Genomic DNA, 113,639 nt, shown 5'->3' with positions numbered 1-113,639 from the left:
AGTAGAAATCAATATATTTTATTACGAAGAGAGATTTATTAGGACTTGGGTGGGAAGTTAAAATTTCAGGATTTTGTTTTTATATATAGTATAGATATAGATTGTATTACACTATTTTATAATATTAGAATAGAATTTTAACGCAGAATTATTGTACGAATGGGAAAGTAGAAATCAATATATTTTATTAGGAAGAGAGATTTATTAGGAATTGGGCGGGAAGTTAAAATTTTAGGATTTTGTTTTTATATATAGTATAGATTGTATTACACTATTTTATAATATTAGAATAGAATTTTAAAGCAGAATAATTGTACGAATGGGAAAGTAGAAATCAATATATTTTATTAGGAAGAGAAATTTATTAGGAATTCGACGGGAAGTTAAAATTTCAGGATTTTGTTTTTATATATAGTATAGATTGTATTACACTATTTTATAATATTAGAATAGAATTTTAAAGCAGAATTATTGTACGAATGGGAAAGTAGAAATCAATATATTTTATTAGGATGAGAGATTTATTAGGAATTTGGCGGGAAGTTAAAATTTCAGGATTTTGTTTTTATATATAGTATAGATTGTATTACACTATTTTATAATATTAGAATAGAATTTTAACGCAGAATTATTGTACGAATGGGAAAGTAGAAATCAATATATTTTATTAGGAAGAGAGATTTATTAGGAATTGGGCGGGAAGTTAAAATTTCAGGATTTTGTTTTTATATATAGTATAGATATAGATAGATAGATAGATTTAATTTAATTACTCTTTAACAATATTAGTAAATCCATTATAAATTTATAGACATGTTATGTTTAACAACAATAAATTAATTTTTATTGACTTATCAATTATCATTAAAACTCTGCATTGAGAGAACTTCATTAACTTTAAAATAATTTGTTATGACATAATTTTTATTTTTATTTTATTTGTATAAAATGTAAAAGTTCAGCGGTTTATTTGACATTTTTTGCGCCCACCTAATCATCAGCATCGTAACCGATCATGATCCGTGGCCTTTTTCTCTCCACCGCATTGTGGTACAGCTTGGCATGCAACTTGGCTATCCTGACATCCCGCTTGTCTACCTTGGCCTGCATCTCCTTAAGCAAACTGTGTATTCTCATCATAGAAGCCTCCAATTTCTCATATCCCGCCATCAATTTAACACGCTCACTATCACTCAGTTCATTGTTGCTCAACTGAACCTCAACCTGGAGGAAACAAGTGTAAAATTTTAAATCCAATTAACTCATTTAATCCAAATTCCAAGCAATCTAAATCTGAAATGCAGGGATTAAGAATTCAAAATTGCATAAGAGAAATTGAAAAGAATACAACACAACACAATCTAAATCTGAAATGCAAGAATTAAAAATTCAAAATTGCAATAGAGAAACCGAAAATGATACAACACAATCTACAATCGGAATGCAAGGGATTAAGAATTCAAAATTGCAATAGAGAAAACGAAAAGAATACAACATAATCTAAATCTAAAATACAATGCAGGAATAAAGAATTCGAAATTGCAGTATGAAAATCGAAAAGAATAGAACACCATCTACATTTAAAATACAATGCAGGGATTACAAATTCGAAACTGCAGTAGAGAAACATAAAAGAATACAACACAATCTAGATATGAAATACAATGCAAGAATTAAGGATTTAAAATTGAAGGCAGTAAAGAAACCAAAAAAAAAAAAAAAAACAATCTAGATTTGAAATATAAGGATTAAGAATTAAAAATTGTCGTAGAGAAAGAAGGCTACTTTTGGCATAGAAACACAATACAATATTGAGATGTATACCCTGGTAGAGATTAGCAATGATATATTACTCCAATTTATATATATAACAAATTATATAAAAGTCAATCTATATTAGAGAATCGAAATGAAGGAATCACCATTGCCACAGCTGCCCTTCACCCCATCCCACCCTATATATAATCTTTGTTTTTATATATATATATATATATATATATATATATATATATATATATATATATATATAGTACATATTTTAGTATATGTCAGGGTAAAGCTTGTCTACCTTGACAAGCAGCTCGTCAAGCAAACTTCGCTTTTTCGGGATAGAAGCATACCACTTGTCATATTCCGTCTCAAAATTAGCACACCTCTGACCCTCACTCAGCTCATCGTTGCTCGTCATAACCTTAACCCGGAAAGAAGTGCAGAATTTTAAATCCAATTAACTAATTTAATCCAAATTCCAAGCAATCTAAATCTGAAATGCAGGGATTAAGAATTCAAAATTGCATAAGAGAATTTGAAAAGAATACAACACAACACAATCTAAATCTGAAATGCAAGAATTAAGAATTCAAAATTGTAGTAGAGAAATCGAAAAGGATACAACACAATCTGCATCCGAAATGTAGGGATTAAGAATTCGAAATTGTAATAGAAAAACTGAAAAGAATACAACAGAATCTAGATCTAAAATACAATGCAAGGATTAAGAATTTGAAATTGCAGTATGAAAATAAAAAAGAATAGAACACCATCTACATTTAAAATACAATGCAGGGATTACGAATTTGAAATTGCAATAGAGAAATAAGAAAAGAAAACAATACAAATAGATCTGAAATACAATGTAGGAATTAAGAATTAGAAATTGAAGGAAGTAGAGAAACCAACAAAAAACACACACACAATCTTGATCTGAATTATAGGGATTATAAAATCAGAATTGTAGTAGAGAAAGGAGGTTACTTTTGAGATAGAAAGACAATACGATATTGAGATTTGTCCGGTGTACCCTGGTAGAGATTATCAATGATATATTACTCCAATTTATTCTATATATAATAACAAATTATATAAAAGTAAATCTATATTAGAGAATCGAAAAATTAAATAAATTTTAATTTTGCATCAAAATGAAGAAATCACCATTGCCACTAAAAAACGTGTGGACATGAGAAGAAGTCATGACATTTATATTTTATATTTTATATTTTTCAACTGTTTTCTTTTTAAGCTAAAAATTAAAATATAATAAAATTTACTTAATTTATTTGGTTTCTTTTAGCCATGGAAAATGTGAAAGATATTAGTCTTTGTTAGTATTTTATACTTGTACCTCAACTATGTAATTGGTAATATTAGATTAGGACTTAGCTTAATTGGTTTGTGACAATTGAAGATGTGTTGAAACAAAACATGCACACCTTATGCATGCATTTTACACATGGTACTAAGATAAACATCTTAAGGCAATTTACAAAAATATACAAGTATATTGGGATATTTATGGTTAAGGGATGATCTCAACCTTACGAGTGAAAGGATAAATTAAATTTACATGAAAATCAGAGTATTAGGAAATACTTTGATTGGATGTCCCAAGGCTTTGCTTGCAGCTATGTCAACATAACAGGGCATTTGGTTAGGCGGAGGAAATGAGAAGGATAATGAATTGTAATTCAGTGGGAAAAAAATAAGGTGAGAATAAAGTAGAAATTTGAATTACATTGTTTGGTAGAGAGAAATTGAATTATTAAAAATGTCAAAGGAATAAATGATATAAAGACTAAAATGTCTTTTGTAATAATAATAACTAAGGACAAAAATGTCATTCTCTTATCTTTTTCCTTTCCATACTAGATTGAGTTGGAATTCAAAGTGGGAGACATGAATTCCAATTCAAACCCCCTAATTGGTACAGAGCAGTCAAAAGTTAAAACACTGATCTTTTAGATGACTACAATCTATCTTTATCTTATTCGTAATATTTGCTCAACAACATGATATGTCAACATCATTGATTCTTGAACATGTGACCTTCCATATAAAAGGACTACAATGATACCATCAAACTGCAAAGTTCTTGCCCACCACACTAATCTATGCATCATGGAATTGCACCTATGAAATATGAAATTTGGAACAAGTTTTCCTACTTACAACTTTTCTACTCAAAATTTTTTATACCATAATAAAACTAGATTTACTGTTTCCCATCAATACTGAAGAGCAAATTTTGCTTCCAATCCTTTCATCAACAAAAAATAGTCAAAATGGAAAATCCCTCTAAATATTAAAGATTTATTAAAACAATTTGGTAGAATCCTATCTGGCTAACATTTTTGGAGGATTGTTTAGTTAAGAGCAACCCCAATAGGAATTTTTTTTATTGATTTTTGCAATAGTACAAAATTAAAGAGTTGGTTTTTGTCAAATGGGAAACATAGTTTTTATCCCTTTTTTTTAAATGAAAATACATGATTTTTGTAAGAAAAAAGAAAAAAGAAAAAGAAGGAAACACGCGTTTGGAGCGTATTGCGCACCCCAGCGGGGCAGCAGGTGCATGTTTCACACGCCCCAGTTGGGACGCTTCAAAGTGGACTCTGAGATGGTTCTATCTTTTTTTTTTTGGCCGTTGCAAATTTCTTTTTATTTATTTATTATTATTTTTTTAAAAACCTCTATTTATTTGTCAAACACTTATACTATTGTTAAATTTTGACCTCTTTTTTTTTTTTCAAGGGGGATACCCATACAACCTATGCCTACACTGAGGCTCAAAACCTAGACCTCCCACATAGGGGAGCAATCCAATACCAGTGGACCACAAGCCACCGGTGTTATACTTAATTTTGTTGTTAAGTTCTTTACAATTATAAATTTATTTTAATTTTGATATGTTTAATTTAAATATAATAAAAATAATAATTGTAATTATAATTTTTATAATGACAATAAAAAAAATAATTAAAATATAGTATAGTAAATTGGTGGGTCCATCAAAATTTGAGAAAAAACTTAAAACTTAGAGATATGGAGAGAAGGGTTTTTGAGATTGAGTGAAATACTTAGATGATGAGGTAAATGCTGGGATCCACCAAAAACTTAGAGAAAAAATCACTAAGAAAAAACTAAACTATTGAGGTTGCTCTAAAGTCTAAACAATGAGATTACTTATCCCAAACTTCCACCTTCCCCAAAGACTATTCGTATCCCTACTTTTAGTCCAATCTTCCTATCCCATGAACCAAACCCCTTTGCAATATGAAATTGTAGCATCTTATCACAACTACCATCATTCTGGATTGACTACCAAAAAAATTCTCTCATCTGATGCTTTATGTTTCTGGCTTTCACTTAAGATTCATAAATAATGCATAGCTTAACCTGTTCAGCATGTACATTTAAAGCTCTAAGTCTACAGCTTCGGTTTTTAATTTCTAACCTGTCCACTGAATTTAATTTCTACATGGTTCGATTTCTCCTTAAACACATAATTGTCCACCACAATTCAGCTATGAAATCAAGAACAGCAGTTGCAGGAAAGCTGAAAGAACAATTACACTCATAGATCATCATATTTTATAGTGTTTCACATCCAAATTTAAAAGTCCCAGAACATAACTTGTAAACCTACTCTGTAACATGTCACATCTACAACAACCAGGTGTAATGTTGTTGAACCATAAGCATTTACATTCAATATTTTACTCATTCTCGATAGAACTTATCACATATATATCACCTGGAATTCACTGCAACAAATATAAAATGAATTCAATTGCAACTCCAAAAACTACAAACAATCTAATGACAGAATACAAATCAGCACAATTATAGAACCAGTGTTCGTTGTAGCCAAAGTAGAAAGAAAAAGCCAGAAACTTCTCCAAAGAAATAGCACAATAAATTTCCACTCTGTATTTCAATTAGACTTGAGGTATGAAGAACCTATATGCTGCACATTCAATTCTATCAAATAAACGGTAAGAGCGAAAAGCACCAGAATCCCAAACGCGGCCAAGTTAGAAAGGTGGAAAACCCTAAAAATTTAAGGGAATCCATAATTCAAATGCAGCTTAGCAAAATTTCACAGGAATCCGCAGCAGAGTTTTGGTTTGGAAAAAAATTTGGACCATTTCTCGATTTGTGCGTGTCATCCTTGCGCAGGGGCCATGCTAATCTTCTCTGTATCGTTCCAATTTTATCGGATGTCCCCGAAGGGACGTTCTTGTTCTTCAATGGCGAACTATGTGTACTGGAAAATAGCTGCTTCATCGCCCGATGTGGGAGCTGCACAGAGAAAAGCGAAGTTCTGAAGACAGACCATTGTTCCAATGTTCCTTATAGCGGCCCATTAAGGCAGGTAAGCCCAGTCCAAAATTTTCAATCTATCAATTCCAAAATGTGTAATGTGTATACAATAAATATTTTCTCCCGTTTCTTACAAAATATTATATTTATTTATGTTTGTCCACATATATTTAAACCAGTTTTCAATACAATCATTATACCATGGTCTATCTTGTACATTTTTTTTTTATTGAATGCCTACTAACTCTATTACATTGCACCAAATAATGAACCTTCAATACTTACATAATGTACATTTTTAATATATTAAATATTCACTTTTTGAATGTACATTATGTAAGTACCGAAGGTTCATTATTTGGTATACTATCAAATAATGTATCTTCAATATATTAAAACTGAACATTTATTCATAATCCACAATATAATGTGTTTTCAATATCATACTGGTAATAAAAATTATTTTTCTTGACCCATTTCCAAATGGCAAAATTTCCATTTTTATTGACATAATATCGTATAGAAAATTAAATAATTTAATCTATGAATTTTGCAATAGAAAAAAAAATTATGAAAATTGCTTACTAAAATTATATGTATATGTTCAACTGAAAATGCATTGAAACCCTTAAATAGGACATGAATATATCAAGAATATCTAATAAAAAGCTCTACCAAATTACAATTTAGGTACAATAATAATGAAAAAATGGGGATCGTCAACTTAAGAAAGCAATAACTTTTAGCATCGTATTTTAAATCTTCAATCATAATAAAAATCGGATCTATTATTTCATATATTTCAACTTGTGCTAAAACAGTAATAATTATTTGTGTTTCGCCCCAGATCGCTTGATCACTGATAACATCATGGTGGCTTTTGAACTACAACACTACTTTAAAAGGAAGACTGCTTAAATTGGCCATGAGTAAGGCGTATGACATGGTAGAATGACCCTTACTACGCAACATTATGCTGAAAATGGTGTTTGAAAATCATTGGGTTAACTTGATGATGGAATGTGTGTCCTTTGTTGATTACTATATTTTAAAATAATGGAGAGGAGATTGGTCCAATTATCCCGCAAATAGGGTTTTGCCAAGGTGATCCTTTATCTCCTACATCTTCCTTATTATTGCGGAAGGATTTAGTGCCATGCTCAATGATTATGAATCTAGGGGTAATCTATGCTCAAGTGTTTTGTGTTTTTATGTTTACTAAACAATCAACACATACGTTAGCTCGACAGTCCATTTCTAAGTCTGATTGTTCGGAGTGGTTATCCAACCCTCCCCTATCATCTGTAATATATTGTCTTCGGACTTGTATTAATGTTATATTTTCTTCAAAAAAAAAGAGGCTATGTTTAAAGAATCAACATATAAAATAACTGCTGCTAAAGCCTCCCGTTTTAGCGGTTTAGCCTATCTAAATAGGGGCCAAAAAATTTAAAACCCGTCCCGTCTTTTTTGTGGGACGGGACGAGTTAATCTGGCAGACTAAACCCATTTTGACGACTTTAATTGTGGTAGCCAACCGAGAAGTCATCTTCTGGTCCTCCTGAATGCAAAAACCACACAACTCAAAGAAACAGAATACATCATCTACTAATAAGATGATAAAAGAAGCAATATACTAATAGTATAGTTGAAATTAAATTTTAAAACATCAATTTAGTTATCCTGATCAGCTCCATTTATGATAGATTGGAAATTGGAATTACTAGAGTAGCTTCATAAATAATGTCATCAGCATGCAAACACTATATTTGCAATTGTGTTTACCAAAAGTCAAGAAAAAAAAAAGAGGAGAGTTGATGTATAAGTTGGAAAAATGAATGAATGTCATACTATAATTATGTTAAGAATGTTATGCCTTTTCTTTGATTAAATCAAACCTTCTTCATTGTAACATAATTTTTATTTTTATTTTTTTAATATCAAAGCTATATTGCTTTAATTAGAATATACATTTTATTACGAATTGTTCTACTATATTTTGGACAAAATTTCTCTCCATTTTAAAGATTTAAATACAAAATTTTGTTATCATTAACTAGTATTTTCACCCGTGCGATGCACGGAATGGAATTGTTGTAATATATTAAGAATATTTAAATCGATATATAATTATTTAAAAGTTAATTTCGCCAGAGGTCGCTTATTTCTCCTGACAATTCTAAATTTAATCCTAGACTATAGTTATTAATTATTACGATTTATTCTATGTTATAATTCTTACGTTAATATTCTTACTATTATTATTAACACTTAATTACTTGTAGATATTATTTTTACCACTTATATTATTATTATTATTATTATTATTATTATTATTATTATTATTATTATTATTATTATTATTATTTATATTATTATTATTATTAGTTTGGTTTCGAGTTTTGTTATTATATAATGGCCGTGAGGCACACAATAATAATAATATAACCACAATTAAATATTCTTGTATTGTAATCCGTGAGTCACAATAATAATATAACAATAATTAAATATTCTTCAATTCTATATTCTTTTAGGATTTCTATTACCATCATTAATTATTCCCTAATTTACCATAATTAAATAATTTAAAAATTCATTAATAAAACATAAGGTTCTCATAGTTTTTCCTTAGAAACTATTTAATAAAGCATTTTTTTTTTAGAAATTTGTGGGGCAAACCGCCTGCAGTAGTTTGCGGTGGATAGATCTCGAAAAAATACGCAATTTCAAAAAAACATTTGTCCAAAACGGACAACCGAGTAAAAAGTTATGCCTTGCCGAACTTTTAACACTTCACAACTTTTACCCAGAATTATTGTACGAATGAGAAATTAGTAATCAATATATTGTATTGGCAAGAGAGATTTTTTAGGAATTGGGCGGGAAGTTAAAATTTCATGATTTTGTTTTTATATATAGTATAGATTAGATGTGCAAAGGGAATTGTATTACACTATTTTATAATTTTAGAATAGAATTTTTACCTAGAATTATTGAACAAATGAGAAATTAGAAATCAATATATTTTATTGGGAAGAGAGATTTTTTAGGAATTGGGCGGGATGTTAAAATTTCATGATTTTGTTTTTATATTTAGTATAGATTAGATGTGCAAAGGGAATTGTATTATACTATTTTATAATTTTAGAATAGAATTTTTACCCAGAATTATTGTACGAATGGGAAATTAGAAATCAATATATTGTATTGGGAAGAGATATTTTTTAGGAATTGGGCGGGAAGTTAAAATTTCATTATTTTGTTTTTATTTATAGTATAGATTAGATGTGCAAAGGGGAATTGTATTACACTATTTTATAATTTTAGAATAGAATTTTTACCCAGAGTTATTGTACGAATGAGAAATTAGAAATCAATATATTTTATTGGGAAAAGAGATTTTTTAGGAATTGGGCGGGAAATTAAAATTTCAGGATTTTGTTTTTATATATAGTATAGAAGTATAGATTAGATGTGCAAAGGGAATTGTATTACACTATTTTATAATTTTAGAATAAAATTTTTACCCAAAATTATTGTACGAATGAGAAATTAAATATCAATATATTTTATTGGGAAAAGAGGTTTTTTAGGAATTTGGCGGGAAGTTAAAATTTCATGATTTTGTTTTTATATATAGTATAGATTAGATTTGATGTGCAAAGGGGAATTGTATTATATTATTTTATAATTTTAGAATAGAATTTTTACCCAGAATTATTGTACGAATGGAAAATTTGAAATCAATATATTGTATTGGGAAGAGAGATTTTTTAGGAATTGGGCGGGAAGTTAAAATTTCATGATTTTGTTTTTATATATAGTATAGATTTTAAGGGAAAAAATTAGTATTGAAAATATCAAAGGAGAGTTTTCAAGAGAAAGAGTTCACATAAAACTACAATTGATGTTTTCAAGATATTTTAATACCCAAAATTATACTCCTGTAATATTTAAATTAAATACTTATTTGGGATGTCGTTGGAGTTTGAGTGGGCACTTGTACTTCACGCGCTAATAATTTGTATTTTGTAACGCCTATATATATTGACCAGTCCACCTTCTTCTTCAGTGCTTCTCTCTTTTCTCCTAAAATCCTGAAGACCTAAACCTACCTCCATGACCATGGCTATGGAAATCGGCATTGTTGAATACGTTGACCAATCCCCCGATCTTTTTAACGTTCAATTCCACAGAGAGTGTATCAAAACCTTGGTCACCCATGAAGCCAGAAAGGTCGATGAGTGGATCTCTGAGGTGGAGGCCATCCATCGCCACCGTCTGAACCACCTGATCGTCGGCCTCGACGTAGAGTGGCGCCCCAATTTCTCCAAGGCGCAGCAGAACCCGGTGGCGACTCTCCAGCTCTGCGTGGGGCGCCGCTGCCTCGTATTCCAACTCCTCTACTGCAGCCGCATCCCGGACAAGCTCGTCAGCTTCCTCGCGAACCCCGCCTACACCTTCGTCGGGGTCGCGATCGACGGCGACGTGGAGAAGCTGGTGGAAGACTACAATCTGAGTGTGAGGAAGGCCGTGGATTTGCGTGCCCTAGCTGTGCGGCAGTCCAACGATTCGTCTCTGAAGAACGTTGGATTGAAGGATCTGGTGAGGATTTATCTGGGGGCGGAGATGGTGAAGCCGAAACGGGTGACGATGGGGAGGTGGGATAAAGAGTTGCTAACCACAGAGCAGATTCAGTATGCGTGCATTGATGCTTTTGTGTGTTTTGAAATTGGCAGGATTTTGAATGCTTCTTCTTCTGCTCATTAGAGTAATGACTAATTCACTAGACTATATATGAGGACTGCTTTATTTTGCTAATGCCAACTGCAGCTGTTATATTTGATTCTGTATTTCTGCAACTATGTAGTAGGAGGAGTGTTATTAAGATGATCAATTAATTAGTATATTGGGGATTATCTCTAAGCCAGTTTCGTTGGTGTATAATTGTATATACATTGGTGTGTATAAATGTCTTCTTTTCCTTCACCTCCACTTCTTCTTCAGTGTCAGGGCTGATTACAATCACAGCTTCAGGTTTAGGCTTGACAGTAACCTTCTTCTGAGCAGGCTGCTTTCTAGGCACTTTAGCTGCCTGATTTGCAGCAACCCCACCCACATTCACAGCAGCAAATCAAGATGAAGGCAGGACAAGTTCTTTAGAACAGATTTACAGCAAAACACAATAATGGGTCCTAAGCATTCAAAACACAAGTTCTTATCAGCTGCTGCAGCTTGCGCATTAGCCAATAGTTGTGCACAAAAACCCCTTGTGAGGGGGCGAGACACCTGAGGAAGCTGGTGCTTGCTTTCAGCCCCTCAAATGGTAACCATATTGCCAATATCCCCAAGTGCCCGCCGGTTCCTTCCCTCTGCTGCCATGTTCTTTTGGTTTATTCCCCAGGGACTCCCTCAACTGCAGTTAATTTGCATTAGGCAAGAAAACACCCAAAAAAGAAGACACTATATTTCTGATCTATAAAGACAAATCTCTCTTTTAAAATCTCATATTAAATTAGTCCTTCAAATAAATTGAAAGTAAAAATTGACCTTTTAACACTATTTTTCATACATCAAATCAGAAAAACTAGTAAATCATGAAAAGAAAAAGGAAAAAGGGTCAAATCAGCCCCCTAAGTGAACCGGATAGTGCAATTAACCCCCTAAGTAAAAAAAGCTCCGTATAAGCCCCTAAATCGGCAAAATAAATAAATAAATAAATAAATAAATAAATATATATATATATATATATATATATATATATATATATATATGTATTTTGTGCGTGTAAATATGTGATAAAACTTAAGGTGGTAGATGGATTTTCAGGTCAAAGTCACAGAGGTGACGGGCCTGACATGACATGCATTGTTGTTATGTATGATCTGTCTTCTACGTAAGATGTAAGGAGGGAATGAAATGAAACTAGCAAATGTATAAAACTATGCCCTTTTTGTTTCCATCATTGACCTTCCATGTCCAGTGGTTAGCTTTTGTTCAGTGTTCATTCACAGATTGAACGCTATATCATATTCTTACATACTCATTGTGCAATCCAAATGTAATTGTCCTCATTTGAGACATTGAGGGTAGAAAGATAGAAAATAATATATTTTATTAGAAATTGTATTAGACTATTTTAGTATTTTATTAGGAATTGTATTACACTATTTTACAATATCAGAATAAAATTTTTAGGTTAAAGTTGATGATTTTGTTTGTATATATAGTATAGATAGATAGATTTAATTTAATTACTCTTTAACAATATTAGTAAACTCATTATAAATTTATAGACATGTTATGTTTAACAACAATAAATTAATTTTTATTGACTTATCAATTATCATTATTCATTAAAACTCTACATTGAGAGAACTTCATTAACTTTAAAATAATTTGTTATGACATAATTTTTATTTTTATTTGTATAAAATGTAAAAGTTCAGCGGTCTATTTGACATTTTTTTCGCCCACCTAAGTCATCAGCATCGTAACCGATCATGATCCGTGGCCTTTTTCTCTCCACCGCATTGTGGTACAGCTTGGCTATCCTGACATCCCGCTTGTCTACCCTGGCCTGCATCTCCTTAATCATTCTCATCATAGAAGCCTCCAATTTCTCATATCCCGCCATCAATTTAACACGCTCACTATCACTCACTTCATTGTTCCTCAACTGAACCTCAACCTGGAGGAAACAAGTGTAAAATTTTAAATCCAATTAACTCATTTAATCCAAATTCCAAGCAATCTAAATCTGAAATGCAGGGATTAAGAATTCAAAATTGCATAAGAGAAATTGAAAAGAATACAACACAACACAATCTAAATCTGAAATGCAAGAATTAAAAATTCAAAATTGCAATAGAGAAACCGAAAATGATACAACACAATCTACAATCGGAATGCAAGGGATTAAGAATTCAAAATTGCAATACAGAAAACGAAAAGAATACAACATAATCTAAATCTAAAATACAATGCAGGAATAAAGAATTCGAAATTGCAGTATGAAAATCGAAAAGAATAGAACACCATCTACATTTAAAATACAATGCAGGGATTACAAATTCGAAACTGCAGTAGAGAAACATAAAAGAATACAACACAATCTAGATATGAAATACAATGCAAGAATTAAGGATTTAAAATTGAAGTCAGTAAAGAAACCAAAAATAAAAAATAAAAAAATCTAGATTTGAAATATAAGGATTAAGAATTAAAAATTGTCGTAGTGAAAGAAGGCTACTTTTGGCATAGAAACACAATACAATATTGAGATGTATACCCTGGTAGAGATTAGCAATGATATATTACTCCAATTTATATATATAACAGAATCGAAATGAAGGAATCACCATTGCCACAGCTGCCCCTCACCCCATCCCACCCTATATATAATCTTTGTTTATATATATATATATATATATATATATATATATATATATATATATATATATATAGTACATATTTTAGTATATGTCAGGGTAAAGCTTGTCTACCTTGACAAGCAGCTCGTCAAGCAAACTTTGCTTTTTCGGAATAGAAGCATACCACTTGTCATATTCCGTCTCAAAATTAGCACATCTCTGACCCTCACTCAGCTCATCGTTGCTCTTCATAACCTTAACCTGGAAAGAAGTGCAGAATTTTAAATCCAATTAACTAATTTAATCCAAATTCTAAGCAATCTAAATCTGAAATGCAGGGATTAAGAATTCAAAATTGCATAAGAGAATTTGAAAAGAATACAACACAACACAATCTAAATTTGAAATGCAAGAATTAAGAATTCAAAATTGTAGTAGAGAAACCGAAAATGATACAACACAATCTACATCCGAAATGTAGGGATTAAGAATTCGAAATTGCAATAGAGAAACCGAAAAGGATACAACAAAATCTACATCCAAAATGCAGGGATTAAGAATTCAAATTTGCAATAGAGAAACTGAAAAGAATACAACAGAATCTAGATCTAAAATACAATGCAAGGATTAAGAATTTGAAATTGCAGTATGAAATCAAAAAAAATAGAACACCATCTACATTTAAAATACAATGCAGGGATTACAAATTTGAAATTGCAGTAGAGAAATAAGAAAAGAAAACAACACAAATAGATCTGAAATATAATATAGGAATTAAGAATTCAAAATTGAAGGAAGTAGAGAAACCAACAAAAAAAATACACACACACACAACCTTGATCTGAATTATAGGGATTATGAAATCAGAATTGTAGTAGAGAAAGGAGGTTACTTTTGAGATAGAAAGACAATACGATATTGAGATGGCCGTACCCAGGTAGAGATTAGCAATGATATATTACTCCAATTTATATATATAATAACAAATTATTTAAAAGTAAATCTATATTAGAGAATCGAAAAATTAAATAAATTTTAATTTTGCACCAAAATGAAGAAATCACCATTGCCACTAAAAAACGCGTGGACATGAGAAGAAGTCATGACATTTATATTTTATATTTTATTTTTTTTCAACTGTTTTCTTTTTAAGCTAAAAATTAAAATATAATAAAATTTATTTAATTTATTTGGTTTCTTTTAGCCATGGACATCTGAACATGCAGAGAGAAAAGAATCAACAAACAATAAAAACAAAAACTAGGGGTTGTGCTTTACTTGGTTTCCCCTTAATATTCCCCGGAGAACAAGGACCTCTAATCAATAATCACCACGAGAACTCGAGAAGGGCTTCCACCAGTCCACCACCAACTCAACAAGTCACCAACGGCAACCAACCACCGGACAATCAGACAATCGAAGTATCCACAGAGTCTCAGATAGAGAAACTAGAGAGTAGAGACTCAGAGTCTCAGACAATCAGACTCTCAGAGAGTAGAGACTAGACAGAGGTGAGACTGTGAGAGACTCAGAGGATGAGAGGATTGAGATTTGAGAGGAGTAGAGAGAAGTCAGAGAACAAAGAAGAGAGGTTAGAGAGTTGAGAGTCTCAGAGAAGAGAGCTGCGCATTTGACTTTCACAAGCATTCAACATACATATATACTAACCTTAAACGACGTCGTGTAGCATATACCTAAATCCCAACCCTAGCAAACTTCGGATAATCGGACGGGTCGGATGAGAAAAAACCAAACCTTATCCGAAGTGTTTTATCCGACGTCGTATAGGATGCGGATCGGATATGGAATGTCGGATGCGGATCGGGTCGGGTGCCTTAGTTTCGGATTTTGGGTCGGGCGGTTTTCTCGGATAGGGTCGGGTTTGCACAGGCGTAATTATTCTTTAGGTTTTTTCAGATTGAGCAGAAGAAGTAGCTTGCCTTTGGACTATTGTGTAGTAGAGCAAGTCTAGTTGGACTGTTGTGTAGTAGAGCAAGTCTATCTACTGTTAGGCTGTAAAATTTTCAATTAGTGGTTGCCTGAAAGAATAATTGTTTTCTAGGCATTTGAGAGTTTCCGTTTTCTTCCCACACATTTGTGGTAATATACTCATGTATGTATTAGGTATTTTGTATAAACTTCTTACAAGTATATATTAAAAAGATTTGAAATGTACGCCTTCAATATGGATAGTTATGCTGTGCAATTGCAAAACGACGTCGTTTTGACTAAAAGCGCGCGTCCCATTAGCTATTACCAGGACCCTAGCACGTCCCATTAGCTATTACCAGGACCCCTGATATTAGCCTATTACTGAACGCTCAAGAATAAATTTTATAATCTATTTTCTTTTTTTATTCCTTTCTTTAACCTAATTTTTTAAGTTAATCTTTCTCCCGTTCACTCCACCTCTTCTCTCGCCATTACTCATCAACTTCTTCTTTCGCCAGATCAACATCAAATTGAAATTCATCATCAAGGTATTCTTTTAAATTTGTTTTATAAATTATATATATATATATATATATATATATATATATATAGAAATAAACATAATAAGCTTCAATGATAGTTATATCCCTGATTTTTGTCCATTTTTTAACTGCTAATTGTCTTATACATTATCTTATTAATATTGTACATTATATTTTTATTGTCAAAAATGCCCAAACATATCTGTTACTGTTAGATGTGCCGTTAAATATAATACTAAGCTATTATCGTTAGTTTTTCCTCCATTAATTTTAATCCTCTTCCTCTATCCTAGGCCTTCTTCCGCTCCTTCCTTTCATATTTCTAGCTATGCAGTTCTACTCATAAGCATAGATTGATTTCAACTCAACCTTCCAGAGGCTCAATATCATAGATGGGAAAAACCAAACCAATAAATTCAATAATTTTGCAGCAAAATATAGGCTATAAAGTTTAAGAAGAGAGAGAGATCAGAGGGCAACCATCTTGGAGAGTCTTAATCTGTGTTTGGTATTCTTCTTCATAAGCAAATGCTGCTTCCCGGCTCTCCTCCTCATGATCTTCCCACTCCTGGACACCCAAAACCGCTTCGCGGACGCCTGCAAATTCAAAGAAACCCGAAAATTCAAACACCGATTCCGCAGAACCGCTCTGCACTTCAATTGGGGTTTAAAATTCCAATGAATTACCGTGTGCGTCTTCATCTTATAGCCTTTGACGCACACTACGGTGAATGGCTGTGGGGGTTTTTGCGGCGGGGAGGGAACGCGGCTGAGAACGAGCGGCGCGGAGGTTGAGATGCTGTGTGAAGAGCTGTGGTTGAGAGTCATTTTCTTTGTGGAGAGTGAAGGGGTGATGGAGAGTCGAGAGGCGGAGAGTGGTGGGGTTCGAGAAGAGAAGTTGAATGACAAAGAACAGTGTAAGAGTGAAGAAGACGCCATCGTCATCGTCATTCCTTTGCTGCAAATGAAGCTTTGGAATTTGGATAATGGCTTCCCAATTTGACGCTTCAAGGCCACAATTTTCTTTTTTCTTCTTTTATTGCTATCCAGTCTCCAGGTATTTTTTTTTTTAAAGATCGCATTCAATCAATCATTCACTTCTTTTTCAAAAAAAAAAATAAAATCATTCACTTCCTTCATTCTCTCCCTAAGAACTCTGCCAGACATTAAAACAAGGTACCCTATGCAGAGATTTCGGGAAAGGATTGAAGCAATTCGTTGCAGAGATTTGAGATTCCGTTAAAGAATTGAAGCAATTAAAGGGATTCAATGGGTTTGATCGCTGATCGCTGTTCAATATCCAAGTGGAGTAATTGTTGCATGTTTTTGGTAAATTATTTGATTAATTTTGTTAATTTCATGAGATTGGGATGACAATTTAACAATTTAGGATAATTTTGTTGGAGTTAAATTGACGATTGTATAAGAATTAGAACATAATTGATAGTGAATTTAGTATAGAATGGTCCTGCAAATTTGCACCAAAATAATTACAAAATATTGGCTACCGAGGATAAAATCAACTCATTGTTATGATTATGTCTACAATTAATAATTTCTTGATTTATCTTCATTTACTTTATTTAGTTTTGGAATGTTGCTTGATTTTAGGAGGTATGTAGCTATTTAAAGATTTCATTGTAAAGTGAAGGCACCACAGAACAATTGCTACCTTTTATTTATTTTCTTCTCTACAAATTTAGTATGTTTCTCCATGCACAAGTTTCTTGAGAGGTTTGTTTTTCTCAAGAACTTTAATTAATTCTATATGTTGTTAATTTGATTTTTTTTCCCTTCATGTGATAAATATGTGATTGAGTAGAAAGAAGATTCTTTATTATAAATTGTATAAATATGTGATATCTCCCTCCCCTGTGGTGCACAATGCTTTCATGAATATCTTGTATTGCTACCAACATTGTTTATTGGGATTTGTCTATAAATTCAGTTGGAAGATCACTGGACCTGTTATCAAAGGTAAAGTCGTTGTTTACTTATCGAAATAAATAAATAATCAATCTGGTATTCTTAGTGACTGATTGAATGTTGTGGTGGTAGAGGTTTATTAATCTTGTACTAATACTATCTCCACTTTTTGTGAAAGCTTGGTTATGGAAGACTAGGTTCGTATATATTGAGGGGAGGAAAAGAGCAAATTTTGAATGCAATAATAATATTCTTTAAGTCCTTAGAGAACATTCAAATTTACAACCGTATAAGCAGCAAGCTAAAAACTTATCTAATCTAATGCAACACTGCAATGTTCTCATTATTTCACTCAGCACTGCAACCAAATCTTTTACTTACCGTTCTTACACTGATGAAGTGATGAGATATAATTTGAATAAGTATTGCATGCCATTACTTAAATTTATAGTTGTATATATTCATCACAATGAATTTGTATTTCTTGTGTTAATTTCAAATACATCAACAAAATAAACTTGACATGAATTTTTATGTAACTTCGTCAATAAAAAATAAAATAAAATAAAAAAACTTTACAAATGCATTTTATATGTTTCAAAATGATTTACTAATGGAGTTTAAATATTGGGCACAAATTTTCGCGCAAAGCGCATAGAAAAACTAGAGTTATACCCCTGATTTATGTCCGTTTTTTCCGTTAAGTTTTTTTGTACATTATGCTATAAAGGTTGTACATTAAAATATTTTGGACAAACATACACCTACCGTTATAACTTCCATTATCTTTTCCACTATTGTTACCATGCACATGCATCTACTATATATTTTCTTATCTTCTTGATTAATAATAATATATACACATTAAATATTTGAGGTATATGTTAATTATTACATAAATATAAATATCAAATTTATAAAAATGATTTACATTATTATTATTATTTAGAATAATTTAAATATCTAAAATCTAAATAAATTTAAAATTTTAATATAATGTATTAATATTGGGCACCTATTTTTCGCGCATAAAAAATACTAGTACATATATATTGAATCAGAAACCATTACTAATTCAATCACGATAAGATCATAAGATAAAACAAAATCAATTGACAATACAAAGTTCAAAATTAGTGCAAAATTTTTATAGGCTATTTATCATGTTCCTAGAAAAGAAAGCTCAGCAATTCATTATCTACTGGACAGATTTGTCTAAAAATAGGCATAGGAAGTTAACAAAACACAATAAATATAAAGCTCCAAATCCGTAAGCTTAAACAAAGATTAAAGCCATTGTAAATTGGTTGCTTAGTTGCTACACAAAATAGAATACAATAAGGAAAAGAATCAGAGATTGCCAAGTCACTGCCGCAAGCTGCTGACCAGACGAATGCGCCGGAATTGGTTGTGCCAACCAAGATTAGATTGCTACCTCCAAGGGTTTCGCCGATGCCGAACGAATAAATTCTAGCCACCGTCGATCGGAAATCTCCAACGCCACCACCATAATTAGTCTGGAGTAAAACTTGATGGTCGTCGCAGAAACTTCTGTGAACCACCGCCGAAAATCACCGGAATTGGTTCGGGATAAATTGGTGATCCTGAATGATGAATCGTAGCTTCCTTTTATATTGTCCGGCCAAGCTAAGCCACTTCTATGCTATGTTCTACGGAGCCATGGAGAATTATTCTCCTAGTTAATTGGATCGTAGCAGTAGCAATGAACGAGAAGAAGTTTGATCCCTTCATTATTGATAATAATAATAATAATAATAATAATAATAATAATAATAATAATAATATTTTTTGTACAAGGGCATTTATGTTTTTTAAACATATATTCTATTCTTATTTATTAACCAACCAAACATTGAAATACAGTTCTCAATGTATATTCCTGCAAACCAAACAACAGAATACAATTCTTATTATATTCCTTACCTATTTCATTCCTTATGGAATAATATTCTTATTCCCTCCAAATTTATTCCGTGAACCAAATGGACCATAATAGTTTCAACAATTGATAAAATCGTTATCTAAACGAATTTTACCTTATTACGATCTAGTAGAAATTATTCTCGGAGATAATAGAACCCGAGATGTTTGACACTGTTGTATAGTGGAATGGAATTTGTTTTAGCGTTTTCTTAAAAGAAGGGCAAAATGTGAGAATACAAAAGAAGAGAGAGGTTGGTTCATAATTAAGCTAAAGTTGCCCAGTAATGATGAATTCAATCTCCGAGCAATAGCATCAAATTCAAATATAACGCATGGAAAGACATAACGTCCCGCGGGGCTTTCTTCTTCTTCTCCCAAGCTCACTCCCTCCCTGCCATTGCAATCTCTCATCATTTCTTTCTGTTTTTCTCTTAACCGCCTCACGTTACTCCTGATCTGCTTCCGCTTTTCTCCGTTATCTCATTTTAATTACCTCTACTCCGCCCCCCGCCATTAACACTGTCTCTGTTGCTGAATAGAGAATACAGAAACAGAGTGCATTAGGGTTTAACGTCGGAATTGTTTCTGATAGAGAGGTTAATAGTTCCTGTTTGATGCAGGAATTGATTACTTTCGCTTTTAGCAACACGATGAATAAGGACATTTTTTATTTTCATGTTCACGCTTGGTGATTGTTTATTAAGCCTTTCCAAATTCAAACTGTTGTTTCCTGCAGTCCGGCTTCGTGTTATGGACGTTAAAAGTAAAAAAGTGGCTGAAATAGAACACAACACAGACGTTGATTCCTGGATACAAGAGTTCTTCACCCCCAACTGTAATCCAGTATATGGGAATGCAGCGTAATTCTTCAATCTGCTTCTGGAAATTCTATTTTAAGTTTTACTGTTCATTTGGAATCGAACATTATTTTATAAACTGCTTGAGAAAACAAAATGTTCTGGTTTTCGATATTTATGAAATCTGTACATGAACTATGGTTACTATACTTGGAACTTGGAATGATGCTTAATTTGCTGCATGTTTCTTTTAAATGCAGGTCTGTTATATGTTATAAAAGTGTTTATGCTTATTTACTTTAATTTAATGTGGTTGCTGAAATGGAAGCTTGATTAATAATATGTTGAGTATTTAAGAAGAGTGTAAACATCATTGCTTATATATATATATATATATATATATATATATATATATATATATATATATATGAATAAAGCTGAAGATCTTATTATTTGTCATTTGGATTTAATTTTTGGTTTCTTTGAGGTAAACTATTTTGCAAACTTCAAGTTATCAATAGTGAGTATGTCCAGTTGTTAAACATGAAAAATTACATTATAGTTACAAATAATTGTTGAGACAATTCGATGGTACAGAACTGAGGGAAGGACAAAGTTTTCTGGATTTGATGCTGATTATGTGTGCCCACCGAATGTAGCTGGGTGTTCAATGGACAAGTCTTCTAGCCATGCTGAAACCAAGGTATATGTGTATTATGGGTTTCTCAATAGTGTTATTAACTTGGATACTGGAATTACTTGTTTAATATGGAATTAGAGCCGATTTTTAAGTAGCTGATGTCCTTTTGTTCTCAGACAGATTTTGTTCCTGGCTTACCTTGGAACTCAAAGCCCATGAACTGCAATTCAGGTAAGAATACGTTTTTGTGTTAGTGCTGGTAGGATCTGTGTATATTTTGATTTATTCCATAGAAGATATGGCAAGCATATTGAAAATGCAATTCTCCTCCTTTCTTATTGGTTTTCAATTTTATTTCTTGGTATTTTTTGCTAGAAATCACTTTAGAAATGCATGAGAAAAATGTTTATCTTACCAATTAATACTCTGCTTTAGAGGGCTCCTTATAATCTTGCTGATATGATTTATATGTAATATTTCTATGATTCACAACTACACTTAGGTATAGCTTCCTTTTAACTTAATCATATTCTTAACTTCTACTATTGCTCATGTATAACATGCCTATTAGGACTCTATGTATTTGAGTTAGATTATGACTCCCTATCCTAGTCATCTAAGTGTGGTTCTGCTATATCAGACTTGCGTGAATTATATTAAATGAATTGGATTTAAAATAAATGGTGTAATTAACTTATTTAATAGCTATTTGCATCTAATGTATCTTGTGCCATAGATCCACAACAGGCAAGAACAAGTGAGGCTCCAGGTCATATTTCCCACCTGCTGAGTAAACCTTCAAGATCGCATGATCCTTATAATATAGTTGAAAGCAGCATACATTTGAAGACTAGTTTAAAGTCATATGGCAGTCAGGTTTCAGAATCACTGATGCAGGTCTCACAACAACCCAATAATCAATCCTCTGCAATGCAATCAAGTGCTCAAAATTGCAATCAGATACAACTAAATAAAGAGCAATATTCCCAGCATTCTTTGTCTACTACACTTGAAGAAGAGCAATGGCACAGGGATCGGGTAGGTAATAATACATCAGTGATGCAAAAAGGCCTCCAAGATACTCCACACAACAATATTGCTGGAAAGTGGCAGAATCTCCAAGCATTTCAACGTGACGTGATTTCTTCTCGATCACAGCCTCAGCATTCAAATGGATTTTCAAGCTCGCAAGCTCGTCCTTATCCATTGGATATCCCTTGGCATTCTCATCCAACCACAATTCAGAAGGACTTTCTGCATCTAAGGAGTTTTCAGAGTCAAACTGATTCATCACCTTCACCACAAGGTTCAAACCAAATAATGCAAACATCTTCTCTTCTTAATTCTCAGAGTCCCATGGCTGGTTTTTCTCATTCACAAGGCAAACTGGCAAGAGGCTCATCAGGTAGCATTCAGCCTTTGGTATTTTTAAATTGGAAAAAGTTATAAGGACACCCCCTTAGCTCTAATAAATAATTCTTCAGCCCCTAACAAATCAGGATCCACACCTCAAAACAAACTGACAAATTCTACTGAATGGAGTGACCATGCCTACCAACAGGTATTTCCATCTGCTATTCTTTGAAGCATTCTTTCCTAATTGACTTTGAAATGTTCTTGGGACCCTTGAAGTTGGCTAAGTTATCCTGGGGTTTATCTTTATTTTCCCCCAATTGGTATCATCTATTCTGCCTATTCTGGCCGTGTTTCTAATCAAACAAAAAACTTTCGTGAATATAATTTGGGCATCTTTTTCTTAAGCAGATTAATGGATTACCATCAAAACATTCTTAACTTTAAGTAATAAATTGGGAATCAAGGAATGAATTTGAATCCTTATGTTTCTCCCTGGTTATGTAGACACTGAAAATAATACGAATTATCAGGTTGTTTGGTCCTCCAATATATAACAAATTTTTAGTTTGAGGTGGATTCTTGTGGGGCTTTACGTTGGTGCATTGCATATTAACTTTAATTTTGTTTCATTGAATTACTACTATATTATTGATAATACTAAATTTTCAGCTTCAAGTAATGAAGGAGATATACTGGGTTGAAGTTATTAAATTGTACAAGAAAGCACAAGAATCGTGTCTTAAGGTAGTCTCTAACTTTCCATTTTATCAAGTTCTAAGTTTTTCTCTTCATAATCTAGTCTGCACTAACTCAATTATATAATTGTTTCATGCAGCCACCAAATGCTGAGCTTTCTGTAAAATATGAAAACACCAGAGTGTTAGTGGAGAAAATGATCAAGTTCCTTCAAATGTCTAAAGTGGATTTTATTCAACATCCAAAGGAGAAAGTTTGCCAATACATGAACCTTATAACAAATTACCTTGATGAAGTAAGAATGAAGAATTCTGCTGCATTGCAGAAGCATCTGCAGCAACTTCAGGTACCTAGAACACCTCCAATAATGCATCAAACAGGAAATGGTGACTTCCGATTCAATCAGTCAACGTTAGGATCATCTGGCAGCACTCCTCAATCATCATCACAGCTAGAGCCTTCCCACCCAAAAACAAGCCTTCTCAATTCTTCTGGGGAGGTTTCTATTAAAGGCTGTGAAGCTGCAGAAACTTTATCAAGAAGTTCAAAGCGGCCTATGCACCAATATATAATAAGCCGGCAACAAAATGCAAACATATCTGCATCGTTGTCTCAATCTAGTTCTCAAAGTGAACAGGAAAAGAGATCTTTAAGATTGCCAGGGTCAGTGGCAAATCTGGACAGCGCTCTATCCAATCGTGATCATGCAACTTCCCTGCCTGCAAATACTGTAAATCCCTTTGCTTCTGCATTGACACTATCACAGAAAATGAAGCAACCTATGTGGCAGGCAAATCCCTTGCTTACAAATACTGCTAGTGCCCTTGGCTCTCCATTCACACAATTACAGAAAGTAATGCAACTTGAGGGTCAGATAGTGACTGAGCAAAAGAAATTGACACAGAAATCTAACGAGGTCAATGAATCCAAGGTAAAACACATGGTGAGATCCAATACACAAATGCTTCAGCATAATATCCTAATCAGTAAACACACTGAACATTTATGTCAAATGTCACCGTCAAATTCAAGCCAATTTCAGCCTGCATCTCCTCAAAATTCTCAGCAATCTTTTCCACTATCTGCTATATCTCCATCCATTGCTCTGTCACCTTTAACCCCCTTAACCCCCTCCTCTATGTCTGAGAGTCCCCAGAAGGTTTCTTCAAGTTTAGGACTATCATTATTTGCACAAGGCATAAAGGCCCCCAAGATACAGTCTGAGCCAGACAAATTGGATTCCCAGTCAATCAATACATTTGGAGCGCATAACATGCCCTTAGTCATGAAGAGCACTCACTCAGAAGGCAATCAGCAGCCTAAAAGAGCCTTTGAAAGATTGCTAGATGCGGTTTGTATTGCTTATCCCACTTGGATATGCTGAAAATCATTGCATCCATGAATTTGTTTACATGTGCATCTTTGGAAATTTACATAATTACATTCATATAGTTATAAGCTTTTGTCATATTGTTGTGTACTTGTATTATGTCCTTTTCCTGTTTAATGTTGAATCTTTATGCAGATAGGATCAATATCAAAAGAATCACTTTGTGCATCTGTCTGTGACATTGGTAATGTTGTCAATATGATTGACATGAGAGCTGGAACATTGTGCTACGGAGACTTCAGAGGTTCAATTGGTGATGATTTGATGGATGATGTTAGATGTTTTCTCCGAAAAGCTAAGCTACGTCGACATGGAACTATCATGGATGATAAGATGAAGCGCAACATAAATGCCACTGATTCTACTGCTTTTTGTAGATCACTTCAGGGAAGTGATGTTATGGATTGGGCAAGCAACATGTCACCAGAAATTGTGGCCAAAGCAACTTCTATTATCAAATGCCCAAATGCTGAGGTATGCCAATGGTGATTAATACTACTATATGAGATATGGAAACTTTTAGTGGAATATGTAGAGTCCATTTATGGTTCCTTTTATTAATGTAATCACACCTTAGTTTCATATGCACATTATTTAATTCATATTTGTACTCCTCCATCTCTTGGCAGCTCAAAAGTGCAGTATTAGAAGAAATCAAAGAAACAAATCGAAAGCTTGTTGAAACACGAGTAGAGATGGTTGTTGATAGCAGTGAAGACGATGTTCACAGACTCGGAGCTGAAGAAAATATCATCATTAGGTGTTCATACTCTCCTATGGGTTTGTGTGAGAATACACTTGAGCGATGCACTTCATCCGGAATAATGGTATATCAGCTATCTTTTAATTTATTACCCATATATATAGCAGCATAGAATAGATTTTTTGTTTATGATTCACCTTTAATTTGTCCATTATTTTCAGTTCCCAGAGATGGTTGTTCTGCAGCTGCTCGTCCTGGGCAACTATCCTAAAGCATCACCTATCGTGTTGGACAAGTCACCTGACCTCTTTAGGTAAGCAAAGCAATTTCAATTCAGGGACATGTATTATATAGCAATTTCCTGACCTGAAATCAAACTGTGACAGCACTGAAGAAGTGAGAAACGGATACAGGGAAGTGAAGCTAAGGTTCAACTTGTGTCTCCGTCAACTTTCTGAACCCAAGTCGATTACAGAAATGGCAAAAGCGTGGGATGTTTGTGCACGACAAGTTTTTAAGGAGTTTGCAGAGCGAATGGGTGGCGGCAGCTTCAGCTCAGTATGTGGTGTGTGGGAAAAATGTGAAGCAGCAGCTACCTAAAAAGCTGGGTAACAACTAATCTTTTTCACCATAACACGTACAGCTTGCATCCTTCTTGTGTATTCTGTTCAATTGAGTTGTTTTAGCACGTAATGCATGCTCTTCATCCACATCAGCGCGCGTATATATGTATGTTGTACAAGTGGAGCTTTACAGGGGTATTGGTAGGCTAGGTTAGAAGGTTTTATTTCCAAACTGGGAAATTCTACTGTATAAAAGTCTCATACTATAAATCAAACTAATATTCAGTCCTGTATAATTTCTCTGCATAAACAATTTTAAAAACTTGATTATTAAAGATAAGTGTATCATGTCTTGATTAGAATACACTGAACAGGCGTTGCTAGTTGTCTGACTCATTTTGCGGTGCTGTAAGTTTTAACTGCGAATAGGGAATTTATTTTGCTGGAAATTAATTGACATGATGATGACTCCACAGATACTAACTCTGTTTTCTTGCCTTTGGCTACTTACTTCAGTCTTCAAACACTCAGTTCAAATAGTATACGCTTATATCATTAATTATTACCATAGATCAGTTTGAAGTTATTAACCACCACTATCCACTTTCTAAGAGTGTATATATACTTTTTTTTTTTTGAAAACAGAGTGTATATATACTTGAAAGTATATCTCTTGCAATCGTATGTGACAATTTTTAGAATAATTTTTTTAAAGTAACCCATTACCCATCACTAGAATTGCAAATGTTGCTTTGCAATCTTGACACCACCCTTTTGTTGACTTTTTTATTTTTCTTCAGAGTTTACTTTTAAAAGTAAAAGAGTTATAGGGATAAAGATAGTATTCTTAGACATGTCAAGTGCGTGATTCATCTGTTAAATTTCACTATCAAGTATCGAGACTAAGTTCTCTTTCAATTTCTATTTCTCATTTCAACCCTAAACTCAAAACTACAAAACCATGAAACCATAAAACCCTAAATCCCCAAATGCGAAAACCCAAAACACCCAAACCCCTAAACTCCAAAACCATAAAACCCTAAACCCTGAATTCCAAAATCTTAAACTTGAAAACTCTAAACTCCAAACCCTAATCACACCTTAGTTTCATATGCACATTATATTATTCTGCAAGCTATTTAATTCATATTTGTACTCCTCCATCTCTTGGCACCTCAAAAGTAGAGTATTAGAAGAAATCAAAGAAACAAATTGAAAGCTTGTTGAAACACGAGTAGAGATGGTTGTTGATAGCAGTGAAGACGATGTTCACAGACTGGGAACTGAAGAAAATATCATCATTAGGTGTTCATACTCTCCTATGGGTTTCTGTGAGAATACACTTCAACGATGCACTTCATCTGGAATAATGGTATATCATCAGCTATCTTTTATTGCCCATATAGAGGCATAGAATAGATTTTTGTTTATGATTCACCTTTAATTTGTCCATTATTTTCAGTTCCCAGAGATGGTTGTTCTGCAGCTGCTTGTCCTGGGCAACTATCCTAAAGCATCACCTATCGTGTTGGACAAGTCACCTGACCTCTTTAGGTAAGCAAAGCAATTTCAATTCAGGGACATGTATTATATAGCAATTTCCTGACCTGAAATCAAACTGTGACAGCACTGAAGAAGTGAGAAACGGATACAGGGAAGTGAAGCTAAGGTTCAACTTGTGTCTCCGTCAACTTTCTGATCCCATGTCGATTAGAGAAATGACAAAAACGTGGGATATTTGTGCACGACAAGTTATTGCAGAGTTTGCATAGTGAATGGGTGGCGGCAGCATCAGCTCAGTATGCAGTGTGTGGAAAAAATGTGAGGCAGCAGCTACCTGGGTAACAACTAATCTTTCCTTCTTCACCGTAACACAGTATGCTGTGTGTGGGAAAAGTGTATTAGAATTAAGTGAAATATATACAAGATACACTAGACATGTCTTGATTAGTAACAAAATATACAAAAATAACATAATTAGGGAAACATGACTCAAATATAGAAAGAAGGTAAAAATACATCTTTTTATCTGTCAAAAGTAAGAGATTTTCGAAATAGAAATGAGTCGCAATTCGCACGAGAGATGCCCAGTCATTGCCTGATTTATGCCCAAACTTGGTTGGAAGTTAGGGCAAATTTTGAGTATTGACAATTCAGGTGGGTCCAATACAGTATGAAGATAATAGAATGAGCTGAAGTAATAATTTATTTTGTATTCACGTTTCATTTGACCATGAAGAGAAAAAAAAAACGTCAGTCGTCATCATAGAGTGAATATTGAAATGTTCCAGATTTCTGGTTGGAAGAAGCAAGGCCTCAAGTTTTCTGGGGTTAATTCAACACATTAAGACTAAAAGAGGAATTGGGAAACTTATGATTGTGCAAGCCAATCCAAACCCTAGCTAATTAGTTGATTTAGTTCTGAATAAATTTATTCTACTAAAAAGAGATAATCCCCAATATACTAATTAATTGATCATCTTAATAACACTCCTCCTACTACATAGTTACAGAAATGCAGAGTCAAAGATAACAGCTGCAGTTGACATTAGCAAAATAAAGCAGTCGTCATATATAGTCTAGTCAATTAGTCATCTCTAATGAGCAGAAGAAGAAGCATTCAAAATCCTTCCAATTTCAAAACACACAAAAGCATCAATGCACGCATACTGAATCTGCTCTGTGGTTAGCAACTCTTTATCCCACCTCCCCATCGTCACCCGTTTCGGCTTCACCATCTCCGCCCCCAGATAAATCCTCACCAGATCCTTCAACCCAACATTCTTCAGAGACGAATCGTTGGACTGCCGCACAGCTAGGGCACGCAAATCCACGGCCTTCCTCACACTCAGAGTGTAGTCTTTGTTACGGTTCTAGGGTTTAGGGAATTTGAGAAGAAGAGTTGAGAAGAGAGTCGAGGTGAGAAGAATTCAGAATAGCATTGCATTTGGTAAAAACATAGCTTGATTACATTCTAACTGTCTATTTATCTGAAGGATTACAACTGCTAGCAACTGCTTAACAGCTTAAACTACTCAAGCTACTAAACGACGTCGCATGGCCTTGCCTTTGACCGTTCTGCAACTGACTCCTCAAACGCTGCGTTTTAGGTTACTGCACAGTTCAGTTCACAACTGTCACCCGTCCGATAATTCTGTTATTGTAGTCTTACGGCGTCGTTTGCTACTATAGGCTTTCCCTTTGGATCATTACAGTCTTCAACCAGTTTCTCCACGTCGGCGACCCTCTGCATATCACGACGAATTCACCCGTCAGAGGATGAAAGGCTCTGCATTTACAATTAGGTCCATATCTAAAATTAAACAACAGGCAAATTAACACCCATTGCTTCCATAGTAATATCACATTTATAATTTTGACTATCGGTAGTTTCTTCTCAGTACTGATAATACGGGTCAAGTCACTATTGTCTTCACTTGTGACTGCCTATCTTCCTCCAAAGTAATATATTGGTGATAAAGCTCTACCCAATTTGATAACATTTATCTTTGTATTTTCCAGCCTGTGTAACAGGGAAACATTCTGCATATCAAAAATATTGTTTAACTACTCAAAAAAATAATAATTATTGTTTGGCATTTTCTGTGTGTTTTTTAGCCTATATTCACCTAACATGGTCTCACCGAGGGTGTGCTATATAAATAATTTGTGTAAATAATGGATTGCATGAATAGTTTGGTATTTTATGTTACTCTGTATGATAACATTAGTTTTTTTACGCGCTTTGCGCGAATGGGATAATTTCCAATGATTATTTTTAAATAAGTATTTCACAGTATATCAACGTAATATTATATCGGAGATGTTCATACATATGTAAATAAATATTGAATTTGTTTATTTAAATCGGTAATTTAAAATATATAAATGCAAGATAATATTTATTGAATTTTCTAATCGATATTTGGTAGTGATAGTTTTCCCCAACATGTTTCATGCATTATGAGATGTGTGTCGTAGGTTATCATGTGAAAGTATTGAACAAAATATTAATATTTATTATATTTGTATAAAATACTTGGTAAATAAATATATATAATGTATTTTGTATTATAACTTTGATATTTAATTACAAGATAATGTAAAAAGAAGACAATGGACAACGCAGTGAATATAATAAATTAATAAATTTGAAGGTAATGAATCTTTGAATTGTAGAAAATAAAGATAATATAACTAATGAAATTATATCTATTTTTAAATTTTTTATAATCAATCATTTTTTTAAAATAAAGGCATTATAGACATCTAATTCTAAATTAATTAAATGCATATGTATTATTTTTTGTTGTAGCTACTGCTTTATTTAGTTTAAGAGCAATAAAGTGGGCAAGTTATGCTATGAAACCGTGTCCACCTTCCAAGGTGGACATGCATATCGGAGATGTTCTTGCATATGTAAATAAATATTGAATTTGTTTATTTAAATCGGTAATTCAAAATATATAAATGCAAGATAATATTTATTGAATTTTCTAATCGATATTTGGTAATGGTAGTTTTCCCCTACATGTTTCATGCATTGTGAGATGTGTGTCGTAGGTTATCATGTGATAGTATTGAACAAAATATTAATATTTTTTATATTTGTATAAAATACTTGGTAAATAAATATATATAATATATTTTTTATTATAACTTTGATATTTAATTACAAGATAATGTAAAAAGAAGACAATGGACAATGCAGTGAATATAATAAATTGATAAATTTGAAGGTAATAAATTTTTGAATTGTATAAAATAAAGATAATATAACTAATGAAATTATATCTATTTTTAAATTTTTTATAATGAATATTTTTTTAAAAAAATAAATGCATTATAGACATCTAATTCTAAATTAATTAAATGCATATGTATTTTTTTTTCTTTTTGTTGTAGCTACTACTTTATTTAGTTTAATAAGAGTAATAAAGTGGCGTATATACTTTTCATCAACAATAATGCAATCATTGATTTTTTTTAAAAAAAAATACATACAAAAAATATTAATGCAAAAGTATAATTGAAATATTAAGTTTTTTTCTGATCTAAATAATCAAAAGAATATTAAGTTTTTTTTCTTATCAAATGATTTTTAAAGTTCTTGATTTATAATCTTTGATGCTTAACTTTGAATGTTATGTATTTAGGCAGACTAATTATTTGAACAAAGTTTATGTTAAATTTTATATTATATATATTTTAAATATATTTTAACATATTCGTAGTATATGTTTAACAATTATGTCAATTGTAATTGGGATGTGGTTCGAAACTAAGACTTTTCTTATAGAAATTAATGTGTAAGTTAAAATAATAAATACTTAACGGAATATTCCATTACTAAAGTTTATGCTAACGGAATTTAGGTTATTTAAGGGAAGAAAATAATATAATAGAGGGTAAATAAGGAAAATCAATAAAAAATACTAAAATAAAACTAATATGAACCATTCATTTTAAGAAACAATAGTATAATATGAACCATTCATTTTAAGAAACAATAAGATCGACATTTTTTTGTTCCAGTTAAGGGCCTAACATTATTGGCTCTTATTATAATTGTAGATTAATGATTCTTTTGCTTGAACTTACTATGTAATCTAAAAAGTAAAGATATTATTAAAAACTGGTGAATAATAATTTGTTAATAAATATTTGTTTATAGTTATGGAAATGGCATTGCACCCGGGACCGATTGATCCAATGTTGTTAGTATTTCTACAAAACCATCGTTCTAAAGCCATTTGGATAAATAGAGATTATAATCCCCGACACAACGTCGGTCGGTACGATATGCAGACACAAAGTCGAGATGTTCGTCATCCCAAAATGCTTCATTATATTACCTACGTGTTGCAGGGTTTTACGGAGTTGCTCACCTCACAAATATAAAGTTAGACCACGCATTAATTGTCACCATTATAGAGCGTTGGCATCCAGAGGTCCACGCCCTTCAGTGAGGTGGAATTACACTTCAAGATATTGAAGTGTTATTCGGATTGAAGGTGGATGGTCTACCAGTTACGGGGGGAGATAAGCGGTCTGTCCAAGAGTGAAAGTCTGTTTTTTTTCGAATTGTTTGGAATTGAACTTCTAGATAAATTCATTACAACTAGTAAGGTTAATTCAACAGTCGTACCCAAAGTTATGAAACTCATGCCTAACAGCTCAAATGTTGAGGTGAAAAAAGCCACGCAGATACTTATGTTTCACTTATTAGGTGATTTTCTATTCCCAAAACAAATAAGACAGATATAAAATTATTTGTGCTTGAGTATATTTGTGATTTTGAAGTGTGCGATCAATATAGTTGGGGATCAGCAACTTTAGCGTATTTGTAAAGGGCGTTGTGTAGAGAGGCCCATCATGAAACTAAGACCGTATGCAGATGCTTATTATTGGTACAAATTTGGGCATGGTAGAGATTGCCTATGGTTCGGCCACAAGGCGTTTTGCCTGAAGAAATACTTGAGATTTGCCACTTGCAGCAAGGTTAGTTGTAAACTTTGATTAAATGCTTGAATTTTTATTCTGTGAAGTACTTATTGTTCTATTTTGAAACGTAGGTGGAATTGCTGGCATTCATGGCGTTTGTCCCCAAACACGTGGAACAAGTTTATCGCGACCAATTGGATCGACTTAGTGCAAGCAAAGTGGGTCACTTCAATGTAATGTTTATATTTTCACAATTATAATAGATATTTATATAAATAAAATTTTAACTTCATGACATTGAATTTTATTTTGCACTTCAGTTTCACTTCATATGATAACATCTTGAATAGCTTGCCCCATTATTGCGTCATGGTCGCTCGATAGGAATTGAAGTTACAGTTGAGAACATGCACTTCACTACGGAAACATCAGATTTCATGGTAGTTAATGATTTGCATGTTGGGGACATTGTACTCTTTAGACATACTGGTTTCTTCAGTTTTGAAACTTTTTTCTACTATAACTATAACACTCCCAACTACTTTAATGGTGAGATGAAACTAGAGTCTAATCGTTATGGGGATTACATAACATCTCACCATTATGATCAAGGTAACATTACACTATAATTCATATATTATAAATTATACACTTAACTACAAATATTAACTATTCTTTTTAATATTTTAGACCAAATAATTGTCAAGGCAATGTCCGCTATCCCACCATCCTTGTCATTTAATGCACTACAAAGACGAGAACGTTCTTGGTATATTGATTTCTCTAAACCTTCACCAGTAAGAAACAATATACATGCATTAATGTATACATTCAACTTCCGTCAATAGGAAATTTTTCATTTACTAACTTCTCCTTACATTTCTCTAGCATGATTTGTTGTGTACATTTCTCAACAAATCCCAAGTCTTTTGCGACACTTTAAAGCTAATTGTTGAAAATTGAGAACTAGAGAATGCAAGACTATTCCCACTGTTGTGGGACGAAATAGAAACATGTTTCCAAATTGAGAAAATAAAAGATGTTGTACTATTCAATACAGAAGATAATGTCGTACTAATGATGTTGATTGGTAAATGTAATGTTGAGAATATTTATCAATGGTCGGTTGAATATTACATTCACGACAACATGTATGGTGAATTGAACTTGTTAAATAAATCATAAATATGAACATAATTTATCTCTCTTTTATTTACAAGAATATTATTATTATATTTATTTTTTAAACATTTACATAATAATAAATATAATTTTATAAAGAGAAAATTTCACTTTTGGTCCACTGACTATTAGAGTTGTGTTAATTGAAACACTTGACTTTCAAAAATGTTAATTTAATACATTGACTATGCAATTTCTATCAATTTTGGTCACGCCGACAAATTGCCGATCAAATCTCACTGGAAAAGTTTAATAGGTCAAATAATGAGGGTATTTTAGACATTTTACTCACCACCCCTTTCTTCTCCGATGAGCTTTTCTCCGGCGATGAACAACCTTGATTAAAAACTCCATTTCCGGCGGAGCGGTATTTTTGCAGTAAAAATATATTTGAACAAAATAAAGATGGAGGGAAGTTCTTCAAAGGTAAAGACGATTCAAGGCCGAAGGGAAATTTTGCAGTAAAAATCTATTTGAACAAAATCTATTTTTGCAGTAAAAATCGTCTAAGCTCCCCTGCCCTTGCCATCTTGAACTTCCCTAACGAGTATTATTCTCAGCTCCCCAGCCCTCCTTGCTACTACCCCTCGCTTAATCGCGTTGGCTGTGCCTCGGAGAAGGCCGGCGACCCGTCCGCCGGAAAATCGAAAGAGGTTTTTGAGATTGAGTATGAAGACGGCCTGTTGGAGAGACTTCTAGAAAGAGACCATTAGAAGAAGATCAGAGAATTGATGAAATTAATGTTTATATTCTGTAATATAACATAGTACTCTGTGTTCTACTACTTTCTCTACCTTTTCATGGCATTTTGCTAGTTAGATTTTTACTGCAAAAATACCGCTGTGTCGCCGGAAATGGAGATTTTAAATCAAGGTTGTTCATCGCCGGAGAAAAGCTCATCGGAGAAGAAAGGGATGGTGAGTAAAATGACTAAAATAGCCTCATTATTTGACCAATTAAATTTTTCCGGTGAGATTTCGCTGGTAATTTGACCGGCGTGACTAAAATTGATAGAAATTGTATAGTCAAGGTATTGAATTAACATTTTTGAAAGTCAAGTGTTGCAATTAACACAACTCTAATAATCAGTGGATCAAAATTGTAATTTTTAATTTGACTATAGACTTTTTCTTATTACTAAAATAGTCATAAATTATTTTATCTTATTATATTACAACAAAAGGATAATTACTAATCTTATCTCTTCTCTATATATATTAAAGCAAAATAATAGGAGCAAAAAATTCCCGCCTACCAGCAACGACGTCGTTTAGAGAAAGACGGAATATTGATGTCTTTTGCGTAGAATGCCGTGAAAAACGATTGGGTTTCCAAGGGATTTCAAAAAAAAAAATACTCCCTCCGTCCCGAATTGGTTGTCTCATTTGATTTTTGCACGCTTTTTAAAGAATTAAAGTAAATGCTATGTATTTTCCAATTATGCCCTTCACTTTTGTACTTTTGGAAATAAAAGCAAAAGTCATAAGGGTAATTAGGGAAAAAGTAGAATGATGATGATGTTCAATTTTAGAAAGAGGACAACATTTTGGGACAAACTAAAAAGGAAAGTAAGACATGCAAAATGGGAAAGAGGGAGTATTTGTTTCCTTTATTTTTTGGGTACAGGATCAATTTCAACCAATCAGAATCAAATCCTAATTTTAAATCGGTTGGTCTCTTCGTTTTTCCATAAAAATCTTTATGAAAATAATAATGCTAAGTTATTAATTAGGCCGCCTAATTAGTGAGTAAACGAAAGATCAGCAATCATAACTAAAGTCTTATATATACATCACAAACCTAATCAAAAACAAACACTAAGGAGTCTCAATATTCAATACAAACTAAAGCTCTTCCAATATTGAAGAACAATGTTCAAGCTTGGCAGCCAAATTTTCTCCAATCAACAAAGGAACGCAATATGTCTGCTAACAAAAAAGCTTCATCACAAATCAGAGGTCGTTTTTCATGACCAGTAGGTAAGTTCTATGAATAAATATTATACGTTCTATTGTTTTATTCATATTGTCAAGCTTGACAAAGGGGTAGATTTGTAAAGAGTGAAGGATTTGTTAATTTTTTTTTATCACTGCTATTTTGAAATAAATTATACATTAAATAGAAAAAAATAAAATAAAGACAGAAATATACTTAGCTTTTAACCAGTGCTACAGCGGGAAGGGATGGAGACGAATGAAGTGCTCTCTCCCTCTGAATCGCCGGAGGAAAGAGTCCGGCCACCGGAAGTTCAAGATTTGCTTGAACGCAGCACTAAGAAACCTAAACGACCCAGAGAATCACAACCCACAGGAGACACTCAAATACCGAAGGCTACATGGAATCACCCATGGCCGCTCTCAATGAACCATTGGATACCATCACCAATCGCCAACCACCGATTACCTACAAGCAGACCCTAACGGGGTTCATATCTACAAGGCAGGTTGATGAGAGCATCCCAGAGGAGGAAGCCTCGGATGACGAATACGCCAATGCGCCAGATGATCCAGATTGCCCAAGAATTAGGGTAACCAAAGAAGAAAAAGCAAGATTGAGAAGACCTTGGCGAAGAACACTAATAATTCGAGTTCTTAGTAGAACGATCGGATACAACTTCCTTCTTCGACGCTTGCAGACTCTCTGGAAATTGCAGGGACAGTTGGATCTTATCGACCTTAATTACGATTATTACTTGGCAAAATTTGAGTTACAACAAGATTACGACTACGCTAAATTTGAGGGGCCTTGGACGATTCTCGGCCACTACATCATCGTTAAAGAATGGCGCCCAAACTTCAACCCTCAATTGGACAAAACAGAGAAGCTAATTGTCTGGATCCGGTTCCCAACTTTACCGACCGAGTATTTTGACGACGACTTCCTGCAAAAAATTGGAGATAAAATTGGGAAACCCATCAAGGTTGACGTAACAACGGGATTCGCGTCCAGAGGCAAGTTCGCACGAGTTTGTGTAGAGCTGGATTTCTCTAAGCGATTGCTGGCCAAATTCACCCTAGAAGATCAAGTATGCCCAATTGAGTATGAAGGTCTGCACCTCATTTGTTTTAAATGTGGGAAATATGGGCATAGAAAAGAGCTCTGTGGGATTGGAACTGGCAACCAACAACCGGAAGATTCATCTCAAACTAAGGACAACACGGCAATGGAGGCAGACAACGACAATCACAGTCCGGCCCCCACCAAGAACACTGCTGATACATCGAATATTCATTCCGAAAAATATGGTGCGTGGATGTTAGTACAACGGAAGGACCGCAGAAGACCAAGAGCACCTACTACAAGAGGAGGCCAAGAAAGACGTCAATCCGCAGGAATCTCCCACGAACCTATCACCCCAACAGATTATATTAGCCAACCCCTAAGCTCGCGCTTTGCACCGCTGCGTGATCTGGAAAATGAGGAGCACAACGAAGAATTTGCCTTCCAAGCAGAAGAACAAAGAAACCCGGACACCATCAATACAGATACTCCCGTTCAAATATCAGCAACTGCACCCGATCCTAATGCCCAACCCCCACGACAGTTAAGGGAAATTCGCACGAGACACAGAGGCAGAGGAGGTAAATCCGGGACTCCAAGAAGGGATCAGGTGGAGGAGGCCGCTGTTATTTTCGGGCAAAGGCCGGGTGCTGCATCAACGTCAAGCCTCCACACCACAAGGCAGACAGGTGCAACTCGTGCCCGACAAAGGGGTAGAATAGGCAGACCTGCCACCCCAAGGAGAGCAGCTACGGAAGATGAACACCTAGTTGTTCGTGGAACTTCTAGCGGAAGAATCATCACAAGGAACACTGTTTATCACCATCCCACATGGGAGAACATATGGAAAGTTAAGGTGTCAAGTAAGTTCCAAACACTCATGTGGCTTATTAGACACGATCGAGTCATGTCTAATGCGAACAGGAAAAAACGAGGCTTCACAAACTCTAGCAGATGCGAGGCGTGCAACCATGACAATGAATCAACAGAGCATATTTTCCGTAGCTGCCCGGATGCGCTCACAGTTTGGAACAAAGTCCTACCTTGCATGATCACCTCGGGCTCAAATCTCCCATTCCACGAGTGGTTCGATTGGGGTGTCCGTGGTCCTAACAAAGGTAAGCAGAAAATCAATACAAATATCCTATTTGCAACAGCCATATGGTGGATATGGCGTTGGAGAAATAGCAGAATCTTCAACGGGGAGACGTATAGTGAGCATTTCAAGAATTTTTGGATCCAGTCACAAGCTAATGAGATATCCAATGCCTTCATGAAGAACAACCAGCCAGGAAACCAAAGATCAACAAAGGAATGGAAGCTAATTAGATGGGCTAAACCACCCCCTGGGTGGATCAAGATCAATGTTGATGGAAGCTATTACCCTCAGGACAGAAAGGCCTACGTTGGTGGTCACGTAATAGCGAAGGCTGTTGGTTGAAGGGATTCTCCCACAGCATTGGAGCAAGCTCAGCAGAGATGGCGGAAGCCTGGGCAATACTCAAAGGTATACAGCTAGCCAAATTGATAGGAAGCCGAAAAATATGCTTCGAATCCGACTCAAGGACTACCGTAGATGCCATCAACGGAAACATAATGACAAACACTGCAACTGACAACATCCTTCGAGTATGTATCAGGGAACTCACGGACGTGGGAGAATGGAATCTAACCTTTGTTCCCCGGGAACAAAACTCAGCAGCTGATGCTCTGGCCAAGCTCAAATACCAACAGCTGGGGTCCCTAAACATTAACAGCCCCCCTGAAGAGCTAGCAGACATACTAGACAACGACCAAAATGGCTACCCAGTGTGGCGAATTCTGAGTGTTTAGGCCTCTATTTTGGGTTACCCCCTTCCATTAGAATCTAAAAAATATATATATATACTTAGCTTTTCATATATTTACTCCACAGCAATTGCCGGAGCACATGGAACTATCAGTGGGTGAGAAGCATATACATAGATGGGAAAGGTATACACTTGATTGTATGCATTTTTACTTTCTTTGCTATTTCTGAAGATTGTGCAGGGTGCTGGATGCAGTCTGGCTGACATTAAGGTTTAAATGAAGAGTTTCACAAGTACATGAAAGACTAAAAGCACATGAAGAGTTGCAATTCATCAAAGTGATAAAACAATAACAAGTATAGTACCTGGAAAGTAAACAAAGAAGGTCTGACCAGCAGTAGTTGCTGCTGCAAAATTTGGACTGCAGATTTTGTAAAGCTTTGCATCCTCTTTCACTTTTTCTAGAGCAGAATTTTTTTTTTCTTGGTGCTTGGTGTTGATGTAAATGTGAGCAAAGTAAACTGGAAAAGAAAAGATGGAATATAAATGAGTAACACAGATATTGGAAGGGTTATGTTCATATAAACTGGAATTCTACATTTTAGAAAGTATGCCACACTGTCATTGAGTGACAAAGTAGATGGTTTGTACTTACTGTCAAACAGGATTATATTTTTCTGTTTGTTGGAGAAAAATATACACAGAATGCAAGTTCCACACAAACTTCTTAAGTCAATCCTGTCTTCCCAGATAAGTAAGTGGATGGGAGTAATATGAGGACAAGATAAGTAAGTTGATGGGAGTAATATGAGGACAAGATCAAAAGGCAGAATGTACACCTAACAGTGGCCAGATAAGAAGTTTTTTAAACAAGATAAGTAAGTGGATGGGAGTAATATGAGGACAAGATCAAAAGGCAGAATGTACACCAACAGTGGCCAGATAAGAAGTTTTTTAAATTACCTAGATTAGTTCTTATATAATCCAAGTGTAGATTAGATCTATACTGTATAAAATTGCACCTGTGCGGTGAGAACACCTGCACATCTGTTTATTTTTTCTAGATTATATTATCTACTTAATTATTCAGTTTTTTTTTTTGTGTGTTCAATTACTACTATATATTCATGTTTGGTTTCTTTTCTATTTCTTTATCTAATTTCCAATATTAGACTATTGGTTTCTGTGGAGGATGATACTGAGGAGATGAAGGAGCAGATGCACAAGGAGATGGGAAAGGTATACACTTACAAAAGCCATATGCTTAATGATGAGGATATTTCGTCCCTTACTAATATGTCTGCTGTGTGATATGTTCCAAGTAATATCCATGCTGTGTGATTTAATGATTTTGGGGCTGCCTTCAAATCTCCATGATTGTAAAAAAAAAGTATGAACAAGGCAGCCAACAAATATGCAATTCTCACAATATGCATTTCAATCCAAAACTCTTCCATGAATTTAAAGTGTAAAAAAATACAAATTAAAGTATTTGAATAGTATATGATCTAAAGTGAAAAATTAAATATACAGTGACAAGGATGGCATATATTGAGCATTGATGCAACTATTTTTTCTGCTCATTTCATTTTTATATTTTACAAAAAGTTGTACTGGATAATTGCAGGTCATGAAGAAGCTATAGACGAATTATTTTTTGAAGGATTTGTGAGTTTAGAATGTCCAAAAAATGGAGTATTTGTATAAAATGTAGTTAAATGGATATAAAGTGTATAAATTGAAAAAGAATTTGAAATTTTTTTCCATTTTCCATGTGCTTGGATCTGATTTTGGTTTTAATGTCATATAAAAGCAAAAAAAAAAAGTATATTATGCATGTATAAATTAAACTTACAATGTTTTAACACTGATTCTGTATTTTAGTCTTATAGTGTTGTTGACCTCCCTGTTCCTCCACCTGCAATAGTTCATTCAAAAATAAATTATAATAGTATATAAATAGTAAATAAATTATAATGTGTTTTTAGTATATTCAAGGACACACACAAGGCCAAATTGTTGTTTTTTAATTTTCTGATTTGAATCTAACAAAACAGAAAAAGTATTATGGGGATAGAAAACTTTTAAAACTTAATCAATAGCCAAAACTTTAATAGAGATGATAGTTAAATTCAAAAACTAACAGAATGCAAGAGATGTAAAACAATTTGCATTCTGTAGATAGCATATACTTTGCATTGAAGATATTCTATAGCATTGAGGACAACAATTAGGTTGCATTCTGTAGATAGCATCAGAATACAATTTCATCTCTAGAGATAGATGTTTTTACAATAATAAAACACACATTCAACGATGAAATTTAAACACTATGCAATTAATAAAAAAGAACAGAGAGTCTCATTGTACAGTGACAATGGTGAATGAAATTAACTATCACAATTAGCTGTAGAAATAAAAGTATAGTACAGATAGGAGTCACTATTTTGATAAGTGAAGAATGAAGCAACTTACAAGATCAGCTGTGATAGGGAGGAAAAGGAAACACTTCTCAGAATAAAGGTACCAACTAAAAGCCTTTTTCTGAATAGTTTGAAAAAAGTATGTACACTTTACGATTTTAAACTGACTTTATAGTTAAATACATCTATTAGGTGTGCAAAATAAGGTGTTAAGTATCATAAAACAGAGACTCATAGCCAGAAGAACACAATAGTTATTTACAATAGTGTATACCCATTTTAGATTGGTAAAATGATAGTAGAGAGTAATTGTACTAGATAATTAAACTCCTAGATTACTTAGAAATTGACAACAAAACCGATTTAAACTGTTTTAAATAGCAAAATTGACCGAATTGTTTGAGTTCTGGAGTATTAGACTGAACATTATAAACTCTAAATCTAAGCATGAAAATTAACATATAAATGAAGTTCTGGATTAGTAGTGTTGTTGAGCAAAGCAATTGATAGAAAATTTATACCCTAAATAAAATAGATATGAAGCCCTAGATGAAGTAATCTGAAAAATAAATTAGTTCATAAACGTAATCTAGGAAAACCCTAGGTAAGTACAACTTCATGGACAAAATAGATTTTAACCTCAACAATCATAGCAATACCGTAGTTTTTAAATAAGATACCAAAGTAAAGAACACTCAGAATTGAAGTAAATGAGAGACCAAAGTAAAGAACACTCAGAAATTTCTACTTACATTTAACCCAAGAGATCAAACACAGTTTGCAAGTGGGCACATAAAGGCATGTCAAAACCCAAAGAAATAAGGCAAATAGGGAAGAAAGCTAACATGAAAATCACTTGCCTACTTAAAACTCAAAATCAAGAATCAAACAAAATTTAACAAAAAACATCTATACTTAAAGGCAATATACTTTGAAAACATCTCTATGAATGAAATAAGGCAATATACTTTGAAAACATAAAGACTATACTTAAAACTCAAAATTAAGAAACAAAGATAAATATCACTAAATTAACAAAATTAATTATGTAAAAAAAATAGTGGCTCAGAAAAAACAACAGCTCTATCAATCAATGATATTTAGAAGCTTAACTGTTATCATCAATGCCACAAATTAACAAATAAAGTGGATACTTCCTTCATATTGACCAAAAAAAAAAAAAAAAAAAAAAAAATCCAACCTCACATTAAAAAGATCATAAATGTTTTATGAACTTAGTCAAGTATGGACATCAGACAATATTTTCATCACATGTCACTTTCTGGAAAAAAAATGTTAGTGTATAAATAATGGAATAGTATAAAGATTTATAATTTCAATGCAGCTATATAACAAGTCTGTTTCTTCAACAATATAAATCCAACAAAAGTTAAATAACCGTTTCGACATGCGATTCAATATTCTGTTCTAATTAATAATAGAATATACAATCAATATTGAAAAATATGATTAGTTTGAAATATTTTTAGGAAAATAAGGGACTGTAAAAACAAGAGTTCTACTAAACCAGAATACTTAATGTGTTTACTATGCAATCTGTAAAAAACACATTTAGAAAAAAATAATAGGTAAAGACTAGAAGAAAGAAACAACCATAGATCTACAACAATCAATAACACACTGATAATCAGAAAGCAAGTAGATAAAAGTCAAATAATGAAGGTTACCAAAACATGCATCTGAATCAGGAGAATATAAAACCCTAGATCTATGATTAAGCTATTTTGGGGGTAAGTTCGTTAAACACAATCAATGTGTAGTGTGTTGGTGGTTTTAGAGTAAAGAAATTTATAGAGATAAACTAATAAATTACACGAATTACAAAGATACACTATATGATTGTCAGATTATACATAGAAGAAAATACATACCTGCCTTCGAATTCACTTCCAAATTAGTTGAGTAATCGGAGCAGATTAGTGATGTTTTCATAGTGGGTAAGAAATTTCAAAGAGATGGTAGCTATAGATAGCAAGATCGAGAGAAGACGAGCAAGCTAGAGGAGATAGAGAGAAGAAGCACTCGAGCTCTGCCCAGACTGTCCATCCATGTTCTAGAGCTTTCCTTTTTTATTTTTTATTTTTTATTTTATTTTAATAAATATATTAACCTTCATATGCTGATTACACGTAGAAGTAGATTAAACCATTTACAATTGACACGTATTAGACTAATATATATTATATATACCGGGGTTAGACTTTCATTTGAAAGGTTGTGAGTTCGTTTGAAAGGTTGTGAGTTCGAGCCTTAGTGGAGGCATTATTGGTTCTATGTTTCAGTAGGTTGAGAAAGTATATGAACAGATACTACATTGTAATAGAGCCAGTAGCATTCAAAAAATATATATATATAATGTTTTCCTACCTTTTTTTTTTTTTTTTTTTTTTTGTGGTTACAAATCATTTGTTTAATATTTATTCAATTATGTATATATATACCTCTATCTGTGGTTACAAACCATTTGATTAATATTTGTGTAATTATTTAATGTTTAACCTCTCATTTTTGTTCATGTGTACATGTTATGGGATTATCTTTTCAGAAAATGAAAAAAATCAAACAACATCATCTCATTTATATATGATTTTATTGAGTTTAGGTTATGGGATGCATTATTGGGTTAGTTTTGGGCGGATTATTTGTTTTAAAAAAAATGAAGCTACTACCAATAATTTATTATATTAAGTAATATATTTAAATATTAAATATTATGAAATAACATTTATATTGATTTATTTTTATATTTTTTAATTTAACATACATACATACATACATAATTTCTATTTATTGGTTGAGTTTTTTCTAAATTGAAAATAATATGAATTAAATTCATATATTTTTACACTATATTTAGCATTATTGTATAAACTTTTTTGAATTAACTTCTTATACTTTTTATACCATTATATACAACAATTTTTCTATATCGCATGTGAATTTGTTTTTGAAAAAGTTTGTCTTTAATCATGGTCAAATGTACGCGACACTTTTTAGAATAAGTAATCTAAAGGGATTAGAAACTTTGATTTGTGTTGTTTTTAAAAAACAAAACAAAATTAAAATAATTTTTTTTTTGATCTGTGGAGATAATGAAATTTATGAGTACGGCTAAAAATTTTGTATACAACGAAATTTTCAATAATGTGTAATACAATTTCAATATTAATCCTTAATTAAAAATTTTTCACTGTACATATTTTCTTCATTTTTTATTATTATGTTATATTGTTTTATTATTATTATTATTATTATTATTATTATTATTATTATTATATTATTATTATTATTATGGCCGTGCATCGCACAGGTGCAAATATTAGGAGGTGAGTTTGAAGGCCCATATGCATATATTTACTCATTCTTAATTGTAACTTATTTAGTACGGAGTATTATTTTTGTGTAAAATTATTATTCTACATCCAATACTGTACCGCGGTAAAACAAGTCAACGACAAATCAACGATGTATTTATAGTGTTCTTCAAACTTCACTATTTACTTCGTTTAGCGTGATGATTACTGTTCATATATTATATTATATTTTATTGTAAAGTTGAATTTCAATATGTTGATCGAATTTTTCAAATTTAATAATATTGTAATATTACAAATTAAAATTTGTAATATTAATTTTATTTTGATCAAGTATTAATAAATATTATTCAAACCTAACATGCCCTGTTGAATTATATAATTCTTTACTCATTATTTATGTATTAAATTTTTAGTGTATTTTAGATATTATTCACCTTGAATATCAATTATAATTTTTATTGCAAATATTAATATTCATGATTTTTTTCATACCAAATCAACATAATCTATATCTATATCTATATATATATATATAAAAGTAAAATCCTCCTAACAAATTTTCCCCCCAAAACTTTTGTAGTAAAATTTATTTGGTAAGTAAATGTCAAATGGAAATTAAATAAATAATAATAATCAAATAAATAAATTATTATACTTTCCCTTAGTAAATTATTATACTTTCCTTTTGAATTAGTATTTTCTACCTATAAATACAAGGGCTTCTTCAATCAAAGAATCTCAGACTCATCTCTCTGCTTTCTTTTTGTATGAATTTTGTACATTTTTTTAACTATATTCTCATGTACTTCAATATGTTTTGCAGTTTATAAATACAATGAATTGATGACTAAAAAAATTAAAGTCTTCATTTTACATTGCATACATCTTTTTCCTTGCAGATAACACTCTCATCACCAATTTAATCATTGTGGTTCAATAGCTGCTCAAACTAATATGCATATTTCAAGACATTAAAGGTACAATTTCTCTTCTATCTATTTCTATCTTTGCGAAAAAAAGTTATTATTATTTTTATTTACATTCTTTATTATGGATTTGTTTTTAATTGTTGTTTTTTTAAAAAAATTGTATTTTGTATTATATGTATTTTTTGTATTATTGCTTTGTTTAAGACAATAATTTTGTAATATTTTTTATATATTTTATTTTCAGGCATGGTTTTTGTTATTTGTGTGATGCAATGGTTACGGAGTCAGTAGGAGATATTACCCGAGTTCATTGTTTTTGGTAACTTTGTAGTTAAGTGAGACACGAAAGCTGCGGTCGAAAAGGCTAGAGCAAAAAAAAAAAAAGGGATTCTGCTTTAAAACAAGATATAGAGAAGGAAAAAAAAAATTAAGTCGATGGCAACATTATAACAAGGTGGTGGAAAGTGATTCATCTTCATCTAATGAAGATACTTCTTCTTACTCTAAGAAATAATTGAAGGCCAATAGATTAAAATATTTCTATATATGTATACTTGAAAGTACCCTTTAGTGTTTTTTGTTTTGATTGACCTAAACTTAGATTTCCTGTAATTAAATTCTTATAAAAACCTTTTTTTTTTAGAGTATGGGTTATTTGTTCCATTCAATGTTTTTTTTTTAAAAAAAAATATATATTGTGAGTTGTGTTTTAAGTACTGAGTATCTGATAATGTTTTTTTATTGTTCTCTTACCCCAAAAAGACCCCAACCCTAAGGGCCCCCCACATCCGACCCGACAAAGCTTGTGGAAAGATGTAAATCACGGTGACAGAATGGGTTAGTAGGCAGGGCCAAATGCCGGTGCGCACAAGGAATCTACCCACTTTGGACATAATTCCCACATTGCCGCCGCCAATGTTCGAACCTTGGTCTCTTACCCCAAATACTGCTCACTAAACCATTGAGCTACACCCATGCGGGTATTTTTTTATTGTTCTCTTTGTGTTATGCACGGAGGATTTTATTTTTTATTAATAGAATATATTATCATATGATTTATATTATTAAAGTAAGAAATTTATATATGACAAATTACTACATATAATTATGGCAACATTTATTTAAAATCTAATGAAATTAAATTTTTCTATACTATTAATAAATATAAAATTCTTTTGTGTACAACAATTGTATAATAAAATATGGTAATACAATTCTTAATATAATATATTATTTCCTACTTTTCCTATTCCTACCATAATTTTAGATTAAAATTTATATCAATTTGCCTTATGTAAGATATTGTATGGAATCTATATTTCCTCTTCTGTTTTTCTTATTCTTTTTATTCTTTTAATAAAATATGGTAATACAATTCTTAATATAATATATTATTTCCTACTTTTCCTATTCCTACCATAATTCTAGATTAAATTTTATATCAATTTGCCTTATGTAAGATATCGTATGGAATCTATATTTCCTCTTTTGTTTTTCTTATTGTTTTTATTTTTTAATGCCTAATAATTACCACATATAATTATTAATAATTGTAAATTTATATTAGGCAATTATATTAATAATTAATTATTAAATCAAGTATAATTTATTTTGTACTGTAGACGCATTATTTTTAATAATTTTGATTTAAATTATTTAAGTTTCTATATTTTTTATATACAAAGCTATAATTATAAATTTATAATTGTAATACTTTCATAATAATATTGAATAAATATTAACCATATGTTTATATTTAATTATATATTATATTAAAATATTTATATATTAATTTAATATAGTGATGGTTAATACGGATAAAGCATTTATAGGCATAATGTAATATATAAAATATTCATTACTAACCATATATAACTTACGAAATAACTAAACTTATTGAAACTTAATTATTTATAATTTCACCTTTAATATAAATATATAATTTTAATATCCGAAATTAATAAGATCTTTCTTAATGTGAATCTATATATTTTAAATAATTTTGATTTAATAATATTATACCTTAATTATAGAAATAATACCTAATATATATATATATATATATATATATATATATATATATATATATATATATATAGATTTTGAATCCGGTGCACACTCCCTAGTCAGCCGAGCCCGTGAGCACATTCTTTGATCGTTGATTTTAATTTTTTGACGATTCAGATTGATTACCACTTGGATCCTATGTTATACTAATTTTAAATGAAGCATGGGTCTTTTTGTCATTAAGCACTATATTTATTACTTTCCATTTAATTTATTTCCATGTTTATAAAGATTTGTATTGTTATTTCAGCTCTCCTTAATCAATATTTCTCTCTCTCTCTCTTAGTGATTTTCTTTGAAATTTTACGGCGGTGTGTGCGTGGGTGTGGAATGGTGTGTGCGTTTTACTGTAACAGGGCTCGTACACCATGGCGTGCTTGTTTTTTTTTTTCATAAAATTATGCATTTTGGTATGTGCGTTTCGTGATACAAGCATGCACATTTTGGTTTATGTTTTATATTACTAGTTTCGGCCGTGTGCCAAACGTATCCAAAAGAAAACAAAAATATACGAATCTGATTTGAGTATCGACTTTTGAATTTCGAGTAAATAATCAGTGCGTAGTAGATATAGTATTGGGTTTGTTGTGTTTTTTAAAAAAAAAAAATTGTAGGGAATTTTACGATGGTGTGTGCGCGGGTGTTGAATAGCGTGTGCTATTTTTCTGTAACAGGAGGTGTACACCATGACAAACTATAAAACGCACACACCATTCCACACCCATGCACACGCCGCCGTAAAATTTTCCATAATTTAAAATTTTAGATGTACAAAATATAATTAATTATTACCATTGATAGGGTCACTAATAATTTAAAATATCAATTTCCATTCATAATCTCCCTAATATAGTGCTTAAGATTCCAATTGAATTATATCCATAATTAAACATATATCTACAATTACTATTTAATCCTTTTGATTTAAATATATCCTTAATTACTTTCACAATCTCTTATAATCTCAACCATTGATGAGAAATAAATATATGGATATCATGAGATCTCATGAACTCATCTAGCATAGGGGTTGCACCGGATTCGAAGCATATATATATATATATATATATATATATATATATATATATATATATATATATATATATATATATATAGGCTTTGGATCTGGTGCACCCCTCTAATAGATGAGCCCATGAGGCCTAATAATACCCATTGATTGAATTCCCATCTATGGTTGAGATTAAAAGAAATAATGTCCATTATTATTTATGGTAAGGTTAAATTAGTAATTGTAAGGCTAATTTAATTAAGGACTTAAATTAAATGGAATATGAATCATCTTTTGCTGCTTTTGAGGATGGAAATTAAAAGATTCTATTAATAAAAAGATTAGAGGACATAATTAGCATTAACAATGGGAGATGTGTGATGACGTCGCTGGTGATAGTAGGAGCAACAATTTAGGACTTTCAGCAAATGGATATTGGCAGTAACGGTAAGTGCATATTCACCTCTAAGTCTGTGCGCTACCATGGTTTTTCCCGAAATGGTTGAGGTGTGAAACGGGTTTGGGGGTGGTCGACAGCAGGCGTTCACAAATCGTGTGCGTACGGGTACACCTGCCTGTGCGTACACCGTACTACGTTGTAGTGAAGGTAGTCTGTGTCTGTGTTGTTTTTGTTTTGCGTTGTACCGATCAGTGCATATATACTTTTGTGTCCGTGCATATTCGGTGGTTTTTTTTTTTTTTCGTCCTTGCATACTTCGTGTCTGTGCATATGCTGGTTTTTGTATAATGTTTATAAAATATACGCCGTACTACCTAACAAACAACCTACACTGTGGCCGTGTTTTTGGTTTTTTTTTTTTTTGGTTTGTACCTGTAAGTGCATGAACGGTTCGTGTCTGTGCATATGCTGGTTTTCGTAGAATGCTGATAAAATGTACGTCGTACTACCTAATAAACAAAATAGACTGTGACCGTGTTTTGTGGTTTTTTTTTTTGGGTTTGGACCATTAAGTGCATGAACACTTCGTGTCTGTGCGTATGCTGGTTTTTGTATAATGCTTATCTACTGCATATTTCATCTAATAAACCCATGTTATTGCATATACCTCGTATTGCACGGATTATAGAGTAAAATGCATACAAAATGCACAACACATGATGTTTACCAATAGAACCCTTAATGCACACAGTATATATATATACGCACGTACCGTAACCTACAGTCAGAAAATTAAAGCCCTAGGTGCATGTTACAGCTACAAAATACATAATATACATACTAAATATGCAACGCAAAGACCAACACCTCAAAAAGCACACACTATATATATACAGGCACATACCATACCCTACAGTTCCAAAAATAAACCTTCATGTGCATGTTATAACAATATAACCCTTAATGCACAAACTACATATACATATATGCACATACCATATACCTACAATCATAAAAAAAAACGCCCAAGGTGCATGCTAAAAAAAAGCAAAGAATACCCTTATATTTCACTTAAAACACACAAACTTAAAAGTACACTCTTAAAAAAAACAGAAATAAAGCACAAATAATATAAAAAACTACTGCATATTTCACCTACTAAACCCATGCAATAGATATTATGTAAATGCACAGTAAATGACTGTTTTTTTATCCATAGACCACTTTGCATGCCTGTCAACCAAACAATCGATCACAAATTTGCACCAATTCAGATTCTTAATCTCATCCTCATCCGGAACACTATCCGGCACCGGGTCAGATGGGGCTTGAGCCACCTCGTTATCTTCATGTGGTGCCGAGGTCGGCGGGGGGTGGTGTTCTTCGAGGGGGGGGGGGGGGTCAGGCTGTAAAGTTGCAACCGGATCGGTTACACCAACTGGGGTGTGTGGGTCACCTTGACCTGCAAAAATCGAAAATAACACCATCATAAAAATAGATAACACTGCATTTAACTACATCCCAAGCACAAACCACATACACTCCCCACAAAAAACATACTCGACATTGTAATCAGCACAAAAATGCACCTACCATACCATACATTTGCACAGACTTAAATAGACAAAAAAAAATAGGATTTTTCACTGCGTTAGGCACCTATACTATCTCTGGTGCACATACTATATATTCCCCATGATATAATTAAATGAAAAAGATGTTTACATCACACTAATTAGCATAAAAAATGTGCATACCAGCGCATTCTACACTGTAACGCACACACTATATACCTATAATGTATACGTATGCACAGACTTAAAAAACAAAAAGAACTAAAAACCACATAATACCCATTGTATAATTAAATGAAAAATATGTTTCAACACACTGCATCACCCTAAAACAAACTTTATAAATACAAAATCAAGATAGTTAACACGGCAAACAAACACTTATACCTAACCAAATTAAAACATATAAAAAACATATAAAAAACATATAGCGACATACTAACAACAAAAAAAATGCACATACTCAGACAGCAAAATGCACAAAATGTGCATGTAAAAGATGGTAACATGGGGGCAATGAACATAAATTACGGCTAACAAGAAATGTACACGCATAGTCACTACTGCGCCCATACGGCCATACCCCTCCCATATTATTCATTTTTAATATGCTCAAAAATTAAAAATACAAAACCACGATACTAAATCTACACAAATATGTTTGAACATACTTAACGCAAATACAATATCCGCTATATGCACATACTATATCCCACAAATTTATACTGGAACGCACATACTATATCCCTAAGATGCATTTTCCTTCATTTCAATCGCAGGCAATTACACCTATCCCCCCAAAACAATTACAAACAAAGCCCAAGCAAATATACAGAGGAAAAAACAAAAACAAAAAAAAAAATGGAAACAGCATAACAAAAAAAAAATTAAAAAAAAAATGCTCGCCGGATATGTTTCTACCGCCGGAAAGATGTTTCCCAGACCCCGGCTCCCAGACCGACTCCCCAGTCCCCCGGCGACAAGACGCCGCCCATGCAGCGACCGCCCCATAGCCCCGCACCCACAAAAAGAACCCACAACCAGACAAAACCCCGACGACACAATTTGACTGCCATTGGAGCACAAACCGCCGATAAAAAACGAGAAGACAACCATACACATGCAAGACACCCCCAAACTTGACTTTAGAACAACAATAATGGAGATTGCGATTACCTTCGATGGAACCACCGTTAGCCCGCCGTTGCCTCTTCGATCGGCGTACAGTAGGCGCCACCATGATGAACTTCACCCACCGAGATTTTTGATGGAGAGGGAGAGATGATGGAGGTCAGCTATTGATGGGGAGTAAGAGAATGGCTGGAAGAGACAGACAGAGATGGAATACAAAGGGTTGAAATACTCTCGCAGATTCCCAGGCAAAATTAAATACATCCTATAATAAAAGCTATTGCAAATTTACAAAAAAAAGCCCTAATGTTAACAAAAGAGCTGCTACACGTGTGAAATTTCCCAAATGATCTGGACCATTCATCTAAACTAATTAATGGTCAGAAAAGAGGCTCACGAGCTCATCTGCCAAGGGGGTGTGCACCTGATCCAAAATCTATATATATATATATATATATATATATATATATATATATATATATATATATATATAAGGTATACTATTATTTGTACAAAATCAATTATACTTGCCATAATATTATACCTTATAATATTATAAAGTATAATTAATTTTGTACTAATAACATTATATATATTAGTACAAAATAAATTATGCATGTCTTAATAATTAATATTATTGCTTAATAATTATTTATGGTAATTCTCATCACCTTCTTCTGTGTAATTTTTATGATAATTTTATGATAATCTATATACATATTTTTATACTTAAGGTATAATATTATTAGCACAAAATAAATTATACTTACTTTTTGTTTTTGGATTTCCAAATGCACTTTTAGTATAATTGACTAATAATTATAATAATTGGAAAAGGAAATGAATATTAATAATTGACTGAAAATAAAAAACTATCTATAATTGAATAAAATGGAAAAAGAAACTGTCAAATTATTGCATTTTAATTTATGACAATAATATTACACAGTAGAATAAATCAAATCACAATTATATCATAAATGTTTCAAACTTTCAAACAATAGAATGGAAATTAAAAATGAAACGAAAATATTTCAATAATAATATTCTACATCATCAAGTAAAGGAAAATTAAAAATGAAAAGGAAATATTTCAATAATAATATTCTACATTATCAATAGTAAAAGTATCATTGCATTTATATTTTAATTGACTAATTGACTGAAAATATAAAAAAAAATGATATTAATGATCCATAATTGACTAAAAAAAAACAAATGGTCAGATCATTGCATTATAATTAAAAATGAAGCATAAATTTAAATTAAACGAAAATATTTTAATAATAATATTCTACAACTTCAATAGTTAATGCATATTTTAAACAATAATAAAGGTAAATTAAAAATGGAACGGAAATATTTAAATAATAATATCTACATCATCAATTAAAAATGGAGCGAAAATTAAGTAAAAATATCAATGCATTTAATATTCTAATTGACTGAAAATAATAAAAAGAATAATTGACTGAAAATGAATCTGATATTCTAATTGACTGAAAATAAAAAAGAATAATTGGTTGAAAATGAATATGATATTACTAATTGACTAAAAAAAATTAAGGGAACACTAATTGAGTGATATTCTACCATTATATATTTTCACCTGAGTAACATTTCCTGATGGACGGAAGGTGTTAGCTCTAGACGAGGATGAACAAAATTGTGTTGGCACTACCAATGTCGTCTATAAAAGGTTTCAATAATGTGTAAATACAATCGGTGATATTATGTTTTTTTAAATGACAAAATTGCTATATATCTAGACAAAAAAAAAATAAAAATTCCATATATACAAATGAATTAAGATAGCAATTCATTGCTATAACTGAGTTGCTAGAGAACGAGCACATTTGCCAAATTTATAAAAAATACTAAATGATGATAAATAAAATCTCCAAAATTACAGCACCGTATGCGTACATCTACATATTAGCTATTAATTTGAGCAATTATTTGCTCAAAATCAAGCAATGATAACATCAAAACACATAAATGATTCGAATCACATCTTCAATTGCACTATATAATATTTGATGTTCTAATTTAAAAAATTATATATCAATCCAAATATTTTTAATATATTACAACAAATCTATTCCGTGCATCGCACGGGCGCAAATACTAGTTATTAAATAAAAACTTTATAAATGAATAAAGTTCATATTTTCATTTATATATATAAAATTTAATAACATTATTAGTTTTTATTATAAATGTTACAAGAATACTTCATATTTAATTATATAATTTTAGATCATGCAAAAGAATTACTCGATTAAGATATACACTTTCAACTATAATTAATAGTGTGTAGTATTTATTTGAGATAGTTTTCTTATTAATAAGAAAATGTTAGTTTACTTATTAGGATTGAGAATAGCATGCATCATACTAATATATCATCATATGCTTAATTGATTACAACAAAAAAAATAGCAGATTAATAAATAATTAGTATGATAGGATATTATATTAAACAATGTGGACTTTCTTTGCTAATTTTTTTTTTGGTTGCCCAAAGGTATCCCTCCGGCCGAAAGCCAGAAGACTAATCCCCCGTCCCTACGGTCAGCACACTAAGTGGTAGGGGACTAGCCAAATGGTTTGCTCTATTCACATGGGTGGGGATCAACCCCCAACCTCATGTTTAACTGTTTAAGGGACGAGGTTATAAGACATCACAATATGATTTGCATCATCTGCCATCATCTATTTATTAAGTTTTTTATATATTGAAAAATAATATGAATTATATTCATATATTTGTATAATATATGTAACATTATTGTATAAACTTTCTTGAATTAAATTCACATAATTGTATACTATATTTAGCATTTTTCTATATCGTACGTGAGTTTGTTTTAGGAAAGTCTGTCTTTAATCATGATCAAATGTATGTAACACTCTAAAGAGTAAGTAATCCAAGGAGATTAAAAATTTTAATTTTTAGGGATAATAGTGGACAATCTGTATGTGAGTATGATTAAAAAATTAGTTTACTACGGAGTAATTTTTTTTAATAATGTGTAATATAATTTCAGTGTTAATAATAAAATTTTATTCATTTTTATTATTATTATGTTATATTGTTTAATTCAATGTTGCAAAACACGCTAGGCGCCGATTTTTTATTATTATTATTATTATTATTATTATTTTTAATTAAAAAAAAATTTAAAAATTAAAAATTTTTAAAATTTAGTACTAAAACATAAGATTTTCATAGTTATTTCTTAGAAACTATTTACAAAAGTGGTTGTAAAATTGTTCAAAAGATTGTTTAAACCATCTAAATACATAAAAACTAAAATGAAGAGCTAAAGAAGCATTTTTTTGAAAAATTAGTGGACCAAACTGCCTTCGGCCGTTTGCGGTGTATAGATCTCGAAAAAATACGCGATTTGAAAAAAAAAATTGTCCAAAACGGACAACCGAGTCAAAAGTTATGCCTTCCGAAACTATTCCGACATTAAAAAAAAAAAAATCCGCCAAACCGCCGAACCGGCCGGTTAGGCGGCCGACCGCGGAGGAGGCCGTTCCTCGCGGCGGAGCAATGGCGCCTAGGCGCGATTTTTGCAACATTGGTTTAATTATATTATTATTATTTATGGCCGTGCTTCGCACATGTGCAAATACTAGATTAGTAAAAGACTCAAGTTCAACTACTACATCAACCACTAATATTGTATATCATTAAGTTTTCAATAATTTGTAATTTTGTAAAGTTTTCTTTTTTTTTAGTACCATCACCTTGCAACTATTTGTAATATACCATTTTCATATTGTTTTTGTTGAATTTCCAAACATATTTCATTTATATGTTATAAATTTTAACCGCATTAGTTCACACAATTTATAACATAACATCCACACAATTAATACTTTTTAATTTACATACCGTGCAACGCACATGTCAATTACTAGTTTATCTAAGTACACCGAAGTCATTATGTAATTATATTACTAATATGAGTTAATACCCAACCAGGACTATATGGTCTTATAGTATCCGGGTTGGACTTCCATTTGGAAGGTTGTGAGTTCGAGCCTCAGTGGAGGTGTTATTGGTTCTTTATGTTTCAGTAGGTTGAGAAAGTATATGAACACATACTACAATGTAATAGAGCCAGTAACATTCAAAAAAAAAAGTTAATACCCAAAATCGTCCTCGATTATAGTGGTTTTTCTCAATTTCGTCCTAAACGACTTTGGTGACCTAATACCGTCCCAGACTTTTGTGTTTCGCTATATCGTCCCAGACTTTTGTGTTTCGCTCAATTTAGTCCCAGACTTTTGTGTTTTTGCTCAATTTAGTCCCTCATTTGTTATTCTGTCCATTTGGTGTTAAATAAAATAGACAATTCAGTAATTTTAATATTGGCATCTCTTTACTCATAGACATGTGAACTGCGAAAGCCTTTTTTTTTTTTTACGAATTACTTACAGAATTACTCCTAAAACTGCGAATATAAAATTTGATTTGCATGTCCGGGAGTAATTCTGGGTGTAATTCGTACAAGAAATAGGAATTTCGCACTTCAGAAGTTGAAAGTAAAGAGAGATCAATATTGACATTACTGAATTGTCTCTTTATTTAACATCAATTTGACGAAATAACAAATGGAGGACTAAATTGAGCGAAACACAAAAGTCTGGGACGATATTAGGTCACCAAAGTCGTTTAGGACAAAATTGAGAAAAACTACTATAATCGAGGACGATTTTGGGTATTAACTCTTACTAATATTATTACTTTTATGATTCCTAATATTTAAACAATTTAGTTTAATCATTATTATACACTAATTACAAATTATTGCTAATTACATTTAAGTTTCAAAATGATTATGTAATAATTCTTCAAAAAGGTTGAACCCTAACCCTAAGGCCCCCTCACACCCCGATCCGACAGAACATTTGAGAGAATGTAAATCATGGTAACTCAACTGAACATAAACCATAGAGGCTAGACCTTTGCCCACTGCGCACAAGGAGCCCCTCTTACTTTGAGAGGTTGCTCCCACATTCCCGCTGATGAGACTCGATCCTTAGTCATTCTTTCAACTTTTCACCTCTATGATTATGTAATAATTAACTAACTACTATGCAATATTAATGCACTACAAATGATTACGTAATAATTAACTAAAAACAAGTATATATTTTTCAAAAAAAAAAAAAAAACAAGTACACGTTTATAATTATACGTATATATTTACTTTTACAATACTATACAAACACACATATAGTACTACATTCTTTTATATTTAAACTATTTTTTTTTACTAAAAAGCTAACATGCACTCTGAGATTGCATTTTATGTTAAGCAAACATACTTTCCAAGAAATCACTTTTACTATCTTTGTTTGCCTTAAAAAGTGTCCTACTTTTGTATCCCACCATAAAAACTCCTCCTAATCGTGTTAATGACTCGGTGGATTGGTCAAGATATATAGGCGTTACAAGGCCATCTCGACCTATCAAATTTTGCACTAAATATTGCATTAAAAAAATATTTTCAGCATATAAATTTTATTTTTTCATTTCCAATCCATTTACATCAAAATTTTGCACCAAATTCTATTCATATGCTAATAATTTGTATTTGTATAATTTAAAACTTTTATTTTGTTTACTATACTTATTTTAATATAAAATATAATTTTGATATAAATAATAATATTTTAAAATAAAATTTATGTTTTTATGTATTTTAATTTTTAATTAGAGCAAATACCAATTTTAGTCCCACAAGTATTATTAAAATGACAGTTTTGGTCCACATGTTTAATTCCTATCAATTTTCGTCCACGATTATTGTGTTGGTACCAATTTTAATCCACGACTATTGTTTTAATGTCAAAATTCATCACGCTAGTCACTCATCATTTTAAGACATGCTAAAAGTTAAAAATTTTAAGGGTATTTTCATTGTTTAATACTTAAGATCCCAATTTGAGCATGAATAAAAGAGATTTAAACCCTAAGATCGATCCAAATTCGCAGTTCTCATCCTAATCCTACCTTAATTTGATGATGAGAACTGCAAATTGAGATTAATCTTAGAGTTTAAATCCATTTATTTATGCTCAAATGGTTTGAATTACAACAAGTTAATTGACGATCCTCCTGTTCGTGGCACTAAATTAGTTGCTGATATCTACCAGAGATGCAACGTTGTTGTGCTTAAACCAGCAAGATATCAGGAAGCAGAGAAAGATCTCGATCTCAATTGGAGGGCCGCAATGCAGGAGGAGCTCGCTATGATTGAAAAAAATCAGACTTGAAAGTTAGTTAAAAGACCTCAACATCAGAAAGTGATTGGAGTGAAATGGGTATTCCGTATTCATAAAAAAAATGCTGATATGTCACTCAACAAATATAAAGCAAGGTTAGTGGTTAAAAGGTATGCTCAAGTTTTTAGAGTAGATTATTTTGATACTTTTGTTCTTATTGCAAGGCTAGATACAATTAGAATGTTACTAACTATTGCAGCACAAAAGCAATGGAAAATCTACCAACTCGATGTCAAGTCAGCCTTTTTAAATGGCTTTATGGAGGAAGAAATTTATGTTGAGCAACCTGAAGGCTTTGCTACAAAAGGGGATGAAGACAAGGTTTATTTGTTGAAAAAGACGTTATATGGCTTGAAGCAGGCTCCAAGAGCCTGGTATAGCAGAATTGATGAATACCTGCTGAAACTAGACTTTGTCAAAAGTCCTAGTAAGTCCACGTTATATATCAAAGACGATGGAAATCATTTTCTGGTGGTTTCTTTATATGTTGATGATGTTTTAGTGACTGATAGCAACATTGAGCTTATTCAACAGTTCAAAGAAGATATGATGAGCGTCTTTGAAATGACTGAACTTGGAGAAATGTCATATTTTCTCGGAATGGAAATCAAGCAGAGACGAAATGAAATCTTCATTTGTCAACATAAGTATGCAAATGAGATCCTAAAGAAATTTAACATGGATGATTGTAAGAGTGTGAGCACTCCTATGTGTCCAAAAGAGAAGTTATGTCAAGATGATGGAACAACTAAAGTGAATGAGTCCATGTATAGAAGCTTGATTGGTTGCTTGATGTATCTTACGACAACAAGACCGGATATCATGTATGTTGTAAGTGTTCTTTCAAGATTTATGAATTGTGCTAGTGAGTCTCATTTCAAGGTTGCAAAAAGAGTTCTCCGTTATGTGAAGGGAACTTTAAGCTTTGGTGTTAAGTTCTGTCATACACCAAATTTTGAATTGCAAGGTTATTCTAACAATGATTGGGTAGAGTCCATAGATGACATGAAAAGCACTTCCGATTTCTGTTTCAACTTTGGATCTGAAATTTTTACTTGGAGTTCAAAGAAGCAAGAAATTGTGGCTCAATCAACCGCTGAAGCTGAGTTCATATCAACAACAACAGCTGTTAATCATGCCTTATGGCTAAGAAAAATTCTAAGTGATCTGCATTTAGAGCAAAAGGCAAGTACTGGAGTTATGGTTAATAATCAAGCAGCTATAGCTATCTCAAACAATCCAATTTTTCAGGGCAAGACTAAGCATTTCAGCATCAAGTTATTTTTCATCAGAGATGTTCAGAAAAATGGTGCAGTTCGACTAAAGTATTGCAAGACTGAAGACCAGTTATCAGACATATTTACAAAGCCTCTTGCAAAGGGCAGATTTGAAGACTTGAGAGAAAGACTTAGCTTCAGTTATTTTTCAGGAGTAAATACCAGCCAAGGTCCCTCGAGTTTGGTAGTTTCACCACCTATAGTCCCTAACATTCGTAATTACCATCCGTGGTCCTCCGAGTTGCAAAAATTGACCTGCTGCCATCCTCTCGTTAGACATTGCCGTCTAAGCCGTCAAAAGCTGGGGTAAAAATGTCATTTCCCATATACAATTCTTTTTTTTTACATATTGTATTGATATCTTAGAGATTAACGTAGAGGAGCAACTACCGGCGACAACTTTCCTTCCCGACGAGCCATGAGAATGGTGGCAGCAGCGGATCTAGCAACACTCTCATCTCCTCCGGCGACCTCCGTTATTCCCGGCGAGCAGGGCACGACGGCAACCTAGCAGATCGACACCGACATCCTCTATTTCCAGCGGTTGATATATATATATATATATATATATATATATATATATATATATCTCTCTCTCTCTCTCTCTCTCTCTCTCTCTCTCTATTAATCGACGACAAAGATGGGTCAGCGGTGAAGGAGCAACGACGAACGACGACTTTTTGTTTCTTTCCGGCAAACAGTTGACGCGAGGCGAGAAGATCCGGTGGTAGCTAGGCAGATCCGGCGGCTGTTGACGATGGTCGCGATTGAGCAGTGGGTGCCGGCGTGGTAGTGGGTGTTTCCGGTGAATCTCATCTCCAAATTCAACTTATTGATTCAATTCTTATTCTCAATTTCACGAAAAATAGATCTACTTGGCATGTTTGTTACCGCTCTTCATTGTTCCAACTGTCAACCTTTTGCCCCTTCTCTTCGATTTCATCATGGTAAAAGGTTCACACGCATCTTTCTACATATGGCTTTCAAAATTGATTGTTAGGGTTTTCAAGATCAAGGCTTGGAATTGTTGGGATTTTGTTTCAATCCTACTTGTTTTGTGATTTTTTTTCAGGCAAAGGTTTACAGAAACCTGCAAGGGTTCCTCCGGTTTGTCCGTATAAACAATCGGCCACCAAACCCAATAACTCAGTAAGTAATATACAGAATCATGTTTATGTATTTGTATGGGATTGGTATGGGGATGCTGCAAGTGATTTCCTTGTTGCTATAGCTATACCACAATATAGGAATGACGATGGGTTCAACGTGTTTGATGAGAATGGTGATGGGTTCATAGACGAAAATGAGGTGGAGAGGATCCTCTGCAGAATGGGTGAATGAGTTTCTCAGAGCTTTCGCGTGAGGATTGCAGGAAGATGATCATGGCATATGATGACAACAAAGATGGGAACATTGATTTTCGTGAGTTCTTGAAGCTAATGGAGCACAATTTTGGATAACTTAGCTTGCTCCTGCCTTTTCTCATCTCCCCCTTCATGTCCTTTTTCCGTGTAGCTCAGCCGGAGCAACACCACTTGTGGCAGACGGGCAGTACAAGGATCAATATGGCAAATGACGTTTGTATCCCTGCTTTTGACGGTTTAGACTATAGGAACTAACGGGAGGATGGTAGCAGGTCAGTTTTCGCAACTCGGAGGACCACAAATGGTAATTACGAAAGTTAGGGACTATAGGTGGTGAAACCACCAAACTCGAGGGACCTTGGCTGGTATTTACTCTATTTTTCAGTTTATTCCCATGTTTAGTTTGTTTTTATTTACCAAGTCTTTAGGAGTTTAATTGTCAGTTACTTGTTAGTGACTTAGTGGCTTGATATTAGCTAGTTAGTGACTATCTTTTGTTTGTCAGTTTCATCTGTGTATTTAAGCAGTGTTTCATCAGTTAATAAGATGCATCTTTTCTCTGAAATACCCAACAATCTTCTTAAATTCCAGAAGATACATGCATCAATAACAATGTACAAAATGTGACATTGTGATGAATACTGCAGTACCACATGCCCTTTGCAACTTCTAGAAGTTTTTCAGTCTTCTAGAAGTTTTTCAGTAGTAAGAACCCACAGTAATTTAATAAAATTCAAGAATATGGGGATTCAAATCAGAATTTTCTAACCTTTTTTGCTGGAAACCAGTATTCTTTTTGTACTCCTTTACAGAAACTATATGTTTATGGTGTCTGAAATCCTCCGTAACCACAAGTATCTAGAGACTATAACTGGATCTGCCTAGACTACTAAACATTGAGACTATAAATTTGTTGGTGCAACATCAAACACGATGGATTATTTATCTCAGTTTAAATCATTATATTCATTTCAATTTTCAAACCAGACTAGAATAACTTTTCACTATAACCAGCATAGACACCAACCCAAAATAAACCCCAAATCCTAAAAGGACCTAAAAGTCCACTTAGACTAGAATTCTACAACTAAATGACATTTTCAGGTGTCAATTGGCTACAAAAACATTTATCAAAACATTTTTAAAACAAATTTTAGACCTCAATCGGCTACAAAAAGATTTACCTGAACAGTTATTTTGCACCTCATGAAGATCATTAAAATATATTTTACAAGTTTAGATTGAGAAAGCATAAAGTGAATTCATCCTGTTTTATACTTTTCTATTAAATGGAATGTTCTTAATTAGATTTTCTTCAATGAGGATAATTCTGTACTTTAAATCCAAACTAGTCAAGTGCAACCAAAACTTTCACAGGATAGAAACACCACTCATACAATTTCAATAAACAAAGCACTGAGAAGTCAACAGAAGCAGCTAAAAATAAATGGGAGAAAATTGTTGAATAGGAACAGGAGAATAGAGGTTACTAACCTTTATGCAAAGGATATATTAGATATGTAGAAACCCCATACTCCAGGTTGATGACTAGTAAAAATATCCTCTGCAGTTTAACGATCCACACAAGCACTTCTTCCTCATTTGCTCTGCTTTATCAGACCGAACCATCCCATAATCAAAGGTTAATTCCTGCATGGGAGGTATATGCCTGATGGCAAAAAAGGCAATATGGTAAAAAGCACCATTGTTACTTTCACGTACAACTGGCTGCCAGAACACATTGGGTGAACAACTATGGTTCATGAACCGAGCTACATTCCCATTGTTTTTTGCACTTATAACAAGAGGAAATGGGACTTTGGCAGAATCACCATTATCAGCAGGTACCTTCTCCAATGGCTGATAGTTCCGGGAGGCATCAAATATATAATTATCTTCGCTATCAATTCCAAATTCATCTGACCTAGACGCATCAATGACTTCTCCGGCATACTCACAGATAAAACAACCTCCACGAATAGGATCCCAGGACCTAAGTCCCCAACCTCTGTTCTTTGTTTTAAAGACCTCGAGCCGGACCTTAAGATCTGCTTGAGATAATCAATTTCGGCAATTGGGAGGGCAAGGGCAGGATGGACCACACTCATGTATCAAAGCCTTGTAGGTCAAGAGAACCCCTAGTGCATTATAAGGCAGAAAACCTCCATTTCCCTGGATACAAGAGCAGTTGGAGTCCCCAGGCTGGCACACACCATGACAATGACAGCTGAAAGTATGACTAGGCATTTCGTAGGGCTTTGGGTTTTTAAGAGTTGAAATGTATGTGAAATAAGTAGGTCCCTTCTCATCATCAACATCATTTACTAGAGAAACTGGTTGACTCTCCGCACCAGAAGTTAGGTCTGGAAGGATGACCCCAGTCCTTGAACTAATACCATCCTTCCATTGCTGAATTGATTTCCACAAGGCATAAGCCTCAGGCTGTCCAGGTGTTCTAACCAATTTGTACTTGAAAACATTGCATCCAGACTTATTTTTCTCTGCCCATGACTCCTGAATTTTGTATAAACCATCATAGACATAAATCTTCCCGGTAGTCCAAGTATCCTTCACACCCCTAATAACTCTTACCTCGTTGGCACGATGCAGACTCTTTTCCAAAGCAAGATTTCCCCTTTCAAGTTTCTGATCAAACATTTGTCCATCCCTTCTCTGTACTCCACCCTGGCCAGTGTAAATTAGCACATCCCCATCATCCCCCTCGTCATCATATCCACCTGATGAGACTATGCAGACAGCAATAGGCTCATCATCCGTAGATAACTTGACACTCATATAATCTATTCCAGCCATGCTTGGAGAATGTAATCCAACCCCGCATAACTGATAACTCCATCCTGAAAAAGAAGATATCACCAACTTCAATCCCGGGTACATTCCCGACCCTCTTTGTCTGATTCGAACGAACTCCTTTCGTCATCAACATTGTCCCAGCCTTCAAGTCTGGACGTCTGGCAGATCCTGGAGATGGGTCTTTCATCTCTTCAATCTGGGTCATCTTTCTTCAGAACAAATCATACATCCAACTAGATCCTTGTCACCATCAGCTTTTTTAAACATATCTATTTCAGTTAGTTTAAATGATTCAAGGAAACCATGTAGAATAGGTTCATAATCCACCTCAGCAAGTGGTTCACCTTGATGGGCATGTCTCCTTGTCTTTCTCGAAGGTCTTCCCCTTTTCCTTGCAGTACTGGTGTCTTCAACATCATTCACATGAACGCCAAAGTCAAACTGATCACTCTGGTCACTATAACCATCATCTTCTACAACAGTTCTTGTGGTCCTCCTTGACCTCCCAGTATCACCATTTGACATTGGAGTTCTGAATGAGTTCAAAGGAACAGGGGATATAGGCTGAGTAAAACCAAATGGAGTTTGCTCAGTTTGTCTACCTGAGTCATTTGGAGCCAGAAATGGGTAAAAAGGAGCAACTCCAGGAGGGAAAGGACCAGATGGAGGAACACAAGTAAAGGGTGAAGGTTGGGGAGCGCCGCTTGCTGACATCCCATTTGCAGATGGAAATACTGGAACTATGGGCTTTATATCCAAGATCCTAGACTTATCAATAGGCTCAGCTGCTGGAACTGAGTTTGATGTTGTACCTTGCTCCATTACACCAAACTTGCAAACCAGAAACAAAAGTCACAAACTTTGCTCCAATAAGTCCCCAAAACACTAACTTCCACCCTTTTTAAACTTCTAATTGCTACGCAGAACAACAGATGTACAGCCACAGATCTTGTTGGAAGAACAAAATGTTTTTTTTATTAGAATGTGCAGCAAAAGACCAAATGTGACCTGTCAACAAATCGTCAAGAGATGCGAACATTACTCAATTACTGATTCATATTGGTCCCAGCCATGTAAACACAAGAAAATCAGTGAAACAGCCAACATATGGAAACAGAGAAAAAAAATAAGTTCAAACTCTAGCGAAATGAACAGGGAAAAAAAAAAAACCCTAATTGAGGTCGAAAACAAAACGCAGATTCGAACTTGAGAAAGTAAGAAAACCATAAATTAAACCCAACCAAGCCAAGGTTCGCACGAAATGAAAGGGGAAAACCCTAAGTGAACTAAACACCAAAACCGCAGATTCAAAAACCTCTTTTAGAACTAAGGGAACAAATAACAAAATTATATGCAAAAGCATAAACTAAGCTCACCAAGTGGAGATGGTAAAGGAAATCTTTAACCATAGAGATGCTCAGCTGATCCTAAGCATTCCCATCCCTCATGGCAATAGAGAAGATTTGGTGATATGGGATAAAGACGCTAAAGGTACTTTCTCTGTTAGAAGCTGCTACAACTCTATTATGGGAGATTTATCCAATGATGCGTCAAAGGAATGGGCTGTGGTCTGGAAGTTGCATATTCCTCCAAGAGCGAAGACCTTCATTTGGCAAGCCTGCACAGGTTGCCTTCCAACAGCAGATAAGCTCCGCCAGAAAAATGTGGACTGCTCACCTCTTTGCCCTCTCTGTCATGAAGTAGTTGAATCAGATTTTCACCTTTTAGCTCACTGTAAATTTGCTACTGATTGCTGGTCCAACTTTGATCATGTGCCGGACAAGGACTCCTTCCAAAATTGCTCAGAATGGTTGTCTCAGGCCTTCCGTACCATGCAATCATCACACCTCAGTTTGTTTGTTCTAACCTGTTGGTTCATTTGGCGTGCGAGAAATGACAGAGTCTGGAAAAACATTGCTTCGCCTGCTGCATCTATCGTGAGGAGCTCATGGAATTTTCTCAAGGATTGGAATGAGTGCAATGAACTAGAATATTTACAAATCCAGCAGCACAATCCATGCACTGTGAGATGGCAAACTCCCCAGCCAGGGTGGATGAAATTGAACGTTGATGCGGCTTTGGATGTCAATGCCGGCAAGATGGGTCTCGGATGGGTGCTTCGTGATGACCACGGGAATTTTGTTGCAGCTGCCTGCTCACCATGGACTGGTTCCTTTTCTCCCAGTGAAGCAGAAGCTCTTGCAATCAGGGAAGCCATCAATTGGTCAAAAGCTCTTAATCTGGATCATCTACATGTGGAGACTGATTCTTTATTGGCTGTCCAGGGACTCAAAAACTTAGCTTCTGCCTCCTCTTTTGATTTACTGCTTTTGGATGTAAAAGATACATTGAGTTCTTTTACTCACAGTTGTATCTCGTTTGTTAAGCGTTCTGCGAACCGGACTGCCCACCTCTTAGCTAGGGAGTCTGTTTTTAAGTCTGAACGTATGGAGTGGTTTGCTAACCCTCATTCTTTCATTTGTAATGCTCTTTATCATGATTTAATCTAAGCTTTCCTTTTCTTCAAAAAAAAAAAAAGTGGAGATTGAAGACGAACTTTTATCATGAGCGGTAGTAAACACTGAAGAGCAAGTGAGAATAAATAAAGGCGGCATCAAAAGTTAAAAAACAAGTACCTGAGCGAAGTGGGCCAGGCGGACAAATGATTTTTTAAAATTCTAAAAATAAAAATAACAATAATAATAAATAAATAAATATATGTATAATTGTACGCTAATAAATAAATAAATAAATAAATAAATAAATATATATATATATATATATATATATATATATATATATATATATATATTGGCCATTAGACCGATGTTATAAATAAACCCTAAACGGCTAAACCCTGATTCTTCCTCAACCCGTCTCTCTCTCCTCGTCTCCTCCGTTCCGCCGTCCCGCCGTCCCGTCGCCGCCGTCGCCGCCCCGTCCCTCAGAAATTTTTAAGGTAATTCTTCTCCTTTTTTTTTTCTAATCAGGGGATAGTCTGTTATTTAGCCTGTTTTTTGGGGTTTAGCCCTACCTTTTGAGTCGGAGGTGGGGATATAGTACTATTGCTATGGACCGAGATTGTCGATCAAGAAAGCAGTAAGAAAGTCTGTTATTTTTCCTGAATCTTTTTATTTTAGTTTAGCCCTACCCTTACCCTTTGAGTCGGAAGGGGGGATATAGTACAATTGCTATGGACCGAGATTGTCAAGATCAAGAAAGCAGTATCCATTTATTAGGAATTGAATTTTCAAACTGATTAGAGAATTCATTTCTTGGAGTTGTTATTTTGCCTATTGCTGTTTTTTGGAATCTTTTTCTTTTGGTTTAGCCCTACCTACCCTTTGAGTCGGAATGGGGGATATAGTACAATTGCTATGGACCGAGATTGTCAAGATCAAGAAAGCAGTATCTTAGGAATTGAATTTTGATTAGAGAATTCATTTCTGGGAGTCTGTTATTTTGCCTATTGCTGTTTTTTGGAATCTTATCTATATATTTTTTATGTATCAGGTGTCATGACTGATCATGTGCTATTGGCATGGACCAAGATGGTCGAAGATCAAGAAAACACTATGCATTCATTAAGAAATGATCTTGATCAAGCAGAAAAAGTGTTAGTAGGTTGGCAATCTAAGTTGTGCAAGCTGATTAGGACAGAAAGTCTGCTGAAAGATGCCAACAATTTACTGAATGATGCCAACAACTTACTGAATGGCATCGTTGACAGCCCGGGGGGTTCTGACACCCGGGCACTGGCAATCCGGGGCGTTTCAGTTTCAGACAGCCACAGTGTGTCACACATTGACAGCCAGAGTGTTTTATACATTGACAGCCACGGCGTGTCACACACGGACAGCCCTGCCGTGTCACACACCGAGGACAGCCCTGCCGTGTCACACACCGAGGACAGCCCTGCCGTGTCACACACCGAGGACAGCCCTGCCGTGTCACACACCGAGGACAGCCCTGCCGTGTCACACACCGAGGACAGCCCTGCCGTGTCACACACCGAGGACAGCCCTGCCGTGTCACACACCGAGGACAGCCCTGCCGTGTCACACACCGAGGACAGCCCTGCCGTGTCACACACCGAGGACAGCCCTGCCGTGTCACACACCGAGGACATCCCTGCCGTGTCACACACCAAGGACATCCCTGCCCTGTCACACACCCATGATAGCAAGGGGGGTTTTGAACTGTCTCCATTACCCACCACACCCTCCACACCCGAGTTGTGTGGTAAGGCTGATGACCTGAAGCAGCGTGATCAGAAAGTTAATGAATGCATCATCGAAATGGAGGCCTCGCTGAAAGTAACAAAGGAAAGAATAGCAGCTTGGGAAAACGCCGCAAGAATTTTGAGGCGAGTTAATATTTTGGTGCGTCATGCTTTGGATGGCGTGAGTAGTACAGTGGACATGCTCAGAGATATATCACAGCAGGCGGATGTTAACGCATAATTAGGTTGTATGTACTTTTACCTAGGGCTCTCTATGTACTTCTCTCTATACACTATACAGTCTCTTCTGCTATGGTTTGATATATTACTGGTTTTCCCTGTCTGGAAGAACTTTTGTTTGGGTAACGTGAGTAGTACATATCACAGCAGGCGGGTTTGAACGCATAATTCGGTTGTATGTACTTTTACCTAGGGCTCTCTATGTACTTCTCTCTATACACTATACAGTCTCTTCTGCTACGGTTTTTGATATATTACTGGTTTTTCCTGTCTGGAAGAACTTTTGTTTCATCTCTTGCCATTCTTTTTCTGCTAATTGCTACGATGCTTTGTGCATACAGCGTTCTGCCACCAGTCGTGTAAGTATGGCCATGAAAGTTTCTTTGTGCCCAGACTTTGATATAATATTTGTGCATACTAGTTTCTAATTAATTGGGATGAAGCCACCTTGACACCAAGGGGAACCATGATTCCTTATTTCTCTGAACTCTATAACTTAAAAAGAACTTCTCGTATTGTCCCCTTCTACTATGTAGCTCACCACTTTTAAATTCTTACTCCATCCTTTAATTCTCCCAACTTAGATAAAGGAAATGAATAAAATTTTATAGCAGCTGCATTGTGCATAAACTAAATACTGGCAAAGGAGTATATATTGGAGACTTGGTAAATATGATCCTTGCAAAAGAATCAATAGATGCAGGATGTGTTTCCCTTAGTCCAACTTCTGCAAGTACTCCCCTACTACCTCAAAAGAAAAAAGGACTACAGAATGGGTGCAAATACTTTTTTGAGGGATAATTGAACCTTTGAAGAACTTCTCTTTCTGCATTTGTCACACATTAAAGGGGTCATTCCCTAATGTTTTCATTCCATCTTTCTAGTTAATAGTGTCACCCACATCAGAAGTTTGTCGTCTATCTTGTCTATGCAAAATTATTATCTTTTGAATGGTGTAGATAGGTCTATATTTCCGTCTCTCCCACAAGCAACCATGCAGAATTGTGTCAACACATGTGAGATCTAAAGTTAGTCATTTGACTATCTTTCCTTGACAATACTGAAGTAGTATTTACTTGTTGAGGCATATCTGTGTAGCACTTCTTTATTCATGAAATAATGACATCTTTGCAGATATGGGATCACTGTTCCAAGAATATCGTGGGCTTGTTTTGAGATTTCGGAAGTGGATATGAGAATCTGTGTCTCAACAATAGGCAATATGTGGAATAGAATAAATCACGGAACAAGGTTGCTGGCACAAGGAGAAGACTGATGTACGTTTCTGAAGGTATGCTTCCAAATGAAACTTGTTATACATTGTTATCTGATTCAAGTAATACTGACCAAGTAATTCAGGTTAAATATTCTTGAAGCGTTTCATCTTTCTTTCCTCTTGTTTTTATTTGTTGTTGGGAGAATGGAAAGTTTTCATAGTTACACCTTAGTCCCAATGTCCCATTCATATCACTCTTTAACTAATCTTATAGTTCTACTAAAGTGTTTTAGATGGCATCTACTGTTAATTGCATTTGTGTGACATAGAAAGTTACCCTAGTAGCAGTATCTCAGAGAAACCTAATACTGTGTGTGTCTACGGAAGGGATTATGGACTCACTTTACTTTTGGATGGGGATAATCGTATGGAATGTGCCAATGAGGAGTAAATAAAGTGACTTAGGTGATTCAATTTCTAGGTCCTATGGTAACTGGTTTTATTTTTGTTGGATTCCGTTCTAATATATATTTAATTAATTAATGAAAACTCAGAACTTGTTAAGACACACCTTTCAGGGTTTCTGAATGTCTTGGGTTTAGAAATGTTTCTTAATAGTGTACTCATGGTCTCATATGAAGAAAAAGAGAAAACCAGAAAGCGCTTTTGAGTTTTGATCCTAGTCCTTGGATATTGTAGTTTGAAGTTGTAGTGGAGATGTGGTATAATAAATTAAAAATATCTTCTTTTGTCTTATTTCTGAGATAATAAGAATGATATGGGAAGCTGAGAGAAAAAAAATGTAGATAGTAATAAAATTGAAACAAAATGTTTGTGCAATTTATTACGCTGAGTTGGTTGTACTCTAGTAACATCATTTATTTCTGAAGGTGGCAGGGCTTCTGTACTGTTTGAAGCTGATTGTTTCAGTTTCAGTTACTTGTCCCTTTCCTACTAGTGAACTGTATTTGCGCAGCAGATATATTTTGTTTTTTTTTTTTTTTTCGATTCGTAATACAAAATTACAATTCATCATTCCATAATCAATCTTTAATATGTGGATGTGAGTATATAATAATATAGATTTTAGTTAAATGAATTTTATAAACACATTAATAATTTGAGTTTTATGGTGCCTATATATAATTGCAAAATTTATATATTTATAACCTATGGCTATAAATAATAACCGTTGGATCATCGTTATTTCTTTTAACGAAAATAAATGACGGTCATTTAGTATAATTAATTTTGCGTCTACGAGAATGTTGAGTATTTTCAGATGAATGTGTAGTTGAATTATAATGACACTTTGTGTAGTTGAATAATAATGATACTTTAATGGTGACGTATGGAATATTATAATGTGTAAAATTAAACTGAATAACATGTCTCACATATTGAGTGCATATTATTAAATAAAATTGTAATTGAACTATAATGATATTTCAATTATATTGTAATGAAACTATAGTGTGTATAAAATGAAACTGAATAACATGTATTATATATTGAGTATATATTATCAAAATCGCAATTGGGATGCTCTTAGGTTTAATAAAAAAAGAAGAAGATGCAGATGGAAAAAAAATGGCAAAGTATACGAGTGATGAGGATTTCAAAGAAATACAAAATTTTTTAATACACTAGTATTTGCACCCGTGCGATGCACTGCCATATATAAAATATACAGTATAATGTAATAAGAAAAAATTAGAATATATGAATAACTAATAATTTCATAATGATAAACATTGCAATTTTATTAAATATTATCGAAAATTTCTTTGTCTACAACATATATAGTCATACTTAGAAATAGTACATTTTGTAAACAAATTAAAATTTTGGAATAAGGTTTAAATTGGTCACTGAACGTAACCTGAAAATGCAATTAGGCCACTGAAGAAAAAAAAAAGTGCAATTAAACCACTGAACACTTCAAATGTATGCAATTTCACATGATAGCAGTTCCCCAATTGATCAACCTTTTACAACGAATGTCGGACATACTCAAATCTTATGTTCAGCTTTTTGAATTAAAAGCATAAGCATGGGGGTGAGGGATTTGAAGTTCAATCTGTGCATAATGTTGCCATCTTCAAGCTCTACCCTGGAGAATATCAAGATTATCTTCAGTAGAGGAGACATCTTATGATTATGTGCCAAATTTATGTGGTGTGTAGTAAAATCATAGAAGAATAATAAGAATAAAAGTTATATTTGCACTGAGACAAAAGGTTATCTTCCAAGTAACCTCTGCCTCCACATCCCCTGATATGGTTTTGTTCATAATTTCTATCCTGTGAATATGATGATTCCATTATTTCCATCCCAACATGACGCCTTCAATTTCCTTCCACTGTTCTGAAAATCCTGTGCGGTCTTAATGTTTCATTGATTCATTGCTTAACAACTGTGTTTTTCATCTTGGAGTCTTGGACTGAATGCCTTAGAATAAATTAAGGAATTCCCTTAAACATGATCATACCCTTCACCTGTCTCTTTCTGAGTTTCTGCTTGAGTTTGTATGACTGAGGACTTTAGCTTAGTTAACGGTGTGGTGCCTTGCTAAGAAGAATATGTTGGTGTAACTAAAAGAAAATGTGATTGATGCTGCATTAATTGTGTGGTCAATACCATTATCTTCAATAACTCTGTTGAAAATTTGTTATAATGAAAATCTGGAACAAATTTGCTCATTATAAATGATCTGATTGGATGATCAAGTATGTAGTGCCTCTCACATGTGTTTCTTTTCTTTATTGAAGTATTCATTCATTCTGCAAGTGTTTTTATACATTGGTTGTAACTTGCTATACCTCAGCTATATAATCTATTTTAAATTTTTATTCTCTTTGGTAGGCTAAGCCGTGCAAAAGTCTGTGGGTGGCTGGGATAGGCCATTCTGTTTCTAAAGAAGAATTAGAGGAACATTTTAAGAAATTTGGCAAAATCCTAGAATTCAAATTCATAAAGGATCGGAGCACAGCTTATATTGACTATGCTCGTTTGGAAGATGCAACAGAAGCACTTAAAACTATAAATGGGAAGCTGATCAGTGGAGACCAGATTCGTGTGGATTATCTCAGGTCACATCCTGCAAGAAGGGTTAGTTATACTTTATGAGAAAAAGGCTCAATTATGGTCTTAAAATATTCTTCCTGGGTCTACTTTAGTACTTTGTGGATTATGTGTTTTAAGTGTTGGTGTAATCCATTGATCTGGTGCTCGCTAATTGTTTTTCTTCCCCATTAGAATGTTAGATCTTTAAAGCATTTTGTATGAGTTATTTAGATCCTGTGGAAAAAGAATAACTTATTAGTATTAATCTTTGCTAGGTGTAGTAACTGAAGTTGAGTGTTAAATTGATTGTTTGGGTTATGGCTCACCTTTAGCTTACTATTATCATGGTTGAAACTATAGTTCTCCATGTTTTTGCATTTGATATGAACTTAAAGTATCTTCTCAACTTTGCAGGAGCAAGGTCCTGACTTTGCAAGGGAGGGACAATTTCCTTATAGGAATGCTTTGCATACACAAGATTATGTGACAGCTTACTCTGAGCCTACACATGCTGGGTCCAAAAGGCCACACATAATGCTTCCTCCTTCCTATTCCAACTGGTTTTGGGCTTTCATTTCTGTGTTTCCAGCACTATTGCATTGCTTGTTTCTTTTCCTCATTTTGCATACAGGCACTACCTTCTAATGAGGTGAAAGATGTATAGACTCAAGATCAGTGAATGTATTGAATATTATGGTAGTAAAGTTAATCAATTTATGGCACCTAAAAAGTGAACCTTGAGTTTCTAAACTCAATTTAGGAATACTGTAAATGATTAATGATCTAACAGAAAGTTGTGGTTTGACTATTTTATATTGTGCTTGTGGATTGAAAATGAAGTGAATTTCTACGTTCAATCTGTTTATTATTTTATTTTGTTTCTTAATAAACCTTTGTATTAACATAGAATAGTAAACATTAATTCTCACACAAACTTTATTTATTCTGTGTGTTTGAACAGCAGTTCCAGTCTCTGGGGGGTAGAAGAGATGGTCAGCCAACTAAAATATTGTGGATAAGCTATCCTCCTTCTGTTCATGTTGAAGAAGACATGCTTCACAATGCAATGATTTTGTTTGGCGAGATTGAGAGGATAAAAACATTTGATGACCGGAATTATGCTTTTGTTGAATTTAGGAGTGTCGAAGAAGCAATGCTTGCTAAGGAAGGGTTGCAGGGCAAGCTTTTCAAATGATCCCAGAATATCCATTGAGTATTCCAGCAGTGGGTTTGCTGCTGGAAGAGAATATTTTCCATATCAACAATCGCCTATGGGCATATTGGATCATAATCGCCCACTGCTACCCAATAATATTCCTGGGCATTTGCCTCCTCACAGTATCCATGGACTTGATATGCTGATAAGGCCTCAAAACAGGTTTGATCCTGGTATTCCCAGCTCTGAATATCCTGACCTGGCAGCAATGCATAAATTACAAGAATCAAGTCCTCATAATCTGATGGGAGGATCTGATTGGAGACGATCATCACCTGTAGCTGGAGCTTCTCCTTCAGGTGTGTTGAGGCCAGTGAATAGACCTGCATCTGGTGGTTGGAATGTGTATGATGCTGCTTCCCAACTGCCTAGGGAATCTAAAAGATCAAGGGTTGATGGTTCCTTGCCTCGTTATGATGGTTCTCTTCCTCCTAATAGATTGGATGATGAACAATACAGTATGGGTTCAGTCGGTGCTCTTGGTACTCGTAAGCATCGCTTAACCCCAGCAGGTGTAAGAGGTACTCCTTCTCATGATTATATATGGCGTGGCCTTATTGCCAAGGGTGGGACACCAGTTTGTCGTGCTCGCTGTGTTCCTATTGGCGAAGAGATCGAATCTGAGATGTACGTTTTTATGTTAATTTTTCTGAAATGTTTTATTACTTTTGCCCAATTTATTGAGGTCATACATATTTAGTTTCCTGATTCTTTTTCTAGACTAAACTGTTGGTTTGATACTTCAATACATATATTTGTGTGTATAATAATAATAATTATTATTATAAGAATTATAATAATTTTGTTGTTTATCTCATGAAGTCATTCCAAGATGGCATAGTCTGATAGTCTTTGTTTGAAGTCAAGAGGGACTGCTCTCTTCTTGTTGATCTATTGACTAAATAAGTAGTTCTAAATACTTCTTTTATGGAGACAAGGAATACTGTGTTGGATCAGTGAATTTTAATGATGTCATATAGAATTCTGATGCATATGATTAAGTAATGGATATATACAAGATATATATTTGGATGAGCCATTTTATTCTCCTCAACAAGTGAAAGCATTAGACCTTTTTGTTATGTTCCTAGTAACAATCTTCTAAGTCCTTGTCACTGTCATATAGGCCTATGTTGTCTGGTAAATCATTTGGTTTCTGTTATTTTCACATTTTCTGGAAGAAGTTAGAAAGTAGGTGGAAACAGAACAGTATTTTCATCATGAAAGTCGGAAAACATCAAGTAGATGCTTTTTCCTATTTGATAAAAGATATAGAACTAGTCAACTGTAAAATGGGCCCTTAATATTTTGAAGGGAGTAAGAAATTCCAATTTCTGCAATGCACTAGTTAACAATTTTGAAATGTTTTCATGTTATTTATGTTTTCTCCCCGCTAATTTTTATAATGGACTTAGTATGAAAATGTCCTGAGTATGAATAATTTTATTTATTCTGAACTGCAGTCCAGATGTAGTCAATTGCTCTGCCCGATCTGGATTCTGGATTGGACTTACTGACTAAACACTATGCTGATGCTGTTGGCTTCAAGATTGTGTTCTTCTTGCCAGACAGTGAAGAGGATTTTGCTTCATATACAGAGTTTCTAAGGTACCTTGGAACAAAGAACCGTGCCGGGGGTTGCGAAATTTGATGATGGGACCACTTTATTCTTGGTACCTCCAATCTGATTTCCTCACAAATGTTCTGAATATTGCTGGTCCTGAGTGTCTGTATGGAGTAGTTTTAGAATTTCAACAAACGCCTAATGCCGCATCCGTTCAGCCACCACCAATGGAGTGATGGACTCCCTTCAGCCCCCATATGCAGATGTGCAGAAAGTGACTTCCTATCAGACTGCTTACAATATGCCTCCTGATGATAGAACCTTGCAAATGGACTATAATAAGGTTTTACGAACTTGCAAAATGAGTTCTGAAAATCATTTTCCAAGTTTCCATTGTTTGAATGTGCCTGGAAAATCAAGTCAACAGAAATCATTTTCCGTTGACTTTGGAAAATAAGCTTGTTTTGGAGGAAAATAACTTCCTCTTTTTTGGGAAGTCATTTTCCAATTTTTACACCAACATCACACCACCACCAACATCATCAACACCGCACCACCATCACCACCATTATCGCTGCCACCACCACTATACCACCGCCACCATCACACCACCACCACTACCACCACCAACACCATACCACCGCAACCACTACCACCACCAACACCATCAACAGCATACCACCACCACCCCCATCGCAACCATTCTCGTCTCCACCACCACCATACTACTGCCACCACACCACCACCTTCAAATCGTCACCGCCACCGCAACCACCGTCGCACACCACCACCACCACACCACAGCAACCACTGTCGCCGCCACCACGACCACTATACCACCGTCGCCGCCATCACCACCATACCACTGCAACCACCGCCACCACCACCACCATACCACCGTCATTACACCACCATTATCAAACCACCGCCGCCGCCACCACCACCATACCATCGCAACCACGATCGTTGTCGCCACCATCACCATACCACTGCAACCACCGTCGCCACCACCACTACCACCATACCATCGCCGCCGCTATCACCACCGTACCACTGCAACCACCGCCATCGCACCGACGCCACCATCACCATCACACCACCACCACCATACCACTGCAACCGCTGCCGCCACCACCACCACCATACCACCGCAACCACTGCCACCACCACCACCATACCAACGCAACCACCCTCGTTGCCACCACCATACCACCGCCATCACTGCCACCACGTCACCACCACCATCACACCACCACCACTACCACCACCGCCACCGCCACCACCACCACCACCACCACCACCACCATACTACTGCAATCACCGTCGCCGTTGCTACGACCATACCACCGCAACCATCGCCGTCGCCGCCACCACCACCACCATAATATTTTTGATATATTATTAGTTTTTAAAAAAAAAAAAAAAAACTTAGCTATTTTTTATTATATTTAAAATTAATATTATATTATTATATATTATTATACATGTTGTAATATTCTAAATAAAATAATTAATGTTTAATTATACAATTCTACTCATTTTTCAGAAAATGAACCAAACACACAAAAAACAGTTTTCCAGAATGCAACCAAACACTGGAAAGGAAAATGTTTTACAAAAAATGACTCATTTTTCATAAAACATTTTCCAGAGAAGGCATTTTCCTGCTTTCCAAACGGATCCTAAACTTCCTCCAAAAGCAGTTGGTCCTCCAAGTAGTGACGCTATTCCCTTGCATTCAGTTCCTCCCCAAGTAACACACTAGCACCTTCTCAAGGGGGGCTTACTTTAACTCCTGAACTTATTGCAACTCTTAGTTCTTTTTTACCGGCTAAGTCATCTAATTCTGAGAACACAACAATAGCTTCTACACCTGCGCCTGTGTTAAATACAACTGCTGCACAAGATAAAGGACATCCACAGGGTTGGAGATATGAACAACAAACTCCTGAGCAAGCTGGTCATTTAGCATCCCAGTTGGGTATCCACTTTAACACTAAGCACAACCTATACCCCCAGCCCAGACTCATGCTCCAGTCTTCAATGTGCCCAACCATTCTGCTCAGGGGGTTGTTGGGTTCAACCAAATTCATGAGCAGCATCCTTTTGACCTGCAAAGACAGGCTGCTGCATCATCTAAAGTACTCACCTCGACCACCATCCCTCCACAAAGTGGACAGATTGGGGTTCCACCACATGTTGAGCAGCACAATCCAGCTGGAATGTCTCAGGGTTTGCTTAGAGGTCCTGGGCTTCTTACATCAGATGCCTCCGTAATGTATGGTTCCACAGTACTGCAACTCTCACCGCTCGAAGCAAAGGTTGGTTCAGACTTATTCTCTTGACCTGATCTTTTCTCTGGAAGTCTTTTGTTTCTTCTGTTGATTGAATGACTGAGTTTTCTTTGGCATATGCTGCTTGTGGATTGAACATTAAATAGGATGAACTGCTGGGCTTGCAGATAATCCGATAACTGAGACAAGGTGACGGGGTTACCTGAAACTGCCAAGGTCCATTGCCCAGTATTCTGGCCGGAGTCCCCTGAAGACGTACAGATTCTGTTCATCAAGGGACATCAGCTGGCCAGCTTGTGCGAGGTCCTCGACGAGGAGTTGGGTGCGTCCAAGGTACTCTGCTGTGGACATGTCGCCTTGGTGGAGTGCCAGAAATTGGCCGAGGATGTTAAGACACCGGACCCTCGTGGACGATCGGAGGGCTGTCTCGATGGAGCACCATACTTCTCTCGCGGTGGAGCGGCCGACCGCAAGATACATGAACTTCTCGGAGAGAGAGGAGATCAATAGGGATAAGATCGATTGATCTTGTTGAACCCAAACGGTGAAGGACGGATTCACCGTGGTGGAGGTCGCTTCATCGGAGTTGTTATCGCCGGCGACTGGAGCGGAGACGATCAACGCCGGTGGACACGATGTGGTTCCGTCGACGAATCCAAGAAGCCCTTGACCCCGTAGGAAGGGGACGAGCTGCGTACGCCAAAATAGGTAGTTGCGTGTCGTTAGTTTGATCGACACGAAGTGATGAGCGAAGGTGAGGTGGTTCGGCACGGTGGTCGCCGGCGCCGGAGTAGCCGTGCTCATTGTTCGTTCAGAGGAGTTTGTGGGCATCCGATTATGAGGAAAGAAACAAGGATCCTAACTCTAATCTGATATCAAATGAACGTAATTTGTGTTTGATTGATAATCAATTAGGAAGGTTACAACTTACAACAATAGAGATAAATAGATAACCTAACTAATAGGCTATTGACTAAGCAATTATAACAATCTACCTAATATAACTAATGTTATTCCTAATACAAATAATGTAACAAAAATATATCTTAACATATTCTGTTACTAAAGTTTATACTAATGGAATTTAGGTTATTTAAGGGAAAAAAATAATATAATAGAGGACAAATAAGGAAAATCATTAAAAAAATACTAAAATCAAAATAATATGAATCATTCATTTTAAGAAATAATAGTACTGACACTTTTTGTCTCAGCGCTTAACGTTATTCACTCTAATTAGAATTGTAGATGTAGATGTAGATTTTCTATTTTTGAGGCTGTTTATATATAATTTTAGTTCTTGTAATAAAGGAAGTGTGAATGGTTTACTATTTATTTGTTTGGTTTATTTGCCTTACATATATACATACATACATATATATATATATATATATATATATATATATATATATAGGGAAGGGTTCAGGTACGGGTATAGCTTCCTGTGCGATTGTGCGGTTAAATCTGAGCAGTTGATCAAATTTAGATCAACGGCTCAAATCAATGAAAATTTAAAAAAAAAAAATGCGTGTCTGGAACAAAGAAGTATAAGTTAAGGCGCACCTTAAATGTTAGATCTTAAGCACAAACTCACGTACATTAAGTACAAAACTCACACACATTAAGCACAACCTCACGCACATTAAGCACAAAATCCACGCACTTTAAATATTAACTCACAGACTTTAAGTTTCAACAACTACTGACATTAAGTATAAAACTCACGCACATTAAGTACAAAACCCATGCACATTAAACACAACATCACGCACATTAAGCACAAAACCCACGCACTTTAAGTATTAACTCACAGACTTTAAATTTTAACAACTACTCACGATAAGCACAACCCCACGAACATTAAGTACAAAACGCACGCACATTAAGCACAAAACTCACGCACATTAATCACAGATTCGCTCAAAAATTACAAAATTGCCACCGCATTTTTTAAAAAAACTTGACACAAGTGTCAAATAAGTCCATCTACTATTTCGAAGTGTTCAATTTCCCCCATCAACTAAAACATAATCTAATTGGACACACTTACCTCTAAAAATTTGTCGATTAGCTTTTTTTGCAGGTTACCTCCGGTGGAGTCTGACTTGGCCCGGTCACTGATTATGTGGCAATGATGACATGGCAATTAAATAACAAAATTAGCCATGTCACTGATTATGTGGCATGTATGTTTTACATGGACAGTATATAGCAACTAACATATACGTACACAGGCCAAAAATTACACATACGTACACAATGGTAATCAAATGGGTTTCTTTGTTTTGTTTCTGCCGAAAGAAGGAATGAATTGAAGAGGACAAGCAAAAATTGGTTTCAACCTATTTAAGCACATTACGTATAGGAATCGATACCATCATCCATGTAATTCGAAATCCTAATTTTTAATTCATTAATTCAGAGAAACCGACGAGCCCTTTTCGAATTGACCGGCAATCCGATTAATGAGTCCATAGCATATACTAATTTGCATAATTGGTGCTTAATATTTTCCCAGTACAACGCCAGACATTCAGATTGGATTTTTTGATATTCAGGCTATCCACCCAGGTGATGGTTTCTTATCGGAAAGTGATGATTTTGCTCAACTATGTGAAAATGAAGGTTTGATCTTTATTGGACCTGGCCTCCTGCATCTGCAATCCGTGATATGGGCGACAAAAGTATGTATCCGAAATTATGAAGTTTGTAATGTCGCTGGATTGAAGAACGAAGAACGGAAATGAAGAACTGAAGAATCGCAATTATTTCGCATGTTTGACCAGGGTTCTCGTTAGAGATTAGGAAGTAAATACCACATCATCACTATTTTTATTTAAATAAAATTACATGTCAGTGGAGTGGCAACCTGGAGGTAACCTACAAAAAAAGCTAATCGACAAATTTTTAGAGGTAAGTGTGTCTAATTAAATTATGTTTTAGTTGATGGGAAAAATTGAGCACTTCGAAGTAGTAGATGGGCCTATTTGACACTTGTGCCAAAAAACTTTGATAATCCTGAATGTTGATTTAAGCGAGATGAAAGGCCCAAATTAAACTCCACAACCGCACCTGGACACCCTAACCGCACTAGAACATATATATATATATATATATATATATATATATATATATATATATATATGTGTGTGTGTGTGTGTGTGTGTGTGTGTGTGTGTGTGTTTTCTTTCTTGATTGTTGCATTCTTGGAGTTTATTTGCCTACTTTTTGAATCATTTGTGTTATCTGCATAAATCATTCAAAAAATAGGCAAATGTATTGACATCTTCATGTCATGAATTCCTGTGAACCGTTTTATGATATTTATTTTCCATTTTAAGGCTGTTATATATATAGTGGAGGGTTTCAAAAATCATATTTTATGTGACATTGTGACATCAGATTTTGTACATTCATTTAATATTTTTTAATGGTTATAATTGACAAATAATTATAATTTAAAACATCTCTTAAAAAGGATAATCGTGAATGAGTAAAATAATTATACCAGAGATCTCTTGTCTTTGGTGACAATTTCAAATTTAGTTCTAGACTATCGTTTTCGCCATTTAACATTTCAGACTATTATTTTTTGAACATTTTTAGTCATTCTTATGACTTTTTCTATATTTAGTAATAGCATTTTTGTCTTTTTATGCTTTTTTTTTTGTTATTTATCCGATTTTAAGTGGTTTAGTAACTTTTGATTTTTAGTAATCATATTTTCAACCGACTTTTAGTGAAGTCCTAAATCAATTATGACGGTTGAAATTAAAAAAATAACAAAAGAAAAATATGAAAAGACAAAAATACAACATACAAGTTTAATGGTCATGATTGACAAACAATTATAGTTTGGAAAAGGGTGGAATGGAAGTTTTGGAACAAGGAAGTGAAAAACATGCGTATTCCAAAATCCAAATACACTAGAAACTGGACTTAATTCTCTACTGCATGCTGCTAAGATGCATGGATATCAACCAAAACCAGAAGCTTTGAAGCAACAAAAGATGTCTATTCTGTGATGTAATCTTAAGTCCTGTGCTAAACAACCCATTCAACAGCAATATGCAGAAAATATGTATATACACTAGTCACTAACAAAAATGCACTTGAAAGCACCATTGGTGTGCAAAAAGAAGATAAACCTGTCAGGAATTAGATTTTCTTGGCGTGTACTCCATTTCTTCCATTTTCATGTTACAAGCTTTCAACAAAATCCCTGATGTAATAGTGACTGTATCCTTTGAGTTGCCTAGGAAGTTCAAAATACTCGACGCTTTTGGTAATAAGATCATATGAGAATACTTTTGACACAATAGGCTCATCACAATCGTCAACAATCCAATCATAACTATTGAAGGCAAGCTTATTGGCTTTCCAGAATCGCACTGGCCTTGTGAACGTGGAAAAGGGTGGAATGGAATACTTTTTTGTCCAAGATTCCTCAATCCCATATTCCGTCATAACCCATATCTCATAACCAGCAGGAGCATAGTCATTATATTCAGGATGCACAATCACAGAAAGGGATCCCTCAAGAACCACAAGATCTCTGGAAATAATGAAATCTCCATCCGGGAAGCAGTGAGAGACTGGCACAGCTATGGAGTTGAATACATCATTCATCAAATCAAATGAAATAATAGTATCTCTGTTATAATTTTTAAACCAATGCATAACCCCATTTAAGGTTAGGGTAACAGAAGATTCCATAAGCCTCCACTCAAATGGTGGGATAGTGGTCTCTTTACATCTCCAGTAATCCAAACTGAACGTATAAACCCAAACCAATTTCGGATTCGGACCCTCCTCAGCCCCATGGCCCCGACCAATTGGCACTTTCAAAAGCATGTGCTCATTGATTTCATGAATATATCCAAGTTTCATACAGGTTGAAGACAGATCATTAGAATCAGGGACTGCAATGGACCTACAGTTCCTAGTTGAAGGATTCCACAGACAGACATTGGACCCAGAATCCGAAGCAAGGCATACCAAGGCGTTGCTGGAACAAACAAATCTCGGTTTGGACATTGGCAAAGGTATTTCTGAGAGCTCAGAAACACTGCATTTAGCATCAAGACGCAGAACGGAGAGATTGAAAAGAAAGCAATCCATAGGAAATCTATAGCGGCAATCCAAAACCAGGGCAGATAAATCAGCACGATGCAGATTGCTGCGGGAGTATGTTTTAGTGAAAGTATGACCTTTGAGGAAAGCGTGCCATGACTTGCTAACCGACAGGAACCGGAGCAGCACCTTCACTGGAAGACGCACCAGTATCTCCTCCATTATATCACCAGGCAAACTGCAGTCTGGCAAGGCAGTGCTGGAATTGTTGTTTCCCCCCTGGTCGCCCATGGAGTTGACCCGAGCCCTTACATTCCTAATGGCCTGTATGAAACATAGAGTTACATCAATTCAGAAACCATAAATTTCACGCATAAAACAAACACTACAGGCATGTATGTGATTCTGACTACTTTCAGAGTTGCAGAAATTCTTAAATGGTACATAATAACAAACACACACACATACTAATCATCATCATCATACAATAAAAAAAGAATTTTAAACAGATTTCTCACCATCTTAGTAGCAGAATCGCAAGTCTCTGTGTTCTAAGGAGCTCAATAAAGCTTCGAGAAGCGGCGGAACAGCTCTGTGTCTTCGCGGCTAAGGAAGAGAGGGATTTGGTTCGGTGATATCTGAAGGGTTCCGTTGTTCAATGTCCGTAAAATAGTTTCGGGAATTTCAAAATTTTAACTTTTTTCGCCGATTTTCCCCCCTTTAATCGCTTTCTATTTTTGGGTAAATCGCCGCGGTCTTTTCACGACCATTGATCTTAAATAAGAACTGAATCATGACCATTGACTTATCACCAATGTCCGAATACTAGTAAAATACGGAGTAATAATAGATTAAAGATAGTTGTGACCTTCTTCGTTTGGGAATGAACTTTCTATATTATACTAAATTTGTTCATAGAGATTTCATTAAAAAAAAATAGTAAAGAGTTTAAAGATTAAATCTCAGAGCTGTTCAAAACACTTGAATGCAAACATTTTTAAAAAAAAAAAGGAAGAATCAAACGAATCAACTAGATGATGATGATGATGAGCAGAGAGCAGCAAGCAGCAGCTATGGCGCAGGAGGGGCCAATAGAAATTTGGCAGGTGGAAGCTCAGCAACGCCGCCTTTCTGAGGGTTGGAATATTTCCGATAGATCACTTGGAGCTTCTGGCCGGCTGCAGCCTCGAAATGGCAGGTAACCAGAAGCTTAGCGCAATCCATGAGCTGCGCCTCGGAGTAGCCGGTGTGGAGCTTGAGCGTTTCGTTCCAGGCGGGGGTCTTGTGGAGGGTGCATCTCGCAACGTAGACTGCGGAGGCGGCAATCATGGAGGGGCAATACATCACCATTGTAGGGTAGTTCATCATCCCCAGCTCTGCAAGGAAGTACACCATGTTCTCCATTGCTGGATCGGCGGCGGCAGGGATGGCGGCGGCTTTGATGAAGCGGATGAGGAACACGTATAGGGTGGGCACTGTGAGGTACCATTCCAGTTCACCGAGGATTCGTTTCTCCATCTCCAGGACCTGTTGATGGGTGTAAGCCCTGTCTGAGATGCACACGAAATCGTTGACCTCCGGTGCCCAGATTTCCTCGTATTTTGATGCTATGAGCATAGCACTAATGCCTACTAACTGCAACTCCCTCTTTGATGTAGTCCTCGCTGCCAGATATCGATCGATGATGTTGATTGTGAGGTAGAGTGTCTCAGATGTGAGCTCGAATTTGTGGTGAACTTCAATCAACCAGTCAACCAGGATTGCTCTCATTTTTACATTGATCTCTGGCTGGGAATCCATGTAATCACGAACCCGGCTTTCGTTCTGTATATTCAGTGCAAAACACACAATTTTCATCAGAAAATTAAGGGACACAAGAAGAAGTTAAGAAGAAGAAGAAACAGGAAATCACCTCAGCTTCCTTGTAGAACTTGTAAATGTCTTCTACATACTCCACAACAGCCAACTCATTGTACAAATCTCCAGCATCAATATCTTGAATCTTCTTCTTCTCCTTTTTAATGTTCAGTCCACAAGCAGCCTATGCCAAAGAAAACTCAAGTCATTCCCATCAACAGAAACAAAAGACTTTCAGAGAAAAGATCAGATCAAGAGAATAAGTCTGAACCAACCTTGCTTCGAGCGGTGAGAGTTGCAGTATAAGTCTTTCTAGATGAATCCTCAGCTGCTGCCTTTCTGCGGCTCTTCTTTTCCTTCACCTCTACTTCTTCTTCAGTGTCAGGGCTGATTACAATCACAGCTTCAGGCTTGGGCTTGACAGTAACCTTCTTCTGAGCAGGCTGCTTTCTAGGCACTTTAGCTGCCTGATTTGCAGCAACCCCACCCACATTCACAGCAATAGGTTTCTGCAGCAAATCAAGTTCTTTAGAATAGATATACAGCAAAACACAATAATGGGTCCTAAGCATTCAAAACACTATTAAGAAGTGAAATTATAGCCAACCTTGTTCTTATCAGCTGCTGCAGCTTGTGCATTAGCCAGTAGTTGGGCACAAAAACCCCTTGTGAGGGGGCGAGACACCTGAGGAAGCTGCTGTTGCTTGCCTTCAGCCCCTCGAACGGTAACCATATTGCCAATATCCCCAAGTGCCCGCCGGTTCCTTCCCTCTGCTGCCATGTTCTTTTGCTTTATTCCCCCAGGGACTCCCTCAACTGCAGTAGAAAACACCCAGAAAAGAAGACACTTTATATTTCTGATCTATAAACACAAATGTCTCTTTTAAATTTTCATCTTAATTAGTCCATCAAATGAATTGAAAGAAAAAATTGACTTTTTAACACTAATATTCATCAACATCAAATCAGAAACACTTTTGTAATTCATGAAAAGAAAAATAAAAAGAAATGCATTCCATTACAAGCAACAAACACCCAAATATCTGACATTTTAACATAGAATATTTCTGATCTACAAGGACACTATCTTAATTCCTCCAAATCAAATAAAGTTACAGACAAATTGACTTCATTCATCAAACCAGAAAAATTAAATGGGTAACAAACACCCAAAAAAAGAAAGACTTTTTAACACAGAATGTTTCTGATCTATAAGGACAAGAGTCTCTTATAAATTTTATCTTTATTACTCCAAATCAAATAAATTCCCATAAAATTTAGACTTTTAACCATTTAGTTTTCATACATCAAATCAGAAACACATTAGTAATTTATGAAAATGAAAGATTGAAAGAAACCCAATCAAGAGACCTGTATGAAATAAATCAAACAGTTCATGAGCAGTCAAGAACACAAATCCAAATCCCTGGCTTAGATGAAACGATTCTTAAAATGGGAACAGCAAGAAAATCAAGACTCAGAAATAACCCATATCAACCCACCAATCGAGGGAGATTAAAGAAACATAGTAGAATAAAACCTTCCAAATCAGATATATGAAATATATGATTACCTCCTCTATTTTGCTGTTGAACAACGGGTCTTGAAGCCATTCTTTCAGACTGCCTGTAAAAATTCAAATCTTCTTCTTTCTGGGTAGATCTCGCAGTCCTTGTTCTTCCTCCTTTTCTAACTCTCTCTGAGATCTTTCTCTATATCTGGAAACAAAGGAACAAGCCCGATTGAAGAGTTGAGATGGCGCCCCCTTTAAAGCTGTGGAATAGGCGCTTCAACGGTCTAATGATTTTGAAATCACAGCCATCTAAGGTAACCCTCCAACGGTCATATTCTCTGAAATCGTAGCCGTTGGTTGAGGGAAGATCTGACGATCATAAATTGACCTTAAAATTTACAGCTACGCTATCTGGAATTCTTGATTACTCGTGCAAGGTTCGATGTTAGTGCAAGACCAGTCAGCAGCCTATCTTGTATCAGTACATGTTTAGATTATTATTAAAATTAAAATAATTATACTAAATTAACATTATTTGGAGTTTTAATTTTTAACTATATTTGTTCTAAGCATTGATGTTTTTTCCTTTTAAAAACTCTTGGACATGAAGAAAATAGATACAACACTAAATACAATACAAGTAAAATTTTCTATCTTATAATTTTCGATTCAAAAAAATAATAATAACAATTAGGACCTGTTTATTTTAAATTTTTATTTTCTATTTTTTGTTTTCTAATTTCTAAAATTTAACTTTTTGGGATTATTAATTTTATGAAAATAACACAAGTTTAAAATTTTAAGTAATTTTCTTTACTGGATATTTAAAATATTTTCATATATATATATTGAGCAAAATATATAATTTTTTTTAAAAGTATAGTACACGTGAAATTTTAATATCTAACGCCCATACTAAATTTATATCCAGATATAACATACTAAAAATATTCAAACCAATAACTTATCGCGTTCATTCAAAATTATAAAAATTAGACACCACCAAGCTAGGTATGTTGTAATGAATCAAGTGATGATGTCCAAAATGGAGCATATTGTCCATTTTATAAGACGTGGACCCCTTTATCTTGCTATAAGCAGCAGTTATACCATGGACCCCGGTCCACCTTGCAAGGTAGACCCAGGTCTAATATACACAATTTACCTATCGAATGTTCACAAATTGAATTGTGAACATTTAGATCCACGTCTACAAAATAATTTGCATGTTGTAATGTGTGTGGGTCTCATTCACCCTTCAATCCATCCACCCACGTGTCCAAACCTCTATGCACATGCCCACACCTCCATTACCTACCTCACATGTTACTTCCTACCCCACCCCCCACCCCCACATCACCCATTTACACCCTAGCATAGGGGCGACGCAGGTGTGATGGGAGGGGGGAGCGGGGGCACTCGGGTTCATTGCGGGCGTGTAGTGGCCCTAGTGAGTCCGGAAGACCACCCTTGTCAACTGATTAGGGCCAGTCATGACACCCATGGGTCTACCTACCCCATCCAACCCCAACATTCCTCTCCCCCCTCCTTATGGACTTACCATCCTTCTAAGCCCAGTATGGTCATAACATCCTCGGTCAAAGCGTCTATGAGGTCCTTGTACTGTAGTGTTTTGTTCAATTTAGTCATTCTACCTTAATTTTGTTCAATTTAATCCCTATACTTTTAAAAGTGAAACAATTAAGGACAATAGCTGATGTGGCGCTAACATTATATCTGTCACGTCATCATACTTACAAGCCAACTCATATATTATTTTATAAATATTTAAAATTATTATTTTTATCACCAATATATTACATTAATAGGTCCAAAATAAATACATAAATATAAGTTATTGTCCTTAATTGTTTCACTTTTAAAAGTACAGAGACTAAATTGAACAAAATTTAAGTAAAAGGACTAAATTGAATAAAACACTATAATATAGGGATCTCATAAGTACTTTGACCTAATATCCTCTTGTGCTTACATACTCTCCTCCTTCCAAGCCCAACATCACCCATTTTCCTAGTGGGCTCCTACACCTTTCCTTCCAATCTAAATAGTCTTAGGGCTTAGGCCCCATGACTCCATCATATGTGTGTGTTTTGTTGTTTATAAACTTTTAATTAATATTTACATTTTATTTTATAATATATGTATACTGCATTTTACTTATATATTTCAATAGTAATATAATTTATATTTTTAATCATAATATTACTAATTTATTGTATATAAACCTATACAATTTTCTAAATATATAGTTTATAACATTGTATATAAACGGTATATGCTTTAATACATAGTTCATATAATTTTTACAAAGTTTATTTTAATTATATAACTATATTAATATTTATATTATAAATCGTATTAATTAATGTAGGTTAACATAATATGATTTTATATATATATATATATATATATATATATATATATATATATAATATAAACATATAATATTTATAAACAAAAAAAAAAAATTGCAATGATCTATATAGGAATTATTCTCAATTTTGGTTTACGAGTTTTAGATCATTCTTAATTGCAGTTTGTAACTATAAATTTTGTTATAAGTATAAGCGTAAGACTTATTTAACTTTTATTAATTTGGTCCTTTTGTTCCAATCAATATCCAGATCTCACCCAAAAGAAGCTCACACATGGCATGTTATTCTTTTGAATATAAATTTGTGAACCCACTTATCTACTAGGTAGAGGTAGAAAGTATAGAACAGATACTACCTTATAATAGAGTTAATAATGTTCAAAAAAATAGAAAGACTACCATAAAAAGACCAAATTAGCCATTGATGAGCTCGATCAACTATTCGTCCAGAAACTCAATATTGATTTTACAACTATTATTATTATTAAGAAGATACCCATAAAAAAATCAATAAATCATTGAAATGCCAATTTATTAGAAAATGTTGTTGGGCCTTCGAGTAAAAGAACTATGATAACGTTGGATGGTGAAATTGGGCAAATTACGGTCCACACAGTTGTGTGCACCACAGTCGAAAATAACGTCGTGAATATTATGAGTAAAAATAATGTACATTATGATTTAGAATAATGTATATTATGTTTTAGAATAATGTACATTACGTCTTAGAATAATATACATTACGTGTTAGAAGAATGAAACATTTGGGACAATATAATATACATTATGTTTTAAAATAATGTACATTATGCTTTAGAATAATGTACACTATATTTTAGAATAATGTACATTATAAGTTATAAAAATATATATTGCAGTTGGGCATGCGAAAAAATAAAATTAAACAAAATGACCTCGTTGGTGAAATTGAGTTGGAAATTAATTGAGCTTGTTGTCTCCTTTTTTGGATTATGATGTCATTGCTGACACAGTTAAGTTCTTCTTTCCCATGAAAATTTTAGAAGAGGTTAATTTTTCATCTATGTAGTTCTAGAGCTTTAGCTTTGCGCAACAATCCAATTTATTATCAAGAACAGATAGCTAAAACCATGTATTATTTAAAGGGAGACAGGTGTATGGACAAATGTATCCTTAAAAGTATAGCATGTGATAGATATATGAGTTTTTTCGATGAAATTTTGACATTGATTTAGTTGGAAGAATCTACATTGATAAAATTTAATAGTCTTACACTTAAATTAAAAAAAAAAAAATTATAATCAATGACTACAACGGAGAATGAACTAAAACTTGTGGAATTAAATTTGAAATTAATTTTTGTATATACAATAAAAATAACAAGTATTGGTAGCATGATTGGATTTGATTAAGATGTCTTATTTATAAAGTTAAAGGTATCAAATTTCGAGGGAGGTCATGCTAAGATTGGTATAGAATTAGGAGACTTGAGTGAAAGTAAGAGGAAGTATTGCAACGCGAAGGGACCTCTTGTCATTAGTACAAGAAGATGATATAAAACTAAAGTTGAGTAAGGTTCCGTTTAAAAATACGGAAAATGTTTTATGTAAAATAATTTTTTTTAAAAATATCTTATTTTTTAGTGTTTGGTTGGAAGTGATAAAATGATTTTTTTTTTTTTTTTTAATTTGGTTGCATGTCAAAAATTTGTATTTTTTTGTTTGGTTAATTTTTTATAAACATGAAGTGTGTGTGATCGCGTACAAATGAGAACGTGCGTCTAGGAGAAAATTCAGAACGCATGACATTTAATTACGTGTTTATATCTAACAGATGAAAAACACTGATTTTAAAAAAAAAACACAGTGACATTTTCGTAAATAATTAAACATCGAAGTGCAAGTAAAATGTATTACTGGTACAAGTAAAATTTACACTGAGCATCAATACTAAATGCACCTAACATTATAACTAGTTGCATCTAACATTATAATTAGTTGCACCTAGGTACAAGAATGTTTGCACTTGTAAGTGATTTTACTTGCAAAGATGCACCAGCTACTTGCACTTATAACACATTTATTGCACCAAAGTTTGAGTTATTTACGAAAATGTCACCGCGTCGTTTTTTTTAAATTACATCTGATTCGTTGATCTGGGCATGTGGACAGCTGTAAATGGTTCTTATTTCTCTCATGGGCGCTTGTTCTCATTAGAGTATGGTGTGTGTGTGTGTGTGTGTGTATTAATTTTAAAATATATAGGATGAACTACCAATTGAGATCGATCTTAGGGTTTAAATCTCTTTATTCATGCTCAAATTGGGATCTTAAGTTGAAAATGATGAAAATACCAATCGTTATACCCTGCACCACGGCGCACATTGCACTGTGCACCGCGCGCCTCCCAAAACGAAGTCGTTTTGGGAGGCGTTGTAGAGAGTTGACATGATTATGTGTATTTGTTTATACAATTATGTGTATTTTTTTATACAATTATGTGAAACGACGTCGTTTTGCATCAAGGCACACAATGCAATGCACGCCCTGGTGCACGATATAAATTGCCTGAAAATACCCTTAAAATTTTTAGATTTCGGCATGTCTTAAACGGAGGGATTACCAGCGTGATGAATTTTGGTATTAAAACAATAGGCGTGGATGAAAATTGGTACTAAAATAATAGTCATGGATGAAAATTGGTAGGAATTAAACATGTTGACCAAAACTATCATTTCGCTAATACTCGTGGGACTAAAATTGGTATTTGCTCAATTTTTATATTTAACGATGTTATTTAAGAGTAGAAACAATTAAGTTTGAAGAAACTAAGGACTTTGTGGTCTACTGGTACCAAGTTGCTCCCCTGTGTGTGAGGTGATGGGTTTGAGCTTAGGTGGAGATGATTATGGCGATATATTTGATATCTAATGTAGTAGCTAAAATCAACATTTTGGTCCTTCAATTGTTTCCCAATTGTCAAGTAGTCTCTAGTTTCCAATTTAATCATCGAATTGTTTAAAAATTCGTCAATTAAACTGTTTTAGGGACCAAATTGACAAAATTTTAAAATGTAAAAATTACCATTTTGGTCCCTAAAAGGGTTTAATTGACAAAATTTTAAACAGTTCGAGAATGAAATTAGTTGAAATTGAAAATTAGGCACTACATTAACAGGTGGAAAACAATTGAGCAACCAAAATGTTGATTAACTCTAAATTTAATTACACTTACACAATTCTTTATTCTCGTTAAAACTTACCATTATTAACTTTTATATATATATATATATATATATATATATATATATATATATATATATTTGGTAACATAGTTAGCTTATCAGACAATTAGCTTATTTGACCACTATTAGTTGTTTGACCTAGTTAAATAACCAATATAAGTGTTTAATTAATTAATTTTTTGTAATAGTTTATCGCTCTAAAACGCTAAAATTCGAAAAGCTACTCAAAGCTATTTTTTTTGATAATTTCATTTTGCATGTAATCAGCTATCATCTAACAGTTAATTTACCAAACATTTTCTACCATCAGTTAATACTATCAACTAGTCAAACTCATTAACTCAATCAGCTAACATTTATTACAAACACCCATAGGCATGTACTATTGTACTAATATTAAGTGAAAAAATTATGTGAGTAATAAACACTATATACCAAACTCCATTCCAGTTTTTATTTGTTCAGAAATATGTCCCTCACCACACCAATAATTGCCATCTTACCAACCTCGAATCAACCGTTGGATTGGGCAACTCAAGGAGCATCAACGGTGTAGAAAACGTAGGAGGGAAACAACTACAGCCTTTAGATCTCTCCTCTTCCTCGTATAAAATTGGTCAGTAAGGTTCTCAGTCTCTCTCACACTTCTAAAACTGTAACACTCCACTTCCCATTTCTCTCTCTCAAACCCCCGATTGATCATCAGATTGCTTCCTATTTTCTGAAGGTAATTTTCCCACCTTGCATTGGAGTTTATGTTCGTACGTGCCTATAATCCGTGTTTGAACTTACTGTTTGTTGGGCTAATTTTTAATCAAGTTTTGAACAATTCAATGTCTATTCTGAGTTTACTTTTGATTGTGGGTTTGAATTTTACATGATTCTATATGGAGGATGTATAAAGTTATGATCTTTTTACTTCTTGAAGATTGTAATTAATCGGAGACAAAATGTACTAGTATTTTCTATAGACTCTACATGATTCTCATCAGGTTCTGTAAAGTTTATTCTGTTTGGTGATCGTTGATTTGTCTGTTTTATAGTGCAATGTTGTCCATACATTCGTTATTTTCTAGATTAGTTTGGTAGTGTAGTGATGAGATTGGATTGTGAATGTCAGAGGAATCATGAGAGAAATCCTTCACGTTCAAGGTGGACAGTGTGGAAATCAGATTGGATCCAAGTTCTGGGAAGTTGTCTGTGATGAGCACGGCATAGATCCGACTGGGCGATATGTTGGAACCTCTGATTTGCAATTGGAGCGTGTGAATGTGTATTACAATGAGGCATCCTGTGGACGATTTGTTCCTCGTGCTGTGCTCATGGATCTTGAGCCCGGCACGATGGACAGCGTTAGGACGGGTCCTTATGGCCAGATCTTTAGGCCTGATAACTTTGTGTTTGGTCAGTCTGGTGCTGGAAACAACTGGGCCAAAGGGCACTATACCGAAGGTGCAGAGCTTATTGACTCGGTTCTTGATGTTGTGAGGAAGGAAGCTGAGAACTCTGACTGCCTTCAAGGTAATTTATGCATGTCCTTTATCTTTAACCTCATGATTTGTCTTTAGCTCTAATATAATGGCTTTCTTTTGTTCACAATATACAGGTTTCCAGGTTTGCCACTCCCTCGGTGGTGGAACAGGTTCGGGTATGGGTACCCTGCTGATCTCGAAGATCAGAGAGGAATACCCTGATAGAATGATGCTCACGTTCTCTGTGTTCCCATCACCAAAGGTGTCGGATACCGTGGTTGAGCCATATAATGCCACACTTTCTGTGCATCAGCTCGTGGAGAATGCAGATGAGTGCATGGTGCTAGACAATGAAGCACTGTATGATATATGTTTCAGGACGCTGAAACTAACCACTCCCAGCTGTGAGTATATATTTTGCGAAACTTTGAGTATCTATCAATAGGTTGCCTTAAGATGTTTGTCAAACTTTTAGGACCCTTGTGTTTGGTGTTAACTTTTGTATCTCTCAGTTGGTGATTTGAACCACTTGATTTCTGCAACGATGAGTGGGGTGACATGCTGCCTCCGGTTCCCTGGCCAGCTTAACTCTGATCTTAGAAAGCTTGCTGTGAACCTGATCCCCTTCCCGCGTTTACACTTCTTCATGGTGGGGTTTGCTCCGCTCACCTCACGTGGATCTCAGCAATACCGAGCCCTTACAGTCCCTGAGCTAACTCAACAAATGTGGGATTCCAAGAACATGATGTGCGCTGCTGATCCACGGCATGGGCGCTATCTCACAGCTTCAGCCATGTTCAGGGGCAAAATGAGCACCAAGGAAGTGGATGAACAGATGATCAACGTGCAAAACAAGAATTCGTCCTACTTTGTGGAGTGGATTCCAAACAACGTGAAGTCAAGCGTGTGCGATATCCCACCTAGGGGGCTGTCAATGTCATCCACCTTCGTCGGGAACTCCACACCCATTCAGGAGATGTTCAGGAGAGTGAGCGAGCAGTTCACTGCCATGTTCAGGCGAAAGGCTTTCTTGCATTGGTACACCGGAGAAGGAATGGACGAGATGGAGTTCACAGAAGCTGAGAGCAACATGAACGACCTGGTTTCCGAGTACCAGCAGTACCAGGATGCCACTGCTGATGATGAAGGCGAGTACGAGGAAGAAGAAGAGGGGGTATTGGAGCATGATGACTAGAAGGACAAGTTATGCCATTTCATATAGCTATTTGGTGTGTCTTGAATCTTGATCTGAGCCTGAAGACTCTGTTCGTTTGTGTATGTTACAGTTGTTTGGTTCGGGGTGTGAGTAAGAAGTTGTTCATGTAATTCACTTTGAGATTGAGATTGCAATAAATTAGGTGTCCATTGCCAACCCGGCAATGTGCCTTGTTATAATTTCCATCTCCTACTCCAAGTACCAACTTTTCTTATTTGTTGAGATTTGAGAACACAAAAGGCCCATACCCCAACATCATGTCAAATTAATCTAAAAGTGATGTGTTGATCAAAGAAAGATAGAAAAAAGCTAACTCAAGCACATGCATCTTTCATTTTCTTGCAAACAACAGCTAAAGAACGTAGGAATAAGGCTACAAAAGCTTGATGGACAGGAAAGTTAAAGAGAAAAAAATTAAGAGCAGGAGGGGACAGCAAATGTTAATCGACAGTACAAACACTTGTGTTCTTTAAAAAGGTAGAGTAGCATGAAATGCTCAAATTGATACCTAATCCTTTAAATAAACACCACAACATGTGGAGGGTAAGCAGCAAAACAATGTCGTTCGTTCTACCCTCTGCCACCCCTGCCTCTAAAACCACCACGCCCACCCCGTGGTGGTCCTCTGCCACGTGGAGCACCTCTTCCACGGAAACCACCTCCACCAAAACCGCGTCCCCCTCTCCCGCCGCCTCTACCACCTCCACGGAAACCACCTCTACCAGCTTGTGCTTGTCCCCTGCAAAAAGATATTGCAGATTCAAATCAGTCTAGAGCAATGTAGAAACTGGAACACAACAAATGACAAAGTTGATAATGGAGAATGTATTTAGAGTAGCCAAGGTCATGATTCTCGAATTACTTAAATTTAATAAACTACTCTGAACACAAAATGACATTTCAAAGAAATAAGAGTAATCAATTGAAGCTTCGTTTGGAGGAATGAATTCTTAAAATAACGATACATTAATCAATTCTATAATGCATAGGTACCTCAAGGACATTCATGTCTAAGTTCTAGAGTATCTATATATCCAATCTATTGTGAAAATAATACAATTATCAAGTAGAAAGTAAAAGGTTCATGATTCACACAATTATACAAATAAACAATGATCTCCACAGATAGTTCCACATACATTAGATGAAAGAAAATTTTAAATGCATAGTATATTAATATTGACATTGCTGAAAGAGCTGTGAATACAAGACATAACAATTGCCTAGGAGTAATTAGTGCACAAAAGACATTTATTCCCTGTATCAAATTATGAGTGTTGGCTTGATGGCAAAGACATAACAAATCTGACAAGAACAATAACTATATAAAACAGCAACCTCAGCTGGAAAGAATAGAAACAGGGAAAGAAAACAAACTTGGGTTGTGGAAGGAATCTGGAGAGAGGTAAAAGCTTAGCGGGGTCTATGAAGAACTTATCGCCAGCAGCATAAGATGTTGCGACAATCCCTTCCGACATTTTAATCGAGAAGAACTACAGAAACAAGAAAAATCCCATAAAGTTATATAATTAACCTACGAATGAAGAAAAAACCCAAACAAAAGAGGAGCTTTACTCACCGACTCATTAATGGGGCCGAAAATTTCGTCAACTTTACCAATCTGAGTTTTGTTTTGCAGGTAAATGGGAGCATTGAAATACGGAATCTTCTCGTTCGTGAGTTTCGTCACTGCATCTCCTTCGCAAGCGTGCACAAATGTAGAAATCTCTGCATAAAAAAAAGATAAAAATAAAAATAAACCAGCGTTAATTCATACATTCGAGCACAGATATACGCGCGTGTGCTTCTGTAGGAGCAATGGGGGGAAGAAGAGCGAACCAACGACTTCAGCAGGAGGGCCTTCGTCACGTGGAGGACCGCGACCGCCAAAGCCTCGGCCTCCTCCTCTGCCGCCCCTAAATCCGCCGCCGCCGTCCCTGCCGCCTCTAAATCCGCCGCCACGCCCTCTCGGTGGTCTCATGCTTCAGCAATCGCAGCAAGCGTGGAAGTGGCACTCAGTGTATGTGTCTAGGGATGCTCCGTTCTCCAATTCCAGTTAAAAGGGTTTAGGGTTTATGCTATTGCAGAAACATTCTGGGCTTCTTGGGCCACATTGTTATGATATATAAGACTTATTGGGCCTGATACTTCTTATATATAATTCTTGTTGGGTTCATCTATTATTTCTTTTTGGCACCAGGACGCACAATGCATTGTGTATCCTGATCCAAAACGACTTCGTTTATATAAGTTAGTGGAGAGTTGATGTTACGGCGTGATGGATACCGTTTCGTCTGTCCAATCCCGTTACAGTTTTATTTTTTTTTTTTTTTGTGTTTATGTGTATTATGTTATGAGTTTATGTAGATTATGTATTATGTTAGGAGTTTATACCCAAAAAAACAAAAAAAAGAATGATAAGAATTAGGGCTTTGTGTGTACATTTAGGGTGTGTTTAGTTCGCATATGGAAATTGGAATCGGAATGAAAATCAAATACTTGGTGATGATAATCGGTTTTGGTGAAAGTATTTTGCATGTTTGAATTGGAATGATTACCAATATTACTGTTTGGTTATGTATGATCCTATAATGGGAATAAAGGTTTTAAAAATGCATGAACAAAAAATCAAGACAATTTATTCTAATATAAAGACAACCAAAACACCAATATGAACCAAAAAACAAAAAGAGACAAAAATCTAAAAGCATTAATCCAAACTTAAAATTCAAATTACCAATTACCAATATATATATATATATATATATATATATATATATATATATATATATATATATATATATATATATATATATATACAATCATTATGCTATGGACCCGTGTCCAGCATGCATGCTGGACACGGTAACAGTGCCGTTAGGCACCGTTCTCTTACACTTTAAAAAAAAAAAAAAATCAAACCACTTTGTTATAGGAGTATATGTTCATAATTTAATCACTATATGTTCATAATTGTAAGTTCATAATGTCAGAGCTCTGTGTTCATAATTTCATAACTTACATTCATAATTCCATAACTGCACATTCATAATTGCATAACTGTACATTCATAATTCCATAACTGTACATTCATAATGCCACAAACGAATAACGCCGTTAACGGCGAGACAAAATCCAAAAAAAAAATTGTAACTGAAAAACTGCATTTTCCCTTAAAACGATATCGTTTTGGATTCGTGTCCACAATGAGTCCATAACATAATTTGCCATATATATATATATGCCAACTAAATAGGCCTAAACTAACTTGGTCTCTTTACTAAATAGGCTAGGTATGCCCAAACTTGATCAAGTCGTAAGGCCCTTGATAGGGGCCTTGCGTATTTCGACCCTTATTTACTTGTTTACCTGCTTATTTGTAGCCCAAAAGTGATCTCTTAGAATCAATGTCTTTAAGCCTTCTATTCATATTACTAGTTTTTTACGCGCATTGCACAATTAGGATAATGGCCAATGTTTTTTTTTTTTTTTTTTTTAAATAAGAACTTTAAAGTATATCAAGTCAAGATTATATTGAAATTGTTCATGCATAGATAATTGAATGTTGAATTTACATATTTAAATAGATAATTCCAAGTTTACAAATGCAAAATAATATAGTCAAGATTGATTATAATTGTCAATAAAACAATTGTATAGGTATGGTTGAAACCAAATACGAGACATAACGGAGATCAAATAGGATAGGTAGGCCCAAACTTATCAAGTCGTAAGCCCCTTGATAGGGCCCTTGCATATTTCGACCCTTATTTACTTGTTTACCTGTTTATTTGTAGCCTAAAAATGATCTCTTAGAACTAATGTCTTTAAGCTTTTTATTAATATTATTATTTCAATACTATTAAGATCAACATTGATGGCAATGTATGCCCACAAAATGATGTGGCTGGCTGTGCAGGCATCGCAAGGGACAACTCCGAAAATTGGATCGGAGGTTTCACCAGCAATATCGGATCATGCTCGCCGTTGATGGCTGAAGCATGGGCTGCCCTAAGAGGAATCCAGCTTGCTAAATCCCTTAACCTCCAACACGTCATTTTTGAGAGCGATTCCAAGACCATAGTCGAAGGCATCACCTCAGACCCAATGGTGAACTCCTCGGTACATAACCTTTTGGCAGCATGCAGACGGAAATTACAAAGTATTAGAGATTGGAGGATTGCTTGGATAGCTCGGGACAAAATGGCGCAACAGATGCCCTAGCTAGGATTGCAACTGCCCGTCCTCGCGGTGTTTACCTTCTTTCTCACCCACTAGCTGAGATCATTTCGTTCTTAGAATTTGATTGTGGCTCTTTTCCTCTTTGGCACTTTTCTGTTTCATGAACTGAACTTTGTATCTTTGCTATTTTCATTAATATACGGGTATCACCCTCCTTTCTTTTAAAAAAATACTATTCGTCGTTCATTACTATATCTTTCGAGCTACCCAATTTTATGATCCACCTGATTTAATAAAATCATCACATATAAAAGTGGTTAGTCTTTAGTATGCATATTTAGTAAAACTCTCACAATATATTTATTGTAGGACCAAAATGGACAAAAAAAAAAAAAAAAAAAGTGGCCCACCTTTCATTTTAATCAATAAAAAAATATCACCTTAGGAAAAAAAAATTATTTTAAGGAGACCATATAATAAGGTAAATTATGGTCCACACAATTGGATAAACCATGAATATCAGGTACATTTTAAATATATTAAAAGTACATTATTTTGTACTAAAGGTACATTATTTTGTACTGAAAGTACATTATATAAAATAATGTACTCTTAGTATATTAAAAATATACTTTCAAAAAATGTACCTTACATACATGAATAATGTACCTTAGTATATTGAAAATGTATTTTTTATTTATTGTACACACAATTGTGTGGATCATAGTCCATGCAATAATGATTGATATAGTAATGTCTAGTGGGTTTTGCAGTGACGGGCTACCCACATGGTTCAACATTAATATAGGTTGTGTCATGCCAATCCACATTAAAACATGACTTGTACCAATAGTTATGTTGTGCAACAATGTGCACCATGCATGGTGCACACGGTTGTAAAACGACGTCGTTTTGACTAAAAATGCGCGTCCCATTTTTTTTAAAAAAAATCAGTTTCGATTCTCATCAACAACATTATGTTGTTCATTCGTTGTGAATTTTTAGTTCATTCATTGTGGATATTTAGTTCATTCATTCTGAATTTTGTGTTATTTATTCACTGTGGATATATAGTTATGAATTTGTGGATATATAATTCAAATTATGCACATAAAAATGTTATTGCCGAAAATGGAACCTGAATTTTTTTTTTTTTAAATGGGACACACGTTTTTAGTCAAAACAACGTCGTTTTTGCAACCGTGTGCACCATGCGGTTGCGCGGACTTGCACAGTTAGTTGCACTGGCATAGTCCACATTCGAAGAATGTCAGCCCAACCTAGTTTACTTTAATTTATATAATAATAATAATAAAAAAAAGGAGTAATAATTTTAAAAAATTTGTTTAAGTCCATAAATTATAATTTATAGTTTTAAAATTAAAATTATAAAATTGTAATTTCATTATATATTTATATAATTGATAAAATGTATATCACTTGTAGATTTATAAAGTTAAAATATATACTTTATAAACTACAACCTTATAAATTTGAAAATTAAAATTAGTACACATTACAATGAATAAATTTAAACTATTATATAAAAATTCTTATAATTCACTAATATAAATGTGATACTCTTTATAAGAGGTTTTGCAATTTTTTTAGTATATAAAGTAAATTTAAACCATTGCATTCTTATCTTTTAAATTTAAAATAAAAAATATAAAAACATATATGCACATAGCCTAGATTACATTGGTGGTGGTCTTATACCGTGGAGTTGTTATACCATAGACCAGGGCCCACCTTGCAAGCTAAATATTGTTCATAAATGACATATAAAATGTGTATTTTTAATATTAGAATTGTGAACTTCTATAATATAAATTATGTTTCTAAGTCAAAACACATGAAATTTGTGAATATAATACAAAATCATCAAATCCTAATATTTTAATATTGTGTGACTGGAGTATTTGAAAAGAACTTGTGAATACAAAACAAGGTGATCAATTTACATATATATTAATATTGTGTCAATTTGTAAATTTTTAAAAGGTAAATTGTTAATACTTAGACGCGAGTCCAGCTCGCAAGGTGGACCAGGGTCCGTATACTGTCATTTCTAAGCAAATATAGTAATACTAATAGGTTAGTAACAATATTATTCTGTCATTAAAAGAATACCAAATTTGTTTACGTTTTACTATTTTAGGCTTTCAAATATCATTTTGGAAACCATGTAAAATGATTATTAGGTTAGTAATATTATTACTTTATTAGGTTGGCATCCAAAAGACAACCAAATATAGTTACAATTTTAGACTGTCGGATACCATATTTGGGAATCATGTAATAATTAGGTTAGTAACCTTATTAGGCTGTCACATTTTTTCCAATTTAATTATATACTTAAAAGGCTTTCAGGAAATATTAATAATCAGAGCATTACCTTATTGGGCATATATGGTACCAGTGTAATTATTAGTTAATTTAACTTCATTAGGAAAATATTGTATTTTTACAAATTTCATAAATAATATCCGTTATAAATATCAATACATGGTACGGAGCATGTATTTATTTTTGAGCCAAAATAATAATTAATATAAGAATATTTATTATTTTAAAAATTATATTTTGATATTAGTAAATTATACTGTCCTGGAGGGGTAGCATAAAACCGGCAAACTATATTTGGATCAATGTTGACGTGTTATGATTGATTCAAGTACATAAAAATAATATTGTAGGTATATAAAAAAAATTAAATACATGAAAATGATACCAATAATAGTGAATTTTTTTATCTGCAATAGTATTTTTATGGATTAAATTTATGTACATAAAGTAATGATTAAAAAAAATAAAAATATAGTATAAAACATAAATATTTTCCTTATATGGATAAAATATAAATATTTTCCTTATATAGACCATTAATTATTTTACACATACTACAAAACATATTCTTAATTTGATAGTATTATTGTAAAAAGTTTAATATTCAGTAATATTATATTATAATATTAAATCTATGGAGAAAAATATAAATTATTTCCTTATCGAGCACATTAAATATTTTCCATACTAGAAAATACAATCTTAATTTTTTTTAGTATTATAGTAATTTTTTTTAATACTCAATCATTCATTTTGACCCTTCTCTCTCTCTCTCCGCTGAGTGCAGCTTGTAGTCTTGTACTGTATTCTATTCTCCGGAGAGAGACAGAGAATGTATATCTTACATATATTCTTCGCCCGGAATTCCTTTTTAATAATGTCTTTTTCTGGATTACTCATTGATTCTCAGGGACTCACCATCACAGATTTTCTTACTAAAACTTTGGTTGAATTTCATTTATTTTTTTTTTCCCCCTTTTTGGTTTGATTTCCCGAAAACTTTTTTCTTGCTTTTCAGAGCTAAAGTGTGTGTGTTTCATTAGATACTAATTGGTTGTTTTCAATTCTGGGTATCGCTACAAGCAAGAAATTAAAAGGTTGAATTTTGATATCTGGGTAGTACTAAACAGTAGAGTTTGTTTTTTGTCGAGTATAGCTTCTTAAAATGGAAAACAACAATTATGACCGTATTGATGAATGGAGGAAATATTTTAAGGGTGCGAATGTGGATATATTCGTGGTGATTAAACATGCTATTATGGTGGCCGCCCTGGACTATCCCAACGAGTTAAGAGAGAATAGATGTTCCATTACTGAATGGGCTTTTAATTCTAGAGTGACCTGGTGTTTCGGCTGCGACAGCGTCGAGTTGGCTGTGCCATATGCTTATGTTCAAGAGGTGGAAGCCAGGTGCCGCCGGGACAATAATCCGGTAGTTAATCAGGAAATGGAGACCGGTAAGAGTAACGTCGGCGACAAGATGACGGAGAACGGTAAGAGTAACGACGAGATTGATGAAGAGTGTCTGGCTGTCGTGGAGGTCATGAGGATCAAGGACATTCTCGATAACCATGGCCAAGAGGTTTAATTTATTCTCGGACATTAAAGTCATTACTTTTAATGTTTTCTTGGATGGTTTTAATCAGTGTTTCCTTTTCTGTCATGCAGTCTGAGGCCGTGGTGATTGATTCCCTAAAAAAGCTTCAATCAATGACTTTGTCTATCGAGACTCTAAAGGTTTGATTTTTTTTATTTTTTTTTCCTTAGAATAGAATCCTTTTCTTTAACCTTGTTGGATATATATGTTAGTTTATTAGTGAGGGTAAATTTTTTGCTTGTGTTTCAGGTGACAGATATTGAAAAGTCTGTGAGTCCTCTGGAAAAGCGGGAATCCAAAGAGATTAAGCAGCTAGTCCGGGCATTGATTCAGTAAGGAACTCTCCATCTGCTTAGCTTATTACTCTTACATTGCATGCATGCCAACTTATCATGAACATCACCGTACCGTTGTGGTCTGTCTGATATATATGGATTTTGATTCCTTTTTTGCGTAACTAATTAAAACTGTTTTTGGTGGTACGGGTTCTAATCATTGTCATTTGCCTAATCAGAGAGTGTTAAGAATATATATGGCATGTATTGTTAATATAATGATTCCTGGGCATGCATCTTTCTATCTGTAAAAGAGTTAATATCATCCGAGTATAGTGGTTTTGTCACATTTAGTACAAAACTTTCAAATTGACCATCTATGATCCTTTAACTTTCAAATTTAACGATTCGTGATCCTAGTTAATCACCTATGGTCTTTCAACTATTAAATTTTAACCAACCATGGTCCTTTCATGAGGACCACGACTGGTTAAATTTCGAAACTTGAGGACAATGATTGGTTATTATCTTGGACCACAAATGATTAAATTTGAAAGTCCAAAGACCACAAATAGTAAATTTGAAAGTTTAGGATTAAACTAGGCAAAACTACTATACTCAAAGGACCTGGTATTAACTCATGTGTAAAATGATTTCAAACCTATTACATAAAGATCATTATTAAATGTTTTTCAATAACACCATGAATTGCAGGGATTGGAAGGTCAAGGTAGATGAATGGGTCCAGGTTATAGAAGCTGCTGCAGCTATATATGGTAGTTGATTAGCCGTTTTTTTTTTTAACGTGTTTTAATTAGACATTGATCTTGTTACGTTGTATTTAAAGGTACAGAATGCACTCCCGAGCCTGCGAAAGCACCACTAGTTGAAGAAGAAGAAGGGCTTGCATCTCCGCCCATGGATGTGGGAGATTTCCTTACTATTAGTGCAATGGAGCTGTCTAAGGTATCCATTTAGCTAGGCTTCTTCGAATATCCATTCTTCAGATTATGCTTTGAGATTGACTAGTTTTGTTTTGCTCTGGAAGTTCTTCGACGACATGGAAGAACATGGAAGTAAGTTAAATATATATGTGTCCTTATGCTTTAGAGTTAAACTTTTGGTTCTTTATATGAATTCACCAGTAGGATCGAGGGGAGATCTTTAATTTGTTGTTCTGATCTGATGGGGATTTGTGTTAGATTTTCAAATCAGCGGGGAATTCAATGAGACCCAAAACGTTCCCATCAGGCAACAACAAACTGTTCCAGAATGCTCAAATGCTGCTCCTCAACTTCAACACAGCCATACTGATAAACCAAAGGAAGAAGAAGCTGTGATGAAGAACAACACAATAATGGCTGCTCCTCACCAGAGGTATACTGATCAGCCACCAAAGGCACAAGAGCCTGTGCTGAAGAACCCAATAATGGCTGCTCCTCAAGACAGCCATACTGAGAAGCCAAAGGAGCAAGAAGCTATAATGAAGAAGCCAAAAATGGCTGCTCCTCAACGCAGGCGTACTGACCAACAGAAGGAACAACGAACTGTGAGGAAGAAGCCAATAATGGCTGCTCCTCAAAATCGGCTTACTAAGCAACCAAAGGAGCAAGAAGCCGTAGTAAGGAAAGTGTCAAATGCGGCTGCTCAAGACTGGTATACTAAGCAGCAGTCAAAGAAACAAGAAGCTCTAGCGAAAAACCCATCAAATGCTGCTGCTCAACACAGGTGTACTCAGCAACCAAAGGAACAAGGAGCTGTTTTGAAGAAGCCTTCAAATGCTGTTTCTCAAGACCGGTACACGCCGCAACCAAAGGAACAAGAAGCTAATGTATTGAAGAAACCTTCAAATGCTTCTGCTCAAGACTGGTTCACTCCACCACCAAAGGAACAAGAAGCTGATGTGAAGAAACCAGCATTTATCAGACCAAATAGGTCTTCTGCCAATATCTCTGGGCCAGGAAGACCGACAAAACCAACTGTGCAACATAAGGTCACTGGTAATGCTGGGGTGAAGTTCCAGTTGAGACCAGACAATAGGCATGCTGTTCCTCAGCAAAACGTAAGCTAGCTAGCTTCAAACTGGAGTTGCCTTATATTTAACAACATGTCTTGTTTGACTTATCATCTAACTTCTTTAATATCATTGCTTAGAAGTTGAACTGTCCAGAGGAGATCACAGTTCAAGAAAGAGTGGCACTGGCAAAAAGGAAAATTCAAGAACGTAACCAAGCCAGGGAAGATGGTTAGTTTCCACTATAAATTGTTGCATGCATGCATATTCTGAACTTCCCTAATGATGCATTGCACTTTGGAAGTTTTATTATCATCTGATGGTGATTCATAATTCCTTTTTAGCCAAGAAGCGGCGGATATCTCAATTTGGGGAGACCCATAACATCCCCAAGCAGAGTCTAGACCCTAAAACCCACAAGTGAAACCTGCAGGCAACTACAGGAAGCAAGGGACAAATGGGCGTTAGTGATTTCTGTATGTATATGCTAGACTTTGTCCCAATAGTGCAGCAACTTTCTTCTGTATTTGCAAGCAAGCCAATCTTGCGGAAGAGAAGTGATAACTCCTTACAGACATATTCAACAAAGATTGTCAGAGGAATCTTGTCTAGTTTAATTATCTCATACATACAATAGGCTGTTCCAAAATTTGAAGCAAAATATTTTGAAAACATCTTCATTATCTTAGTTCCCGTTTAGGTAGACTCTTATCTGAACTAAGGATGGAAATGGTAAATTGATATGAATTTCATTAATTTTACCCTTATTATTCAGTCCCATGCAGCTGGGCCGGGCCTTCTTGCTAATAAGGTTGTTACTATTGAACCAACTGAACCCGGTTCATGCATGGTTGTCTGCCTACCAGCTTCCCATGCACCCCACTTTCTATATATACCTGCTAGCTCGTAATGCTATTCAAGCTAAGGCTTACCAAACAGACAGCCACTAGAGTACAATTTCATTGAATCTCCTCCATATATATATTTCTGGTATTGTGTAACACCCTCATATCATCACTAAATAACCATCTCCATTGCAATTAATGTCTATCATCTAGCTAGTCTGCATAACCGGACCGGCTAAAAACATCAGCCAGACCATTTACAAGAAAGACGACGAAAAAATATGGAATAAAATGAAAAGAAGGCTCAGCTGCGCTGCATGGGGCTGAATAATAAGGGTAAAACTAATGAAGTTCATACCAATTTACCATTTCCCTCCTTAGTTTGGATAACAGTCTACCTAAATGGGAGCTAAGATAATGAAGATGTTTCCAAAATATTTTGCATCCAATTTTGGAGCAGTCTATTGTATGTATGAGATAATTAAACTAGACAAGATTCCTCTAACCATCTTTGTTGAATATGTTTGTAAGGAGTTATCACTTCTCTTCCGCAAGATTGGCTTGCTTGCAAATACGGAAGAAAGTTGCTGCATTATTGGGACAAAGTCTAGCATATACATACAGAAGTCACTGACGCCCATTTGTCCCTTGCTTGCTGTAGTTGCCTGCAGGTTTCACTTGTGGGTTTTTAGGGTCTAGACTCTGCTTGGGGGTGTTATGGGTCTCCACAGATTGAGATATCCACCGCTTCTTGGCTAAAGAATTGAAGAATTATGAAACACCATCAGATGATAATATATAAAACTTCCAAAGTGCAGTGCATCATGACGAATGCTTTAATTTAGTAGAAAAGTATAGAGAAGTTTAGGATATGCATGCATGCAGCAATTTATAGTGGAAACTAACCATCTTCCCTTGCTTGGTTACGTTCTTGAATTTTCCTTTTCGCCAATGCCACTCTTTCTTGAACTGTGATCTCATCTGAACAGTTCAACTTCTAACCAATGACATTAAAGAAGTTAGACGATAAGTCAAACAAGACATGTTAAATATAAGGCAACTCCAGTTTGAAGCTAGCTAGCTTACATTTTGCTGAGGAACAGCATGCCTATTGTCTGGTCTCAATTGGAACTTCACCCCAGCATTACCATTGACCTTATGTTGCACAGTTGGTTTTGTCAGTCTTCCTGGCCCAGAACCATTGGCAGAAGACCTATTTGGTCTGATGAATGCTGGTTTCTTCACATCAGCTTCTTGATCCTTTGGTGGCGGAGTAAACCAGTCTTGAGCAGAAGCATTTGAAGGTTTCTTCAATACGTGAGTTTCTTGTTCCTTTGGTTGCGGCGTGTACCAGTCTTGAGCAACAGCATTTGAAGGCTTCTTCAGAACAGCTCCTTGTTCCTTTGGTTGCTGAGTACACCTGTGTTGAGAAGCAGCATTTGATGGGTTTTTCGCTAGAGCTTCTTGTTTCTTTGGCTGCTGCTTAGTATACCAGTCTTGAGCCGCAGCATTTGACACTTTCCTTACTACAGCTTCTTGCTCCTTTGGTTGCTTAGTAAGCCGATTTTGAGGAGCAGGGCAGCCATTATTGGCTTCTTCATCACAGTTTGTTGTTCCTTTTGTTGGTCAGTATGTCTGCCTTGAGGAGCAGCCATTTTTGGCTTCTTCATTATAGCTTCTTGTTCCTTTGGCTTCTCAGTATGGCTGTCTTGAGGAGCAGCCATTATTGGGTTCTTCTTCATTACAGCTTCTTGTTCCTTTGGTTTATCAGTATGGCTGGTTTCTTCACTTCAGCTTCTTGTTCCTTTGGTTGCGGAGTGTACCCGTCTTGAGAACGAATTGCCAAGATGATGCAACAATTTAGTTCTACGCAAACTTCTATTCATTAATTGCGCAATCAAGACAAGGGATGACGTTGGTGTAGATGCTGAGCCACAATCTCACAGTGAAAAAACTACTTCTTCATACCCTTTTGCTAATTTACCGCGGTAAGTATTCCTTTATTAGTTAATCTTATAATTATTTATTAATAATATTTTATATGATTCTTAATTAAGAATTAGTGTAGTTAGTGCACGATGTCAATTGTTATTGGAAGATCACATTAAACATCCAGTGACATATGAAACAGCTTACATTGGTGGACAAGTTAACAGGATTGTACTAGACGCAAATCCAAGTGAAGGTGAGCGTAGATAAAGTTCTTGATCTAAGTGCAAATGTACCATTCCTCACCCGTAAGTTTCAACTTTTAGGTGATGCATTTCAACATTTTATTATTTTGCGAAAGAAGCTGATAGAGTTATGTACTCCGATGAGGTATGTACATTGCACGATAAATATTTTTATTTTAAAATAGTATGTTATTTACTTTTTTAAAAAAATAATAATTGTTAATTATATTAGAATTCACAGTTAAAAAGTAAAGACAAATTGACTTTTCGATCATCATGGATTTACTTTAGTTGATCCGAATTGTTTGAGTACTGTATGCAAAAAGGCATATATAGAATAGCTAGTAGTCTTGAAGACATCTTGTGATTCATATGCCTGTTGGTAGTATGGGTAACATTACTTATGAGTTGCAGATTGAGAGTGAAGAGATCGTGTGTTTCTTAAATATGGAGACCATCAATATTTCTCTTTTTCAGTTCTTTATAAGGTAATAAGTTCTTTAATATTGTTTGTTCATAATAGTTTTAATTTTATTTAACATCATAATTTTTAGTAATATATATAATTGATTGTTATTGTGAATAGTGATCTTTACAAAGATTTTGATTTGGAATAAAAAACACAGTATGGCTTTAGATTCATATTGTATTCAACAAAAAATGGTGACTAGAGATGAGAGGATATATTGTATACAAATGACACCATGCAATATGGGAAGAAAATAAAATTGTTATTTAACTCCATATGTTTTCAAGTATTAATTACGTATTAAATACAATTACTTATATATAATATAGTTCTACTCCATATTATATATTATCTTCACTTAAAACTAATAAATTACGTATTTGTAGTGGGCATTGGATGTTGATGGCAGTTTATCCTCAATTATATAAAATTTATTTGTTTGATTCAATTGGTCTTGAGTCACGTGATGACATTAAAGAGATAATGGAAACGTATGTAATTTATATATAAATAATTAATAATTATTATTGATATAGTGATGTCAAGTACTTACATATATATTTTATGTCTTATGGAGTATATTAATAGGTGTGTCAATGTAACAAGGATACTGAGTGGAAGGAAACAAAGTCGTCCACCAAAATGGCCTACATATTTGGTAAGTACTTCATACACTTTGTAAAACTACATATATCTTATTGTTTTTTATTAAAAAAAAAATCTTAATTGTATTGTAATTAAAATGTAGTGTGCCTTACAAATAGGAACCACCGAATGCGGCCATTATTGGATGAAATTCAAGTTGAAAATTGTTTCCAATTCAACCAACTATACAATGGAATGAATAAGGCAGGTAATTTAATAAAATATCTTTCTCCTTCAAATTTTTGAAAATACTAGCTTATTTATTATTTTTCTCTTTTCAACTTTGTAGATTTTTAAGAAACAATGAAGATTGCCTTACAATCAATAAGAGATTGATGAAGTTAGACACGCATGTACGGTCTAAATTGCTGATTGTAAGTGAAATAGCATATTGGCAATCTTATTTGTTAGTCTAAATTAATTAAAGTTAGTCAGTTGTTATATTAATTAATTATGCCAGGGTGATTTGTTAATGAAGATTCAATCTTATGGTTCTCATTCATTCAAACAAGAGGTGAGTATTTCTAGGGGAAGATTTGGTTGAATTATGTTTCAAGGAAAGATTTTGGGAGATTATGTCAGAAGATATTCAAGTATAAGTTGAAGGAAATTCAAGAGTTCAAATGCCGAAGGAAAAGGGATTTAAAAGACGTCACTTATCTCCCTACTATCTTAGTCTAATTTTCGCTATTTTACATGTCTTAAATCTATTGGTTCTATCAGCCTTCTTTATTTTGGATGTCTATCTAGCTCAAAGTCACGTTGTAATATGGTCTTGTTCAAAGAAGATTATTCTTTAGATAGGTCCAGAATAGGTGGAGAAAAACCAACTTAGAAGATGATGATGAGTGGTTAGTGTAGTAGATTAGGCCATATAAGTTGTATGGAAATCTGTTGAACCTTGTATCATCTTTAATCATCTAGTGGAGTTGGGTTCACCTGTGTGTGGCCCCGCAGATGTAGGAGTGCTTCTCCGAACTGCGTGAACATATCCTGGTTCAGTTTATTTTTCATGCACCATTTTATTGCTTATTCTGTTTCTAATACAGTATTAAACACAAATGGCTAATTCGTTCTAAAAATAAGTAGAAACCAGTTAAGGTTTATCCTGCATTCAAGATCCACAATTTTCACTTATTGATGAATGAGTTAAAAAAATGCTTCTTTAGTTGATGTTGATAATTTAAGTTTCAAATTACTATTATTATTTATTGTCAATTGTAGAATTTATTAGCTTAATTAAGTGTGATATTATTAATTTGATTAATTGAGAAATTTATTAGCTTGATCAATTGTGAAATTTTGAATGTCAAAATTATTGTTTTAAAAATTGATGTGAATTGTAAAATTGTACAAATTTTGATTTGAAATCATAAAATAAATTTAATAATTAAAAAATACTATAAATGACATCCCGATTATATTTTTTTTTTATCAAACTAACATTGTATAATAAAATTTTAAAAAATAGAAAAATTAAATGACGTCGATTTTTCATTTAAAAAAAAAAACAAACGTTGTTTAATTATTTTTAAAAAAATTTAAATTATCATACAACATCGGTTTTTTGTAAAAATCGTAGACTTTTTTTAATTTTTAAAATTCAATATATAACGTTAGTTTCAGCAATACTTTTGAAAGAGATATTTTGAATGGGGGTTGATGAACAGTACTTGACTGAATTAATTAGTTCAATCTTATGAGATACGACATGATTTATTTTATTTTTAAGTAATATAGAAAGAAATTAAGGTAATTATTAAAAATAAATATGAAGATGTCACAGGGTGTACGTAGTTGCTTGGTGAGCAATATTCATCTTCTTTCCTTACTCTAATCATGAACCATATATTCATAACGACACGCTTCTTATTGCTGGTTACTTTTCAAGCTGTTCCCAGGCCACTTCCTTTCACCTTTTAATTTGTTTTGTTTTTAATTTAAGGATGAAAGAACAATATATCGTGCTAATATATATATATATATATATATATATATATATATATATATATATATATATATATATATATATATGATTATTGATTACTTTGTGAAAATATTAAATAATTTACTTATTTAGATATAGAGTTTACACAAACTAAATTTTTGATAAAAATTTTATTTGATGATAAATTTATTGACTCTATTTAATAAATTATAAGTTCTGTTTGATAAAATATTTAAAAAATAATAATAATTGAATCCACCGTGCCAAATTGCAGACAATTGAAGGCAGTATAAGGACAATTGAAATTTGAAAGCCTAATAAATTCTGTAACACTTTCAATTGCGCGCCAAAAAGCTTATTTAGAATTTTAGATATATAAAAAAAAAATAATAAATAAAAATAAAAAAAATTGCATGACAAGCCATGCAATAAGATTGTCATCCGCACCCTTTTCAACAGTGTAAATGTCCTTTGATTGCAAATTTCTATGGGAAGTCAAAGTGTCAAACAACTTCAATAACTAAAATAGGAAAATAAATATTCAATATTTAAAACATTTAATTACATACCCCCCCCCCCACCCCCCTTAATGTGTATTAGAAAAGTCGAAAAAGGAGCTTCGTAGATCGGAAGTATGGCAGATCAACGCAATTTTTCATGAGCAAAATCGGGTTGCAAACGTCTTTGCAAATAGTGTCAGAAAACTCCCGGTTGACATGTATGTTTTACCAGAACCACTGGATGTATTAAAAGGCTTGATCGAAGACGACAGTTCTGAAATTCCTGTTTAACGTAGTGTTTTAGATTCTATTAATGTGTAATAGCGAACGTTTTATCTTGTGTATCACCCTTCCAGTTAAAGAAAAAAAAAAAAAAAACCGACAAAAAAACCACGCACACAAATCATCCACTAATACTAATTGCCTCACAATCTTCACATGGTGATAATTGACCTAAATGTATTTACGTGATTAATACATTTATCTCTTTTTTAATGTCCTTTTGGAATCGTGGAAACTATTTGATGGGTAAATACGTACAGAAGATTGATCCGTATAGCCGGTCCGTCAAGAAGTCATCCGACCGGTCCGTTATGATCTTCATCCCGACAAGAATAAATCACTTGTGGTCAACCTTACCGTTCGTACCGATAGGCCTCGTGACAAAAGAAGATGTTTTTGGATCACCATTGGAATCGCCCCGACGGAAAGTCACCCGGCCGGTCTACCGTAGGGTGACCGATCGGCCTGCAAGATGACGTAGCCTGCAGAGCCGAAAACGTAACTTACACGGCAAGTTATAGGGTCCAACTTGCACTTGCAGAACGACGACTGACAGTTTGCAGGTAGGCCGACTCTGTCGCCTCGGTCAGTCAACCTACGAGTAGCTGCAGAGCGACCATCTGACTGACCTACGAGTAGCTGCAAAGCGACCGTCTGACTGAGCCAACGAGAAGACACCACGTCGATCCGCTTGCAGCAGGCGCATTAAATGCGTAGACCGACTTATTTAAGTATAAATAGGAGGGTCTCACCCCTCACTTGGAGGATCTTCATCTCATTGTAACTACTACTCACTACTTGTACCCTTCATCCTGTAATAGCAACCCGCTTGTAACCTATTACTTGCTAGTTGCAACACTACTTAGCCTCGGACCGCTCAGTCGTAGCCCGGTAGTTCGACCGACCGACCGACCGGCTGACCGTCGAGCGCTTCATTCTACTCGTTCACAAACATACGTATTCGTAGTGTAACCGTAACCCCCGGTTCAATTTACGCTATCATTGGCGCCGTCTGTGGGGACCGGAACGAGTCACTCTCTGTCCCGTTACCATTTTTCCACATCTACCTCGCTTGATCGAAATGGCAAACAGCAGGAGGAGCCGGAGCCAGAGTCACATGCAGAGGGAAGGATCAACCCGCCAGGTTGGACATCACCCCGACAATACGGCTGAAACACTCCCCGAAAATGATCTACGAAGACAGTTGGACCGATCACGAGGACTGATGAACGAGCTCACCTCCAACCACGGAGGACATGATACACAACCCACCCATCCGGTCGGACAGAATACCGACCAGCAGCCTGGATGCACGACCGTCCACCCGACCATCCCAGTACCTTGGAATGGCGTAGTCAATCCCAATCTCACAATGCCAATAACGTACACCATGTTACCTCCGACAGGTCAGATGTTGCCACCAACGCTGGGTGCACTTGGAGAAAACCCCATACAAGGAACACCGCAACAGGGATTCACTCAGGTTTACCAACCGTGGTCTGGAACGCCGGGGTACTATGTTATGGCGCCAACCCCGCAAATGATGATGACCCCCCAAATTCCAGTCGTGGAGCAGCATCAACCAGTGGCTCAACCACCCCAAGAACAACTGCCCCCGCAACCCCAAAATCACGTCTTGGAGGAAATAAAAGTGGTGGACCGATCTCGAAGGCACAATATTGAAAGATGTGGAAACCACCAACAACCCGACGTCAATCAACGAGAAAGTGTTTTTGACCGAATTCGAAAAAGTGTCAAGTCCCGGTTGGAACCCCAGGAAAACTGAAACCACTCAAGGTCGAAGTCTCGAAGAACTACCGAGCGGAGGAAAATAACATCATAAGAGCAGTCGGTTGACCTATCAACTATTCAACTTACCGTCGGCCGGTCTACTACTTGTAGAAATTTTTGTCCGGCCGATAGCTTGATAAAGTTCGTCCATCGACATTAAAATCGATTTTAAACGAGTGACAACTCTCGACTCTTTTTGTAAAAACTTTGACCGGTCGAGCATTCTCGGTCCTAAATGTAATAATTTAGCCCGGTTGATAGCAAAAATAATAAATAAAAAAAAATCTCGATCGGTCCGTTTGAGGTTTTGTCCGGTTGAGTTATCCCGGCCCTACCTGCACGATTTTGTCCGGTTGAGTTTGTGATTAAGTTCACTTGTATCCCGGTCCTGTCGTTTGAGGTTTTGCCCGGTCGAGTTATCCCGGCCCTACCTGCACGATTTTGTCCGGTTGAGTTTGTGATTAAATTCACTTGTTTCTCGGCCCTGTCGTTTGAGGTTTTGCCCGGTCGAGTTATCCCGGCCCTACCTGCACGATTTTGTCCGGTTGAGTTTGTGATTAAGTTCACTTGTTTCCCGGCCCTATCGTTTGAGGTTTTGCCCGGTCGAGTTATCCCGGCCCTACCTGCACGATTTTGTCCGGTTGAGTTTGTGATTAAATTCACTTGTTTCCCTGCCCTGTCGTTTGAGGTTTTGCCCAGTCGAGTTATCCCGGCCCTACCTGCACGATTTTGTCCGGTTGAGTTTGTGATTAAGTTCACTTGTTTCCCGGCCCTATCGTTTTAGGTTTTGCCCGGTCGAGTTATCCCGGCCCTACCTGCACGATTTTGTCCGGTTGAGTTTGTGATTAAATTCACTTGTTTCCCGGCCCTGTCGTTTGAGGTTTTGCCCGGTCGAGTTATCCCGACCATACCTGCACGATTTTGTCCGATTGAGTTTGTGATTAAGTTCACTTGTATCCCGGCCCTATCGTTTGAGGTTTTGCCCGG

The 113,639-nt window shown here is 34.6% G+C and overlaps 10 protein-coding genes, 1 long non-coding RNA gene and 2 pseudogenes across 22 annotated transcripts; 6 read left to right on the top strand and 7 right to left on the bottom strand.

Annotated features, from left to right (window-relative positions):
• Positions 1–990: 990 nt before the first annotated feature.
• Positions 991–2,769, bottom strand: LOC109161692. The gene is made up of 3 exons (XM_019310181.1): positions 2,755–2,769; positions 2,069–2,263; positions 991–1,224 (listed from the first exon to the last, which is right to left on the bottom strand). The coding sequence occupies exons 2-3, from the start codon at positions 2,186–2,188 to the stop codon at positions 991–993; spliced, it is 354 nt and encodes a 117-aa protein (XP_019165726.1). The 5' UTR covers positions 2,189–2,263; positions 2,755–2,769.
• A 7,408-nt stretch (positions 2,770–10,177) lies between these two features.
• LOC109161729 (Werner Syndrome-like exonuclease) lies at positions 10,178–11,031 on the top strand. Its single transcript, XM_019310220.1, has 2 exons — positions 10,178–10,893; positions 10,941–11,031. Exon 1 carries the CDS (start codon positions 10,225–10,227, stop codon positions 10,873–10,875), a length of 651 nt encoding a protein of 216 aa, XP_019165765.1. The 5' UTR covers positions 10,178–10,224; the 3' UTR covers positions 10,876–10,893; positions 10,941–11,031.
• Positions 11,032–12,460: 1,429 nt separating this feature from the next.
• Positions 12,461–16,982, bottom strand: LOC109161728 (50S ribosomal protein L35, chloroplastic-like). The gene is made up of 4 exons (XM_019310219.1): positions 16,640–16,982; positions 16,433–16,549; positions 13,611–13,739; positions 12,461–12,796 (listed from the first exon to the last, which is right to left on the bottom strand). The coding sequence occupies exons 1-4, from the start codon at positions 16,901–16,903 to the stop codon at positions 12,551–12,553; spliced, it is 756 nt and encodes a 251-aa protein (XP_019165764.1). The 5' UTR covers positions 16,904–16,982; the 3' UTR covers positions 12,461–12,550.
• A 7,804-nt stretch (positions 16,983–24,786) lies between these two features.
• Positions 24,787–26,042, top strand: LOC109161691 (mediator of RNA polymerase II transcription subunit 15a-like). The gene is made up of 4 exons (XM_019310180.1): positions 24,787–25,175; positions 25,331–25,528; positions 25,626–25,717; positions 25,791–26,042. The coding sequence occupies exons 1-4, from the start codon at positions 24,831–24,833 to the stop codon at positions 26,002–26,004; spliced, it is 849 nt and encodes a 282-aa protein (XP_019165725.1). The 5' UTR covers positions 24,787–24,830; the 3' UTR covers positions 26,005–26,042.
• A 1,036-nt stretch (positions 26,043–27,078) lies between these two features.
• Positions 27,079–27,843, top strand: LOC109161731 (mediator of RNA polymerase II transcription subunit 15a-like). The gene is made up of 3 exons (XM_019310223.1): positions 27,079–27,339; positions 27,430–27,521; positions 27,595–27,843. The coding sequence occupies exons 1-3, from the start codon at positions 27,208–27,210 to the stop codon at positions 27,737–27,739; spliced, it is 369 nt and encodes a 122-aa protein (XP_019165768.1). The 5' UTR covers positions 27,079–27,207; the 3' UTR covers positions 27,740–27,843.
• Positions 27,844–28,887: 1,044 nt separating this feature from the next.
• Positions 28,888–39,811, bottom strand: LOC109161732. 7 transcript variants are annotated; one of them, XR_002050945.1, is made up of 4 exons: positions 39,635–39,811; positions 39,039–39,125; positions 38,749–38,904; positions 35,352–35,518 (listed from the first exon to the last, which is right to left on the bottom strand). It is a non-coding gene; the product is annotated as an uncharacterized LOC109161732 (long non-coding RNA). The 7 variants fall into 7 exon arrangements; XR_002050944.1 differs by having other exon boundaries at positions 39,039–39,121; XR_002050947.1 differs by lacking the exons at positions 35,352–35,518; positions 39,039–39,125 and adding an exon at positions 28,888–29,214.
• Positions 39,812–61,696: 21,885 nt separating this feature from the next.
• LOC109161873 lies at positions 61,697–64,333 on the bottom strand (annotated as a pseudogene).
• Positions 64,334–65,836: 1,503 nt separating this feature from the next.
• On the top strand, positions 65,837–67,729 carry LOC109161876 (putative protein TPRXL). 3 transcript variants are annotated; one of them, XM_019310435.1, is made up of 3 exons: positions 66,256–66,381; positions 66,505–66,803; positions 66,834–67,729. In XM_019310435.1, exons 2-3 carry the CDS (start codon positions 66,534–66,536, stop codon positions 67,476–67,478), a joined length of 915 nt encoding a protein of 304 aa, XP_019165980.1. In that variant the 5' UTR covers positions 66,256–66,381; positions 66,505–66,533; the 3' UTR covers positions 67,479–67,729. The 3 variants fall into 3 exon arrangements, with proteins under 3 accessions (XP_019165978.1, XP_019165980.1, XP_019165979.1); XM_019310433.1 differs by lacking the exon at positions 66,256–66,381 and adding an exon at positions 65,837–65,974 and having other exon boundaries at positions 66,529–67,729; XM_019310434.1 differs by having other exon boundaries at positions 66,505–67,729.
• An 867-nt stretch (positions 67,730–68,596) lies between these two features.
• On the top strand, positions 68,597–77,140 carry LOC109161689 (annotated as a pseudogene).
• Positions 77,141–80,984: 3,844 nt separating this feature from the next.
• On the bottom strand, positions 80,985–82,197 carry LOC109161688 (F-box/kelch-repeat protein At3g23880-like). Its single transcript, XM_019310179.1, has 2 exons — positions 81,165–82,197; positions 80,985–81,088 (listed from the first exon to the last, which is right to left on the bottom strand). Exons 1-2 carry the CDS (start codon positions 82,195–82,197, stop codon positions 80,985–80,987), a joined length of 1,137 nt encoding a protein of 378 aa, XP_019165724.1.
• Positions 82,198–82,782: 585 nt separating this feature from the next.
• LOC109161874 (G2/mitotic-specific cyclin S13-7-like) lies at positions 82,783–85,548 on the bottom strand. 3 transcript variants are annotated; one of them, XM_019310431.1, is made up of 6 exons: positions 85,337–85,548; positions 84,371–84,579; positions 84,188–84,272; positions 84,039–84,127; positions 83,819–83,947; positions 82,783–83,730 (listed from the first exon to the last, which is right to left on the bottom strand). In XM_019310431.1, exons 1-6 carry the CDS (start codon positions 85,374–85,376, stop codon positions 82,978–82,980), a joined length of 1,305 nt encoding a protein of 434 aa, XP_019165976.1. In that variant the 5' UTR covers positions 85,377–85,548; the 3' UTR covers positions 82,783–82,977. The 3 variants fall into 3 exon arrangements, with proteins under 3 accessions (XP_019165976.1, XP_019165974.1, XP_019165975.1); XM_019310429.1 differs by having other exon boundaries at positions 84,039–84,272; XM_019310430.1 differs by having other exon boundaries at positions 83,819–83,908; positions 84,039–84,272.
• A 5,965-nt stretch (positions 85,549–91,513) lies between these two features.
• On the top strand, positions 91,514–93,766 carry LOC109161875 (tubulin beta-1 chain-like). Its single transcript, XM_019310432.1, has 4 exons — positions 91,514–91,620; positions 92,014–92,414; positions 92,500–92,769; positions 92,878–93,766. Exons 2-4 carry the CDS (start codon positions 92,021–92,023, stop codon positions 93,558–93,560), a joined length of 1,347 nt encoding a protein of 448 aa, XP_019165977.1. The 5' UTR covers positions 91,514–91,620; positions 92,014–92,020; the 3' UTR covers positions 93,561–93,766.
• A 126-nt stretch (positions 93,767–93,892) lies between these two features.
• Positions 93,893–95,672, bottom strand: LOC109161878 (putative H/ACA ribonucleoprotein complex subunit 1-like protein 1). Of its 2 annotated transcripts, XM_019310437.1 has the most exons (5): positions 95,421–95,672; positions 95,161–95,309; positions 94,959–95,074; positions 94,278–94,320; positions 93,893–94,241 (listed from the first exon to the last, which is right to left on the bottom strand). In XM_019310437.1, exons 1-5 carry the CDS (start codon positions 95,560–95,562, stop codon positions 94,152–94,154), a joined length of 540 nt encoding a protein of 179 aa, XP_019165982.1. In that variant the 5' UTR covers positions 95,563–95,672; the 3' UTR covers positions 93,893–94,151. The 2 variants fall into 2 exon arrangements, with proteins under 2 accessions (XP_019165982.1, XP_019165981.1); XM_019310436.1 differs by having other exon boundaries at positions 93,893–94,320; positions 95,421–95,671.
• Positions 95,673–113,639: the final 17,967 nt, after the last annotated feature.

This window comes from Ipomoea nil, unplaced genomic scaffold (assembly GCF_001879475.1).
Source record: "Ipomoea nil cultivar Tokyo-kokei standard unplaced genomic scaffold, Asagao_1.1 scaffold2926, whole genome shotgun sequence".
Lineage (NCBI taxonomy): Eukaryota > Viridiplantae > Streptophyta > Magnoliopsida > Solanales > Convolvulaceae > Ipomoea > Ipomoea nil.
The sequence above is the reverse complement of the archived record's forward strand: the minus strand, read 5'-3'. Positions and strand labels throughout refer to the sequence as shown.

Coding starts and splice junctions, on each gene's coding strand:
- LOC109161692 (XM_019310181.1), bottom strand. CDS start 2,188: ATGACGAGCAACGATGAGCTGAGTGAGGGTCAGAGGTGTGCTAATTTT. Junction 1,225..2,068: donor TTGACGAGCTGCTTGTCAAG/GTAGACAAGCTT, acceptor TGTTTCCTCCAG/GTTGAGGTTCAGTTGAGCAA.
- LOC109161729 (XM_019310220.1), top strand. CDS start 10,225: ATGACCATGGCTATGGAAATCGGCATTGTTGAATACGTTGACCAATCC.
- LOC109161728 (XM_019310219.1), bottom strand. CDS start 16,903: ATGACGATGACGATGGCGTCTTCTTCACTCTTACACTGTTCTTTGTCA. Junction 16,550..16,639: donor ATAAGATGAAGACGCACACG/GTAATTCATTGG, acceptor TTGAATTTGCAG/GCGTCCGCGAAGCGGTTTTG. Junction 12,797..13,610: donor TTGACGAGCTGCTTGTCAAG/GTAGACAAGCTT, acceptor TGTTTCCTCCAG/GTTGAGGTTCAGTTGAGGAA.
- LOC109161691 (XM_019310180.1), top strand. CDS start 24,831: ATGCAGATAGGATCAATATCAAAAGAATCACTTTGTGCATCTGTCTGT. Junction 25,176..25,330: donor TCAAATGCCCAAATGCTGAG/GTATGCCAATGG, acceptor ATCTCTTGGCAG/CTCAAAAGTGCAGTATTAGA. Junction 25,718..25,790: donor AAGTCACCTGACCTCTTTAG/GTAAGCAAAGCA, acceptor AAACTGTGACAG/CACTGAAGAAGTGAGAAACG.
- LOC109161731 (XM_019310223.1), top strand. CDS start 27,208: ATGGTTGTTGATAGCAGTGAAGACGATGTTCACAGACTGGGAACTGAA. Junction 27,340..27,429: donor GCACTTCATCTGGAATAATG/GTATATCATCAG, acceptor CATTATTTTCAG/TTCCCAGAGATGGTTGTTCT. Junction 27,522..27,594: donor AAGTCACCTGACCTCTTTAG/GTAAGCAAAGCA, acceptor AAACTGTGACAG/CACTGAAGAAGTGAGAAACG.
- LOC109161876 (XM_019310433.1), top strand. CDS start 66,534: ATGACTGATCATGTGCTATTGGCATGGACCAAGATGGTCGAAGATCAA.
- LOC109161688 (XM_019310179.1), bottom strand. CDS start 82,197: ATGGGCGACCAGGGGGGAAACAACAATTCCAGCACTGCCTTGCCAGAC. Junction 81,089..81,164: donor TGATTGGATTGTTGACGATT/GTGATGAGCCTA, acceptor TGAACTTCCTAG/GCAACTCAAAGGATACAGTC.
- LOC109161874 (XM_019310429.1), bottom strand. CDS start 85,376: ATGGCTTCAAGACCCGTTGTTCAACAGCAAAATAGAGGAG. Junction 84,580..85,336: donor TCAACAGCAAAATAGAGGAG/GTAATCATATAT, acceptor TTTCTACTGCAG/TTGAGGGAGTCCCTGGGGGA. Junction 83,731..83,818: donor AGTTCTACAAGGAAGCTGAG/GTGATTTCCTGT, acceptor CTGAATATACAG/AACGAAAGCCGGGTTCGTGA.
- LOC109161875 (XM_019310432.1), top strand. CDS start 92,021: ATGAGAGAAATCCTTCACGTTCAAGGTGGACAGTGTGGAAATCAGATT. Junction 92,415..92,499: donor GAACTCTGACTGCCTTCAAG/GTAATTTATGCA, acceptor CACAATATACAG/GTTTCCAGGTTTGCCACTCC. Junction 92,770..92,877: donor GAAACTAACCACTCCCAGCT/GTGAGTATATAT, acceptor TGTATCTCTCAG/TTGGTGATTTGAACCACTTG.
- LOC109161878 (XM_019310436.1), bottom strand. CDS start 95,562: ATGAGACCACCGAGAGGGCGTGGCGGCGGATTTAGAGGCGGCAGGGAC. Junction 95,310..95,420: donor CCCTCCTGCTGAAGTCGTTG/GTTCGCTCTTCT, acceptor TTTTTTATGCAG/AGATTTCTACATTTGTGCAC. Junction 94,321..94,958: donor AGATTCCTTCCACAACCCAA/GTTTGTTTTCTT, acceptor ATCTTTTTGCAG/GGGACAAGCACAAGCTGGTA.